The sequence below is a fragment of the Antechinus flavipes genome, chromosome 1, assembly GCF_016432865.1.
Source record: "Antechinus flavipes isolate AdamAnt ecotype Samford, QLD, Australia chromosome 1, AdamAnt_v2, whole genome shotgun sequence".
Classification (NCBI taxonomy): domain Eukaryota; kingdom Metazoa; phylum Chordata; class Mammalia; order Dasyuromorphia; family Dasyuridae; genus Antechinus; species Antechinus flavipes.
The window spans coordinates 120,251,154-120,395,332 of record NC_067398.1 but is presented as its reverse complement, the minus strand read 5'-3'; the positions used below and the strand labels follow the sequence as shown (position 1 = coordinate 120,395,332).

Genomic DNA, 144,179 nt, shown 5'->3' with positions numbered 1-144,179 from the left:
TTAAATTTGCCTCAATTTTCTCATCTGTAAAATGAGCCGGAGAAGGAAACGGCAAACCCCTCTAGTATTTTTTTCTAACCCTAAAATGGGATCATGAAGAATTATACTCAACTGAAAAATGACTAAACTGAAAATTAAATGGTTGACTACTAGCCCCCTTCCCTCAATTTGTAAAGTGGATATTTTCATGCTCTATTTCCCTCTCCCTCTCCTCTTCTAAATTCTGTCCCCTACTCCAAATTAAAATAAAACCTAGTCAGACTAGACAGACTTCAGCAAAAGAGAAAAAGAACTTCAAAATACCAAGTGGGGAACAGTTTCATTTTTCTCTAAGGTGATTTTGGACTCCATACATACTGCAAGTGAACAGAAAGCTTAGCCAAAGAACCTGATATGAAGAAAATCCAGATAACATCAATCCAAATCATTTGGTGTTTAAACATTCTCTCTAAACTCCCTAGAATAATTGTCATAAGAGTCCTGGCCTAGAAAGCAGAAATTCAGGTATATAACATGCTTAGAATTTTTCATACTTGCTATGGCTCTGATAAAGTCACCACAACATACCTCTCACCTCTGCCTGCATTTATTTCCACTTCCCCATCTTAGTCTGGATGTACAATCTAATTTCAGTAAAGGAAGGGCCCTTTTTTAACTTTGTTATTTGTCTGTGTTGGCTGGGGCACAAGAACTGCTTTTCCATAGGTCAGACAGGAAACCATTTTATTTGTCTGGGGTTTGAACCCAGGTCTCTGAGTCCTATCTATAAATATACAGAGACAGATTTGCCACAAATTTCCTCTTGTATACCAATGCTGAGAGGGTTGTGATAGAATGCTTGTTTTCTCTCTCTGACATGTGGATCCCTTAGCTCTCTTCTTGTCTCTTAGCTGAATAATCAGTTTTTATTAATAAGAAAATTTGTTTTTCCCCAAAATATTTTTATTTATTCCTCATTACATTTAAAACTTTTTAACATTTGTTTTTGTTTTTTAATTTTGATTTCCAGATGATCTTTCTCTCCCCTCCTCCTTCCTTGAAAAGGCAAGCAATTTAATATAGATTTTATATGTGAAGTCAGGCAAATATATATTTCCATATTAGCCATGTAGTAAAAAAAAAACCACAGACCAAAAAAAATCACCCCCAAACCAAAAACAGAAAAATAAAGAAAGTAAAAAGAAAGTGTGGTTCAATCTTCACACAGACTCCATGTATTCTTTCTCAGAAGGTGGTAGAATTTTTCATCATTTCCTTTGACATTGTCTTGGATTCTTGTATTGATTCAAATTGCTGTCCTCCAGTTGATCACTATAAATAAAACATTGCTGTTTCTATGTGTAATTTTTTTTGGTTCTGCTCACTTTACTTTGCGTCACTTCATGAAAGTCCTTCCAGGTTTTCTGAAAGCATACTGCTCATTCATCATTTCTTATAGCATAATACTATTCCATCACAATCATATACCCCATCTGGTTCAGTCATTCTCCAATTGATGGCTATTCCCTCAGTTTCCAATTCTTTGCCCCCACAAAAAAGAGTTGCTAAAATATTTTGTATATATAAGTACTTTTGCTTTTTTTTAAAATCACTTTTAGATATGGATCTAGTAGTGATATTGTTGGATCAAAAAGTATGCACAGTTTTATAATCTTTTGGGCATAGTTCCAAATCTCTTCCCAGAACTATTGGATCAATTCACAACTCCACTGACAATGCATTCCAATTTTTCTCAGATTCCCTCCAATATTTGTCATTTATCTTTTCAGTCTATGCCAATCTAAGAAGAATTGGGTTGTTTTAATTTGCATTTCTCTAAATTATAATGATTTAGAATATTTTTCATATGACTATATATAACTTTGATTTCTTCTGAAAACTTCCTGTTCATATCCTTTTGATAGAGTATAATTTCTATGGGAAATATAGCATTAATCCTGGGGTTCCCCCGACCTTAGAGTGCTATTGTTCCAACAATCTGTCAATGATTCTGTCTTCCAGTCTTAGGATAGTCCTACAAACATTGCTGACTATCAGATAGATAATCTGCTGGTCAGTGATAACCAGGTTCCTGAGATAATAGTGAATAGACCGCTCCTTAGTTCTACCTCTGGGCCATATAATTAGCAATTAGTGATATGAAGAACCAGATCTCTGTCTTTTCCTATATATTTGTCTTTTTACTCCTGGTTCTTTGCTAAATCTTTTGGGAACTTAGCTCACTTCAATGGGCATTACAATTACAATAAACTTTGCCCCTTGATTTGGACATGGGTTCAAGCCTGCAATTCTTTTGAGACACCTCACAACATTGATCTGTAACACTAACCTTTTGGGGTCTCCTTCTGAATCTTAACACCTTGACATTGATCAATTTGGGAATTAATTATGTCCTTATAAATTTGACTCAGTTCTCTATATGAGAAATGAAGCTTTTATCAGAGAAATTTGCTGCATATTCCCTGTTCCATCCACCCCCCAGTTTTTTGCTTTCCTTATCATCTTGGCTGCATTGTTTTTGCTTGTATAAAACCTTTTAAATTTGATGCAACCAAAACTATATATTTTATATCTCACAATGCTCTCTAGCTCTTGTTTGGTCAAAAAAAAATTACTTTATCCAAAGATATGACAGGTAAAATTTTCCATTAATGAGCAGATTTTGTTTAGAAGACTAAACACAATCTTTCTGTTGCCTCTAAGATCAAATATAAATATAAACTATTTGAAATCTAAAACCTTTCACTGTCAGCCCCCAATCAATATTTCCAGCCTTATACATTTATGCCCTACTTGTACTCCATGGTAAACGTAAACTGGTTTTATTGATGATTCTCACATGTTTCATTTCATTTTCTGGGCAAGTCATTAAAAAAAAACCTACCTGCCTCAGTTTCCCCATCTGTAAAATGGGGATAATAATAGCATTTTCCTTTCATGGTTGTTGTGAAGATAAAATAATACATTTATTTGTATGGAAAGTGTTTTGTAGTTTTTGCTCATATAGTTCCAAATCTCTTCCCAGAACTATTGGATCAATTCACAACTCCACTGACAATGCATTCCAATTTTTCTCAGATTCCCTCCAATATTTGTCATTTATCTTTTCAGTCTATGCCAATCTAAGAAGAATTGGGTTGTTTTAATTTGCATTTCTCTAAATTATAATGATTTAGAATATTTTTCATATGACTATATATAACTTTGATTTCTTCTGAAAACTTCCTGTTCATATCCTTTTGATAGAGTATAATTTCTATGGGAAATATAGCATTAATCCTGGGGTTCCCCCGACCTTAGAGTGCTATTGTTCCAACAATCTGTCAATGATTCTGTCTTCCAGTCTTAGGATAGTCCTACAAACATTGCTGACTATCAGATAGATAATCTGCTGGTCAGTGATAACCAGGTTCCTGAGATAATAGTGAATAGACCGCTCCTTAGTTCTACCTCTGGGCCATATAATTAGCAATTAGTGATATGAAGAACCAGATCTCTGTCTTTTCCTATATATTTGTCTTTTTACTCCTGGTTCTTTGCTAAATCTTTTGGGAACTTAGCTCACTTCAATGGGCATTACAATTACAATAAACTTTGCCCCTTGACTTGGACATGGGTTCAAGCCTGCAATTCTTTTGAGACACCTCACAACATTGATTTGTAACACTAACCTTTTGAGGTCTCCTTCTGAATCTTAACACCTTGACATTGATCAATTTGGGAATTAATTATATCCTTATAAATTTGACTCAGTTCTCTATATGAGAAATGAAGCTTTTATCAGAGAAATTTGCTGCATATTCCCTGTTCCATCCACCCCCCAGTTTTTTGCTTTCCTTATCATCTTGGCTGCATTGTTTTTGTTGGTATAAAACCTTTTAAATTTGATGCAACCAAAACTATATATTTTATATCTCACAATGCTCTCTAGCTCTTGTTTGGTCAAAAAAAAATTACTTTATCCAAAGATATGACAGGTAAAATTTTCCATTAATGAGCAGATTTTGTTTAGAAGACTAAACACGATCTTTCTGTTGCCTCTAAGATCAAATATAAATATAAACTATTTGAAATCTAAAACCTTTCACTGTCAGCCCCCAATCAATATTTCCAGCCTTATACATTTATGCCCTACTTGTGCTCCATGGTAAACGTAAACTGGTTTTATTGATGATTCTCACATGTTTCATTTCATTTTCTGGGCAAGTCATTAAAAAAAAAAAAACTACCTGCCTCAGTTTCCCCATCTGTAAAATGGGGATAATAATAGCATTTTCCTTTCATGGTTGTTGTGAAGATAAAATAATACATTTATTTGTATGGAAAGTGTTTTGTAGTTTTTGCTCATATAGTTCCAGACTTTCCCTTGTCAGATAGATTCCCAAATATTTTATACTATCAACAATTATTCTGAATGGAATTTCTTTTTGTATCTCTTGCTGTTGCATTTTATTAGTGATGTATAAAAATGCTGATGATTTATGTGGATTTATTTTGTATCCTGCAACTTTGCTACTAAAGTTGTGGATTATTTCTAATAGCTTTTTAGTAGAATCTCTGGGGTAGTCTAAGTATACCATCACATCATCTGCAAAGAGTGATAATTTGTTTCCTCATTACCTAGTTTAATTCCTTTAATCTCTTCTTCATTTCTTATTGCCACTGCTAGCACTTCTAATACAATATTGAATAGTAATAGTGATAGTGGGCAATCTTGTTTCATTCTGACCTTATTGGAATGGTTCCAGTTTATTCCCATTATATTTGATGCTTGCTGATGTTTTTAAATAGATGCTACTGACTATTTTAAGGAAGAGTCCATTTATTCTTACACTCCCTAGTGTTTTTAATAGGAGTGGGTGTTGGATTTTATCAAATGCTTTTTCTACATCTATTGAGATGATCATATGGTTTTTGTTAATTTGGTTATTGATATAGTCAATTATGCTAATAGTTTTCCTAATATTGAACCAGCCCTGCATTCCTGGTATAAATCCTACTTGGTCATAGTGTATTACTCTGGGGATAATTTTCTGTAATCTCTTTGCTAATATTTTATTTAAGATTTTTGTATCAATATTCATTAGGGAGATTGGTTCTATAATTTTCTTTCTTTGTTTTCATCCTATCTGATTTAGGTATCAGTTCCATGTCTGAGTCATAAAAAGAATTTGGCAGGAGATGTTCATTCCCTATTTTTTTCAAATAGTTTATGTAGTATTGGAGTTAATTGTTCTTTAAATGTTTGGTAGAATTCACATGTAAATCCATCTGGTCCTGGGGTTTTTTTCTTAGGGAGTTGATTAATAGCTTGTTCTATTTCTTTTTCTAAAATGGGACTATTTAACCAATTTACTTCTTCCTCTCTTAATCTGGGCAAGCTATATTTTTGTAGGTATTCCTCCATTTCATTTAGATTATCTAATTTATTGGCATAAAGTTGGGCAAAGAAACTCCTAATTATTGCTCTAATTTCCTCTTCATTGGTGGAAAGTTCTCCCTTTTCATTTTTAAGACTAGCAATTTGATTTTCCTCTTTCCTTTTTCTAATCAAATTTACCAAAGGTTTATCTATTTTGTTGGTTTTTTTGTAAAACCAACTCTTAGTTTTATTTATTAATTCAATAGTTTTTTTACTTTCAAATTTATTAATCTCTCCTTTTATTTTCAGAAATTCAAGTTTAGTATTTGATTGGGGGTTTTTAATTTGCTCTTTTTCTAGCTTTTTTAGTTGCAAGCCCAATTCATTAATCTTCTCTTTCTCTATTTTATACAAGTAAGCTTCTAGAGATATAAAATTTCTCCTTTTTACCACTTTGTCTGCATCCCACAAATTTTGGTATGTTGTCTCATTATTGTCATTCTCTTGGATGAAATTATTAATTATGTCTATGATTTGCTGTTTCACCCTTACATTCTTTAGGATGAGATTATTTAGTTTCCAATCACTTTTTGGTCTATTTTCCCCTGGCTTTTTATTGAAAGTAGTTTTTATTGCATTGTGACCTGAAAAATGCATTTACTATTTCTGTCTTTCTGCATTTGATTATGAGGTTTTTATGTCCTAATATATGGTCAATTTTTATATAGGTTCTGAGAAGAAAGTGTATTCCTTTCTGTCTCTATTCAATTTTCTCCAAAGTTCTATCATACCTAACTTTTCTAGTATTCTATTAACTTCTTTCTTATTTATTTTGTGATTTGATTTATCTAGTTCTGAGACTGCAAAGTTGAGATCTCCTACTATAACAGCTTTGCTGTTTAGTTCTTCTTGCAGCTCTCTTAACTTCTCTTTTAGGAATTTAGATGCTATACCACTTGGTGTATATATGTTTAGTACAGATATTGCTTCATTATCTATGAAGAAGATATAGTTTCTTTCCTTATCTCTTTTAATTAGATCAATTTTTGCTTTTGCTTGATCTGAGATCAGGATGGCTACCCCTGCTTTTTTTTTACTTCACCTGAAGCATAATTGATTTTGCTCCAGCCTTTTTACCTTTACTCTGTATGTATTGCCCTGATTTAAATGTGTTTAGGATTCTGGCTTTTAATCCAGTCTATTATCCACTTCTGCTTTATGGGAGAGTTCACCCCATTCACATTTACAGTTAAAACTACTAATTCTTTATTCCCTGCCATTTTATTATCCCCAGATTATACTTTTCTCTTTCCTTTTCCCCTTATTCCCTTCCCCAGTGTTTAACTTATAGGCGCCACTTGCCTCAAGCAGCCCTCCCCCATTAGAGTCCCTCCTTCTTTCTTACACCTTTCCCCTACTATTTCTGTATTCCCTTCTATTTAGCCTACTCCTTTCCTTTTTGCTTTTCCCCTCCCACTTTTCAATAAAGTGAGAGAAGTTTTTCTATAAACCAAATATGTCTAATATTTTCTTTTTGAGCCAAATCCGATGATGTTCACGCCCCTTCCTTCTTTCCCTCAAATACAATAGATTTCCTTCACCTCTTCATGAGATGTAATTTCCCTCATTTTACCTCTACTTTTCCTTTTTTCTGGTGCAATTCCCTTTCCACTTCTAGTCGCTTTTCTATATTATAACAGTAAAATCAAATTATACATGCACCCCATAACAGAAATGCAGTTCTCAAGAGGTATTTTTAATGTTTTTTGCTTCTCTTGAGTCCTATATTTGGCAGTCACAATTTTTGTTTCGCTTTGGTTTTTTCATCAGAAATAAATGGAAATTACCTCTCTCACTGAATGTCCATCTTCTTCCCTGGGAAAAAAAATGCTCAGTTTAGTGGGGTAGTTTTTTCTTGGCTGTATTCCAAGTTCCTTTGCTTTTTAGCATATTAGATTCCAGGCCTTTTGATCCTTTAATGTGGAAGCTGCTAGATCCTGAGTAACCTTATTGTGGCTCCTCTGTATGTGAATTGGTTTTTTTTTTTTTGGCTGTTTTTAATACTTTTACCTTGGTCTGATAGTTCTGAATTTTAGTCACAATATTCCTTGGAGTTTTACTTTTGGGGTCTCTTTCAGGAGGTGTTCAATGAATTCTTTCAATGGCTATTTTACTTTCTGATTCTATGACATCTGGGCAATTCTCATTGATTTCCTGAAAAATAGTGTCTAGGCTCTTTTTTTCATCATGATTTTCAGGGAGTTCAATAATCCTTAGATTATCTCTCCTAGATCTATTTTCCAGGTCTGTTGTTTTCCCAAGTAGGTATTTAGCATTTTTAATATTTTTTTTCATTTTTTAGTTTTGCTTGACTGATTCGTGATGTTTCATTGAATCATTTATTTCCATTTGTTCACTTCTGATTTTTAATGAATTATTTTCATTTATTTTTTTTAAACTTCTTTTTGTATTTGTCCAATTGAGTTTTTAAGTGAGTTTTGTTCTATGGAATTTTTTTCCATTTCACAAATTTTTTTAAGGAGTTATTTTCTTTTTCCAATTCACAAATTCTGTTTTCTTGGGAGTTCTTTACCTTTTCCAGCTCACATATTCTGTTTTTCAGGGAGCTGTTTTCTTTTTCCAATTTATCTTTTAATGAAGTATATGCCTTTCCCAAACTCTCTTGCAATGTTTTCCTTTCCTTTCCCCATTTTTCTTCTAGCTCTCTTTTAAGATCCTTTTTAATTTCTTCTAGGAGAACCTTGCGTGGTAGGGACCAGGTTATATCATCCTTTGGGGCTTCATCTGGAGACACTCTGCTTTTAGTCTCCTCAGAGTTTGAAATCTGTTCTTCTCTTTCACTATAGAAGGTATCTATAGTTAGAACCTGCTTTGTCTTTTTACTCATTTTTTTTTAAAGTTGGGATCTTTTTTTATAGCAAGGGAGGTTCCAAGTTTCCTCTACAAATCAGGAAGTGACAGTGGCTCCTCTGGAATCAGACTGAGTCACTTCCAGTGCTGGGTGGTTGTGACCAGGTCCCATGAGACTTCAGAGCTTTAGGGTACATTCTTTACCCTCTTTGTTTGTGTTGGATGTTTTATAACTTCTCTGCTGATCTATTGACTTGCAACCTAGAGCAGAGTAGCCAACATTGTGGTACAGACCTCCCTGTAGAGTCTCTGCAGTGTGGAGACCACCCCCCATCCCTGGTCTGCTCAATGTGAGCTGGCCTCCTTGCTCTTCCTGCCTGCCTTTCTGACCCTGTGTCTGACCTCCTCCCATGCTTGTGCCTGAACAAAACAGACCTTTTCTGGCAATTTTCAAAATTATCTTCAGCTGATAATTTGCTGCACTCCTAATATTCATGGGTTTTGCCAGTCTAGCACTATTTCAGAGGCTGAATTTTGTAAATAGTGTGAGGGTAGTAGGAGAGCTTAAAAAGAAACATGTGTTCTCTCCACCATCTTGGCTCTGCCCCTTTTACAATTAAACTTGTCCTTTTTCCTGAAAATTATTTTGCATTAATCTCTTATAAACTACATACCCAGATATTGCCTTCTCCAATATAATGTAAACTCCTTCAAAACACAAACCATGTGATGCTTCTGAAAAAATAATTTCTATTAAGATAATCCATGGGTAAGAAATCATAAAAGAGGGGGAAAGATCCACATGTGCAAAATCACTTCTCAAAATCCTCTTCTTCTCCCAATACTAAATTGCTATCTCTTCCATGAAGCCTTTCATGATTTCCCCTTAATTGGGCCCAGCTATTAGCTCTTTATTCCCACTTGTCTCTGTATTATACAGAGTGTTTCAAAAACTATAGGGTAACTTGCATCTCCCCAGAATTATTTCATTTGTGATCTTATCTTCCCCAGTACCTTAAACCAAGTAATTGCTTCTTGAGATGGTTGTTGGATTGAACTGAATTGAATTTCTGGAAGCGTTTTTCCTTCATGATTCTATGAAATTTCTCTCTAAGAGGGGCAGCTAGATGGTGCAGTGGATAGAGCACCAGCCGTGAAGTCAGGAGGACCTGAGTTCAAATATCGCCTCAGACACTTAACACTTCCTAGCTTTGTGACCCTGGGCAAGTCACTTCACCCCAATTGGCTCAGGGGAAAAATTTCTCTCTAGGAAAATTAGGTAGTTACAAAGAAATTCTCACTTCTACAACCCAAAACTAAACATTTAAAAATCAATCCAGTCTAGAACTCAACAACATAATAACTCTCTATGTGATTATCACTTATAATACTTTTGTTACTTTTGTGTTTTTATGTTACCCCAATGCATTCTGGGAATAAGTACCAAAATTTGTGTGGTAGTGTTAGCTACTAAGGAGGGACAATCAAGACTCAAAGGAGTTCCTCTCCTTATTTAGGAGTCTCCAAGAATGAATCTTTTGATGGTACCTCCTACCTTAGGACATAATTCACTAAGAGGAAGAGTACTGACGTGGGCAGGAATGCTGGGGCTTTGCCCCAGAGTGCCAACATCTAGAAGGATATCTTTCTTCTTAAGAAGAGCACACATCTTCATAGTTACTGTGAGCCTTGATGTCCTTCCTCAGACTGCATCTGCCCATTATGACTGCTCCCTCCTCCATCCCTAGTTCTAGTGTGGTATTGCCATGATATCCTATTTCAGGGGCTACCAACCCTTTCACAATCTCTTAAAGGGCATGGGAACAGAAGAGACCCATTTCTCAAGAGAGTACAGAGTTCTCTAAGAGTTTCTTACAAACTTGATTCAATCAAACTTACTCCAAGTTATTTTAACTATACATAAGAAACCTATGCTCTAGATCTACTTTTCCCATTAATTATGACCTTGGACAAGTAGTAACAATTTGTGACTTTCTGTTGATGGATAGCAAAGCAACCATTTATAGATGTGAAATAAGCAATAGAAAGCTTTGCTGCCTTAGTCCTTAAGAGGGTGAGTAGTTTTTTCATCACTATTGATTGAAAATTGGGAATTCAGAAATAAATGGCGGATAGGAGAAGAAGATAGCTGACTAAGATGAAAATAGGATCTGGATTTTTTTGATTATCACTTAAAATATAAAAATGACAGATTCTTGGCAAGGGATGGAGTTCCTTTAAGGAAGATTAGTAAAAACATATGTGGTAGGGAAGTCCAGCCAACATGGCAAGGAAGAGAAAGCAAAGCAGCTCAGTTACACCCCAAACTAAATTGAATAAAAATCCAAGATGAGCCTAATATGAGCTTTAAAGAAAGAAAAGCAAATGAACCTACTCACCTAGTGTTCACTTAACCCCAAGACCCAAGTTCCTATGAGAAGAATGTGAAAAACTGCTAAGAAAATTAGATAGTAATCTGGCAGAAAACAGTTTTAGGCCAACTCTCCTTACTATATAAGACTTAAATATAAAAGGTCATATCATAAATTAATAAAATGATGATGGAAGAAATTGCCCTTTGGATTTCTGGATTTGGGGAAGAATTCATGACTAAACTAGGGATAGAGAAGATCATAAGAATTAAAATGGACAGTTTTGATTATATAAAATTAAGTTTTTTACTTAAACAAATCTAATGCAGCTAAGATTATGAGAAAAATAGTTAAGTAGGAAAAAATTCTGTGAATTAAATTTCCCTGATCAGGAACTGCTTCAAATATACAAGGAGAAGAGCCATCCCCCAATTGCTAAATGGTGGAAGGTTATGAACAGAGAGTTGTTGAATAAAGAAATCCAAACTAGCCATATGAGGAAAAAATAAACCCAAATTGTTAATAATTAAAGAAATGTAAGTCACAGCAATTCTAAGGTTCCGTATCACATCCATGGAATTGAAAAAGTTAGCCAAAAAAGGGAAAAAATGTTAGAAAAGCTTTGAAGAAAAGGTCACATTAATACAGTTTGGAGCTCTGAAATAGTCAAGCTATTCTGGAAATTTGGAACCATGCCTCAAAATTTATTAAATTGTGAATACCCTTTAACCTAGCAATGTCACTGCTAGGTTTATAACCCCCAAAGAGATCAAAGAAAGGAGACAAGGATCCAGATATACAAAAAATTGGTTATAGCAGCACATTATTTGGTGTCAAAAAATTGGAAACTAAGATGGGGCAATAACCATCAACTGGAGAACAGATATACAAAATATGGTATATAACTATAATAGAATACTATCATGCTATAAAAATATTCTGCGTTTCAGAGAAACATTGGAAGACTAATGCAGTAAAATGAGAAAAACCAGTAAAATAATTTCTATTTTATGACATTTATATAGTGAAAACAGATAATTTTTAAAGAATTAAGAATTCTGATCAATGCTGTGAGGGCTGATGATGAAAAATGCTACTCCTCTTCTGACAGAGAAGTAATGGACTAAATGTACAGAATAAAGCACTTATTCTTGGACCTGGCCAACATTTAAAATTGTTTTGCTTGACTATGCATATTTGATTAAAGGGTTTTGTTTTATCAATAGGGGATGGGGTAGGATAGAAGAGAAAAAAAATTAATGTATGATAATTGAAAAAAATGTGCTTAATTTTAAAAAATAATCTATGGAAAATTAGATTTTAAATTAGAATTTCTAATAGTCTATTATGTAAAATAAGCTAAATATGCTATATTTGTGGAAACCAAGAAAGTTTATTAATAAACAAATATTCTAAAAGTTCACAAGATGGCTATGTTTTTCTGTGAAGCTAATTTATTTTAGGTGTTTGGAGGTGAGGGATGAAAGAGACAGTTGAGATTGAATTGGAAGACAAAGTGATGTTGAAATAAAATAATGTTTTGAAATAATGTTTAATTTATTTTAAAATTTAAAAAAAGCAAACCACAAACAAATAACTAGTATAGCAGGACCTGCAATATGCTTTATCACTGCATGAGTCAGAGAGGTTTTGAGGCTTACCACAAAGGCATCTTTTTCACAGTAAATTGGAAGCATGATGGCCCAAGACCTGTGATTTCACCACCATATACAGCTCCAACGACCAAAGCAGATTAACAATTCTTCTGTAAGTTATGGTTTTAGAGAGTTTACTGGGTCATTGGGGTTTGTTCATTTTAACCCAGCCATGTGGTCAAAGATAGGTCTTGCCCTTTGATCTTAATTTTTGAAACTACTCCTTTCTCTACTATACTAAACTTTCTCATATATATCACTTGGAAATTTATCATAGGAAGGGAATTAGGAATATAAAACTGAACTGATGATTCTGACCAATGTAATCTTTCTGTACTCTGCTCTTTTTTGGCAAATTATTATATCTGTACAATTCACTTAGAAATTATACACACATATACATACACATATATGATTTGAAATGCACTTCTACTATTTCCAATTATTTTGATATTTTATTGTTATATAATTTTTTAAATGTTCATTTCTTCACCTCTACTAGATTGTAAACTCCTAGGAGTCAAGATTCATGTCTTAAAGTTCTTTAGATTTTTCCATGGTGCCTAGAATATATTCACCAGAAAGTGCTCAATAAGTCTTTTTATTACATTAAAAAAAAATTCACAGCCTAACAAGTCAACCAAACATGTCATACTAATTCTAATGAATTATAGTCACACCTCATTATAAAATATCTTAATGGAACATTGAAATAAATTGTCTCAGTTCGCCTGAATTCCAGCGCCATACATATCAAGAGCAATTATATGGTTTCCTCCTAAGCAAACAGGAATTCTTTCACTCCCAAGTCTACTCTATGTCCCATTGAAAGTCTTGAGACTCATCCATGAAAAATTACAATTTTCTTCTCCAATTTAACTATATGCCCATCAAAGTGGACAAGAATTTATCAATTAATCAATCAACAAACATTGATTAAGTGCTAGACAAGGGGAGAAAAGGAAAGACGGTATTTTGAGAATCTTCCCTCTCTAACCATTTTACCATCCCATACTAATCTCTCTTCAGGGTCTTCAGCCAGATTTCTTGCCTGCAGGTTTTTTTTGGCCATATGCCACCAAGAACCTGAGGGCACTCGAGTGTGGGCGTTCACAGCATGCAGCTCTGGGAGATTGTGTGGTCTCATAGGCAGCTCCTGGAATTCAGCTGTTCATGTCCTGGCTTTGCCTCCTGAACTGCTGAAGGCCTGGGAGTAGTTGAACATCTTTCTATAAGATTTGGCTAATACCCAATCTGACAACACTCCTTTACCTGCTTTTAAATTCTCTTTTTATTTTTAGAAATAGTGAACCCTCTGAAACAAAGACAAGGGCATTATGGTTATGTCTCTCCTGGGAAAGATTAGAAAGTCTGATTTTGCATTGTCAACTCAGGCCACGTTGAGGGATATGTCTCTGGGGAATTCAGATCTAATCCAGGGGAATGTTGAACAATCCTTCCAGCATGAGAAAGTGTAAATCAAGTGAACATGAGGCCTTCATGACATAAAAAGAGAACTCACCCTTACTGAATGGATTTGAAAGCATCCACATCCTTTATGCAATATCTGGAGAGCAGCCTGCTGCCAGATGTTAGCTGGCTTGTTGGGTGGAACATAAAGCCTCATTCTTACTTAGCTCAAGTCTCAGCAATGAGGGGCTCTAAGCTTGGTGAGCTAAGGTCAGCTGGGTTAAAAGGGGCTACCCTGTAAACCTCACCCCTAGCACTTCCATAAGGGATGTAGCAGAGCTGGGGACACTGGCAACTGCTTCGGGGACCTTGGACAGCTTTCTTGTCCTATTTTAGGGGAAAGCTGAGGCACAGGGTGATTCCAAGGCAGTATTTATCTACTCAAATTGGTCTGGAAAGATGGGGACTGAGAAAAAAAAGTGATGAAAATTTATAAAGTTATAGGATCATAGATGTGGATCTAAAAAATCACTTTGTTTATTTAACCTCTTCATTTTTAGCTAAGAAAATTGAAACCCAGAAGGGGGGTTTCTTGGACTGATTTGCCATTTTCTTCTCCAGTTTATTTTACAGATGAGTAAACTGAGGCAAATAGGGTTAAATGGATTTGCCCAGGGTCACTCAGACAGTAAGTGAAAGAGGGAAGATTTGCAGGGGTAGGGAAATAGTTCTGGGGATTTCCATTCAACATAGTCATTTAATAAAATCTGCACATTCATCATTGTTTTAAATGCACAACATATGCAATGTCATGTGATGTTAAACTTCCCATTAGTATTAGTTTAAAAGTATCATAGAGTTCAACTCCTACCAGCCACATCCCATTAAAGAATGTCTCATTGAAGATTATTGAATAGTCATCATGCTGAGAATGTCGTCCATCCCCTGGATTGCCATAGTATGACTTTTCTGAGCACCCCAAAACTAAGGGCACTCTGATCTACTTCTCTTCCGTTAGGCAGCTGATGCTCTTGAAAAATTCCTAGCACAAGTGGGAAGAGACTTGACTTGTTCCACTACATTTTGATTTATGGGATCTAAATTTTAATGCCAGATCTATTACTTTCTATCTTTATGACCTTGAACATTACTAAACCTCTCTGGGATTCAATTTCCTATTCTGGAGGAAGAGGAAGAGAAAGAAGAGGAGGAGGAAGAAGAAGAAGGAGGAGGAGGAAGAAGAAGAAGAAGGAGAAGGAGGAGGAAGAAGAAGAAGGAGGATGAGGAGGAGGAAGAGGAGGAGGAGGAGGAGGAGGAGGAGGAGGAGGAGGAGGAGGAGGAGGAGGAGGAGGAGGAGGAGGAGGAGGAGAAGAAGAAGATTTTACTAGTTGATCTGTAGGATTCCTGAGTACAGACCCATGTTGTTTGTTTATAAGAGTCAGGGTAACATAGAAAGAACACTGGATAAAAATCAAGAGACACAGACTTCAGTCTTGCTTTGCCACTGACTGGTTTTGTGACCGTAGGCAAATCAAAACTGGTGTGGACTTTAGTTCTTTCATCTTTTAAACAAGAGGACTGGACTAGACAATCTCTAATCTTCTAGTCCTAGAAAATTGCAGCCCTTCTTTCTTTAATCTATATCACTATACCAAACAAATGGAAAACTTTTTTGAAAATTTATCAATTTTCATTTCTCTTCTTGTTCTTTTGGATCTGTGACTCATTCAATTCAGGCAATAAAATTTCCAAAATCTCAATCTACTCTTTAATATTGGAGTCAACAAAAAATTCCAATGTCTCCCATTGTACGTTTCCCATTGTACTATTAATTGGCTAAGGACTGTCTTTTTTGTTCCCACAAAAGGATCATAACAATAACGGTTGACATTTTTATAGTGCCTAAAGTTAATCTCATTTAAGGTTCCCAACACTTTGTGAGGAGGTAGGTATGAAGTTATCCATATTTTATAGATGAGGAAATTGAAGTTTAGTGACTAAGCTTAAGTGTCCATAGTCAAGCAGTTTTCAGAAGGAGAATTTGAATACAGGTCTTCCTGACTCCAGTTCCATCATTCTATCCTCTTATCCCTCTCAGTTAAAGACCTCAGGCAGAATAGTTTGGTTTCTCTTCCTCCTCCTCCTCTTGATGTTTCTTGACCCGAACTAGTCTATCATGTATTGACCTTGGTCCCATTAGCCAGATTCTGCTTAGTTCCATCAACTTGACCCCGAGTGTCTTTTTTATAGCACAGAAATCTCATTTTTAAATTAGCATGAAAAATAATAGGAGCTTGGACTTAATGTCTCTATTAGTTGCTGTGTGAATAATAAGATCTGGAAATGAATTTAAGGGCAGTTCAAACATTTAGATGGGTTGGAAAAGTTTTCTGAATAGTAATAGCAAACAGCAGGAACAAGGCAAGTTTAAGCTGATCCCAGGAGAGCTACTTGGAATGGTCATTTTTGTGGTGAGAGGGACCAAGGAGAGAACTCTGGACACAGTTCATATTCAGCAACCTCTCCAAATCAGAGGTCTTCTTTCTAAGAATGTATTACTTTTGCTCAGGCATGAGCTCTTCAAGTGCCTTAAGGAACTGGGCTCATTTCAGAAGCTTCCCTCTTTCAGATGTTTACTTAGATATGTAGAAAGCTGTGTTCAGCCCCACCCAGCTCAGCTAGTTTCTATATCTCCTGCCTGTGCACATACCCTCACCTGAGCTCTTTTTAGGAGTAAATCTCATGTTGGAACTCAGGTGGATCTCATATAGATCTCATGCTGTTTTTTAGGATATTCACATTCACAGTGACTTTGTCCCCTAGGAAGGGGCAGCTAGCTAGGTGGTGATAGAATGCTGAGCCTTGAGTCAGGAAGAGCTGAGTTCATGTCCCAGTTCAGATTCTTACTAGTTGTGGAATCCTAGGCAAATCATTTAATCTCTGCCTGCCTGGTTTCCCCATCTGTAAAAGAAAAATAACTGTAAAATGGGAGCTCATCAGCATGGATGTAAGAATAAAATGGAATAATATTTATAAAGTATTTAGCACAGTGCATAATACATAGTAATGTTTCAAAATACTCTTTTCCTTCCTTCCTTCCTTCCTTCCTTCCTTCCTTCCTTCCTTCTTCCTTCCTTCTTTCCTTCCTTCCTTCCTTCCTTCCTTCCTTCCTTCCTTCCTTCCTTCCTTCCTTCCTTCCTCCTTCCTTCCTTCCTTCCTTCCTTCCTTCCTTCCTTCTTCCTTTCTTCCTTCTTTCCTTCCTTCCTTCCTTCTTCCTATATATTTCTTAATTTTTTTTGTCCCATCTCTATCATTGGATCATACTTTTTTTTCTCTCAATAGTATTTTATTTTTCCAAATAGTTTCCAACATTTTTCCAAATAGTTTTTCCAAATAGTTTCCAACATTCATTTTTGTAAGACTTTGTGTTCCAAATTTTTCTCCCTCCCTTTCTTACTTTCCTCTTCCCTAGACAGCAAGCAATCTTATATAGGTTAAATATAGGCAATCCTTTTAAACGTATTTCCATATTTTTCAGTTGTGCAAAAAAAAAAATCAGATCAAAAGAGGAAAAGCATAAGAAAGAAAAATCAAACAAAAAAGGTGAAAATACTATGCTTTGTGGATCATAGTATCTTGAGATCATAGTCTTAGAGCCGAAATTGCTGGACAGTATTTACTAAGTTGCCATTTTTGAAATAGTTCACTTTTTTTTAAACTTTTTTCAGTTTATAAAGTATTTCTTTACAGTAGCCTTGACAGGTAGGTAGTAAAAGTATTATTATTCCCATGTTACAGATGAGAAAACTGAACCTAAAGAGGTAAAGTGACATCCATGGTGACAAAACTAGTTAAGTGTTGCAAATAGGATTTAAACTCAAGACTCTTGATTAAAAGTGGAATATTCTTTCCTGCTATACTCTATAGTGCCAGAGATGGTATTTCTTACTAAAACCTGACAGATACCAAACAAAAAGGGTTCTCAGTAAACTGAGACAATATTTTGGGGCTTATCATAAACAATCCCTAATCTCCCTCTAGTTATATATATATCCCATATTATTTCCCTGCATTTGTGATACCAAGACTTGATTTTATTTTTTAATTCTACAACATGTCCTAAGCATATGCATTACTTGTATGTATCTAATATCCTAATGTCTGATAAATCCAACTGCTGGCATAATGGCTTGCTAATTGTCAAAAAATTCTGGGAAAATTGGACAGCAGTATGGAAGAAATTAAATTTAGACTAAAAACTCACACTTTATGGTAAAATAAGCTCTGAATCAGTGTCTGACTTACACATAAAAAGTCATACTATAAATTAGACAAACATGGAGATCCCATCAGAACTTTGGATAAGAGAAAAATTTGTAGCTAAACAAGTAGTAGAAAGAATTACAGAAGACAAAATGGATAATTTTATGTAAAATTTAGAAGTGTTTTTTTTAATGAACAAATCAAAAATTGCTAAGATTATAGGTAGCTAGGTGATTAAGTAGATAGAGCACTGAGTCTAGAGTCAGAAAGATCCAAATTCAAATACGGCTTCAGACACTTACTAGCTATGATGCTGAGCAAGTCACAATCTTCTTTGCTTCAGTTTCCTAATCTATAAAATGAGCTGGAGAAGGAAATGGACTCTAGTATATTTGCCAAGAAAATTCCAAATGGGATCATAAAGAGTTGGCTATGAATGAAATGACTGAACAACAATTAAAGTTGAGATTATGGGAAAAAGTCTTTGCTGCAAGTTTTTTTCTGTTAAAACACAAGCAGTTTGAACCAATGTGATATGATGAAGAGAATCTTAGATCTGGAATAAGAAGTCATGTCTGGCATTTAATACAAGTCTCAATTTCTTCATATGAAAAATGGGGATAATCTTTGCACTATTCACTTGACAGAGCTATTGTGAGCTAAGAATGCTTTGTAAATTTTAGGAGTGTGTGTGGTTTGATTTTTTTTGGGGGGGGGTCGTTTTTTTTTTTTTTTTTACTATAGATGAATCTCTTTGGGAGATACAAATTAGTATAAAACAAAGCGCCTAATAACCAGGAATTTAAAATTTAATAAGAAGTTAGGATTTGAGGTACGGAATCAGTCTGTATAGAAGACAGAGTGCAAAGTTTGAGATCAGATAGATTTGGGTTAAAAGGCCTCCTCAGAAATTTTTTTAGTTATGTGACCTGAGTATATCATATAAAAATTTCCTCGACCATAAAATGATGGAGTTAGATTCAGTATTACTTAAGGTTCATTCCAGCTCTGAATCATTGGTCTTCTGGTCCTGCACCTGCACACACACACACACACACACACACACACACAATATAATATAAATCAAAAAGTGATATAATCAGCAAAGATCTTTTTTAAAAGTTGCTAAAAGGGAGATAATTATTTCTACCTGGCAGGATCAAGGAACACATCAGTGAGGGAGCAGCCCTTGAGTTAGACATTAGGTGAAGGAACTACAAGCTTCAACAGGTAGGGATTAGGGTGACAGCTAAGGTCATAAGGTATATGGAACACGATGAGCAAAGATATAGCGGATGAAGCTGAAGAGATTTGATTGACAGATGACAGATGTTTAGGTGGAACATAGGGCATGTAAGAGGGAGTGATGTGAACAGAACTGTGCAAGAGGAGGGCGAATCTGGCAGGATAGATTGCAGGAGGGAACAGCTTCTGTTATACAATGGTACATGTGGGTCATGCTTTGAGATTAAGTCTACTTTTCCCAAATATTTCATGTGTGCAAGAGGAAAGTACACACCCAGTTTGGGGGCATGTTTTATACCAATTCTTGCTATGCCTTCTTATCAAATCCCTTTTCTAAAAGCTTAAAATTACACACACACACACACACACACACACACACACACACACACACACACACACATATCCCTAAAAGAAAGTCAAAGGCTGCAGGTAGATTGGCAACCTGTCCCTTACAGCATGATTTTTAGTGGCAAGTCAATGCTGGGCTTCAGCAAATCAACAAAATAGGTGAGCTATGTCTCTGGCACCCTTCCATGTTCCTTTTCTCTCTACTAGTGCTCAGACCTCCCTCTGGCCACTATCTGTCTTCTTTTCCTTCATTTGACATCCATTCTATTCGTCAATCTTCCTTGACATCATCCTGCAAGATAACACTGACTTTGAAACTCATCCCTACTCAATATCACCTGCCCATGGGCATCTCCCTCCCTCAATTTGGAGAGGGTAGAGGATGGAATATGAAGAGCACCTCCCACATCCTCTCTTTAAGGAGGATGTCCAGGACAGATGTCTCATCATTCTCTTCCCCTCACCCCCAGGAGTTCAACACATGCCCAGCCATGTACCATTTCTCGCTTCCCTTCCCTCATTAAATTATGAACCCCTAGAGACCAGAGTCTTTCTCTTGCTATTTCTTTGTATCCCCAGTGCTTACTTCAGTCCATCTTCCATTCAGCTGTCAATATGATCATCCTCAATGAAGGTCTGACCATATTGCCTCCTTATTAAGTGAACTCCAGTGGATCCTTATTACTCCAGGACCAAATAAGAAGTCCTCTGATTTTCAAAGCTCTTTGTGACCTGGCTTCTTCCCACCTTTCCTGTCTTTTTCATATCTTCCTTCCTTATATATCCTCTGCCATCCAGGACACTGACTTTTTCCATGTCCCTATTTCCAACACTCTGCCTCTTAATCTTGAGCATTTTCTTTTTAAAAAACATTTATTTATTTAAAACTAAATACAAAATAAGATAAAACAAAAAAAAAAAGAAAAAGAAAGACCAAAAAGAAAAACAAAACATTGCCATGTGCTCAGCAGAACCTCAGGAAGGATTCAAAATATGAAACAATAAATTTCCATTTCAAGAAAGCATATATTATAATAGAAGATATTATATTCATGACTGTCCTTTTCTTTACTTCTCTGTAGGTTATTCTTTTGTTCTCTGCTGAGTACTTTTTACTTTATTCTTTTCCCCTTCTTTTCATTCCCCTCCACCTCTCAATTCTGAGTATTTTCACTGGCCATGCCTCATGCTTGGAAGAGTCTCCCTCTTCATCTTCACCTCCTGGTTTCCCTGGCTTCTTTTGTGTCTCAGATAAAGTTTTACTTTATGAAAGTGGCTTTTCCATGTCTTCCTTAATATTGTTCGGTATATAGGTTTTTTGTTTAAAGTTGTTTTCAAGTTGTCTCTCCCACTGGACTGTGATCTCCATGAGAGAAGGCACTGGGTTATGGTTTTTTTTTTGGAGGGGGGAGATTGGGATTACCTTTGTATCCCTGGTATTTAGCACAGTACCTTTCGAATGTTTCCTAATGTGGCTTCCTAAATGCTAAATGACCAACTACCTGCCAAGTTTAGGGAAATCTATAACTTGGATGGGAGAAGGGAAGAACTAGTCGAATTTTGGAAAAACAACAATTTCCTATGGAAATCTGCATTTGCAGGGGGCAAAGGGAGGAGGGCAGATAAACTCCACGTCAGTTGTAGAAACTTAGACATCTCAATTGAATCAATCAATCAAAAGAAAACTAAGTGTCAATAAGACCTTAATAAATTGGAAAAGATCATAGAGACTTTGAAAATAGATGATGTCATTCAGAAAAATAGCTTGTAACTTTAAAGAGAATTTAAAATTTTTTTTTAAGAAATAAGAGAAAAACAATCTTTTTCCTTTTTAGCACCATCCCTCCTCCCTTAAAAAATAACAAATAAGCGGGAGTCTGTCAATAAATAACTTGCTAATTACAACTAACATGACTCAAAAAACCAATGTATCTGATTCTTTTTTGGAGATTTCTTGACAGAGATACTGGAGTGGCTTGTCATTTCCTTCTCTACCTCATTTTATAGATGGGGAAACTGAGACCACAGGGATAAGTGATTTGTCTGTTAGTAAGTGTCTGTTAGATTTGAATTCAAGAAGATGATTTGCCCCTATCTGCCCACTGATCACATTAATTACTCTTAAAATGGGGAGTGAAGGGTACTGAATAAATTCAATCTTGTAAAAATAACAAAACCCAAACAAAATCAGTTCTAGGTTTCTGTGAAGGTGTGCAGCCTACCTGATAACATGACAAATAAAAGAATGATCAAAATCTGAATAGCTGATTTAAGAAAAAAATCTCGTTATCCCCAGAACTTAGCAAATTAAGCACTTGAATGAATGAACAGTAATAGCTCTTTTTACATGCTATTTTATGGAGCATAAATTGCTTTCTCAACAATAAGCAAATACAGTAGCTAGCATAAGTATTTGTTTCTCTATTTACACATGAAGAACCTAAGTCCAGGAAAGTCACATAATTTCCCCATGATCACATCACTATGAAATGGTAAGAGCCATCACTTCAACAGAAGGCTTCTCAGTCTAATCTGAATCAAATGGGAAAACACCCAAACAAAAAATAAATTGTGGCTCCAAAACTTAATAAAGGGATTGAAGTCTAGATGAAAACACCAAGTCTCCCATCTTTGCTTGTTCCAACCATATATATTCCTTTCCCTGGAATGTCTTCCTCCATTTTCCCTTTCATGGAATATTCTGCCCATAATCTCTATTAATAATCTATTTCTAAGACCATTTCACTTGAAAGTGATTTCTTTTCCTCTGGACTGGAAAACTCCCTATTATCTGTATTGCTCACATGGCACTTATGAGCTACTATTTTGTATTATTAAATAAATTGTCTCATGTCATCATCCTATTCGTACAACCAGATCTAAAACTGCCTAAAGGCAAAGAGTATACCTTACTGTTTTGCATCTTTTTTAAAGCTATTCCTACTATCTGGGTTGAAATCAAGAATGTTTATCCTTGGTTAAGTACCACGAATTGCACCTGGGATAGAGATACAAAAACATCTTCTGTTGAGGATGGACTATTTAAACAGAGATTCTAGGACAACAGTTTCATTGCTAGGGAGTATTGCAACAGAGATTCCCCACAGACCATAATATGGAAATGTTTAATTTTAATTAGTTATTTCTGCTATACTGCTGAAGTATCATCCATACTCTCTTATTGTGTCATTCTCTCAAAATAAGACCCTGTGGCAAAGTTCAAGTTATATAGCCCTAGTTAGAGCTTCCCTGTACCATAAATAGTACTGGAGAGATGAAGGGTGGAGGGACTACAGCAAGGTAGATGGAGAAAAAATACCACATACTGTGTCTTCAAAGAAATACAACAGTGCTTTCTGAATTTGAATGTTTTCTCCAACTAGGGCCTCAGTTTTCTCATTTGCAAAATGAGGGGGTCAGATCAGATGATTTATAAGATCTCTTCCAGCTACGTCTACAACCCAATCCCACATTTTTAATATGCCTGAAAACCCCTCAATTGTGTATTTATTTAATTCACTTGTGCTATTACATATTCTAGTTCCAGTATTAAAGAATTTTAGGACTGGAGGAAACTTTTGTAGCCATCCAGTCCATTCCATGTCAAGGAATATCCAATTCCACAGAACCGATGTTCTTTTCTAGGTTCTTCTTAAAGACCTCCCATGAAATCAAAATTGCTAGTTTTAGAAGCTCTAATTACTAGGTTTTTCCTGTCTTCGAGCCTAAATTTCCCTTCCTTCCTCTTACAACCTCCTCCTATTACTCCTGGATCTTCCCCCTGGGGCCAGTGGATGAAGTTTAATCTTTCCACAAGATGCCTCTTAAAATATTTGAAAAGTTATCAGATTCCCCTTAATCTTTTCTTCCCTACGGTAAAGGCCCTCAGTTCTTTGAACTGATCCTCATTATGAGGTGGACTCAGGGTCCCTAAATACCCTAGTTTCCTCCAGTTTATCAAAATCCTTCTTTAACTGTGGCATCCAATTCTTGAACACCATAGATGTGGATTGAATGAACCATTTTAGGAGGAACTACCAACCCATCAGTTAATTAACACACATTTATTAATATATGTCAAGTATTGTGATAGGTTCTGGAGATACAAATGCAGAAGGGAAACAATCCCTATCCTCAGAGAGCTTGAGAAAAACACATATACAAACACACACACAGGTCTATATATATGTGTGTATGTAGGGGTATGTGTTATAGAGAGGCAAATATGTATTTATATGTTATATGTTATATGTATGCACATATACAAGTATATGTGGAGAGAGGTAGAGAGAAAGAGACAGACACAGAGACACAGAGAGACAGGCAGATGGAGACAAAGAGACAGAAAGATAGAGACAGAGACAGAGAGAGAGGTGGAGGGAGGAGGGAGGGAGAGAAAGAGAGAGGAAGGGAGAGAGAAAAAAAGAGAAAGGGTGACAATTTAGCAAAGTTTTGTCCCACTTAAATCTAATTCACCCTAAAGTCAAGACATCACCCTTGTGATATCATTGGTATGAACTACAGCTGTATATATTAAATACATAATAACTATAAAGTGATTTGGCTAAGAGTACTAACAAGTGGAAGGACCAGGAAAAATTTCACATCCAAGAAGATAATTGAGCTGAGTTTTCAAAGAAACTAGAGATTTTAAGTGGCAGAGATAAGGACAGCATGCTCCCTGGGAATGGAGAGTCAATACAGATACATAGAGTTTGAAATGGAAGAACAGTTTAAAAGTCAGCTTAATTAGGTACTAAAGTGGGAAAAATTATGTTTCTTTTTAATGCAGACTAAAATTAACCTTGCTGGATGTCACATTACATTGCTAGCTCATATTGACTTGTAATCCACTTAACCTCCTAAATCTTTTTTCAAACTACTTTTTAATTGCAACTCCCCATATTATATTGGAATTTGTTTTTAAGTGCAACAATAAGATTTTACATTTATCCTTATTGTATTTCATCTTAATAAAGTCAACCCAAATTTCCATAAGAGTCAGCCTAATTTCAATTTCCATTATGAAAAAAATGCAAACTACCTCGGGAGAGAGAACTGATGAATTCTGTATGCAGATTAAAGTATATTTTTTCATCTTCTTTATTTTTCTTGGTTTGTATATATGTTTTCTTTTTTAATGTGCCTAATATGGAAATATATTTTACATGACTTCACATGTATAATCGATATTATGCTTGCCTTCTCAAGAGGTAGAAGGAGGGGATAGGAGGGAATGAATTTGGAACTCAAAATTTAAAAAAAATTGTTAAAATGTTTTAATGTAATAGGAAAATATTAGATGAAATAATAAAAGTATAATAATTTTTTAAAAATTAAGAGTCAGTCAGCCCCATGTGCTAGCTTAGCAAGATTTTTTTGGATCATGATTGTCACTGACTGTCTTAACTTAGTTCTCTCCACTTTGTGTTATCTGTAAATTGGATTAATATTTGATCTTAGCCTTTACCCAAGTTATTAACAAAAGTATTAAATAGTAAAAGACCAAGTATAGTTCCCCAGGTACTCCAGTGGAGACCTCTAATTAAGTTGACAGTAGACCAGTGGTTAAATCACTCCTTGAGTCTGGTGATTTAACCAGATTCAAATTCATCAAATTTGTTGTTGTTCAGTCCTCATCTCCATATTTTCTCCACAAGCACTATATGAGGTATTTGATTAAAATCTTTGCTAAAATTTATTTACAGAATTCTCCTGATCTATAAGTTTAGTAATTCTCAAAAAAGGAAATATGACTACTCTGGCATGATAAGGTCTTGATGAAAGCTGCATTTTCTATATTTTCAGTCATGGTCCAAAAACTCCAGATTCTCTTTCTTGGCACCTTCTTATTAGCCAGCCAATTCACTTCCCATAAATGCACAATATCTGTTCAGATGTTTTGTCTCTAATAAAATATAAATTCAATAAAGGCATGAGCCTAGGTTAACTAACTTTTGTATCTATACACATAAAAATTTAAATCTGTTAAATTGAATTGGATTAAGGAAGCATGGTATAATGTGGAGAATATCACATCTGTAGTCTAAGTTTGAATCATGATTGTTAAACTTAACTTGCTATATGACACTGCACAAATCAGCTTCCTTTTTTATTTCTCAGGCTCTGATGGGATTAAAATGACAATTAAAAGTTATTTCAAGCCCTAACATCAGTGAATTCTGCAATCTAAAATTATGAATGTTTATTTTTACTAGAGATTCCCTTTACTCTTTGGTGGAGAAAAGGGTGGTTTTGTGAGAACAAATGCTATATTTCTGAATTGCTAGCATGTGAAATTGTGAAGTGGAGAGGAGTTCAAAATATTAAAAGCTAACTATGATTCAGCGGCTTCTGCCTAGGAGTAGGAATTGGAAACGCTGAATCCTCCCTTTGTTTTTGACACTGACTGTAACTCGAGGCAAATTATTTATTTGCTGGGTTTTGGTTTTCTCTTCAGTTAAACTGAGGATAATGATACTTAATTATGGGCAACCAGTGGAGCAGATTAGTTACCAGGGCAAAATGCTTTGAGGGTGGATAAGGTTCAAATATCTCTTAGAATTCCAGTCTAACATTCTTCTGTCTTGATCTGTGAATTGCCTAGTGGATGGTGATTGTGAAGTCAGATACTGATGAGGACTTCACAATGTCAATTTCCTTAATGAAATGCTTCAAATTAGCCATTCTTTCAAATATTTGTCAATAAAGAATTTTCCTCCTGAAGTGTTTTTTTCACTTGTGCTTTTTAATTTTTGCATTACATTTAGGAAAAAGAATTGATAGCCATAGTAAATAAATTTTAAGAGATAGTTTTGATCAAAAAAAAAAAGATAACCAAAAGTTTTTAAAGAAAGAAGTGGATTTATTTTATGACTTGTGGTGATTGAGACTGTCACAATTTATTAAGGAAATCACAAGTACTTTTGAAAAATAACTATAGGTTGGGGATTAATTTTCTTTTTGGTCATTAAAATTTTGGCCATAAATTATTTTGGCCAAAATATATATAATGATTACAGGGATGTGCATGATGGAGGATAACCTCTAATAATAAAAATAATAAACTTTTCAGCTTTAAATTTATGGGTAGATGACTCTATCAGGTAACTCCCATTTTCAGAACCAATGCATTCCATCTCCTAAAAAGTCAAACATGCTTCTTAGCAAAAAGCAGTCTGGTGGAAATATGCATTTCCTAGATAAGGGCTTCTTAAAGTTTTTCCACTAGCAGCTGCTTGTCACCAGAGAAATTTTTATATAACCCCAGGCATATAGGTATATAAAATAGCTATATAAGTCAAACATTTACTGATGATAAATTTTAAAAAGTTTTAAAAACAATTCTTTGTTGTATGTATATAATTTTATCATTTGTTAAAGACAAAAATAAATTTGCATACTGATGAGATGGATTGTTTGTCTTTATATAAAGAATATTTGACATGCAGGATATAGAGCATTCATAATCGTTTTATTGTAAAATTTTTCATGACCCCTACACAGTCATACAATCCCATATGAGATTATAATCCACAATTTAAGAAGTGTTGCTTTAAATTATATAACATTTGGTGAAAGTTTTCAGTCTGGAGCTATTGCCGCTAAATTAAAAACTCCTCAGTTTAGCAATTAAGGTTTTTCCCAATCTGGCTTTTCTTATCAGGTTCATTACCTCCCTTCTCTTCCCCCATTTTTAGGCACTCTGTTCCACTTAAAAAGGCCTATTGGCAGTCCCTACTGGACTCTCTGTTTCATTTCCTGACTCCATCCCATCTCTAGATTTTTGCATATGCTGTAAACCACACCTCTGATTACTGGAAAGTATAGCTCATCTTATAATTCTTAATTCATTTCTGTCAAATCACAATACATGTACTTTCTACCCCCACTTCTTCTCTGCACTTTATTCTTCCTCAAATGACTTCTAATTTTCTCACCTCTTGAATCTTCAAAGAGAATGCAAATTCCTTGAATGAAAAAGCAACTATACCCTTCTATCCAGAGTCCCTACCACAGTTCCTTGAGTTTAGTGAAGTACTTTATAAATGTGTAGAATTGAAATTATTGATTTTTTAAAAAAATCCAGATTGTCAGTAATTTCACTATGCCCAACCCCTTCCTTTCTCTGAAATTTTGATCTGCCAGGCTTCTATTTAATTAGTAGATTTTCCTTTCTCATACCATAATCACACAGGAAACCACATCTTTTTTCCTGTCTCCACTATCTCAAACCTCACAATTGTAGATGACCCAAGGAGCAATGGAAGGTACAGACAGATTACTATTTATGAATCAAGATGATTTACCAGAAGATATTTTAGGGGGAAGAAAACATACCTCCACTCCTCCTACCCTCACCATGTACTCTAATCAAAGCATGTCTTTTGGCACTTAAGGGGAGCTTGAGCTGAACCTTTCTGGCCATTTTCTGTGGGCCATATTTTGAAATAATGCAACAACTTTTTGATTTTTAGAAGCTTTCTCTGTTGATGAAATAAAGAACTTTCCCCATCTACCCAGAGGCATCTTAAAAAATGTTTAACAACTAGTTCTCAAAAAATATTATGTACAACATACTGTCAAAATCAATTTGTATTATTAACATTTTCTCCATCATTTTCTTAATCCTAAACAATCAATAAAAAATAAATCCAGCCTTTTTGGGTAGTATTTGCCAATTTCTGAGATTTAAATGATCACAAGAAAAAATTTAACAATTGGTTCTTCCAAATCTGGATAAACTGGATCCAGCACAACCTCTCCCCATCATGGAAGTACAAAAAAGAGCCTCCATAGAGGCAGTATGCTATACTGGAAAAAAGCAAAGGATTTGAAATCAGTCTTTGGTCAAATTTACTTTGTGATCTTATGCAATCACTTATCTTCTCAGGGACTTCCATTTCCTTGCATTCTGATAACCTCCAAGATCTCTTCCAGTTCTAAATTTATGATTCTTTAAGTCCTCTCTTCTCCCATCCCAAATTGAGACAATTAAAAGAAAGTGAGAGTAAAAGTTGTATCTCCCCCTAAAATTTTTCGAGTGAATAACTCTTCTTGGCTCACTGGTCACTCTTCCTTTAATGTATTTTCCCCTTGCCCTTGCTGCTCTCAGGGGAAAAGGAAGGATTTCTGCATCCTCCTAATACAACTGAGACAGAGCACATGCCTCAGTGGGATATGTCATGGTTATTAGTAAGGGGACAGCTATAATTCAAGGCACATATGACAGGTAGAGGAGGCAAATCAGGGAATAGGGAGAAGAATAACAGATGGACAGAAGATAAACTCAGTGAGACAGTGATATACTTGAAATATAAAGTCCTCAGGGAATAGCAGAGATATCCTAGGAAGGATTTATGGTAGAACATGGATTGTCACCCAGACTTAGGCACTTGTGAATAGGCTATGCTCTCTACAGGAGGAAGGAGCTCAACTTCCTATGCCTTTGAAAGTTCATTGAAGTGTTGACCCTCCTGAAGCTCTCAGAACTGTGATAAGAACATGAAATAGTATTGTTGTTTTTCCCTATCCTATTGAGAAAATCAATTATCTTGATATCTGAAATCTTGCCCTCTTCCAGAAAAACCTTAAAGCATGATATAAATATGAGAAATTACTATTTTTTATTTTTAATTTTTTATATTACCATGATTTCTAAATATGGGAAGGAAAATACATTTAGAAAAACTAGTCAGTATTTCATTCAAGTATAAGGATATATATTAGTGCATATATTCTGCTCCCAACATCCTCCATCACTATAAAGAAAGGAAAGAAGCCTATTTTCTTGCCTCTTTTGGGAAGCCATATATTGTATCTAGGATATACCGTGACATATTTAACATGTACAGGACTGCTTGCCATCTCGGGGCGGGGGTGGAGGGAGGGAGGGAAAAAGTCAGAACAGAAGTGAGTGCAAAGGATAATGTTGTAAAGAAATTTTTTTCAAAATAAAAAAAATTTTTTAAATCAATTGCATAGCTGTAAAGAGTTTCTGAGTTCAAATCCAGCCTCAGACACTGATAGCTATGTGACCCTAGGCAAGCCACATAACCCTGTTTATTTCAGTTTTTTCATCTGTAAAATGTGACGAAAAGGGAAATGGCAAACCATTCCAATGTCTTTGTCAAGAAAACTTCATCTAGGGTCATGAAGAGTTGGACATGGCTGAAGTGATTTATCAAGAATAAAAGACGTTGCCTGCTGTAAAATATAGTTTGTGAAAATCTGTCTATTCCCTTTTCATATATTCATCAAAATTCTCTTACTGAGTAGGATTTTTTCTCATAAAAATTTTTGTTGGGAAGTGTTATGGACTGGAACTCTGAACTTGAAACAAGAATGCTTACAAGATGCTAAGTGGAATTGATGAGTCAATGGTTATCTAGTTTAGCATAGTTCAGAATGATTGATTTAATCTTATAACAAATAATGGTTTCCTAGTGATATAATGATTGGTTTATACTCAAATGTGGAGCATATAAGCAGGGGCTGAGAGCCACAGAGGACAAACACACTAGAAGCTCTCAGAGCCAGGGGACAGAAATTCATTTCAACTTCAGTCAGTCTCCTGGTGGTGGCCTGGCCTCCTGCACTTCCCCCATAAAACCAAGGCCAGACTGAAAGGTTCTCCAGAAAGCTGCCCAGCATCAGAAAGGAGATAATAAAGGATTTGGATTTTAATCCCTGGCTGCTCTTGTGGTGATTACTGAACTGAAACGAAGGCTGCTCCCAGAGACCTCCGGAAAATCAAACCAAAGAACATTATAGGGAAGAGAAAATAGGGATATTGACTGGTAGCTTTTGATGACCTCTTATTACTTTTTGGCAGAAACAACTAATGCCTAATGAGGCATTAGGATCTCATTCGGTTGTATGATATTTCTGGATTGATACAATCAGCACAGGTACTCACAAGCAAAAGCATTTGGGAGACCCCACCACTTCTGGGGAATCAATCCTTCAATTTGAATTGTAGGCTGGACATTATAAGTTTTTTTTTCCTCACTTGATAGTAACTATAAGAGGATCATGGAACAAAGTTATTTATTTTTTCTTTTCTCAAGTAGTCATGTAAAATCTTAATACATTCATATTGGGAACACCTTGTGGTATTATCATTTTTCAATTGCGTTCTATTCTTTGTGACTCCATTTGGGGTTTTCTTGGCAAAGATACTGGAATGGCTTGCCATTTCCTTCTCCAGCTTACTTTACAGATGAAAAACCTGAGGCAGACAGGTTAAAGTGACTTGTTCAGAGTCAGACAGCTTATCATTGTCCCAAGCTAGATTTGAATTCAGGTCTTCTTGATTCCAAGCCCACTATTTTATTCACTTTGCTACCTTCCTGCCCTTCTATCTACCTTGTGATAGAAGAAACTTTAAAACTGCATTTTGTTCTACTGAATCAAATGTTTTTTGGAAAATGTCTATGTCTACACATATACATGTGTTTAATCAAAATGTCATGCCCTAAATCGTCTGGTTTGCTCTCAGTTGAGGTCTTGATTAGACCTGCTTACTCAGATGCAGGGAGCAAAGCAGTGTGAGCTCCATCCACTGCATCAAGTCAACATTGCATTTCCAGGGCATTCCTGATATAAGTAAGCTCAGCCTTCCCTTCTTTGGTGTCTACTCTCTGTTTCTGAACAATTCTCTGGGACTTATCAGATTATCAGAGAAAGGTTTTGAACAATGAGTTAAATCCTTGTTGCCTTAGTGTGATTGAGTTTATTGGTAGGTGCGGAAGAGACTGACACAGAATGTATGAAGAATGAGGGGAGTCCAAGCAGAGGTGAAATAATCCCAGAAAAGTAAGGAAAGATTCAAGAAGAGCTTTACTACTGTTTCCAGCTATGGTGAGTACTAATGCCCTGGTTTGTTGGGTTGCCAATCTCCCTGTGGAGAGTTTTAGAGGTTTTATTAATAGTTTTGGAGTTTTATTGCTAGTTTTTTAATAATCATGAAGAAAGAGAGGAAGGGAAGGGATCTAAGCAGGAGCTTTAAGATGAAGACTAAGTTAAAAAAAGAGGAAATTGGGGAGTCCTCAAAGAAGTGATCAGCAGACTAGCAATCTTAACCTAATTCTTCTTTGGGTTGACCAGAGTTATTGAAACCTGGAGCAAAGTAAATCAGGGAAGGGGGTGGAGGGAGGTGGGGAATGATTGGATTTGAGATAACTCCTGGGGTGCATGGGTGAGATAGACTGGAGATAAGGTCAAAGGAATTGAAGAGGAAATGGGAGGGGTTGTGTGTGTGTGTGTGTGTGTGTGTGTGTGTGTGTGTGTGTGTGTGTGTTCAAAAGGGGTCAAGGTTGGGGTGAAAAGAATATTGTGAATCTAGATTTATTAAATGAAATTAAATTTTAATAAATTTATTCGTGAGAAGAAAGAGTGACCTGGAGGTCCATGGTAATTTTAAAAAACCTAGATGAACTGAAATGAAATTTACAGGAGGAAAGAGAGGTGTCTATCAAATGATGGTAATAGCAACAAAGCAAGGAGTAGACCAAGCCCTTCTCCTGCCTTTGTAGGGCAGGGGTGAGGGAGAGAAATCGGCCTGCTTTGATAAAAGTGTCAACAAATGGTGTCTTCAGGATAAGATCAGATTTCACCTGAACCCTGAGATATGGAAGGAATGTAAGAGAAAGATATAGAATCATAGGGCTGTAGTTTTAAAGCTAGAAGAGATCATCACATTGTTCTTAAGTGATGTTAAAGTTAAATAGAACCTGATCCTGGTGCCTGCTATTGACTTAAAAAACTACAAATAAATATTATTTATGTTGTATTGTATCTTTCTCTATTTTGTAAAACATTTCCTCATTAAATTTTAATCTTACTTAAGTTGTACTTGTGAGCAGCAAATTTGATATTTTTCTTCTAAACCAACCACCTTATTTTGCATATAAGGAAAAAACTGAGACCAGTAAAGCAGTGTCAAGTGAATTGACCAAGATCACATAACTAGTGAGTTGGCAGAGTGAGAATCTGAATTTGGATCCTCCATCTCTAAATCCATCTATCTTTCCACTTACACTTTCTTCTTCTTTTTTTCCAGTTGTTCAATTGTTACAATCATGTTTGACTCTTCATAATACTATCTGGGGTTTTCTTGGCAAAGAAAACCATTTCCTTCTCCAGTTCATTTTACAGATGAGGAAACTACCATGTTAAACATGGTAAAAATATGTTAAATCCAATATATGCATATATATTTATGCAATTATCATGTATGCAAGAAAAATCAAATCAAACTAGTAAATGAGAGAGAGAAGCAAAATAAAATGCAAGTGAACAACAACAAAAAGGGTAGAAATGTTATGTTGTGGTCCACACTCTGTTCCCACGGTTCTCTCTCTGGGTGTAGATGGCTCTCTTCATCACTAAACAAGTGGAACCGGTCTGAATCATCTCATTAAACGATCAGAATTGATCATGGTATAATCTTGTTGCTGTGTACCATGATCTCCTAGTTCTGCTCATTTCACTCAGCATCAGTCCCTATAAGTCTCTCCAGGCCTCTCTAAAATCGTTCTGCTGATTGTTTCTTACATAACAATAATATTGTTCTAAGGGTTAAGTGACTTGCCCAGGGTCACACAGCCGGTCACTGTCTGAAGTTGGATTTGAACTCAGAAAGATGAGTCTTGTTGACTTCAAGCCTGGCGCTCTATGCACTATGGTGTCCACTAGCTGCCCTTGGACACACTAAAAGGGGGTCTCAGAAGAAATGAAAGGCAGAAGAGAGGGTTTGGGGAAAACTAGTGCTGAGACCACTGTGTCCCAGCTGAAAGGGACAGTGCTGGCCTGTGTGATGCACTGAGCTGGCAAGGTTGCTCCCTGGTGTGAGGGCTACAACAGAACTCAATTTAGACATCCACTAGCTATAAGGTCTTTGCAAGTCACTTCATCCTGTTTGCCTCAGTTTCCCCATCTGTAAAATGAACATAAGAAGGAAATGGCAAACCACAGCAGTATCTTTGCCACATGGAATCATGAAGAGTCAGACATGACTAAAATAAGAGAACAATGAAATTATAAGGAGCTCATGTTCCTTAGCTTTGGTGAGTCCTGTCTAATGCTCTACAGATTTTGCCACTAGCCCTGACTCTGGCACCCTCTTTTTTTATCTGCCTTCCAAATGAAAATTTTGTGCTGTTTTCCCCAATTCAAATGGGAGTTCTTCAAGAGCAAGGATCATCTCTCCTCTATCTGTATTCCCAATGCATAAACAGCATAGTAAACACTTAAAACATGACCTGGCATTCATTCATTCAACTAGGTCCTAAACAGTCTCTGAGATTTAATAGTCCAGGATTGTAGGGGGTCATCAAATTTGATTCAATTCACTAACTCACTCATTCAAAAAAATATCCTCCAGTGCTCTCCATGTGCTTTTACTTAGACTCCATGTCTAAAAAGATCATATTACTTTGTTTAGTACACCTTTCTTGATGCAGTTAGAGTCATACTACAGATCCATAAGTCCTTTGTCCATAGAAGTCCAAATACTGGACTATATTGTCCATAACATACCATAAGCTTGGGTTCTAACCCTCACTATGTACGCAGGAATAGAGAGAGCACAATTAAAGGATTTCTTTCATCTTTAAATATGAACTCATCTATAACTTAATAAAGATTCTGTTTTCACTGGTCCAATGAAGAAAAGTTTCTGATTTGGTTTCATTTCTCTACCAATCACTCACTCCCTGGAAAGTACTGTAGTTGGGCGGGAAGATCATTGCCACAACAGTCTAGTACTCCTAGGGAGTTCTGATTTGGATACATTAAGAGTCTTTGATCTATTTATTCCTGAGTTTTTCTCAGAACTTCAAAGAACATTTTTTGGGACATAGTAAAGTTGTTTTCCATTACCCCTTTGGGGGAGGAGCACACTACTATTGATGACTTGGAACCTCACAGGAATCCATTCTGAAAACTTACTCCATTTCTCCAGGCAGGTTGGCAGGATTTATGGATGGAAATGATACAAACTTCAAAGGCCAAGAGAAGCCCTACTCAGCAAGCGAGAGAAGCCTCGGCTGCTCCTATGATGTTAATAGACACCTGGACAAACATAGTAGATGGATCATGAGGCTTTATTCCCTATTCATCTTTCTGGAGCAAAGATTCGTTAGAGTTGTTCTTCCCATTTTCAGATTACAAGGAGGCTTTTGTGTTGGGATCCCGGGAAGAGAGTGGGTGTGGCATTCAAAGCTTCTGAAAATTGGAATTTTCCACTTAGAGTTCACAGCCAGCCAACCCATCTGCCTTTGACTGCATTCTCCAATGGGCTGGCACAAAAGTGGTCCCGTGCCCTTTGACCCACAGCTAATTCCACCTGCCATGGGAAATTCTCAGCTAAGGGCCTGTGCTAGTATCACAAGCATCTTCTTTCATGGGAAAAGTCTTCCTCTATCTCCCAACTATAGCATAAGCTTTTTAAGTCCCTCTAGGATCTGACGCTAACATAGCTTTTAAATTCTTTGGTCCACTGTTGGTTTTCATAGCAGTAGACAGGTTGTGCCAGCACAAATTAGGGAAACATTTCCTTGCTTCAGGGCAAAGGTCAATACTAATGCTCCCCAGCCCTCATGTAATTTGAGCTCAAGTTCTCACCACTCCTCTTCACAAATATCCTACTGTAATTAGGAAGGCCTGTCCTTTGCAACTTAACTATTTTACTCCTATTTAAGATATATATATATATATATATATCACATGCAAGTGAATTGAATTTAAATGAGGGAGGGCTACACTTGTCTCACTTTCCCCTCCAGAGCCATCTGGGTCCAGTGGCCAGATATAGATCAAGACAATTGGAGATGTTCCTGAATGAAATGGGAGACCTTGATCTTCTTAAACTAAGGTCTTCACCAAGTCTCAGTTTGATTGAAGCAGTGTCCATTCAGTGATTAAAGCTAGGATCTTCTCTTTCACCTAGTAAACAAACAAACAATGAATGAATAGATGAATAAATCAGTCTTTGAGGGGAAGACCCTCAGGATTTCTGGCCAAACTGAAATGATTTTCTTTAATTTTTTACCTATTTATGTTAATTGCTAACCACTTTGGCTACATAATAAGAAGACTGGAGTTGTTGGAAAGACCCTGATGCTGGGAAAGACTGAAGGCAAAAGGACAAAGAGGAGATGATATCATGGAGAAAATGAAGATGAACTTTGGCAGATTTCAAGGATGGGGAGCAGAGATACAGAGAACAGAAGCGCATGGTATTCTATTGTAAACAGGGTCACCAAATTAGATACAAGTAAATGAATGAACTACAACATTAAATTCATAATTTAAAAAGAGAATTTTTAAATAGGGAATTTTGATTAGATGATCTTTATGATTTCTTCTAGCTCTAAATTTATTATGACTTTGCCTAAAGATCTTTTTCCACTAGGAATTTCCCAAGTAGGGGATTTCACCTGAAAAAAATTTCCCTCACAGTCCCAAAGAGAAATTCCCAGAATTCATAATGGTTCCTTGGGCCAAAGCATTGAAATGTTGATTTATATTACAAATTACAAATATAGCATTCTAATATTGTTGTGGTGAGGTGAGGTGAGGTGAAAAAATTTTTGTCATCACCTGACATTATCTTAGCAATAATTGGTTTACTAGATTGGCTTCAGTGGAGTGGAGGAAAACAGGACATTATGGGGTTGTGGGAAGACCACTACATACAGACCTAGATAGCTATTTTATGAAACCTGAACTCTTCCATCAACTCAACAGCAATCATTTTTTAAGTATTGATTATATGAAGACATTATACCAGGCTCTGGAAGAAATGTAAAGATACAGTTCTTTTCTTCATGGTGTGCTTACTCTAACAGGGCAAAACAGCTCAAATGCAAATGATTGTAATACAACATAGACAATGACAATTATCTGATACAAATAAATCACTATCTGAACTAGCGTATAACTTAGTAAATAGTTGAATGCTACTTCTTTGATCCAAACAAATTTAGTCATTTGGACAGGAAATCACCTAATAGTACAAAAGCAGTCCATTTTGGTTGCAGTGTGGTCTATGAAGAGTAGTTCCTTGTTCACTCATATCTGACCATTGGTGACCCCAGTTAGGGTTTTCTTGGCAAAGATACTAGAGCAATTTGCCCCTTCTCCAGATCATTTTACAGATGAGGAAACTGAGGGAAACAAGGCTAAGTGAGTTTCCCAGTGAAACACAGTAAGTGTGAGAGGCCAGGCTTGAATACAGAAAATGAGTTATTTCTGCTTCCATGAACTCCATGAAGAGTAGTAGGTGTTATGAAGATAAAGGGAGATGGGCAGAAATATGAAAAACTTTTACTGATCATAATGAAATCAAAATTGTCATCAAAAAGGGAAATATAAATAAATGGCATAGGCTTATAATGAAACTGAAATAATTTAATTTGAAATAAAGAGTGAGATAAAGAAAAATTATAGGAACTGTAAGTTCTTATATTAAAATTACAATAAAAAGATATAAAAATTCTCATATGCAGTTAATGCTGTTCTTAGCAGAAAATTTCTCCCTATTCATATATAAACAAAATAGAAAAAGAAAAGAACATTTAATTAGGCATGTATTTACATAACTAAGCAAATATTAATAATTCTTCCATAAGCATAAATCACTTTTAAAACTCAATGAAGATATGAAAAAAATAATACAAAATGGGTTATTAAGATAATAAATAAAAACTAGAATGTTTTTAAAGACCAGTAAAATAGACATTTTAATTTAACAATTTAATTTTTTAGAGCTGTCAAGACCATATTACTAGAAACCTTTATGATAAGCTCTGATATCCAATTATATGTCAAAAATGATTTTTTAAAAAGAATATATACAGAATGGAAAAAAAGAGAATCTAAACCTTCTGATTTCAAAAAGAGAAATTGAGCTAGACATTATAAACACTCCCCCAAATTATCCTATATCAGAGAGATTTAGAGGTGAATATTAGACACTTAAAGAGTAATCAACTCCTTTACTATACAAATTGCTCTCAAATTAGTGAAATTTCTTTTCTAAGACAAATGTGATCTAGATATCCAAAACAGATTAAAGTAGAGAATGAAACCACAGACCATTATCATTAAGAGATTTTTGTTTGTTTGTTTCAGACTTGTAATTTCATCAATACAGAAAATTCCCCATATGGAAACTTCTTCCAATGATAAATTGTCAATTTAATTATAAATTATAAGCTCAGACACTTTGAGGAAGCCAAGAGGTTAAATAACTCACCCAGAATAACATAGCTAGAATATTTCAGAGACAACATTTGAACTTTGCTTTTCTAGATTACAAAACTGTCTATCTCATTAATGAATGATTTAAAAATAATTAAATAAAACATTAGAAAAGTGGCTGTCACAATAAACTCAGATAAAAACAAATATATTATACATGCATATAAATTGATTCATTTATTTGTTTTGTTTTGTTTTTTTGTTTGTGAATATGTACCAGGAATGCATGAACAATGTAGTGGTGTTTTTTTAAATGTTATTTGAACTTAGACTATGATTTCATACATACATTGAACTTTCAGTATGGGAGCTTTCCTTTTGGGGAACCTGACAATTACTCATAGTCATAGCAAAGTGCCTGAGCACTGAACAACTAAATTACTTAAGCACAGTTACAGAATTAGTTTGGGCCAGGAATGAAATTTGAACTCAGTTCTTCCCAACTTCATGTCTGGCCCTTTATTCACTCTGCCATGTCACCTCTTAGAAAGATCACATTTTATGGGAAATTTATAAAAATAATGCTAAATTAATTACAAAATTAAATTTCACCACAGATTATTTCAATAGACAGAGAAAAAGCCTTAGACATCATGCATCATTCATTTATGTAAAATACTAAAAATCACAAGAGTAAAAGTACTTTTATTTAATATGATTAAAACTATCTAAAACCAAGATGTAATATTATTTATAATGGAAAAAATGCTACCATTGCCAACAAGATATGAAAGTAAATTGAAAGAAAAGGCAAAGAAGAAACTAAATTATCTGTACCTGAAGATTATATGATGATTTGCTTAAACAACTTCAGAGGTTAAAAAGAAAATACTTAAAAGTAATAGCTTCAAGAAAATAACAAAATGCAAGAGAAACCCACAAACATAATCATATTGTCTACATTTTATTGAGAAAACTTGAGAGGAAAAAAATGGAAAAGAAATGAAGCTCAGAATAACTTGAAATGCATGAAACAGTTGGATGTTAAGCCACTAAGACACACATTATATAAATACTACAAAATGTTCTTTATAGAAACAAAGAACAGTTAAAGAATTGGAAGGTGGACCATTCATTATTCATGGAGGCCATATTAAGATTTTTTTAAACTTATGATAGTATTTAAATTAATTAAGATTTTTCAATCTATGCCAATCAAGCTACTAAGGTTTTCCTTTGTAGAAGCAGGCAAAATAATAAATTATTTGGAGAATAAAAGTGAAATTCTCGCAGAAGCAATAAAAAAGAAATGAAAACAATCTTAGAGCACTAAATCTCAAACTATATTGCAAAATAGTAATCAAGAAAATTATTTGATACATGTTACAAAATAGAAAAGTAGGACAGACTAAGTAAGCCAGAGTCAGATGCAATCAAGCATGGCAGCCCAATGTTTAAGAAAAAACCAAGAGCAGAAACCACTGGAATAACAAATGTATTTGACAAAAACTTCTGGCGAAATTAGACAGGAGTTTGGCAGAAATTTAGGTTAGGACAGCATCTTAAAAACTCCAGTAAATTCCAAATGGATATTACATGATCTAAATATAAAAGGATCCGAGAGAGAGAGAGAGAGAGAGAGAGAGAGAGAGAGAGAGAGAGAGAGAGAGAGAATGAGAAAGAGACAAAGACAGAGACAGAGAGAGAAATAGAGAGAGATAGAAAAAGACAAAGAGATGGAGAAAGATAAAGAGATGGAGAGACAGTGACAGAGACAGAGACAGAAAGAGACAGAAAGAGCACATAAAGAAGTGCCTTTGAAATCTTTGACTACCAGGAGACTTAAGGAAACAAAGGACAAAGGCAGTAAAAGATAAGAATCAATATCAAGAAGAAAAAAATTTTAAAGCTTCACATAAACAAAGTCAATTTAGCTTAGATAAAAAGGGAAGCTCTCCATGGGGGTGGATATGGGAAATCTTTGTATTAAAATGCTCATAAAAAGCTAATATCTAAGATATATAGGGATTTGACCAAATGAAAAATTAGACCAAATACCATTCCTCAATAGTTAGGTGGTCAAAGGATATGAACAAATCATTTTCAGGAGAGGAAATACAAATGATCAACAATAGTTTTAAATGTTTTCAATCACCAACAACAAATGCAATGTAAATTAAAACAACTCTGAGGTTTCATCTGTCACCTACCAAATTGGTGCAATAAAAACAGGAAGCAATCAGTGCTTGAGGGGCTCTGGGTGAGAACACAAGCACATTAAGGAACTGTTGGTGGAACTGGGAATCAGTCCAACTGTTCTGGAAAAGAATTTGGCATTGTGCAAGAAAAGTCATAGAACTGTTATATCCTTTGACCCAGAAATCCGACTACAGGTCATATGCCCTAAGGTGGTAAATGACAGAAAGTAAGATCTCATATATAACAACATATTTGGACACATGCTTTGTTGTAGCTAAAAACGAAGGGGGAGAAAATGAATGTTTCTTCTCAAACTCATCATATTAGACAAGATGATTAAAAAGTTAAAATGATCAATGTTAGAGACTCCAGTGCTTAGCACAGTGCTTGGCACCCAATGGGTGCTTAATGTTTATTAACTGATGGCAGTCAGGCATGCTAAAATACTGTTTGTTGGCAGAGATTTCATCTTTCAAAAAGTAGAGCAGCTAACTAGAAGAAATTCTCTTCCAAGAGAGACAATGTAGTAGAATATTTAAGATACACTAAGTCTTGGAGTTGAAAAGATTTGGCTTTATATCTCATCCTAGAAACTTACCAATTGTATAATCATGACAACACATGTGGCCTCTTTGTGTCCTAATTTCTTCCTCTGTAAAATGAGGGGGTTGAACTCAATGACATCTTAAGTCCAGTCCAGAAAGAAGACCTAAATAGGTCTAATGGATTTAAATCTATGATCTGATGACTAAGGAGATAATAGCCTCTCTGTATTCTGGGTGTCACTGTTTGGGAAGTTTTCAAAAGTTGGAGAGAATCCAGAAAGGGTCATTAGGATAGTAAAGAATCTGTCATTTGAGGATAGCTTAAAGAAATTGGGCTGATTTGTCTGAAAAGAGAAGTTTCCATTGGGCTATGTTATCTTTGTTCAAGTATTGGAAGGACTGTTATAAGGAGGAGAAATACAACTTGTCTTATTTGGCTCTAAAGAGCAGAAATAGGAGGAGTAGATGAATATTGTAAAGAGGCAAATTGGGACTTAAGGTCAAGAAAAACTCTATTGTCAGAGTGGTCCAAAAGTAGAATATATTCCTCTAGGAGGTAGTGGAGTTCTTTCTCTTTGAAAGTCTTCAAGTGATAACCATGTATCAAGTAAACTACAGTGGTGATTTCTCTGGGAGATTAGGTTGGAATAGCAACTGCTGGAGTCCCAACTCCAAAATTCTGTGATACTATAATATATATATATATTGGTCTAACCAATCTGGAAAGAAATTTGCAATAATGTTGCAAAAATCATTAAACAATGAAAACCCTTAATTTAGCAACCCTACACTTGAGCATATCTTGCCTGAATCAGTCAATCATCAAACATTTACTGTCTATTATGTGCTACAAATTGTACTAAGTACTGGGTTTACAAATATAAGCCAAAAAAAGTCCCTGCCCTCAAGGAGCTTCCCTTTTTTCAGTGTTTTTTTTTTAAATATTTAGGAAAACCAGAAGATCATCCAGAAACATAAACAGGACAGTTTTGAAAGTTTCATATTGAATTTGCTACATAAAAGGAATGTCAAGAATGTTGTGGTTTCTTTGTTGTACTTGTATCTGGAAATAATAATTTAATTTGGTATTATTAAATTTAGAATAAAAAAACAAAATTAATATTGAATTTTGTGAGATTGATATGGAATGGAAAGGAGATTAGTGATCTATGTGATCTGTGCCACTTTCAGAAATTGAGGACCTCAAGGGAAGAAAAAGACACTTAAGGGAAACATTATAACTGACTTCAAGTATTTTGTTATTTGTCATGTAGAATAGGGATTAAACTTGTCCTGCTTTACCCCAGAGGGCAAAACTCAAAGCAATGAATGAAAATTGCAATAAGTGAAAATTAGTTGTTATTCAGTCCTTTTCAACAATCTGTGACCTGATTTGGGATTTTCTTGGCAAAGAGACTGGAGTGGTTTGCCATTTCCTTCTCCAGCATATGTTACAGATGAGGTAGGGTAGTTTGTTGAAAACAAAGTGATAGTTTCAAAAGACACAATAGAAAAAAGAGCTTACTTTCTAATGGGGGAAGACATTACACCAAAGGAGAGATAAAAAGATGAGGGCATGGTAAGGAAGTCCAGAGTCAGGAGCAAAGATTGGAGAGGAATGATGGCACACCTGAGTCTCTCCCCAAAGAAGAGTTCTTGGGCAGAATTCATCCAAGGAAGAAGGCAATCGCAAGTTGGAGGGATGTTCAGGGTGAGAAGGCAGTTGGGGTTGCTGGCAAAATCCAGAAATCATAAGCAGAACCCATAAAAAATCAAAGACAAAAGCAATAGTCCTATCCATACTTTTTGTAAGAGCAAAAAATTGTTTCTAGCAAATGTGGAATAGTTGAACAAATTGAAGTGTATGGACATAATGGAACATTATTATGTTTAAGAAATGACAAGTAATGAAGAATTATTCACTCCAAAGCCTGCATTTTATTTACTGTAGCACCTACTGCCCTAGGAAAATAATATATGCAATGACTATCGTGAATATGTATATGAAAATAAGACTAAATATTACAAAATTCAGAATAAATATTATTAGCATTAGATCTAGAAATCAAATGACTACAAATGTCTAATGTGGCAGACATCACTATACACATTTGCTTTATTTGTCAGTTTTTCTTCATCATTTTTCTTTGTTACCTGACAGGAATTAGAGGAAGGGGGAGGAACATGCAAAAAAGATTTTGATTAAACAACTATAAAAATATTCATACAATCTTAAAAAAAACCATAATGAGTGCCAATTGATTGGAGGAATGCTGAATAAATTGTGGGATAGAAATGCAATTATTCTGCTGTAAGAAGCAACAAATAGGAGAAATTCAGAGAAACATGGGAAGATTTGATTGGATTGATTCATATGGAAGGGGGACCTAGAGAAAAATATAAACAGTGACTACAATGATCTAAATTAAACCAGCATTAAAAGGCAATGGAAATTAATGATCTTAATTCCAGAAAACTGAGACTGAAATGAATGCACTTTCTTTCAGAGAGGTGGTAGCCTCTCTGTGTGACCACAGCCATAGAATGTCTATCAAACATTTTATTTGTTTTCTTAGATAGTTTTGCTTAACTGGATTTTTTGTTTGTTTTAGGAGAATTTAGTGGATGGCACAGCTTCACTGGCAAATAATTGTGAGGTTAAAAAAATTAACAAAATCCCCAAATAAAAATTTTTTCTTCTTAAAAACTAGACAGGTGAGGGAGTAGCAGAAGAATTTTGTTCAGAATTCTTTCTCTGAGGTCCCCCTATATTTATAGTCAGCATAAATAAGCAAGTGACATCAGGAGCCCAAGAGTGTAGGGTGGCTGCTATAGACTTAGTGTGAATTGTGGTTCCCTTTGAATCTGAATTGTTCTTGTTTCATCAGCAAGGAGAGTGCAGCATCCATTCAGGAGGGCAGCATTGAGCTCTATTTGTTTTCAATGGTTCATTTATTTCAGTGGGGGGTTGGAGTTTTTAAGGGATTTTCTTTTTTATAAGTTCTTTTTTTAAGGGTCATAAAGAGCTTTAAGATGCCACGCATGAAAAGCTCTGGATAAATGCAGCTTGTACTGGATTGTAAAATACTGTATTGTAGGGAGCTCAATTCCTCAGATGAGACTGGAATTGGTAATTTCCTTGACCAATGGCAGAGTGGAATGCCAACACACTGCAAATTGGAAACAGCGATGGTCTCCCCCCAAGGGACTTATGCTGCCTGCAGTTTTAAATGAGGGCCCTGGGAATGTGTGCAGAGGCAAACCAGACATCTTTATGAGAAATTACATGTTTGATCCTGATTGAATTTTCCTGACTTTTGCATTAAGGTGAAATTACATCATTTTTATTGAGAAACTATTCCCTCCCAACCCTATAAAGTGGCACTTCGGGGGCCAGGACCACTGTTTTCCTGGCTGGCTATGCCAGTAAATCACTTAAAGTACTTTTCCCTGAGAGCAAAGACTCTGGATTCCCCCAATAGCCTCCTCCCCTACCTCGACTCTGTGTGACCCTCCACATGTGTAAGAACTCGGAATTAAAGCTCACATTTATATAATTCTCACCAGTTTAGGAAGTCCTTTTCTAAAAGCAGCCCAGGGAGCTGATTGGTATGAGTTTTAGTATTCCCATTTTATGGATTAGGAAAGACTTAAATAAATAAGGTGTCCAAGGTCAGATAGATGGCAGCAATTTGAATTGAGGGTATCTATCTCCAAGTCCCACATTGGCTATTGCTTCTCCTTCATATTCAAAGAGAACCAGTAGTATCATGGGGTGGAGGTACAGAGAGTTGTGGCTGATTAGGCCACCGAGAGCTCAGAAGGCTCTACCAAAGGTTGATGACAAATAATCCATTTGAACATTTGGGATGGAGATGTCTCTAGATTTGCCTATCTCATGTTTCCTTTATGCTATTACGATTCAGCTTTGCTCATGGAGCACAGTGCCTTCTTTGATTCAGGGGCATGCCTGCTGGGTGGTCCTGTGACAAAGTCTTCCCAGTCTCATAATCACTACACTATCCTGTTTTAGGATTGAGAGGATGCTTTTGGCTTCTTTCAGTTCACCTAGGGTATTGCTATTGTCATTGTATGGCCCCTCTCTAACTCCAGGACCAGTCCACATTAGATGATTTCTAATGTATTAGTCTGTCAACCAGATTACCATAAAGTCTTACATTTTAATCCTTCAGTGTATCTTTGATCTCATTGACCGGGATACTGCCTGTCAGTCAACAATCAAGAGGACCTGAATTAAAATCCTTCTTCATATACTTATTAGCTGTGTGACCCTGGGCAAGCCATTTAACTCTGTTTGCCTCTGTTTTCTCATCTGTAAAATGAACTGGAGAAGGAAATGGCAAATCACTCCAGAATCTTTGCCAAGAAAACCCCAAATGACATCATAAAGAGTCAGACTGGACTGAAAAAATGACTGAATAACAATCAAAATGTGTTGGTTAAGCCCTAGGGATACCAAGAAAGGCAAAAACACTTTCTCTCATCTCAAGAATTTCAAATTCAAGTGGGGGTGTGTGGTGATGTGGTGAGGGGCAAAAGAGAATATACTAAAAATTGTCCATATATGAAATATGTTCAATGAAAATAAAAGACCCAAGGGCTGTGGGGAAAGGACCAGAAAGGGTCTCCTTCAGAAGGTGTTACATGAGCTAAGTTTTAAAGAAATCCAGGGAATGCAGGTAAGGTGAGGTGATGGGGAAAAAAGGTACTCCAGGTATGGAGGACATCCAGTGAAAATACCAGAGTGGGAGATAGAATATTTTTTTGGAGAGACTGCCAGAAATCCAGTGTCACTGGATCATAGAGAATGTGGAGGGGAAGAAAGTATAAGAAAACTTGGAAGGTATGAAGGTTGTAAAGTATGAAGCTGTAAAGGGCTTTCAATGCCAAACAGAAGAATTTATATTTGATCTCAGAAATAAGAGAGAGATGCTAGAGTTTATTGAGTGACATGGTCAAACCTGCCCTTTGGGAAAATCATTTTGGCAGTTAATGGGCAAGAATAAATTGGAGTTGGGAGGGACTTGAGCCAGGGAGACCAATTAGGAGACTGTTGGAATAGTCCAGGCATGAAATGATGTGATCCTGCAGCAGTGTGGAAGCTATGTAAATAGAGAGAGTCAGAACTGCTCCCTGTTTTCCATACAAATACATTTTTGGTATCCCAGCTTCAAATTCTTCCCCTCTGCCTATCTAAATTCTACCCATCTTTAAAGATCTATATCTACTTCCAAGTCCTCTACTAGGTATTTTCTAATTATTTCCCCTCCCTTTTACTGCACTTCAATTCAGCACATACTTTTTTTTTTTTTTTAAGATTCAGGATCTTGTTTATAATTTGAATATTTTATATAATTTGAATATCTCTTAATTTTTAAAATTTTAATAGCTTTTTATTTATAAGTTATATGCATGGGTAATTTTACAGCATTGACAATTTCAACACATACTTTAGAACTTAGTTTTTCTCTCTGTTTCTCTTTTGTGAATTTTGATCAATTAATTTATCAGGACTTTGAGATGAGGTACCTCTTCTTGTTCTTAGCTTGTGTATCTCACATGCTGTCAGACACTTCCTAGCTGTGACCCCATTCACTTAACCTTATTAGCCTCAGTTTCTCCATCTGTAAAATGAGCTGGAGAAGAAAATAGCAAATCATTCCAATATTTTTTGCCAAGAAAACTCTAAATGGGGTCACAAAGAGTCTGACACAACGGAAATGACTGAACAGCAACAACAACAAATTCATCATAGTATTTATCATCATGCTGGGCCCTTGTTGAGGTTCAATAAACACTTTGTTAATTCATTCAACAAATTCATTCAATAGGCAAACGTTTATTCAATAGATTTTTCATTCATTCATTCATTTAAGTAATACTTGTCAATTTATATTAGCATATCTGGACAGTCCAGTTCAATCTGGGTATATAAGATTATACAGAGTTTTATGTACAAAGTTCTCATAACTAGGATGGGGGAGGGGGGTGAAGTGGTGTCTAATTTACTGTTCCTGGAACCATTAGTCCACATGGACAGCAAAAGTAAGTGAAAAGGAATACTTGGATTAATCCTTTTTCAAAACCATTTCCAAATCTTCTCCCTGTACAGCAGTTACAGCTTTTCACTAGCATTGTCAGAAACAAATTTAAATTGCGGATTTCCCAAAATAAGCTTTTAACGCAGTTTCTTTGCTCTCCATTACTGGAAGATCAATAGCTCTCCGAGGAGAGAGGGGCCTCCTCCTAGGCAGCTGACATAAAGCTAGGAAAATGCAGGGGCTGCTAGGACAATTCAGGGCTAAAGCTACCACATTTCCTTTCCACTCATCCTAGATCCTTGAACACTTTAGAGCTCTTTTGCTTGAGATTTCCCCGTATCTTTTTTCTATGGACAGAAATAAGGATTTTTTAATTCCTTAATTTAAGAAAGAGCAAAAGGGTTCATATTAAGAAAATGTTATGATTGCTTGGGTCATTATTATTGGAGTCAATGGTGACATTTTGCACTTGCTTGGAAAAGTTCTTTCTACCCACCCCCCAATCCTCCCAGCCTCCCCTCATTTGTGCTGGCCTTTTGTATGATTCCTTTGGTTTTTCTGATTCTCAGATGAGCCCACATTTTAAATAACATTCCTTCTTGAATTTATGCATTCATTTCCTCAGCTTCTGTGCTTGGTTGGTTTCCAGCTCCCATCCTTTTTCTTGCTAATGCTTTTTGCTCCCCCTTTCTTTGTTGACATGCCAATATCCTGCCCCTTCCTCCCTTCCCCCTTCATTTCTTCAGTCCTGGTTGACACACACTCCCCATATGAGTGGGGGAAACAAGCTGCTATTTGGGCATATAATACAACTTCATAAACCTAGGGGAGAATTGCAATAGCTCCCTCTACTGACAATGGGATTCTAATGGGCAATAAAGTCACTTTTATCTATCAGTTGTGTGATTTGAAGAATTCTGGGAATTCCTCTCAACTTTAAGACATCTCCTTTATTGATCTGTTCCCGAAATTCTATCATTTCAGCTTCCTTCCTTCAGATTAAAGTCATTGTCTATTATTTTATTGCCCAGTTGTCCAGTTTTCAGTCATGTCTGACTATAGCGCCATTTGGGGTTTTCTTGGCAAAGATACTGGAGAGGTTTGCCATTCCTTCTCTAGTTCATTTTGTAGATGGGAAAACTGAGGCAGTCTGGGTTAAGTTGCTTACCCAGGTTCACACAGTTAGTGAATGTATGATGCTGCATTTGAACTCACATCTTCCTGACTTTGGGCCTGATACTATAATCATTGTACCATGTAGCTGCCCACTGGCCTGTGGGTCATAGTAATTCTGACTTGATGAAAATGCATGATTGTTACCATTAAAGAGATGGTTTTCTGAAGAAGTGAGCAGTTTAGGTTCATTAAAAGAGTAACACAATTTGTGATACAACCTGATCCTACTCACCTTGGGCCCACCTCAAGTTCATATGCCTCAAGACATGCTTGTTGATGGATCAAGTGATCCAATGGATTGATGGTTTGACTACATGTCATCCTCTGAGAAATATGTATTTTCAGCTTTTATCTACCTTTTTTCAGTGCAGATGGATAAGTTAATTTCATTCTAATTAGAACCTTCTCAGGGAAATCTATAGCAAAGTATAACAAGGACTGACTTTATAAGTACAAAAGTATCAGAAAATGGTACATTTGAATAATTTTATCAACAGGGAATATTTTTTTCTTTTATTTGAATTTTTGGAGTACTTTTTTATGACACTATGGAATACCATAGATAAACACATATCTCCCTGGCTAACCCAGTGCTTATGATAGTGCCTGGCACATAAGAGACACTTAGTAAATATTTATTGATTGGTTGATTAGTACTTCATTTAATATCAGTACTCAACAGATCTTGAGCCAAGTTATCTGCATAACATTTTTCATTGATACCTTCCACTAAAAGGAAGGGTGATACATTAAGCTGTCAGTTATTAAAGCATTATTGAAAATGATTTCATTCGAAGAACAGTTATGTAGCTGAAAGAGCTGAGGGAAAGCCTGATACAAGAAGATGAGAAGAACAGGTCCTCAATACAGAGCATTGCTAGGAAATGGGATGCTTGAATGGGGTACCCAGAAGCATGTGGATGGGGGAGAAGACAATACAGTGCAGGGAAAGAAAGGAGTGTGGGAAGATGTACAACTGCCCATGTCACAATTTTCCTAGGAATAATGTGTGAAGTATAGGAAAAGTCTTGCTGAAAATGGGGAGGATGGTGTTCAGTGCCATAGATTACCCTATTAGATAATTATAGGCACCTCTGATGTGACTTAATTCTAGTGGAGAAGAGAATACTGGTGGGAAGGAAGTAGAAAGATTCAAAGGAGCCTCTCTTTTCTTCATATCTTAGAAGAGACATAGTCAGGGGTGAATTTTTCAATTCCAACATTTCTAGAGGTAGTCATTTTTCTCAGTGGGTACGCTTTTAAAGAATAGACTCAGATTTTTGGAAATGTTATCCAAACCCTTCACTTTACTTGTATATGTACACCCCCACATACACATCTGTGTGTATATCTACATTCACATGTATAGACACATATATGCACATATATACACATATGTGTATAAGTATGTATATATAAACATAGATTGCATTGAGTATATATGTGTATTTACACACATATATATCTATAAATATATACACACACATACACACATACATATCTCTGGATTTGATAAAGAGCCAAAGGGATAACATGAGGGAAAATGGGAATTCAATATATACAGAAAAACTCTTACTTCTATTGACTCCTTCTGCCATGGAGGTAACAGGAAGTGAGACAGTCATATGAGAGGGCTGAGTTCTTGGACAAAGTCACTACACAATATATAAATCAAAATCTATATTAGAGAGCAATCTGGCATATGGCAAAATTAAAAGCACAGTTAGCCTTCGATTTGAGTGATTACACAGAAAAAGGTGGCAGTGAAGTGTTTGCTCTGAGCGATGACATTTTTTAAAAATATGGGAAAAGTGTAGTCTTTCATACAAAATGTTGCTCAAAAGTGTCTCCCCAGGGAGTCCCTTGGCCACTGGAGCTACCAGAGGTTTTTCTGGAACCATAACTAGGGTGTGGTATTCAGAACTTTGTCCCAGAACATTGAAATTATAGGGTATTAATAACACTTGTAGTTCTTCACCAGAAATAACTGAGCTTAGCATTTAGTTAGCATGAATGATTAATCAAAATAGGAAGTTGTACATTTGTATCATTCAAATTAGTCCTTTGAGCTCATCATGCTCCCCCAAAATTCCCAAGTGCAGCCTCTTGATCTTCCCAGTCCAAGATCTTTACCACCACTACTCCCCCCCCAACAATGTACTGAGGGGGTGGTTCACTGCTCTTGTGTTGAGCCCACAAATTTCTAAGTGTGATTCTGCCTTCATCTCCTCTATTCTTCTTGTAGTTTCTGCTGCCTTTTCTAATTCTGGGGATTCTGCTACCAGAGTAGGAGGGAGGGATTCATCACTCCCAACACTTGCATTAAATGGGCTTTTATAACCTAGTAACCAAAGAACTATTTAAAATATTGTTCCTTTGGGGAAATGCCTTTCAAGCTTGTGGAGTAATAAGCTGTTACAACTAGAAAGAACCTTAGAAATTACCTGATCCAACCCCCTCCTTTTACATATGAGAAAACTGGACTGGTAGAGAAATTAAGTGACTTACTTAGGTCAAATAGAGTAAGTTAATGGGGAAATTGGGATTCATGTCTAGGTCCCTTGACTACTAGTCCACTATCCCTTGCCCTATTATATTTCTAAAACAATCAATTTTTCACATGAACACAATCTATTTTCACATTAGTTACTGAGTGAAGTTCTATTTTTTTTAATCCTTAGATACATTTCTCACTTTCTTTACAGAGAACTTTATAATTTGATCTTTTGCGGATTCTTTCTGCTTTTGGGAGAGGTTGTGAGAGAAATGAGAAAAGGAGAAAAAAAAAACCGAGATTAAAAAAAAATCATGATGAGGAAATCACATGGGTGACTTGGAGGGCTCAAGACTAAGGAAGTAGGTCAGAGGTTGGATTTGAGGAGGAGACATTTGGGAACATTAGTAAGAAACTGAAGGAAAATTATTTCCAGGTCCAGATATTGGTCAAGACTCTATTTCTTAATTTTAAAAGAAGCAGGATCAAAGGCAATTAAGGGGGATATAAAAAGATTAAAGAGAATCAAGAAGTATTCTGGAATAGAACTGAAATGAAAACTCAAGAAGGAAAAGGTAATCAGTAAGAAAAAATAAATTGGACAATCAGAGGGTAAATAAAATGAACAGAATGTATTGGTGGTTGGGGAAAATTAGTAAAAAAAAATAGAGTGGTGTAAGGCTGAAAGAGAGATGGATGTGAGTGAAGAGTTGTTGAAACTGAGGAAAATTGAGTGAAGTTGTCAACCTATTAAGAGGTGATAATAGGCTGTAAAAATTTTAACCAAGTGGTTAGGGTTAAAGTATAAACACCTGCAAATAGTTAAGGGGAAAAAAGGGACTGAAAGTCTACACCAGTATGGAGAATAGAGGAAATTGTACAGTGACTTACATTGAGTCTGTTTTTATTTTTGCCACAGTTAAGGAATACAGACTTTCATCTATATTATAAATACAGATCTCCCATCTGTAGGAAATGAAGGGATTCTCCATATTCTATATTGTTAGAGAGAATGAAGATTTCCTGGAAGGAACATAAGAGTTCCAAGTGGGAGAAAGAGATCATTGGTGAAAACAGGGAAACATGACAAGAGAGTGAAGAATGACATGGAAAAGAAAGGGAAGAAAAAAGTCAGCCCTAAGTAAGAGGTTAAATAGAGATTTGAGATTCTTTCTGAAGAGAAGGGACCTTGTGCTCTGACATTATCCATATGCTGTAAAAATTATATAGCTGCTACCAAGAGAGAGATCGTCCAATGTTGGTCAAAGGAAGAAGAGAAAGAATTATTTCTTCTTCATTTATTGTTAATGAGATGTCAGTATTAATGCAGCTATTTGTTGACATGATAACAATTCCCAGGGTTTAGACAACACAAAGAATATATGAAATCTTATCAAAACAGATTACAACTATTCCTTTCTTGTTATTGACAACAAAATAATCTAAGAAACCAAAAAGTAATTCATTTAGCCAGTTAATAAGCATTTATTAAGTATCTACTATGTGGTAGATATTGTATTAAACATTGGGGAGTGAGGTAGGGATGGAATACTTGTTTGATCAATTCATTCATGTTGTACTCTTCAGAACACTATTTCTTGGCAAAGATATTGGAGTGGGTTCCCATTTCCTTCTTCAGCTCATTTTACAAATGAGGAAATTGAGATAAATAGGGTTAAATAACTTGTCCAGGGTCACATAGCTAGTAAGTATCTGAGGCTGAATTTGAATTCAAGTCTTCCTGATTCCAGACCCAGAAATCTCTTCATTGCACCAAAAGCAAAAACAGTCTCTGCTTTCATGAATCTCACAGTCAAATGGAAAACACAACATGGAAAAATACTATACACAATTAAGGTTCATACAGAATATATTGCACATAGTTATGAAGTTTTGGGTAAGAAAACAGTGAACATAGGAATACAAATTGTATATTCCTCACTGTTGTCAATTAAAGGCAAATGATACAGACTAGAACATTTTATTTGGAAAACAGACAGCTGGCTAAGAAGGTGATGTCTGTGAAAGATTTTGGAGCCAAGGTTTGCAATGTAGGGCTGACAGATTGCTGGCCAAATACAGAATACACCTAACAAAAGTTGGAAGAATGTATTTTCCGAGTGTCTTGTTAATGTAATCAAAAGGGCTAAAAAGATTAAGGGAGGAGGGAGAAGATTGTATATGCATATTTCCTGAAATACAATAGAAAATAGAAAAAGTAGGAAGAATAGAAGTTTGTATGTCCAGAAGTTTACATGGAAAAACAAAAGAACCAGTAGTAATACTTATAATTTCCATACAGGATAAAGAAAACTTAGGTAATAAAGATGAAAACACATAAAAGAAAATATAACTTTACATTATATATACCACTAAAATTTGGAGGGAAAAAACCCATTACTGGACTCTGATTCTGAATGATACTAGCTTATTTTAAAGAAATACGTGAAGCTAAAAAAAAAAAAAAGGAGGGAGTAGAGATTGAATAGCATTTATATTAAGAAATTATACTCTTGTGAGAAAATCCAGAAACCAAAGGGATAAAGTAAAATGGAGAATATTTGGATGAAAGTCAATGGAGTGAGAAGCAAAAGTGATTTGATCATTGGAGTAGTCCACAGGCCCCCTAGATAGAAAGAAGGAATAGATGAAAAATTTTAAAAATAAATTATAAGCCTAACCCTGAGATGTAATCTAGTACATATGAAGGACTTCATTTTATCCAGATATCTGCTAGAACTCTTTCACTTCAAAAACAGAAAAGCTAGTAGCTTCTATAGTTTCTTTATTATATTTTTTCATTATTATACTTTATTATAATCCTTCAAAAATGGGGGAAACAGCAAAGAAAAATTCTATTTAAGATTTAATTCTCACTGTCAGGAAAAAACTGATTACTGGGTTGAATTAACAAGCACTTTGTGGGTAAGTGACCACTGCCTTTGATGGATGGGATAGTGAAAAGATAGTAGTGTACTAGGAAACAAACAATCCAAGCTCTCCCCCCCAAACAAACAAACAACCAAACAACAACAACCAAAAAAAAAAAAACCAAACAAATAATAACAACAAAAAGCAAACAAAACTTCCTTCTGGACTTAGAAATGCACCTCTTGGATAAGAAATAAAAATGATCACTGTTAAATTCCCCAACCTAATCAAGAATTCACAAAGGTACACTTGGGACTCTGTAGATATTCTGGGATAGAAAATTGGTTAAGTCAAAGGCAAGAGCACAGACAGCAGATCTCAAACAACTCCTGTATCCTTGGTTGATTCAGAATTCCTTGCCTGTATCTCAAATTAAGCAATGCCTGAGCCTACTCTGAGCCAATCCTAAAACCTATCCCTGCAGGAACCCATCAAAGAGAATATTTCTCAGGAATATTTGGATTGTCCAACACACCAGTGTCTCATGTCCAGCTATGGGAGGAAGACCCTAATCAAAATGCATCCTGAACAGTCACTGAATGGCAGGAACTTAGTATAATAGTGGTCCCTGAACCCAGCAGCAGGGCAAAGGGATCTTAGGAAAAGCTTATAATTGGAAAAATTCCCAGAGTCCTATGACAAGAAGTCATCACCAAAGAGAAATTCCCAGAAACATCATAGCTAAAATTTAGAGTTTCTAGGTCAAAGAAAAATGCTACAAGCAGATAAAAAAGAAAGAACTCAAATACCAAATAATCACTATATGAATCTCACAAGATTTATTATTTGCCTAACTGCAAAAAACAACTTATAATACAATATTCCAAAAGGCCAAAAATAAAGATTTACAACTAAGGATTACCTATCTGGTAAAATTAAATATAATTCTATGAGGTGGGGATGTGTGTGTGGGGGAAGGCAGATCTTAATGAAGAGAGAGTATCCAAGCATTTCTGATGAAAAGATCAAAAATGAGAAGATATTTGGAAATGGAAATGCAGATATGAAGAGAAACAAAGAAAGGCATGTTTTTTTTTCCATTGGAAGGGAATATATGGAAATGAATTATTTGCATGTTAACTTGGGGGGACAGAGCCAAGGTGGTGGAGAGCAGACAAGGATTTTCTCTGACTTTCTCTGACCTTCTCTCAAACCAACAGTAGATTAAGTCTCTAAACTGGTTTTGAAGTCATAGAACCCACAAATATTTGGAGTACAACTATTTCCAGAAGAAGATACTTTGGAAGAACTTCAAAACAGGTCTGTTTCAAACAGGCAGGGGGATAGTCTGGTGAGCCCAGACTACAGCCCAGGGAGCCCAGGGCAAGGAACAGGAGCTGTGAGCCAGAGCATTGCAGCTTCTATGCTCTGCATAGAAGCGCCTGGGAATCTTCTGTGAGCCTCTTAGGCACCTCTGTCCTGGTTGCAAATAGGTGGTTTGGCAGATTTGCTACAAAAGGCAAATTGTAAGCCACTGAGCCCCAGAAGAACATGGGAATCTAGCCTCAATTACCCAGCACAGAAGTCAATCAGCAGAACTGCCCCAGAGCAAAGTAAAACAGCTGTTGCTCCTTTTCAATAAGAGCAGACTTCAAGCCTTAAAGAACTCTCACATAGAGAGTTTTTTATGGAGAGAGAGAGAGAACAAATCTCAAATCCTAAGGTTCCTAGAGGGAACTCAATTTCAGATGAAGCCCCAAAGGGAGATATGAGTTGGTCCCCATTTCACATAGCTTTCTTGGAAGATTTCATAAAGGATCTTAAAGACAATTAGAAGAAAAGTGGGGAAATAAAATAAGATCTTTTCAAGAAGAGATGGGAAAAGCATATATCTTCCTAAAAATAGATTTGAAGAAATGGAAAAAGCATATAACTTCTTACAAAATAAATATGAAAAAGATACCAATTTGTTGAAAAACAAAATTTGTGAAATGGAAAAAAAAATGCAATGACCAAAACAATTCAATTGGCCAAATACAAAATTCTTTTTGTAAAAAAAGTTACAAGAAAATAATACACTAAAAATTAGAATCGAACAAATGGAAATGAACAATTCAATCAGACTTCAAGAATTAGTCAAACAAAAACAAAAAAAACAAAAAAAAAATAGAAGAAAATATGAAATACCTCTTAGGAAAAATAACTGACCTTGAAAATAGATCTAGGAGAGACAATCTAAGGATTACTGGACTTCCCGAAAGTCATGATGGAAAAAAAAAGAAACTAGACATTATCTTACAGGAAATCATAAAGGAAAACTTCCCTGATGTCTTAAAATCAAAAGGTAAAGTAGCCATTGAAAGAATTCACCAATCATCTCCTGAAAGAGACCTCAAAATGTAAACTCCCAGGAAGATCATAGCTAAATATTCTAATTCCTGGGGGCCTTCCTACTGCTGGTATCTGGCACAGGACAGACTTATTTGTCCTTTGACAAATAAGACAACCAACCACTAGGTAGCGTGCAAGGGTATACAAGTCAGGAGATATATGAAATGGGTCAAGACTATACTATATAGGTTTTGGACTTCTCAATGGCTATCCTGGGGTAAAATCTGCCTCATACTTGCCTTATTCAGCACTTCCCAACCATCAGGGAAATCCCACTTACCATTACAATCCTCCTGGTTTCTCAGCTCTCAGACTCATAGATTCTCAAACTCTTCTAGCCTGGAGTGGCTGGAGTTGGGGGAAAAGGAGAGGATCAAGACCAATAGAGGGTCATGTTGTTCAGATTCCTCATTGCCTGTTCTCCTTACTTCCTCATCTACAAGAGGGTTTCTTCTAGCTTCAAAGAATTGACCAGGTTTGTAGAGATCTGAAACTATTAGGATGCACTGAGGTCCAGACTGCTTAGCGCTTGAGGCTAACTTCTGATTGGACAATACTCTATGGGTATATAGAGTATATTTGGTGTATAGAGGACTATAGGGTGGAGTAAAGCTAGCCAGGGACACACTCTCAACGGTAGATGAAGAGAAGGTGGTTGCGGAGAATCTGTTTCTATCCTGTTCAATCCTGAGTCTAAGACCAAGCATAAAGATTGAGGACTTTTGCTTATCCTGACTCCGGCTGATTCTGGGGTGTCCTGGTGCTAGCACAATCGTTATACAGGTTGATACCCATTCACATGTACAATGGCAATAGTCTCAGGCAGTAAGAGGTGTTTCAAGACTTGTAATAACAATATACTGTGGGCTAATTCCTTACCCTTACTGTAGACCATTCTCCTTTCTTCCCAAATTTTTTCAAACATTTGCACCCCTCCAACCATACTTAGAATCAATATAAATATTTCTTTTCTTCTTTTCCAATAACTTCAGGGCTTACATATAAAGTTTACTCCCTCTTTCCACAAATTATAGCTTTCCTTTTGAGGCTGAATCCCTCCCTCCCTAGATAGTTTATCTGGGTACCTGGGGGAGCTCTAAATTTCTCCAAAATAGTTTCTAGTACTTGCCTAAACAGATTAGGGAATTCTGTATATCCCTGGGGTAGGACACAGCACTTGTATTGCTATTTTCTTCCACTATCCCAGCCTTTCCATTCAAAGACAAAAATATCTCTGCTTTCAGAATCTAGTGGAAAAGCCCAGAGAGCTCTTTTAAGCTTATAACACTAAACCATTTACTGGTTTCAAAATTTTCTCCTTTTACATCAAAATTAAGAGTTTCTTTGGACAATCTGGATCCCTGGGGCAACTGAGTTACAGAGAATATAGTAGCCCTCCTACACCCCATCTGTCAGGAAGACCAGTTCCTCTTTGTCTGGTTCCACCCTTAAATTTATCCAGTAATCTGGATGGGTTATTTCACTGAGCCCCAGAAACCCCTTCTTCTTTTCTATGGGGGAGTAGATCTTATTTTTCTTTCTTCCTCTATAGGCAATCCCTCTTCATATGCCCTTCTAGTCCACAACTGAAACAAATTAGTGGAGTACTTACTGAACAGCCCATTCCCCTTCCTTTTTCTGAAATTCCTGTTGGTTGGGATTCAGGGTAAAAAGCCCTCCTTCCACTGCCTCTGCCAGATTACCCTTGATTTTCATTATAGACTTTTTGCACTATTGCACTATTTTTGCACTATTTGCAACTATTTGCACCATCTGAAGCATAACTTTAGTTTGTTCTTCCTGTTTTGTGAGGGACTATTAAGATAATTTCTCTTTCTTTCTTCTCCTCAATTCCTCTGGCTATTTATGCCTTCTGGGCCATTTCTAATAATTTATCCAATGGCTTGATCTGCTACCCCTCTTGCTTCTGGAACTTTGTTTATATCTGGTCATGAATTCATGACAAAGTATACCCAAAGCAAATTTTGCACCTTAGTATCATTTTATCCTAACCCTGAATACTTCCTGATAGTTCCTTGAGTTTATTTTAAAAGACTGAGGGGATCTCTTATTTTGCTTAATTTCTGTTACTTTATTCATATTTTGACTTTGAGGGTCTGCATTTCCAATATCCTGAACAATCATCTTATTTGGATCCTTCATACTTTTGCTATAAGCAGGATTGTTATGCTCCCAATTGGGATCCTGAAGGGGGAATTTTTGTTCTCCCCTAGGTTCTCCCTGTGCATCTGTATGGTCATAATCCCAGGTCTTCATTGCAGCTCTCCTAATCTGCTCTTCTCCAATGAAGATGATCCCCAAAACTTATATCAATTCCAGCCAGGTGTAGATGTTAGGATTGTGGGATTGGTCAAACTGTTCTGCTAATCCAAATGGACCTTCTAAAAGGGCTTTCATCTCCTTTCAAAAGTTTCTCACCTTCGTGCTACTCAGGGGAGCATTTACAAACCCGATTTCTCCCTGGGAGAGTGGGACCTCCTAAGTGGGAACAAGCTAGTCTTTGTGGGGAGTGGAAAGTCTTCTTATTCCTTTAATATTTGCTTAAGCTCCCTCCAAAAAGGGCCAAAAGGATAGGAAATATTTTTTAATTAAAGCTTTTTGTTTTCAAAACATATCCATGGATAATTTTCAACATTCCCTTGCAAAATCTTGTGTTTCAATTTTTCCCCTCCCTTCCCCCTCCCCCCTCTCCTATATGTCAAGTAATTAAATATATGTTAAACATGTGTAATTCTTCTATATATATTTCTACAATTATCATGCTGCACAAGAAATATCAGATCAAAAAGGGAAAAAATGAGAAAAAAATGCAAACAACAACAAAAAGAGGGAAAACACTATGTTGTGATCCAAATTCAGTTCCCACAGTCCTCTCTCTGGGTACAGATGGCTCTCTTCATCATAAAATCATTAGAACTGTCCTGAATCATCTCATTGTTGAGAAGAGGCACATCCATGAGAATTGATCATTCTATGGTCTTGTTGTGGCTGTATACAATGATCTCCTGGTTCTGCTCACTTCACTTAGCATCAGTTCTTGTAAGTCTCTCCAGGCCTCTCTAAAATCATCCTCCTGATGGTTTTTTATAGAACAATAATATTCCATAACATTCACATACCATAATTTATTCAGCCATTCTCCAACTAATAGACGACTCAGTTTCTAGTTTCTTGCCACTATAAAAAGGGCCACCACAAACATTTTTGCACATGTGGTTCCCTTTCCCTTCTTTATGATCTCTTTGGGATACAAGCCCAGTAGAAACACTGCTCAATCAAAGGGTGTGCAGTTTTATAGCTCTTTGGGCATAGTTCCAAATTATTCTCCAGAATGGTTGAATCAATTCATAACTCCAACAACAAAGTGTCCCAGTTTTCTCATATTTCCTCCAACTTTCATCATTATCTTTTCCTGTCATCTTAGTCAATGAGAGGTGTGTAGTAGTACCGCATAGTTGTCTTAATTTGTATTTTTTTGATCAATAGTGATTTAGAGCACCTTTTCATGTGATTAGAAATAGTTTCAATTTGTTCATTTTTAATTTGTCTGTATATAAAGAGGAAGTATTTAATGGTTTTAAATTAGTTGAGTTTCCCTTCTTTGCTCCTCTCTGGAGCTGAAGCCTTAGGAGCTGTGGCCAGCTGGGTGTATAAGGAGGAGGTGGTGTCAAGAGAAGGTCCCAAAGAGAGAATTTCTCTGACTCTTTTCCTTCCTTCCTCAAAACAGATTGTCCCACAGTTGGCAATCAGAAGACTGCTTATTTACTCTTCTCACAATTAACAGGCTCCTTTGAATTTACATACTGATTCAATTTTTAACACACTCAGATCTCAGAAGATCCATACCTTGTCCAGAAGATATCTCTTCAAGTGGGGCACCTGCCCAAATAAAACAACAGTATTTAATCATTTTCTTTTTGTCTTTCCCATACATTTTGGTATTTTTCTCCCAGTTCTTAAGCCTGTTATCTAGAAGGCTACCTATCAGTATACTTTATAGGTTCTTAAAGCCAGCTACTTTAGATTTCCTTTCCTATGATTCATAGTTTTCTTACCCTCTTTAAGGGATTTAAGCAAAGGAAACTAAGAAAATCCTTATAGGCTGTACCATCTAGGATTTCCTCAATATCAAAGAGAAATGGAAGCCTTCTAATTACCTAAATTCTCCCAAATCCAATCCTAGTCACCCAGTTACCTCACCAGTTTTTGGCAGAGACTCTCTCTCCTCACTAGTTCTTGACTTTATTTGGGTTACATGACTGATTGCAAACTTTTTTTAGCTGGTTTATCTGCTAGGCCAATTAATCCTCTACTAACCCACTTCCATTTTTGCTTTCTTTGAGTATCTCTCTTCCAAGATTTACCTGATCAGCAGGAATTCCTGAGTGGAATCCAAGGACCCTGGAGAATGCTATATGTGAACCACCTTTTCTGAGCAGTAAATATCCTGGACAAGCTCCCAAACTGTGTGGGACATTATCATCCACAAAAACAGAGACTCTCAGAATAAGAAAAAGCAAAAAGGGGTTTATTACAATCTCATGAGAAAGGGCATCTTCCAATTGACAAGGTGTTTGTCAGCAAAGAAGTGCCAAACATAAACTGGGAAACAAGATTAAATAGGTCCCTGAACCCAGAAGCCCTCAAAGTCCCCACCCTCCCAGGCTGGCTTTTTCTCCCATTATTTGTGGGAATCCAGGCTTTATATTATAATCTCAGAAATCTAACTTGTATAAAAGAATACAAGTAATAAATTCTTAGGAGAATTCAAAGTCATCATCACCTTTAAAAAGAAGTACTTAAATGCTAATTAAGAAGTGGTGGGGAATAAGAGGGGACAACAACTGGAGCTTTTTAGCTATAAACCTATTTGTTATTATAAAGTCTCAAGTCATAATTAAAGCTATATTCTCACAACATCTTCACTCAATTAATTCCATACATTAATATATTAATTGGTGCATAAGAAACAAAAGTCATCAGAAACCTGATATTTTTAAGATTATAGAGAAAGATTAAAATGACAAAAGATCTATGGATAGTTTTGTTCTATTTTAATAGTCTTAGACTATTGTGAGGCACAAGAAACTATATTGAAGAATTGAGGCAGAAGGGGGAAAGAAACAGAATAAAGGTACACAATATCCAAAATAGATAGATAATCAAGGAGGGAGGAGTAGGGGAATACATCTCCATTCAGGGACATTGACAGTTGTCCTGATTGTGCCTTGTCATTGATTCCAGTGACTGGAGGAAAAAGAGTGAAACTGAAGACTTTTCAGGTTCTGCCTCACTGAAATCCAATTCACTTACAAGTCAAGACATCACTTTCTTGATGTCATTGATTCTCTTTGAGAACAAAAGATGAACAACAATCTGTGAGTAATAGTAGCTACCCCACCTGGGGCACCCAATAGTCCAGTGCCAGTTGGTCAATGCTGCTATTTCCTTCTTCTCTTCTTCCTCCTCCTCCTCTTTCTCTTCTTTTACTGTTCATAACTTTGCATGTGATTGCTCTGTCCAAAGGAATATAAATTTTGATGGCTTATACATCATAAATTATCTTGATTTGAGAGTTAGAATTTATAAGTAGGAAAGAAAAAAGTCTAATAAAAAAAAACTGGGACAGCAATTTCTTTTGTTCAGGATTTTCCTTTCACTGACTGATTCTTTTGTGAAAGCAAAATAGTCTTTTACCTCAGTTCTTACCTAGACTTTAACTACTGAATGGGCATTGCCTTCAAGTTCATGTTGTTGCTTCCATGACACTATATATCTATCTTCTGCCATCCTCTTCTACTTTTGCCTTCTATGTTTCTCTATATCAGGATCTCTTCCAATGAGTCCATCTTCTCGTTAGAAAGTGAAAGTAGTTAAGCTTCATCATTCAGTTAAGCCTCAGTATTTATCCTAACAATGAATAGCTTGAGTTAATTTTTTAAGCATTGACTGTCTTGATCCCCTTGCTATTCAAGGAATATCAAAAGTCCTTTTTAGGACCACAGTTTGATTCTGGGGCACTCAATTTTTTTTCTCAACTGTGAGAGTCATACATTACTAATGGAAAATTACTTTATCAACAAGGTAAAGTATCAGCTTGTTAATATTCTATCCAGATTTGGAAGAAGCATTTTTTGGATTTATGACTATCATGATGATTTTTAAACTGTAAAGACCCTCTTTAAGGTAGTCCTTTCAGATCTAGATAAATCTAACCAAATAGTGTATAGAAAAGAAGTTTAGGAACTAAATAGAACGTTGAGTAAAATTAGAGATGATAGACCTCTAATGATTAATGAATGGAAATATAAATTAATTTATATAGCTTTCAGCTGTATATGATACGAAGCGTCCAAAAGAATGAAGAAAATATATCACTCACATATAGCTAGTGAGATAATGAATTTTAAATGAATGAAAAAATCCATATGGTTTTGGACATGGTCATTGTGGAAATTTATTTTACTGGACTGTTCAAGATTTTATTTAGGGGCATTAATTTTTTATTTGTTCAGTGGGAGAGGGATATGATAAATGGGAAGGACAGATTAACTTTAAAACAATTAGTTTGCAATAGAGAAATTCAGAGTTTCTGGCATAGGCTGATATGTGACCTTGATTTTGGGAAAACAGGTTTTAAAGGGTTCAGAGGAAAGATGTAGGATCTTATTAAGATGATACAGTTGAGGTTTGGCCAGGAAAGAAGAGTGATGTCTAAGAATAAAATTATGAAGATGCAGAGAAAAAAAATTTCAATAATGCTAAAAATAGGATTTTTCTTAAGAGACTGATGTGGCTAAGCAGGGATCTCAGTAACCAACTTTGATTTAAAATGAAATGCACACTTCTTTGCAAAGATAATGGTAGTAGTGCCCCACAGATGTGGAACATTACATATGAGGCCAGATTTTTGCAGTATATTGATTTTTTTCTGAGTTTTTCTCCGTTTTTCTTTTCTTAAATAAAACTTTGTTATAATGGATGACTCTCTGGGAAGAGGGAGGAGGAGACATATAAGCAAGATCTGGGTGATGTAAAAACAAAAAATACCAATAAAATTCATTTTTATAAAAATGTACAAAAGATGGAAATAAAGCCAATTAACAAAGGATAAATTTAAAAAGTTTGGCATGGTCCTATTAAAAAAAAGTGTCAGTTTCTTGGGTGTTTCTTCTCATCAGCTAGTACCTTATTTTTTATTGTTGCAAAGCATCTAATATTGGAACTGATATTTGTGAAGAAAGGCTAAGCAATGCAATATCTTTCTCATCATATTTATTGTTTCCACTCTCATAATTATTTACTTAATGTTGAAACTTCGAGTGCAATCTTCATTTGGGGGAGCTTTTTTTCTTAAATAGAAGAAACTTTTCATTCTAAAAGTTCAATAAATTGTTGGAGGTTTTTTTTTCTGGTTTGTTTTCCTTTATTATAATTTTGTGAAAGTTCCCACCCCCATATTAAGATGACAGTCCCACTGATGATTAATTATCCTTGAGTTACTTAGGAGGACCAAACATCCATGGTTTTGCTCAGAACAAGCAATTGAGCAACTGAGAATCAAAGACTAATCAAAAATGAGGGAAAAAATGGTCCATGAGTTCAGACACATGCCACCTGCCCTAATTAACATCTTTAAATATTTAAAAACACTTGGGGATGAGGGGCTTACTGACTTCTGACTGAAGCAGAACTTAGCCATATATAAGTCAGAGCAATGTGTTTTCAAATTGTATTACTGGAGAAGATACACTCAGAAAGAAATGAATATCCTGGAATATGGACAAGGTTGGCATAGAATCAGGAGAAAAATTTGTAGGCTTAGTGGAATATATCCTTTAGTTGGTACTTTTTGGTGTAACAGACCTTTCTTCCAACTTTCTAAGTTATCCTTGGCTGGAAAATTGTTTTACCCCATTATTTTGTGAATTCTACTGCTCCATAATTTATTTTAGGGCATTATTTAAAGGTGCTTGGAGAGTTTGAGGGAGAGATCAGGCAAGTCCCTGCCTTTTCAAGCCATCTTGGCTCCCCCCTGCACTCTCTCACTGGTATTTCTTGGGCAACACCCAGGAAAGGAAACATTCAAATTTTATCTATCCATCTGAAATCCACCCGGTAGAGCTTATGTTCTTCAATAAATCTTACTAGAAAATCCCTAGGTTGTATGTTGGGTTCTGTTATCACCCTTTAGTGGCACTGGAGTGACTATTACCATATGGCTACTTCCAGAGAGAACAGTAGCTGCTAAATGTTAGAGAATGGGATGGCTGAGTATGATCCCATCTCCAGCATTCAGAATTAATCCTACATGAGCTGAATGGAGCAGAAACTAAGGACAACATACAGTAGTATTTGAGGGGATGCATTTTTATCATCTCTTTGCTTTTGTTTTCTTGGTTTTCTCTTTACCAAGAGAGGAACAAAAAAGAATAGGAGTTTTGCTTGGAGTGCATGTGATAATGATAAGTGACAACAGAGAAGGCAGAGAACTCAATTTTTAACTTGCTTACATTTTCTCTGCCAAGGAGAGGATACTTTGTCTTGGAAATGACAGGACAAAAAATGCCTAAAAGGGAGTTAAAACCCAAAATAAATAAAGGGATATTTAACAGCTGAGGAACATTTATATAGTATTTACTATGTGCCCGTCACTGTACTATGCTATTTATTTATCTTCTGTTTGCCTGAGTATATCATTTAATTTTTCTAGGTCTCACTTTCCTCATCTATAAGTCCCAAAAGATGAGCTAGGCACAATCTGAGAGAAGTTGTTAAGATCATTTGATCATTACAGCAACCTTGGGAAATAGGTTCTATTATTATCCCCACTTTACAGAAAAAGAAACTGAGGCAAATAGAGGTTCAGTGACTTGCCCAGAGTCACATAAGTTTTTGAGGCCATATTTTAATTTACATCCTCCTGAGTTCAGGTACAGCATGCTATCTGATGTATTATCAGTTGACATGGTTTTGATGAATTCTAGTCATTGGACCCAGATGAATTACATCCTCAAGTATTGGAAGAAGTAGCAGGTATGATTACTGATGTGCTAAGCATTGATAAAGTGCTTAAATTAACTATTATATATATATATATATGTGTGTATACACACACACACATATACATGCATATTACGTAATGTTATATTATTGGAAAATTCTTGGATTGTAGATTGAGTCATGAAAGAGATGGTATAGTGACTAGAACACCAGGCCTGGATTCAGGAAGACTCATCGTCCTGAGTTCAAATCCAACTTAAGACAGTTACTAGCTGTGTGATCCTGTACAAATCACTTAATCTTGTTTACCTCAATTTCCTTTTCTGTAAAATGAGCTGGAGAAGGAAATAGCAAACCACTGCAGTATCTTAGCTAAGAAAAACCTAAATGGAATCTTGAAGATTGGACACAACTGAAAAATGACTGAACAGTCACAAACATCCAAAAAAGAAAGCAGTGATTAAAAAGAGTTAATATGGCTTCATCAAAAACAATTCTTGCAGGCTAATCTCATTTCCTTTTTTGGACAAAATTACTAAATTAAAAGATGAGGAGAATGTTATGGATATAGTTTACCTAGATTTTAACAAAGCTTTTGATAATGTATATCATACAATTCTTATGGAGCAGAAGGAGAAAAGTAGACTGCATGAAAATATAATTAAATTAATTCAGAACTGATTAGTTACCTATATCAAAGAACAGTGGTGAATCAACATGGGAAAAAGTCCCCAAGAAATCCATGCTTGGTCCTGTGCTGTTGAACATTTTGCGAGTTATTTGGATTAAAGCACAGATAACATATCTCTCTTATCTGCAATCGCCAAAGAATGCAAAGGGAAGGGAATAATCACCGGTATAGTGCCTAATATGTGTTATACACTGTACTAAATACCTTTACACATATTTTCTTACTGATCCTTACAACCAAGCTGGGAGATATATGCTCTTATGATCTTCATTTTGCAGTTGAGGAAACTGAGTAGATACAGGTTAAATGACTTCACACCAGGGTCACCCAACTAATAAGTCTGATGCTGGATCAGAACTTGAGTTTTTCTGATTCCATATCTGGCACTCTAGCCACTGTCAACCATTTCCAAAGTTAGGAAGAGAACTAACACATTAGACAATAAAGTCAAGGTAAAAAAAATCTTGACAGGATGTTTAAATTCAGTAGGGATTATGGTCTTATACTTGGGTGCAAAATAATCAGTTTCCAATACAAGACATGGAAGATTATGATTAGACAATAGTTGTTCTCAAAAATATCTGAGGATTTTAGTGGATCACAAACTCAATGCGTCAGTGGTATGATGAGGCAGCCAAAAAGGCCAATAAGACTGTAGGTTACATTGAAAGATGTAGCTAACAGGAATAGATTCACTGCCTCTTCTCTTGTTAGACCTCATCTTAAAGTACAATGCTCAATTCTATGTACCATGGATTAAGAAGGACATTAAGAATCTAGAGAACCTTTAGAAGAGAGCTACTAGGATGGGGAAGAGCCCTGATTCCCTTCTGAGGATCAGGCAAATATCAAAGCATGCAAACTCTGTTCTAGAAGAGAAGACTTGGGAACGACATGATATAGTTATGTTTAAACATTTGAAAGACTTATCAAATTAAGGAGGGAAAGGACTTTTCCTGTTTGGGGCCAGAAGGCAGAATCAGGAGGAATGGGTAGAAAATGAAGAGCAACCAGTTAGAAAAAGGTCTAACAATCAGTGCTATCTCAAAGTGGTTTGATACCCTCCTCCTTGGAAATTTTCAAGCAAAAGCTGGATTAGCATTTGCAAGTATTTTATGGGGTATTACTTTCAAGTATGGCTTAGAATAAATGGCCAGCAAAGTCCTTTCCAATTCAGTTTGTCTAAGTATATCATTTAATTTTTCTGGGTCTCACTTTCCTTATTTATAAAATGAGGACTGGATGCAATGAAACCAACACAACAACTTCTAGCTTTCAGTTTCTGATCCTGTGGCTGAATCTCTGAACTCTGTGGATGGTTGGAGATATATGGCCTAAGAGAAGAAAGGGTATCTTTCTTTAAGTATTTGAAGAGCTACCATGTGAAAAAAAATTGGACTTCTTTTTATAAGTCCCAAAAGATGAACTAGGCACAATCTAAGAGAAGTTATTAAGAGGAAGATTTGGCTAGATGTACAGAAAAGAATGGGAAATATTCAAAAGTGAAATGGACTGATTTGGGAGGACATGTGATCCCTATCTCTGTAGGTTTTCAAGTGGAATCTAAGTGACTGAATACTTGTTGGGGATGTCTTTGAGAGATTCCCTCTTTAAATCTGGGAAATAGTCAATGCTCTTTGAAGTCTCTTCAAAGACCAAATTTCTGTGAGTTGATGATTCCAGACTAGCTTTGGGAGCCTGTTGTTTCATATTCCAAGGAGGAAGAGAAAGAGTACAGAATTTGCTACCAGCTCCTAAGCTGATATTGTCTTCCCCCCTACCCAAGGGAAGGATAAATTCAAAATATCACAACACTAATTGGTAATAACAAAAGTTTTAGGGATGGAAGGGACCATAGATATAATTTAGTTCAAGTAATTCATTTTATAAATAGAAAAGGAAAATGAACCCTGGAGAGTTGAATTCAATGAGGGAGAATCAACAAGCATTTATTATGTACCTACTCTATTTCAGACATTGCACTCAGCACTGAATAAAGTGACTTACCCAAGGCCACACAACAAATCTGTAACAGAGTTCAAATCTTCTGACTTCTATTCCAGTGCTCTTTCCATGACATCACATTCCTCTTGACAAAATATTACAGTATGTACCAGAATAGAGAAAAATGGCTTTTCCCAGGGAACAGTCTGTGGCAACAAGATGGAGAGGTTCTTTCTTAGCTAAGAATGACCTAATATTATCAACAGGAACAGCTGTGTAGCTGTGTTAGAATGTCAGTCAGCTGAGTAAATAAGAACATTTGGGTCATTACTAACTGTGTTTGCTGGGCAACAGCTTGGCCTAAAAGAGTTTTAGACCTAGAGTCAAGAAGCTGTTTAGTCATTTTTTCAGTCATATCTAAGCCCCTGAGACCCTATTTGGGGTTTTCTTAGCAAAGCTCCTTAAGTTGCTAACCATATTACAGATGAGGAAGCTGAGGTAATAGAGTTAAGGGACTTGCCCAGGTTCACACAGCTGGGTCTTGTGCTTAAGAAGTCACTTGACTGGAGTAAGGGAAAACTGGGTTCAATTGCTGTCTCTGACCCATACTGGTTATAGAGAATAGCTCTTAGTACTTCCAGTTAAGTTTCTAAATTTATAAGATGTAGAGATGATGCTGATCTGCTTTGGTAGAGGAAACTCCTTGAACCAATGATGTCATAGGTTTGATCTGAAAAAAAAAAAACAAAAATAACAACAAACACAACCAAACAAACCTCCTTGCCTTAGGATCTGGTAGTTATTGGGATTTGGGGTGGACAGGTTTTTAAAAATTGACTAGGACACTAAGAGATTAAATGATTTACATAATCAATATATGAACAGAAACAAGATTTGAACCCAGAGTTAAGAGTTAAGAGATGGAAAGGCACAAACGCAGAAAGGTGAAAGCCCAGTTCAAGCCTTTATAGCATAATGATCACACCTACTTAAATATTTTGCATTTAAAGATGGGCCTAGTCTTCCAAAGGTCAGGTAAAAATCAATGGGCCTTGCTTAGGGAATCCCAGTTTTAAATCTATGGACTTGTGACTTTACTGTGTCTATTGAATTTTTTTCTTTTCCACTGCCAGTCTCCTAATGGATTTCTCAAATACATTGTCCATCTCAGCATGAATCCCTTGGGGAAAGAGATTAGAAGTTCCTTCTGTCTTCTCTGAGAGGAAATCTGAGCCAAGCCACATCTCTTCCTTTGATAGAACTGAAGTGTTTCCTTACTCCCCAGGCCTGTTTATTGTTAGTTGAAAAAGTTGTTGGTGAAGAGGACTATTATGCAGCAGATTCACTGGCAGCAGCAAAATGCAAGGAGCGTTTAATGTATTATAATTTTCTTAGCACAAATGAGAAATGAGTACAGAGGAAGAAATGGGGATTCTATAAGCTCATCGAAAGGCTGGAACCAAACATACTGATGTGGGCATTACTGACATTGAATGGGATATTCTGTGTTGTTTTTTTTTTTTAACAATTATTGACAAAAATAATTTTCTATAACTTTCTGCTTTGTTTTGCTTCATCCTAAGCATATGCACATACCTTTTGAAACCTCTCCTCCTAAAACACATCCCCATATATATATAACTCCATTTTTCTGCCTCTTCTCACCCACAGAGATATTCTGTATGGGACAGGAACAATGTTGAATCTATAGAAAGTAGAGATAGAGAATAAAGTATTAAGGAGCATGTCAACCAAATAGTCTATTCCTATAGTTTTGTAAAAGGATGAGAGGCTTTTAAATTCATAGAATCTTAGAATCAACTAGTCCCTCTCTCTCATTTTGCAGATGGAAAAACCGAAATACAGAAAATTAAATGACTTGCTCAATAATACACAGCTACTACTTTGTAGTAAAATCAGGGCTAGAACCTAGTTCCTCTTGCATTTGAAAAGTTTAAGTTAATTGGAAATTGTTAGTTTGGGAAAAAAAAGAGTTCAAGAGGATATGAGAGCCCTATTTAGATATTTGAATGGATGTCATGAATGGAAAAAAAGATTAAATTTCTGCTTGTCCCCAGAGTGTAGAAGTAGAAGTAACTGTACAATTTGAAAAGATTCTAATTTAGTCTTGCTATCAGGAAAAATTTCCTAGCAACTGGAGCTGTCCAAAAGAGAAATGAACATGTCTGGGGGGAGATCAAGAATTCCTCATAATAAGAGGTCTCCAAGCAAAGTCTAGATGACCACTTGTTGGAGATGTTACAAAAGGGACTCTTGGTTTAATCTAACTTTGACTAGATGGTCTCCAGTCCATCTCATAGGTTGTGTGAAAATTAATCAAAAGCATGAATTAGTTCCAGGCAAAAGATTGCTTTTAATTTCCCCTAAAGAAATGTGCTGTTATAAAATAGGAGCAAGCTCAAGTTTCACATACCTTTCAAAGTTCATCATTTTTTCTTTAAAGGGACAAATCTGAACGGGTGACTCCTGAATACTTCCAGCAAGCCTGGAACTAAACTAGACAATGTAGGAAAGACAAAACTTTAAAGTGTCTATATGATTCTATTGGTATAGATACACTGATATTGATGGTGACTTTTGACCCTAAGGGAAATAGTTTTTGGATATTTCTGATTTTAAAAATCTCAATACTTCTCAGTTAGTTCACTGATAATGCATTTCTCTCAACTTTGAAAGGCCTGATCATCAAAAACATGTAGCAATGACCAGGCTTGTATTTGAAGTCTTTTTAGTTTGGCAGAATATGCTCCAGTGGCAAAGGCTTTGAAAATAAGATATCATCACACCAGAATAAGATGTTACAATAAGCAAGGCTGCATGAAGGACAGGAGATAACAAGAGAAATAACAATTCAATCTTGGTTTTAGGAAACTTGAAATCTGTATTAACTGAAATAATTGGTAATGAACAACATTATATAGTAAAATGCTACATAGTGTGAAATTAATATAAGTCCAGTAAGAATTCAGAGTAAAAAAAATATTATTAGGGCTGTAATTTGGAGGAGAAGACACTACAATTTATGCTAAGCCTAGAAGGTTGGGAAGGATTTAAGTAGATGGTGAGAAAGAGGAAGAAATTCAAGGCTAGAGATCATCATTTTCAGATCTGGGTTAGGAAAATATACTTCCTCTGCAAAGTTATATAAAAGTTAATACTTATGAAGCTACCCATGCCATGGGATTCTAATATCCTGCATTTGCTAGTCATCACCGACCAGAAACATTGAACTTGATTTTCACAAATTGCATTATAAAAATTTTAGTATTAATGGGGAAAGTGCCACAATCAATAGAAAGCTAACAGGAGATAGAGAAAAATAGTAGAAGCCTTCTTTTTTACAGGGAAAGTTATACTGTCCTGAATAGAGCCCTAGCATTGAAGTCAGAATGATGGTTTTAAGTTCCAGCTCTACTATTTACATCTTATTTAACCTCTAATAAACCAAGATCTCCCTCAGTCTCAGTTTCCTCATCTATTAAAAAAATGTATGTATTAGGGAGAGTTAATAATACTGGTCTTAATGACTTCATATGATTGAGGAAAGTGCTACTTTACATAACTCAGCTCCACTTATCCAGAGATATAAGTACCACAGAAGAAGCCTTTGTAGGTAGATTTTAGGGTTGAATTTAATTATTTATTGAGCAACAAGAAAGTGCATAGCCCTATATTGGAAACTCTACATTGATACAAACCCAGAATCCATATAAGCCCTGTTTTTAAGCTGTTTACGATTCAAGGAGTACAAGCTAGAAAACGGAAAACACAATTCAGATACAGAAGAAAAAGAGTACCCAGGGGACAATGTCATTATGAAAGTATTGACAGTAGTTTTGCATTGTTTTGTAGTATTCTTATTGTCAATGATGCTAGAGTCTTCCCTTTCCATATAGTTGCTCTCACGAGGAATGAAGACAGATGCCCAGCTGTATGTGCTAAAAATGGAGATGGACTTTGGGCTTCTAGTTGGAAAATACAGTTTGTTAAGGAGAAGCTCTAGGGCTTCTTCAACCCCATCAACTCTCCAAGAGTGTTGACATATGTTTAACATTGTTTCCAGAATCCAGAAGAGCCTGCCTCTGTCTCCAGAGCTTTCATCTTTACTTTTCTAAATCTCACTTGATCTCTAATCTCACTTTTTTATACTCTCTGAATCAAAAAATTCTTTGACCTTCCTGGTTCTTAAGCTTGGTGAATACCTTGACTTCAGAGTCTCCCTCTTGGTCGCAAAAGATAATATCTTCCTCACTAGAACATCCCCCATGTTTATTCCCCAGACACTCAATCAGAAAACTTCCTCTTTTCCTTTGTTCTGACTTTCACTAATTCTTAAAGTATGAACAGGATATGGATAAGGAAAGAAGAGAGGAAGAGTCATTTCTTTGTGAAGATCATCAAGGTGACTAGAAACTTCCTGATTAATAGTGGTTTGGGGTGATCTGCTCATATTTATACAAGTAATGGGGCAGGGCTTTGAGAGAACACCCTAGAAGATTGCATGCTAACTAAATACTTGATTGATTGCAAAATTTTTGGTTAATATGTGTTATAAATAATAGAAGAAATATTTCTGGGCAGTTATATTATGGAAGAACATTTACCTAGGGAGGTGGGACAAGAGGAGAAAGCATTTGATGACCAGTGTAAGACCTATGTATTGAGTTGAAAAAAATGGGTGAGTAAGCAAATAGGACAGGAAGCCCAATATGATACCTTTTAAATGACTGCCATATTCTCCTTCCATTATATAGTAGAAAATTATGTTTTATTTTGTTTCATTAAATATCTTTACTTTGAATTTGTAGCCATTGATTTCACTTAGCAAAAGAAACATCACTCTGGGCTCATGAGTAGTGAATTTAATTCAGATAATCCCCAACTGTACCAAGGACCTGGGAGGTATTTGATAAAAGGCAGCATCTCTTATGATAAATGTGGTGACTTCCTCCCAGTTCCCAATTCTACTTTCTTGTCTACATCCCACTTTGGTGTTTAGTTCTCTCTCTCTCTCTCTCTGTCTCTCTCTCTCGCTTTGTATGTGTCTGTATCTCTCTGTGTATCTGTCTTTCTTTGTATATCTCTCTGTCTCTGTCTCTCTCTGTCTCTGTCTCTCCCTCTCCCTCTTCTCCTCCACTCTGTCCCTCTCCCTCCCCCACTTTTTCCCCTCAATCTCAAGTCACTCTATCCTGTCATTCATTTGATTCCATAATCAGATCTCCCAAGACAACTGATTTCCTATGTCTTATTATTCTACCATCCTTTTAAAAATGTGAATATTGAAAGCTGTGAAATGAGAACACATGTTTCTAGGAATATAGATCCCAAAATTAAGATGGTATCCATCCCCTGGATCCATCCACAAATTTTAGGTAACTTTCTTCTGCTTAAAAAGGAGCTTTCCTCAGAAATTCAAAAATAAAGTATACCATAATTCAAATTCATAATTTAAAAACAAACCAATTCATCTTAGTCTCTGTGACTGGCTTTAGAGATAGGGTTACAAATGTAGAAGTTGGAAAATGGATCATAGATCTGTTATGCCTTTGTGTTACTTGTTCGATCTTTGCTAAAACAGTTTAAGTGCTTTCAATTTTTTTTTGTTTTATTTTTCTTTATATATATCAAAGGTCCTTCTCATAAGGTGATTTTTGAAGATAATAAAGGCATCATGGTACATGATAGAACACTGAACTTGGAGTTTACTTGACAGATTCAATACACTATCAGCTATAAAACAGCAGAAACTAATTTAATCTGCCTATGCTTCAGTTTCTTTATCAGCAAAATAAATTGGAAGGGGAGGGGGTAAATTCAGTGATTTCTATGATTCCTTCCAGCTTTAAAAATCTACAATGCCATAATCTTGTAAACTTTTGAATCATAATACAAAAAGAAATTCTATGGTTATCCAAGATACCTGTCACCTAGTCAATACACAAACTATTGAAGAAATGGGTGTCAGCGCTTCCTCTACTTTGAAAAAAAAAAGTGAAGAAGGAAGATGATAAGGGTAGAGTTGAAGATTTTAGGAAGAGTCATTCAACAGTCATTTTGGGTATTTTATTATTCCATTTAATCAGTCAATATCATCAAGAAATAATTTCTCATCCCTGTCTTAAGCTTGTTCCTTTTGTTTAGTTCTCTGTAGAGATGGAGAAAAAAGGCTGATCAGCATCCCAAAGCAAGAAGGGATTCATCACATCTCACCCTCTCAAGGGCTGGTTGCCTTTTGAGGGGCCTCAGTGATTCCCTGGCTCTATAGCAGCATTCAGGGGGAGGAGAATATTTCCTGGTTTAAAAAGGACCTGGAATGCCATTCGGCTGCATTCCATGGGAAAGAATGAAAACAGATTCACTGAGAACCATGATTAAGTCACTTCCTATTTCAAATGAAAACACTTGGTATTTCACTTAGTAACTTTCCATTAACTTGGTTGGAATCTATAGTATACTTTACCTTCCCTCTGAACTTGTTTTTTTCTTCACAGATTTGTTTCTAAGAGGTTAGAAGGGCCCCAGAAACTGAGATGGCCTTAGATAATAGAATATATGATGAGTGCACCATCAGGATTAGAAAAGGTCACTCTAACTTTTCAATGTGATGATTATTTATTAAGCAATTATTGTGTGTGAGGCATTGTGCCATTGTAGATATAGGCAAGATAAAGATGAAAAATGATAGCATCCTTCAGTAGCCTACATTGTGATGAACAGATACAATATCCAGAGCCATAGTACATAAGCCATACTACAAGTTAAAAGGGCAAAAGAGAAGTGAAGATAAAGGAGTTATGTAAAGATTGTATTGATTCAACAAAGAACATTTATGGGGTGTTACCTGTAAAGCAGCTTGGTGTAATTGATAAAGAGCCCTGACCTTAGAGTTAGAAAGATTGGAATTGGTGTCCCATCTCTGATACACAAAAGATGTGTGATCCACCTTTCCTGGCAACTTTCCGAGACTCTAAGCTGTAGAGAAATGATTAAATCTGTTCTTTAGGAACACCAGTTTGGCAGCTGGTAAAGAACAAGTTATGAATGGAAGAGACTGAAGACAGGAAACTCATAAGAAGGTTTGAATGAGAAATTAAATATAAAGTGCTGTAGAAACCTTAATATTCTGTATTCATTTCAGTTTTTTATTGGTGAGGGTTGCTTTCAGTAATATCCTTGACAAGGTGGAATTGAACCAGTGCTGGGAGCTATTTTTCTTGATAGGCAGCTCATTTGACTACTTCATAACTAGACCTAAGTTTTCTTTACTGGTTCTTCTCCACTTCCTAATTTCTACAAGCCTTCCCATTGTATCAACATACCTTATTTTTCAACTATTCATCATGGGATAGAGTTTTCAGACCCCTCACATTGTCCAGATCTGCAAAAGTCAATGTAGACAGTTGGAAAAGGAGAATTCCTCTCTCAGCAGCAACTTCCTTTTTCTCACTTCATAAATACAGAGTCCAAGAAACCCCTGAACTGAAAGTGGAATGGAAATGGGGCTGTTACAACATTAGAAAGGAGGTGATCTTTACTGGAATTTTGTCCAAGAATAAGCAAGGAAATACAAAGTAATCAATGAATCAATCAAAGGCAGCATTGGGAATATAAATAAAAAGCAAAAATAATCTCTACCCTCAAGGGGTTTACTTTTTAAGGAGAAGGTGACATATATTTAAATAGATAAATGTGTATAGAATAGAAAGAAGTTAACATTAGAGGAAAAAGCACTAGCAGATCCCTATCTGCTATACAATCACTTATTAGAAATGCATGTATTTTTAATGACAAAATTTTATTGTCTATTACACATTTATATTTGTTTTGTAACATCAAAATAGCATTATGTAAATATAATTACATATTTGCAATATGTAATTATATATGTCATTGTGTTTTATGCATATTGTACATTATATATAATAGAATTATATAAACTATATATATTATATATATGATATATGTATATAGTTTGAAAAATGTGGCTCCTATATGTTTAAAAAGTATTCCTTCTTTTATTGTCCACCAGGGGATTTTTAATATTAGCTGTCTGTCCAAAATTAGAAATACCCTGGTGGACAGTAAAAGGAAAAACAATTTTTAAATACATACAGGCCACATTTTTCAAACTTTACTGAGTCTGCCCTTGCCTTTCTCCTTGTGGACCTGAAATTCGTAGGAAGGTCACCATTACTTTTCTCAATCTGCTTTAGAGATTAGACTTATTTCACCTTGATATAATATGTTTTCTTTATGTGATCATTTTAGTACCTGAAATGAGTAACTGCTCATTGTCTCTAGAAACGGCATTTTGGTTCTAACGCACTAAAGTGAGTTCTGTATCCCAATGTTCACAGAAAAGTCTATGATCACAATCTAAGAAAAGCCTTTTTTCTATTACACCCATTCTGAGTAGCCTTCCATCAATTTCAATCTGACTGCTAGAATTACACAAGACAGTTTTATGAGGTGTTTTTTCTGACTGGTAAACTTAAAAAAAAAAAAAAATCCCAATGTGGAAAACTTTCTTTCAAAAGCAGTCCATAAACGCCACCTTCAGGAAGAAAATGTTTTTTCTTTAAGCAACCATAGATTTAGAGGAGAGACAAGTGAACTTTTTTATTCTATTCCTTATTCTATTTCTTATTCTACATCAAAATATCATCCATCATATTGCTGCCTTTTAGTCTGCTGCTACCCTTTTTTCTTCAAAAAGAGACAATGGAAACTGAGAAAGAAAAAAATCTTTGCAGAAGTAGACCTGAAAAACAAGGTCTATCTTCCTTTTTTCCCTAAAGGAACTGGGATGATTATGCAAAACAAATGGCTTATGGTGCTTTAAATTGGCAGTGAGAACCATTCACCCAAGGTCAAAATAAAGAGACCATCCTTTTGCCATCTCATCTTTATGTTACTTTTTTATTGTTGTTTTAAATGTTATTGATGCTATTGCTTAGTTTTAAATCACAGTGATTTTTGGATATACCATCCCTGACTTCCTCTGGAGTCTTTCTTTTTAACAAAGAAATATAGTTAAGCAAAATCAAGCAACTCAGAGACTATATCAGACAATAATTACAACATTGCAGAACCATAGTCTGTCCTTCTCTATTAAAAAAAACAGGTACATTTCGTCATCTGTTCTCCTAAATCAAGATTGCTCATTAAAATTGTTTAGCTTCCTTTTATTATTGTTGTTATTTTATATTAATAATGATAACATTTAGATTGTACATTTAGATTTACAGCCTTTTATACATGTTATCTCAGATGAGTCTTGTAATAATCCTATGTTGTAGGTACAATTATTAAATTTATTTTTACAGATGGGGAAACTGAGACTTAGAGATTAAGTGGCCTGTTTAGTTGGTGCCTCAGGCAGAATTCCAACTTGGATATTTCTCATTTCAAGTCCAACCATTCTAATCTCTGTGCTGGTAAATTTTCATAATCATTTTCTTGGCTCTTCTTTCTTCACTATGCACCATCAATTTATCTAAATCTTACCATGTTTCTCTGAATTGTCTACATTTGGCCTTTCTTGTGGCACAATGAGGGTTTATTACATTCATGTTACACAATTTATAGATCCATTTGGCTTTTATATTTCAAAGTCCTATCTGAATTTGTGCTGGACACATCCCACATTTTGCTGTGGGATGCAATATAAAAGTAAATCTGAATCGTTTCTTGATTGCTTTCCTAAAGAAGAGATTATAGGGAGATATGGCTCTTTGAAGTCTTCTAGTTAGAATTCTCTACAAATGTCACTGATAATCAAGACTTTATTGTATTCAGAATTTGCAATAACTCCTGCTAGGTTAAAGTATATATTTGCCCTGTCTCTGAGGGAAATAAGTTTGCAAATCAACTAGTCAGTGTGCATGAAGAAATGCTTAATTCACTCTGGAGTGAAAAGTATTAAACTGTTTCCAGATATTTGTAAGAAAGGACAAGAGTTTGCATTCCAACTTGAGTAGTTCAGTATCTGGTTCTAGATGCAATGACAGGAAAAGAAAAAAAAAAGCAAAGCTGGGGCAACTGGAGTTTTGCTCCAGGTTGCTATATTTAGGTTTCTATAATTCTTGCAGTATATCAGCAGCAGAATAGAAACAAGAAAGCTCAACACAGTGGTTCTCAAAGTATGGTCTAAAGAATCCTGGGGAATCTCTGAAACCCTTTTACAGGGTCTACAAATTCAAAAATAGTTTTTATTTCCAATATGGTAAATGTCTATTAATATAATCCAGATAAACAAAAACGCTTTGGAGAGATCCTTAATAATTTTTAATAGGATAAAGATACTGAAAATGAAAGTTTGAGAACCAATAATAATATGTATTATTATATTATTATTATGTAATAATAATATATAATATTAATATGATGTTAATATGATATTAATGATATTATATTAATATAATATTAACAATAAAATTTTGTTAAATAGCAAGATACAAACTGGAGGGCTGAGTCAGCTCTTTCTCTGCCCTTTATTATTCCTTCCCTTCATATGAAATCCTCCCAAGAAGTGCTCCAGGGTCTGAGAAAAGTAAAATGTTTTCCCCCAGATTATGTAGTTAGCTAAAAGCAAAGCCTGGAAGAGAGTTCATTCCCAGGGATTCTCTATACTATGTTGCCTTTCATAGCATTTTGTGACCTCTTGAACGACAGATGAATAACATTGTATTAATGAAAAAAATAATATAAGATCAGAAGAATGAGAGTTGGGACAAAAATTATAATAGCTAGTCACTAGCACATAGAAAACACTTTGCAAGTTAAGTGATCACATAGCTAATAAGTATATAAGGGAGAAGTTGAACTCAAATCTTCCTGAATCCAAGTATGGTATTTTATTCACTATGCCACCTAACAATCAGAAGAAATTTTAGAGGGCAGAATGTAGATCATGAGTTGGCAAACTGTGACCTTTTACCTGTTTTTGTATATCTCAAGAGTCATTTTGTATGATGGATTTTATTTTTTAAATTATACTATATTTAAACTTCATTAAATACACCATATTTTAAAATGTAAAAAGCCATTCTTATCTCCTAAGCTATACAAAAACAATCTGCACAGGCCATAGTTTGTCCACCGCTAATGTAGACTCTTTGTCTCAGATGACTTATTCAAGGTCACACAGAAATATGTCCTGGAGCTGGAACCAGGTGCTTAGTCCCCTGACTTCAGATCCAGAGCTTCCTTTCTTCCTCACACAAACATAAAAAATGAATATTGCCATCTTCCATCAGGCCAATGCTTCTTTATCAAATGGACTTGCAATGTGACTAAATGAGTTATTAGGAGGCTCTGCAATCCCTTTCCAGCAGGGACAATGGTAGTGACAAATAAGAATATGGACCCAAAGTGAACATCTAAAATGCCTAAATATCTCCCTTTGAAATTTAAACATGAGAGAATAAAATGGAACTGCTCAGAAGAAGCATGATGAAAAGAGAAACAGGAAATGCCCACAAGACTTCTTGCATTTGGCTTCTTAACCACATATTCTTTATGAAAATGGCAAACACATTTGGGGAACACAATTCTGCCTTGATTTCAACTAGTTCTAAGTCAGGCCTAATGCTGATTCTGGCTCAAGATTAAGATGCAATGAGACACTCATAGACCATAAAATACAATAAAAGTCATTTAACTGATAATGAAGGATAAAAGAATGCAATCCCTAAGATTATAAAGAAAGTAATTCAAATAAAATAGCTGCTTTCCTCTGCCTTTGCATTTACCATGACAGCTGGCTTTGTTTCCATATATTGAAAAAGTTCTCCCCAGGGAGAAGATTCTGGAAAGATGTCAGAATAAGTCAGGAAATTTTTAGCTCTCTGAATTTCCTCCACGGAAAAAGACAGAATATTGCTTCAGAGAGAATGTAGAGCAGTGGAAAGTCAGGCTAAAGCTGTTGTTCTTCTAAGATAACCTAAGAAGCCCTCCTCCCCCCCAAAAAAAGCCTGACCTCCTTGGGCAGAGGCTTGAGTTGAGTGATGTGCAAACACCTTAAGATCAACTCTGCAGAATTAATAAAAAGCTGGGGGCAGTTGGAGTAGGAGGCAGCCTCAGTCTTAGATACTTTCATTTCATGACTGTTTGTGGCGTCTGACAATAGAGTAGAAGATTGACAGACCTTTCATTGTCAAGGGACTTCAAGGCAGACACCTGGAACTGGGCTGCTGTTGCCAGAGTAAAAGGAGCTACCACGTACCTGGCCAGTGTGGTAGCAGAAGGTACGGAACCCTGCTGGCTGTGGGCATCAGCAGAAGAACGGAGTCCTTGGTTTCAGTGTCAGGAAAAAGAGAACAGCTGTAGTTTGCTGCCACCAGAGGGACTGCAAGGAGTAAGCTTATAGGCAGCACAGTGTGACCAGAAACTCTAGCTGTGGCTTAGAAGTAGAGAGAACTCAAAGTTGAGATGCAAAAAAGACCTTAAAAAATAACAGTAAAAAGAATTTGAGGTTTGGGGCATTATTCCACATACCTTGGGACTAGAATGTAATCATACTAATAGCTGCTTAAAAATAAAATAACAAAAAATAAATAAAAATGAAGCAAGCAAAGGAGAAAGAAGTCAACAATAGATAGCTACTATGAGGATAGAGAAGATTAGAAAAGATTCATATTCAGAGGAAGATAATAAAACTAAAAAAGCCACTTCCTTTTCAATGAGAAATGTCAAATGATCCTAAGCCCAAAAAGATTTCTTAGAATGCTAAAAAAAAAAAAAAAAAAGAAAAGACTTCAAAAATCAGATAAAAGAGATCAAGGAAAATTTAGGGGAAAAAATTTAGAGGAATCTAAGAAAATTGAGAAAATTATGAAAAGAAAGCCAATCAACTTGAAAAAGAACTAAAAACTTGAGAAGATATCTTTAAAAACTAGAGTTGGCAAAGAGAAACTAATGATGTTCTAAAACACAAAGAAGTAATAAAACAAAATCAAAAGAATGAAAAAGTAGAAGAGAAAGTGAAATATTTCATCAGAAAGAACAATCTGTAAATCTGTAGAATGAATGGAGAAGAAATAATATATAAATAGTTGGATTACCTGAAAATTGTGATTAAAAAATGATCTTGAAAAACAGTACAAGAAATTTTCAAGAATCGCCCTGAAGTTCTAGAATAAGAAGGCAAAACAGAAATAGAAAAAATTCACCGATCACTACCTGATAGAGATCCCAGGAGAAAAATTTATAAGAATATCATAGACATGTATCAAAGCCCCCAGATTAAGGAGAAAATATTGGAAGCAACAAGAAAAAAAACCCCAGCATAAATATCGTGGAGCTAAGGATTACATAGGACAAAGCAACTACTAGACAGAAGAATCATAATGAGTCTCGGAATACTATTTTCCATAGAGCAATAGAACTGGGATTACAACCAAAGATAAATTACGCAGCAAAACTAAGTATGATTCTGAATGGTGGCTAAGTGGGGAATGACATTTAGTGAACTGGAAGACTTTCAGGTTTTTGTGACAAAGATAGCAAAACTTAGGAAATATTTGATATACAGCATCCAGGAGAAATAGAAATATTAATTAAATATTAATTAATTATTTGAACCTCACAACAATGCCGGCAAGAATTATTAATATTATCCCCATTTTATAGCTAAGAAAACTAGCTGTTAGGGGTGTTTTGCCCAGATGCATACAACTATTAAGTACTTGAGATTCAGGCCTTCCTCTCTCCAGTCCCAGCACTCTATCCACTGCACCAGTGATCCATCTCAATTCAATAAACATTTATTATCTACTTTCAAGACATTTGTGCTATGTGACAAAGCTACAAAAATGTCCACAGGTAGCTTGCATTCAAAGAAGACACCAGCATGGCCACAGTAAAGTATAAGTCTGTGGGAGAAAGGAGAATTTTAGAAAGAAAACAAAAAATTGTCCAAGAAAATTGAGTTTCAGAGTTTACAATGTAGTAGGGGAATGAATCACCAACACAAATAAATATAATACTACCTAGCAAGGTGCAAAGTAAAATTCCTTATGAGTTCTGTTGGAAGAAGGTCATTCATTATCTTAATAATCAGACTTATTATTAGGGAAGGCTTCATGATAGAGGTGACATTAGTCTCAGAAACAAAAGAAATTACAAACTTGTTTATTTGTATTCCCTAGTCTCCCTGAACCTTCCTATACAAATATTTGTTACATCCTCAATAAATATAGACCCTGTTCTTGTACTTGCTATTAGTGGATTTGGTACAATTTTGGTACGTTGGGTACAAATTCAGTGCTAATATCATGGAAATGATGAGGTTATCTGGCAGAAATTTATGTGAAAATACCCCAAAAGAAGAAATTGGAATGATTGCCATGTTGGAGTGACCTGCAAGCCTTATCCCATATTCCTAATAAGATCTTATATTGAAAGTTATATTGACTAATGAAGGTGGCCTAGCTGTACCTGATCTAAAATTATATTATAAAGCAGCAGTCACCAAAACCATTTGGTATTGGCTAAGAAATAGATTAGTGGATCAGTGGAAAAGGCTAGGCTCACAAGATAGAATAGTCAACTATAGCAATCTAGTGTTTGACAAACCCAAAGCCCCTAACTTCTGGGAAAAGAATTCATTATTTGATAAAAACTGCTGGGATAATTGGAAATTAGTATGGCAGAAATTAGGCATGGACCCACACTTAACACCATATACCAAGATAAGATCAAAATGGGTCTATGACCTAGGCATAAAGAACGAGATTATAAATAAATTAGAGGAACATAGAATAGTTTATCTCTCAGACTTGTGGAGGAGAAAGAAATTTGTGACCAAAGATGAACTAGAGACCATTACTGATCACAGAATAGAAAATTTCGATTACATCAAATTAAAAAGCCTTTGTACAAATAAAACTAATGCAAACAAGATTAGAAGGGAAGCAACAAACTGGGAAAACATTTTCACAGGTAAAGGTTCTGATAAAGGCCTCATTTCCAAAATATATAGAGAACTGACTCAAATTTATAAGAAATCAAGCCATTCTCCAATTGATAAATGGTCAAAGGATATGAACAGACAATTTTCAGAGGATGAGATTGAAACTATTACCACTCATATGAAAGAATGTTCCAAATCATTATTGATCAGAGAAATGCAAATTAAGACAACTCTGAGATACCACTACACACCTGTCAGATTGGCTAAGATGACAGGAAAAAATAATGATGAATGTTGGAGGGGATGCGGGAAAACTGGGACACTAATGCATTGTTGGTGGAGTTGTGAACGAATCCAACCATTCTGGAGAGCAATCTGGAATTATGCCCAAAAAATTATCAAAATGTGCATATCCTTTGATCCAGCAGTGTTTCTATTGGGCTTATATCCCAAAGAAATACTAAGAAGGGAAAGGGACCTGTATGTGCCAAAATGTTTGTAGCAGCCCTGTTTGTAGTGGCTAGAAACTGGAAAATGAATGGATGCCCATCAATTGGAGAATGGCTGGGTAAATTGTGGTATATGAATGTTATGGAATATTATTGTTCTGTAAGTAATGACCAGCAGGATGAATACAGAGAGGCTTGGAGAGACCTACATGAACTGATGCTAAGTGAAATGAGCAGAACCAGGAGATCATTATACACTTCGACAACGATATTGTATGAGGACATATTTTGATGGAAGTGGATTTCTTTGACAAAGAGACCTGAGTTTCAATTGATAAATGACGGACAAAAGCAGCTACACCCAAAGAAAGAACACTGGGAAACGAATGTGAACTATCTGCATTTTTGTTTTTCTTCCCGGATTATTTATACCTTCTGAATCCAATTCTCCCTACGCAACAAGAGAACTGTTCGGTTCTGCAAACATATATTGTATCTAGGATATACTGCAACATATCCAACATATAAAGGACTGCTTGCCATCTAGGGGAGGGGGTGGAGGGAGGGAGGGGAAAAAAAATCGGAACAGAAATGAGTGTAAATATAATGTAATTATTAAATAAAAAAAAAAAAAGAAAAAAAGAAAGTTATATTGACTCAGTTACCTATTGTTCCCAGCCTACCTTATCAAACAGGGTTGGAGGATGCTTTAATGGGGAAGGAAATACCAATTCTGCAGCATTTTGTATCATCCGTTCTTTGTGATGACCCCCTACCTGCAAATTATCATGTTTTTGCTACCTTGGTGAAAAACTAAGGTTCAAGGTTCCCTCCTTTTTTGCTGAGGTGATTTGTCTTAAAGTTACCTATAAAAACTGTCCCCATTTTGAATCCATTTGATTCCAGTGATCAATATGTCAATATGTTGCTACCTTGACATACTTACAATAAGATCATTTTAATTCTCTTTGTCCTCAATTTTATCTTGCTAATCACTATGAAAGCCTAAATGAAGAATTTTCCTTTCGATATATTGATCTTTTCCCATTTGGACCAATAATATTCACAAGAGCAGAAATACTAGCATCTTTTTCCTCAGTAGGTCAATGAACAGAAATGATAACAGTAATGGAGAAGAGGCTTAAAAAGGAGCTACTGACATTTCAGAACATATCCAGATAGAATCAGTTTTGGGAAGATTCTTATGATTGTCTAAAATACATACTGAGTTCCCTTGTACATTCTGAATTGAAGTTGAGGAGAGATAGTAAAGCTTGGTACAACATTTCATGAGTGACTCAGCTATTTCCTCACAATTTCTTGTTAACTTACTAGATTCCTCCACCATGATGAGAAGTGGCAATGGAAAAGAATGAGTACCGGACTCAAAATAAACAAATGGAGAAGTAGTTTGTTATGAAAATGGAGAGGAAACTCCTCTATATATACATGTACACAGACATATACACATACACGTGCACAATAACATGTATGTATATATATAAGAAATGAGTGTTTTGCCATTTATCTTGTAGTAGTAATTAAATAATTTTTGCTTGGAAACAAATTAATTTAGTCATTTTGGTTTAAGAAAGAAAAAAAATCTCATAGGATTCAGCTACAGTTTTTAGTTTATGCTGACCTAGGCTTGCAGAAGGGGTCTGATTAAGAGACGGTCCCAGGTTACATTTCTGGGAAAGATCATCTTAAAACTGGAAGGACCCCCATGCATTATCTAGTCTAATTTTCTCATTTTACAGAAGAAGAAACTGAGACCTAGAGAGGTTAAATAATTGATCAGGGTCACATAGAGCAATAATTTCTTTCCAGGTTGTTCTGATTCTAAATCTTGCTTTTCTTCTACAATTTTGGGGATCTGGACCATGAGATCCCAGCCTTTATAAGCACTTATGATATATTTGGCCTGATGCAATTCTCAATGTGAACCCTGTGATATGTGCAGGTATCAGAGGTTGTTGGTGGTAGTATAGATAGCGTGATGAGCTTGAAATCAGGAAGACTGAGTTCAAAACTGGTCTTGTATACTTAGTAGCTGAACAACCCTGTAGCAAACTACTTAACTTTTGTTTGTCTCAATTTCTTCAAGTGTAAAAGCAAGTTCTTGCAGGGTTGTTATGGATATGAATTGAGAAATATTTGTAAAAAAATTTTTTTCATTACAGTACTTGGAACACAATAGATAGTATATAAATGTTTATTCCCTTTCCCCTTCCTTTACCTGGTCAGTGAAGGCTTTTCAGTTCACTTCTGAGTCAAAATTGAACATGTATACAAAACAAGTCCCCAGACTTGACCTTAGATTCTTTTTTGACTCAGTTTGAGTGAGGAGGAAGAGTCTGTTTTAAGCCTCAGGGGAGGAAGAGAAAGCTATTCTCTCCATCAAAATCAACAAGGAGCCACAAGTACATGCTTTCTTGGCTACCAAAATCATTTATTTCATATTCCCATGGTAACGCCTAAGTGACTAGCAAGAGAAAGAGACTACTAATTGAATTCTGGGAATGTAAGCATTTGTGCTGATGGAGCACCAGGATTCCTTCTGCTGATACCTGACTCAGTGCTTAACTCAGTCTATGCTATTTCAGGTCTTTCAGAGCTCCATTTTCAATAACAGGATTAGAATTTTTGTGCTGAGAGCTGCTGTTGTTTTGTTGTAGTTATCAGTCTTAATTGTGTTATTTCAGTCAGTCTGAGTCTTCATGATCCCATTTGGGATTTTCTTGTCAAAGCTACTGAAGTGGTTTACTATTTCCTTCTCCAGCTCATTTTACAGGTGAGAAAACTGAGGCAAATGGGGCTAAATGACTTACCCAGCATCATACAGCTAATAAGTATCTGAAGCTGGATTCCAGATCTTGAAGAGGTAGCATTCCTGTGGGGAGGGATGAGTTGTTATTCTAACATTTTGTGTCCTCTAGGTTGGTCATACAGGATCAGGCTGGATTCAGATCTTCTATCCTTTAAAAGTTGGGAAGAAGTGGTTTGTCTGGGGCCACAACTGCTGAATGCATTTGCTATAAATGCATTTTTTTTTGAAATCACAGCATTTTAAATAATTATTCTTGCTTTTATAATAATATGAGGTCATACAATGAATAAGAGGAGAATAAGAATTAGATTTGTGATTATATTGATATAGAGACTCTCTGGATAATTAAATTCTCTCTACTGAAATATATATATTTAGGCATCCGACCTATAGTATGTACTCTTGGGAGTTGCTTAAAGTAAGGTTGTCCAGGTAATTCTTCGCTCTCTATCAGTTGCTCTGTTTGGTTTTGACATCAGAAAACATCATACTTTCCCCCAAGATTAGCTGATCACCTGAAATTTCATCATCATATTGATTGACCACGTTTTTTATACTTAGGATATTCTTAACTCCTTCATTTGCCTCTCCTTTCTGTTGAAGGACTGTATAGTATAAACAGTAAACTCTTGTCAAAAACGTCTTTATTTTTAATTAGAGGCAACATTTTATTTTATTATTTTCTCCCTTTCCCCCATTTCCTCCAAGCAGGTTACACTTAAGCATGGATATATTTTTATTTACATACATACATAAATACACACACACACACATATTATCTCGTTTCCTATTCTTGCTAACTCTTCTACTTTACTTCCATACCTACCTTGCTTGCTATTTTTTAATCTCTCCCCTTTTCCTCCTTCTTTATCCCTTTCCTATTAAGCTAAACACCTTATTCCATTCCTGTTAATCTAGATACTCTTCTATACTCTACTTTATCTTATTCTCATCTCCCCTAATTTCTTGAGAGACTATAAAAAAGTGTTATACTCTTTTAAGTATATGTATGTATTGTTCTCTTTTTAACCCATTCCTGATGGGAGTAGAATTTCAGAAATACCAGTCCTCTTCCCCCATCTAATTTTTCTGTTAGTTTTTGTTCTCACAACTCATTCATACAACATTATTACTGTTTTCATTTTTCCAACATAGTTTTACTTTTCAGAATCACATCATACTCAGCTCTACCTCAGTCTTTCTTTTGGACCACTCAATTACTAATGACAATTTTAAACATATAGTTTACATTTCCATGTATAAAACATAAATGGTTTGTCGTTATTGAATCCCTTATGATTCAATATCTTATATGTCAAGTTTTCTATTGAGGTCAGATTTGTTTGTAACAAAATCCTGAAAAATTGACACTTCATTGAATGTCCACTTACTTTCATTCAGTATTATATTTAATTTTGCTGGATATAACATTTTTGGCCACAATTCTAGGTTTTTGATTGTTACTATCTAATATTCTGGGACCTGTGGTCTTTTATTGTAGCCACTGATAAGTCTTTTCTGATTCTTTGTTGTTGTTGTTGTTGTTGCTTGTAAAAATTTCTCTTTGATCTGGGAGGTCTCTCCTTTAACAATGATGTTCCTGTATGTTTTTTTTTTTTTAGAATCTCTTTTAGGTGGTGATTGGTAGAAATTTTCTATTTCTACTTTTCCCTCTTTTTCTATCACTTCAGGATAATTTTCTTTATTTCTTGTATTATTATGTCAAGGTTCTTTTGTTTTTCATAACTTTCAGGTAGTCCAATTATTCTTATGTTTTCTCTTCTTGCCTGTTCTCCAGATCTGTTGTTTTTCTTATAAGATATTTCACGTTCTCTTCTATTTTTTTCACTCTTTATATTTTGTTTTATTATTTTCTGATTTCTTATAACTTCACTGGCTTCCCCTTGCCTAATTGTAATTTCAAAGATTTATTTTCTTCCCCAAGGCTCTAGAACTCCGTTTCTATTTGTTTGACTTTCTTTTCATGATCTTCTTATGTTTATATACACACATATATACATACATACATCCACATGCACACACACACACACACACACATTATCTCTTGTTTCCTATCCTTGCTAACTCTTCTACTTTACCTCTACTCCTAGCTTCCTTGATATTACTTAATCGCTCTCTTACCACAAGGATTTTTCTCTTAGCCTCTCTTACCCTTTCCCTGCCTCTTTATCCCTTTCCTATTAATCTAAACACCTTATGTTCTTTATCAGCAAAGATTCCTTTGCTATTTTTGGACTCAGACTCTTGGTTCCCCTCACTATCTTGGAGGTTCTTGTAATTGGGGCTGAGGCTACCTCTGAACCCACCTAGCTCTTCCAGCAGAGCTCTTTCAGCAGAGCTAGCCTGGCTGTGTTTACACTTGCTTACACTTCACTATGACTAAATTTCCATCTGGGGGTCTTTCTTTGAGTCTTCTTTGGTTGTACCAGGAAGACCACTGTTCTCTCCCAACTCTTATTTACTTTTAGGTGTTCTGCTTGCCCTGAACTGCAATTTTGCTTTGTTCGTGGGGAAAATCTGGAGAGCTTGGAATTTTCTGACTCCTCTGCCATCTTGCCAGAATCCTCTCCTCCAAAACTTTCCTTTATTAGAGGGCTCAGAACTTTCCAGACAACTCTCCATTCTTCAGCAACTCTGTTTGGTTTTGATCTTACCCTGGTGTCCTCTCCTACTCCTGCTTTTCAGCTTCCTTTTGTGTGTTGTTTTCCCCCATTAAATGTAATGTCTTTAAGGGGAGGGACTGTTTTTCTTTTTAAAAACTTATATCTTTAGTATCTGGCATTTAATAGATAATTAATAAATGTTTACTGAATTGAATTGCCTGGGGGCATTGAGAAGTAATGTCTTGCAAAGGATTAATCAACTAATATGCCAGTAGTAGGACTTAAATCCCGGTCTTATACCTTTGGGGTTAGCTCTTTAATCATTATTCCCTGCTACTTCTCAAATCATATAACGACTGTTCTTAACAGGGCAATCCAGTAAGTTAAGACTAGGAGTGTTATTGTGAGTAATTGTAAACCCCAAACTACAAAGATTCTTGCATATTGGGACCTTGTTACCTACCCTTCAGAAATACTCTACACTTATCTATACTCTAACTTGTATTTCTTGGCAAATGCAGCATAATATATATATATATATATATATATATATATATCTGTAGAATGTGCCTCAGTCAAATATTGTGTAACACATGAGTGTTTTGCCTAAAGAGAGGGAAGGACTCCAAATAACATCAATTCAAAGATTGGTAAAGCTGGAAGGAAGCTTAGAATCAATATATACTACTATCCCAACAACCAGAATTTTTATACATGGAGAAATTGAAATAAGAGCAGCAAACTGCTGTGTAAAGAGCTTTGAAATTAGACTATCTACATTCAAATTCAGTCACTGAGACTTCACATTTATGGGTATTTCAGTAAATTGCTTAAAGTCTTCTATTTTCTCATATGAAAAATGAAAGGATTAGAATAGATGGAATCTGAAGTCATTTCTAGTTCTAAGCTTAAGATACTATTGATGAGCTTTGGCACAAGGCAGGGAGTTGTAGGAACCCCCTTCTGGTCAGTACAGATCCTTCGTAAATGAATTTATGAACCTAAAAAGTTAAACTGGTAAAAGCAGTTTATTATTGGAAGGTCCTGACAGAGAAGTAAAGATCTAGCAGAAAAATCCCTGACAAAAAGGTAAATAGGGTCCTGTTAGGGAAATAGGTGGGAGAGTTAAAGAGGGAGTAATGCTGAAAAGAGAATGTCTTTTCAGCGGGCAGAGGGTTGCAGCTATGCCAAGTGGAGAGAGAGGTTCCTTGGCATGATTAGGTCCTCTGCAAGGAGTTGGGTTAAAGGAAACTTGTTATATGGGCAGTTCTTGATGGGGGTTGGGAGCAGTTTGAGTTGGAATCAGAATGGAGCAAATTGAATGAGTGTCCCTATACTAATCTCTAACTCAATAGAGTTGGATAGAAATCTTGATCTCCAGCTTGGGCTAGTAGGAGTGGTCCTGGACTCAACTACTCCCACCCAGATAACAGGATGAAACCCCACTTTATCTTAATTCCCTGGGGCAGGTCTCTCAGGGGAGAGCTTCTCTGAGGGAATTCCCCAAGCTTTCCCCCCAAAGTCCAAGAGAGAGAGAGAGAGAGAGAGTTTTGGGGTTCACCTCATCACTATGAGTTCCAAAGTGGTTAAGTGACTGTTCCAAAGTCATACAGAGAGTAAGGGGCAAAGCTGAAATTAAATTTCCGACCTCCTAACACAATAAGCATTCCATATGATGACACATATATCCAGACATCCACAGTTTTACATGTCCAAATTGTGCTTGGGAATAATTGAATCCATAAATGAGTTTTACTCTATTTTATGATAAAAATCATTAGCCAAAGAGAAGTGACAGCAGGGAAGGAAAGTAACAGGTTAGAACCTGTGGTAACAGGGGCAATAGCAAGGGTACTATTGCATTAGGAATATATTTGTGCTGCTAACATAGATTTGTTTAAGGTGATTAGTGGTGTGTGATTATAGAGCAGCCCCAATCCTTCTGCAGACAGAGGATGCATGTTTGAGTAGGAAGGCAAATGAAGTATGAAGGAATCCCCAAGAAAACCCAGTTAGTGCAGCCACAAGTGGTGTGGGGTTGCTGAACTGCCTTTCTTTGTGTGGCACTCTGCATCCCCTTCATATAAAGCTCATGTGTGTTCCCATGATTATCCACATCTGCATAGCAGACATATCAAAGGTCTAGGGAAAATGAACATCACTAGAGATTTGGCTGATGACAAGTTGAATGTCCACAGACACAGCTGTCTGCTGTCTGCCTGATACATCCTTCCAAGGCCAAATTCCCTTTCCTCTCGGGGCACGCCAGCAGCAGAGGCCAGTGTCTTTGTCGATCTGACATGAGCACAAAGAAGACAATTTCTATCTTCAGGCATTTTCAAATAAACACTTATTTATACTTCATATTTCTTTGCTTTCAATAATAGCTAGAGGTGATAGGAGAAATATCTGTACTGCTGCTTGGTTTGAGCTAGAATTTGGGAAACAGCTTTCAGAATGTAGCTGCTTTGCTCTATCCAATAATAAAGAACTTTTGTAAAACAGAAGACTAAGTATCTTAAAACAACATAGTGAAAATATAGACATAGCACACATCACTTTGCCTAGTCACCAATGGCTGATTTTTCATGTTTTAGAACTAACATCCACAGTAGCATAAGGCAACCAAACTTTAATATTTTTCATTCAACCAATCACCTGAAATGCAAATTATATAGACAATCCTAACTAGGGTTCAACCTTGATTATTCCCCTGAGTATCAACCTGCTTACTATCCCTTTAATATAAAAGAAATCAATTAATATAAAAATTAATATAAATTGGAACTGGCCATCCTCTGTGATGTTGTTTTACCAAAATCATGCTTTTGCAAAACCATTTAATTATGTTAGGCAGGGTGTGCCTGTATGATAATAGAAACAGAGCCAAACTTTCCAGGTTTTCCTAATTACTTTTACCATTTTTTCCCCCTTACACACCCATCTTAAAAAGCAGTTAAGAAATGACATTTTGAGTCATTTTTCAAGACTCTTGGATCAAAAAGGAAAAATGTTTAAGGGACATCAGGCCACCATATGGGTGATAAAGATCCGTTTTTCTATAGTTCTTATACATTGGATCCCCCTCTTTTGTCTCTGTTTTCCTGAGAGACTTTAACAATAGAAACAAATTCACTATTCAGGCCAATTCCACAAGCACGAACAAGCAACCTTGGATCTTTTCATGATAGCCTATCAAAATATAAACTAAGATTTGCCATGCTAAACAAAAGAGGAGCTCAGTGAATACTTGTTAAATTGAACTGGAATGAATTAAAGTGATTTGAATAGCAAGGCAACATGATAGAGTGGAAATTGTAAGAGAAAGAAGATAACAGGCATTAATATAGTTCCTATAACGTGCCACATTCTATGATAAACATTTTACAGATATTTCATTTAATCCTCACAACAACCCTGAAAGGTAGATATAATTATTATTCCCAGTTTGCAGGAAACTGAAGTAGCCCAGCAAGGTTAAGTGACTTGATCAGTGATACAGATAGTATCTGAGAGGGGATTTGAACTCAAGTTTTTCCTGAGCCCAGTGCTCTACATAGAATCACCCAGCTGTCTAAATGTAGGCTTATCTTCAGAACTCTTTTACAGAGTTCAGGTCTCAGTTGTGCCACTTATTATTTGTGTGGAATTAACTGAGAGAAGACATTCTCATGGGAATATAGCCTTAAACTATACTTTAATTGTGACTTGAGACTTTATAAGAACAAATAGAACTATAGCTAAAAGTTGCAGGTGTTTGTCCCCTCCAGTTTCCACCACCTCTTAGTTAGCATTTAAGTACTTCTTTTAAAGGTGATGATGCTTTGAATTCTCTTATCTGAGGACACCTGTTTGTATAGCAGTTCTCTAGGGAAATTTAAATTAAGAGTTTATTATTATTGACTTGTATTTTTTTGTTTCTGAGTTAGATTTCCACAGTTAGAATGTAAGCCTGGATCCCACCCTCCCTAAACCATGAGAAAAAAAGGCAGGTCGGGGTGGGGGCTTCTGTGTTCTGGATATTTAATCTTGTTTTTGCAGTTTTTACTTGGCACTCTCTTTTTACTGACAAACCACCTTGTCATATGGGAGATGCCCTTTTTCAGAGATCATAATAAATCCCTTTTTTGCTATTTCTTTTCTCTGAGAGTCTCTGATGGTTTTTGTGGTTGAAACTGTCCCACACACTACCTTCAGCAATCAGTAAATCAACCAACATCTATTAAGTACTGATTATGACATGTCAGACACTATACTGGGGAATACAAAAAGAGGCAAAAGTTATTCCTTACTATCAAGGAGCTCCCAATTTAATGAGGGTGACAACAAATAAACAAATACAAACAAGCTACATACAAGAGATAGGGAAGGTGCTAGAATTAAGAGGCTTCCTTTAAAAGATAAGATTTTAGTTGCCACTTCAAGGAAGCCAGGAGGAAAAGCTGAGGAAGACTATTTCAGACATAGGGGACAGCTACAGAAAATGCCCAGAGCCAAGAAATGGAATATTTTATTCAGGAAATAGCAAGGAGGTCACCATCAAAGATCAAAGAGTAGTGGAGGGGTAAGATATAGGAAAACTGGAAGGTTAGGAGGAAGCCAGGTTATGAAAGACTTTGAGTATCAAACAGAGCATTTTGTATTTGATCCTGTAGGTGACAGGGAGCCACTAGAGTTTATTAAGCAGGAGAGTGAAATATTTGGATCAGTACTCTAGGAAAATAACATTATAGCTGAATGAAAGATGGATTGGGGAGGGCAAAATACAGGCTATTGCAGTAACCCAAGCAAGAGGTGATGAGGGCCTACACCATTGTGATGACAATATCAGAGGAGAGAAGGAAGCATGTCAGAGCAATATTGCAAAGGTAAAGTTGACAGGGTCTTGATGGAGAACAGTTATCGGGGAGTGAAAGAGAATGAGGAGTGAAAGAGAATGAGGAGTCCAGGATGACTTCTAGGTGTTAAACCTGATGGTCTGGAAGAATGATATTCCTTCCGTGAAGATAGGGAAGAGAGTGGGGTGAGGGTATAAGTAATTTTACCTGAATTTGAAGAATGTAAACAAGGAACAATTTAAAGGAACTGCCTGAGAGCAAAGTAGAGCGAAGAAAAAAGAACCAGAAAAAGACAATGACTACAATGTAAATGGGAAGAATAACAATAACAATAAAATGAAATGGAACTCTATATAATTATAATGACCAAACTTGACCATGAAAAAAGAGAGATGAGAAAATGCATCTCCCTCCCTTCTTTTATAGAGGCAAGGGGTTATAGGTGCTGGATATTACATATACTATTAGATTCAGTTAATATAGTGGTTAGTTTTACCAGACAATTTTAAAAATTCTTTTGATAGCTCTTTAAGTAGGAGAAAAGGAATGGATACATTAACAAATAAAGGTGATACAAGAGATTACTAAAAAAAAAAAAAAAAACCCCTGTAAAAATAAATATTTTGTTACTGCAAGTGTGATTATTTATTAAAATATCATCAGAAAGAGGATAGTAAAAGAAAAGACCATTAACTTTCTGTGAAGATATAGAAGTGAAGGAGCTAGATTTTTATAGATCAAAGAGATTTACTGTTGGCACTGAGAAGCCAGCTTTGCTAGGAAAACAAACTTCTCAGTGGGTGAGGTTGGGTCAGGAAAATAACAAAGGTTAACACTGAGAAGAGAATATCTTCATAGTGGGCAAGAGTCCTGGCGGCAGCTTTGCCAAGAAGAGAGCTTCCTTGGCAAGCATAATCCTGTTTCAGACTTCTGCAAAGATTTGGGGTTCAGAGTTGTCTTTTATTAGCAGTCTGAGGCTTGGGCTTCCATTCAAAATTGAATGAGATTCCTTCAATGTTGTCACTGCCTGGGAATTAGAATTCCAGTTGAATAAAATCACTTAATTGGGAGTTTAAAGGCTTCTTCCCAGAACTGGGAATTCCCTGAAGGGGATCTGAGTCACCCCCAAAAGATCTCAGTTTCAATGGAGGGTAATTTGATCAAGATCTCCAATTGAATGAAGCCACTTAACTTGGGAAGGGCTTGACTAGGAAAGGTATGTTTTTTTTCCTAGGAGAGAGCCTAAGACCCCAAATCTCTCTTCTTTTACAGATTAAAGGAGACAAGCTTTCAGGGTTCACCACCATCAAGGGGAAGGCTAGAAACTTAGAATCATAAATTCTTTTCATATCTGGAAGGAATCATAAAGATCCTCCAGTTTAAGAGTTCTTGCTTTTTTTGAGTCATGGACATACTAGACATTCTAGTGAAACTATGAGCACTAAATCATTTTTTGTGTTGTATTATATTGTGTTCTGTTTTACAGTAAGTGAATTTACATTTTGTTGTATATTTTACTGAGAATATAACATGTTCACAGATAATTAAATATATGATACACATTCATGTAACACCAGTTTCAGTAGTCTCTCCCACAGTCTTTAGATGTTACTAGTAAATCCTTTTTTTTTCTGAAATATTGTACAATTAACTTATAAAGGAAATCCAAAATACAGGCAGGCGAAAATATAGGGATTGGGAATTCTATGTAATAATGGTTCTTAGTCATTTCCCAGAGTTCTTTCGCTGGGCGTAGCTGGTTCAGTTCATTACTGCTCCATTGGAACTGATTTGGTTCATCTCATTGCTGAAGATGGCCAGGTCCATCAGAATTAATCATCATATAGTATTGTTATTGAAGTATAAAATGATCTCCTGGCCCTGCTTGTTTCACTCAGCATCAGTTCGTGTAAGTCTCTCCAGGCCTTTCTGAAATCGTTGTGTTGGTCATTTCTTACCGAACAATAATATTCCATAATATTCATATACCACAATTTTTTCAGCCATTCTCCAGTTGATGGGCATCCACTCAGTACTAATTCCTTTAAAAAATTTTTTTTAATTTATTTAAAACTTCAATACTAAATAGAAAAAGAAAAAACAAAACATTGCCATGTCACAGCAGAACATAAAAGAAGATTGAAAATATAAAACAAATCCATTTCTATTTTAAGAAAGCCAGAATCATGTTTTTTATATAATTGAAGGAAATGCCAAAATTCAGTTAAAGGTTAGTGAAAAATCAAAATGCAATTTTTCCCATCCAGGTTCATAGATGTCCTGAAATCTATATGTGATTCCTGGGGATCTCTTGTGGATAGCAGTTTAAGAATTTCTGATCTAATCTAACCCTCTCATTTTGCAAATGAGGAAGCTGGAACTCAAAGCACCCAGAGACAGTGAAATCAAGATGAGATCCCAGGATCAGTGGTCTTTTGACTCAACAATATAATGCTAATATCATGTATCATCACCTCTTCCCTGATGGTGAACATGGGATTTTATTTAGAACATGGATAAGAAGAGAGACAGGGGAGGAGTGTTTAGGCATTAGTCAGAGACAGAGTACGAAATAGAAGAGATGAGGAGCTGGGGGTTGTGGAGAACAGGTGATGTGCAAACATCAGGATTCAGATCTACAAAGCAGATGGGTCCAAATCTAACACAGGTAAATACATTTTGGCCTATATGCTGGTGTTCCTTAAGCTGTGGTCCTTGCCCTGTGTGACCCAAAATGTTGCTACCTTTTTAAACTACCCTGAAATCAGTTCTGGTCAAGGAATATGTGTAAAAACCATCAGCCTCCATGGAGCCAATACAAGAAAGTAGCAAGGAAATCCTGCCAGGGAGAATTTTCCTGAAGAGGATTTGAGATTATATCTCATGCTGACTTTCCCAGTGTTCTAAACCATCAGATTGGGCAGCTGGATAAGTTCAAACCTGAGTTCAAATTTGATATCAGACACTTTCTAGCTATGTGACCATGAGCAAGTCACTTTACCTTGTTTGTCTCACTTTCCTCATCTGTAAAACGAGCTGGAAAAGGCAAAGACAAATTACTTCTGCATCTTTGCAAGAAAACTCCAAATGCAGTCATGAAAAGTCAAACACAACTAAGTTGACTGAACATATATCACTGACTGTTATGGCAGGTAAAAGATGAGATGATTAAGAAAAAGTTAGATCTTCCAAGCTTATTGATTAAGGAATGCATGCCAGTTGCCTAACAAAACAGGACAAGACCTCCTCAATGGATCTGAATACAGCAGAACACATCCTTTTATCCATAAAAATAATTAATCAAATAAGGTCAATTAATGAAAATGAAACAATACAACATAAGGTAATCTGGTTTCTAATTGGATGCAAAATTAGGGCTTTTCAAATTGAGAAGGGGAAAAATGAACATATTCAATTCTCTGAATTTAGCAAAGGATCTATCCCACTCTCCAAGTACATTTAAAAAATTAAAAGAACATGGAAACACTATAGGGACATTTTTCAGATAAAACATATTAGTTGATTGATATATGCAATTATGAGAAAACTCCTTGTATCAGTTTTTGCATCTAACTGAGTTTCTTCAATATAATCTAAGTCCTTGGTTAAGGGTTTCTAAGAAGTAGGGAAAAATATATAATAATATATATTAAAAAAAAAAAAAAAGGAAGTAGGGAAAGGTGCTCCATTGCATTAAGGTTTTCTTCTAGTTCCCGCAACTGAATAAAGTTTTCTCAGAGGACAGAAACTTGACTAGACCCATAACTGAATAGAAACTAAGCTAGCTCTGGATTGAATTACAAGATGGTATCAGTTTGGTTCACTCAGTTCCCACAATTAGGCTACTTGCTCTCCTAATTCCCTCACTATTATCCCTTATTTACGATTTTCAGTTTATGAAACAAAAACAGATTCTCCTGAAAAACTGTGTAAAACAGATTTTTATCAAGGGGGACATCTTCTAAATGAATCAAGGGAGATTGCTGTAAAGAAACACTCACAAGGGAATAATTCTCTTGTAAACAATTTACATGGTCTTGTAAATCTTCCTTCTACAAGTCAGAATTACTTAAATCCATAGATTTGCCTATCATTTTTTTAACAAATAATCTTATTGTGGGAAATGGTGCAGGGAAGATAGTACTGATCATTCATTAAAACTTAATTTTCTCCTGACTATTGGATAATATACTTTTTTTTCATATCAGTGCTTATGAAGCACTAAATATATATATCAGACTTTATGCTAAGTGCTGGGCATATGGAAAAGAAAGGAAGAAAGGAAGGGAGGAGGGAAGGAAGAAAGAAGGAGGTAAAGAAAAAAGGAAGGAGGGAGGGAAGGAAGAGAGAAAGGGAGAAAGGGAGGGAGGAATGGAGGGAAGAAAGAAAACCAAAAACAATCCTATCCTCAAAATGAGGGAGACAAATATGCAAATAACCATGTAAATACAAGATAAATGCATTATAAATAGAAGGCAATCTCAGAGGGAAGGAACTTAGAAAAGGCCTCTTAAGAAGGTAGAATTGTAACAGAGATTTAAAGGAATCCAGGAAGCAGTAGATTAAGAAAGCAAACACTCCAAATATAAGAGATATTAAGACATAGAATAAGGTAATGAAGTGTTACGTGTGAGGATCAGCAAGACTAATGACATGGAATCCTAAAGTGGAAGAGAATTAAACTATAAGAAAACTAGGTATGTAGAAAAGGGTTTAAAAAACAGACAATTCATCTATATATAAAATATGCATATATCTATTTCCTGTGCAAATATTGAGTTAACCTCTGAAAGAAATGTAGAAAGTACTTTGCATGTCCTTCCCTGCGATAAAGACTCTCTGGCCAGAGTTCACTACAAAAGTCATTGATGCTTCACAACAAACTAAGCAGAATTTGAAGACAAACAGATGTAGCTTCTGTCACAAGCCCAATACCAAATTCAATTTTTTACTTATTTAAAATGAATTATTTTAAAAATTGATTTGAAATTAATATTATTCATTCTTTAACCACCTTGAATCAATTCAACCTTGATCACAAGAGACAATCATGTACTTCCCTAGTAGGTGGCCATGCATGTGTTATCATCTTAAAGTTTGGGTCACAAATGGGAAAAAGTTTAAGAAGCCCTGTTATAGGGCCCTCTTCTGTATTTGTTCTCCTAAAAATATTTGTCAAATCATGTCTTCTACTCTTGGAGCTGTAAGAAGAATTAATTCATTTGGTCATGCTGGAGGACTTTTGCCTTTCATTTTTAGATTAGGTCAGTCCATTTGCCCCAGAAACACCAGGATGATATCCTTAAAGACAGGATAGCTTACTGTCTAGAAAGAGTACAATTAGCTCACCTTTTCTCATCCTGCAGAAGAGCTTGCTTCATTTAATGGATGGAATACAAGAAGGGTAAGTTTTAACAAAAGAATAAAAGTGAAGTAAACAGATCTTTGGGGAGCTCCCCAGAAGGGGATCCAGGACCCCCAAAAGATCTCAGCTTACTTTAGAAGAACTACTCCATCCCCTTATCCTCTGTCTCAGCCTTTTAGGATTTTGGCAAATAAGGCCATGCCAAAAAGTAGGCCAAGGGGATCAAAAAGAGGAGTAGATAGATGTCTAAGATTCATATGTACTTTAAAATGTTGCCCAGCATTGGTTTGAGGGCAGCTAAATTAATCCTAAGTAGTAAAGCTGGTCAGGACTCCTTCATTGTTCATGACCCAGTGTTTCCAACTTGGAAAATTCATTCAAGGGAATATTAAAAGGCTATTTGCTTCTTTTGACTTGAATCCAGAATCTATAATTATTATCAAAAAATAGCACAAGGCAGAACAAAATAAAACAAGTCTTATAATATTTTTAGAAAATTGCACAATTGATATTTTAGGTGGGATATTTTTGGCAGAGGAGGCAGAAGTATGGAGATTAGAAAAAGGGAAAAGTGAGACTATAGTGCATAGAATAATTGAATTTGGATGTTGGAAGGGGACTCGGTGGCCATCTGGTCCAATCACATGCCCCAAAGTAATCCCTACTAAAACATACCTTAAAAGTGCCCATCTAATCCCTCTTCCATGATACCTATCCAAACACTGACATTGACAAAAGCTATCTCATCCTGCTAGGTCTACTCTACTCCAGGTTAAACATTTTTAGTCTATTCTTCATGTGGTAAGGATTAGAGAGCTTTGCCATTTTGGTTACCTTAATTTTGGACACTAAATTGTGGCTCCCACAACTAAATATCATAGTTCAGTATATTCTGATCTACAGCAGAATACATAAAGGTCCTTCAATCCTGGATACTATGATCTTCTTAGTACAGTCAAAGATATTGCCAGTTTTTATGACTTCTACATTCCATTCACCATTCTTATTAAACTTGCTATATACTAAAACCTCTAGACCTGATTTAAATGAATTGCTATTTAAAGATGCTTACCCTATCTTGTTCTTAAAAAGATGCTTCTTTGAATCAAGAATAAGACTTAATCATGCTCTAATCTTTCAATATCTTTTTAGATCCCAATTCTGTCATATAGTGTATTAGCTGTCCCTTTCTATTTTGTGTCATTTAGCAAATCACCTTAAAAAGCACCATATATTTTTTTTAATCCAAAAATGTAATATAGTCCAGGTCCAATCATAGATACTGAGGGCACTTCTCTGGGGATACTCTGTCAACTATGATCTACAATGCACTGGATTTAAAGTCAAGGAAGACTTAGCTCCAAATCCTGCCTTTGATACATACTTGTTATATCACAAGTACCTTTGTTTCTAAGTTTCACTTTCTTATCTTAAAATAGACTAAACAATACCTATAGCACCTGCCTCCTAATTTTATTGTGGGGATCAAATGAGATATTTTATGTAAAGTACTATATAATTATTATTAATATCTCTACAAATAGACATAGAGCTTCATGTTTTCTGCCGAATTTTTCACAAATTAATGAGAAGTCTCCTTCCAGAGTTGGTTACTTTTAACCAGCTGGTTAGTTTGTCAACAAAACCTACATTATGCAGCAGATATTTATTTGTATGTCCTTCTTGGAATCCAAAATCTGCCTAATCTGTCAGTTTCTAAATTTGTTGTTGTTGCTCATGTTATTGTTTGTCCGTCCTTCTGGAAGAGGACCAATGGCATCAGAGAGTGATGTCTTGACTTGCTGGTGAATTGGATTTAGTTGAGGCAGTGCTGTGCAAAGTCATCAGCCTCATGCTCTCCTCCAAAGTCATCTGGGTCTGGTGTCAAGACATAAATCAGGATGACTGGAGTTAGCCCAGAATTCAGTAGGAGACCTTGATGTTTTTAACGTCTTTCTAAGTTACAGTTTGTCTGAGGCAAATTCCATTCTGTAAAGGTAAAAATAAGGTAAAAGACAAAAAAACAAACAAACAAAAAAAAAAAACAACTTTGTCTTTTACTTACTTTACCTTCACAAAAGAATCAATCAAGGCAGGAAAGACCTTTAGCGTTTCTGGCAAAACAGAAGTAATTGCTATTTACTTTCACTCTAGGCCATCAAAACCAAAACATTGAGCAAATGAGATTTGGACTGGGGTCTGTTATTGGCCAATCAGCAATAGCCAGAGTGACTTGTGTTTTAAGGCAATAATCATAAAGAAGGGACCAAAGACCACAACTTTTGAAGGTTATAGAAAAATTTTATAGCAGCTCACACAAGCAAAGCCATACCACTCAGTGATATTATTGGATGGAAATAAGGATAATGAGCAAGATATCAGTTGAGAATATATCAATTAGTAAATTGGTATTAGCATGTTGGGTCTTATTTTTAAATTATGCATATGACTAAAGTCTACACTTATTTAAATACTCAAGAATTTCACCATAAGGATAAGCCCTCCACTGATACAAATCACTTCCATGTCTAAATGTCTGGTCTTTATATATTACTTTACCGGAAAAAATTAATTACTACTAAATGGTCAACTCTCTGACAATGAACCTTGATAAAAGAATGAGTCTAGCCCTCAGAGTCGGCATAAAAATTTACCATATTAAAAGCTTTTTGTAGCTTGGTAGGATCTATCAGATCTCTGCAAGCATAGCCTCTAGAAAGAGAATACCATCTTCATGACAAAGTCAAGCACCAGAATAAGAATTCAATGGAAGAAATTATACCCCAGACAAACAAAATTATCACTTGAAATCTCTAAGTCAAAAGGTTTTATATAAATGTAGGCCTGAGCTTCCTTATCTTGAAAAGGAAGGAATTGGACTAGTCAATGTGTCAATCAACTAGCATTTATGAAGGACTTACCATATGCCAGGAACTGTACTAAGCACTGATAATAAAAAGTAAAGCAAAAAATAGTCCTTATTCTTATTCTTAAGAAACTTAAGGAACAATCTAACAGGGGAGATAATATTCAAACTATGTTGCTTGTTCTTAGTTTTGAAGAGGACCAATCACACCAGCAAGTGTGAATTAGATTTAAGTGAGGCAGTTACACAAAGTCTTCAGCCTTACTCTCTCTTCCAGAGTCACTGAAATCCAGTGGCAAGACAAACATCAGGATGACGGGCAAAATCTTGGGATGCAAAGGATGACCTTAGCATCTTTGCTGTCTGACCAAACTCTAAGTTCACCAGCACCCACTTTCCTCTGTCTTCAGAGCTCTTGGACCTAATTGTTCCCATCTGCTCATTCCACAGGTGGAAGACTTCACATGATTGTGGTAGACATTCCCTAACTCTCTTATGGGTTTGAGGCCTTTTGGTTACCTTCACCATGTTTAGTTTGTCTGCTGAGACAGTTTTACAAGAATGTGGCTGTTGCACAAACTACTTCTCGGAGTCACAGGATAATAGGACAAATTGGGAGTAGTCTCAGGAAGAAGGCAATAAAGAAAGACTGGGCAAGGCTTCTTATGGAAGATGGAGCTTTAGCTAAGACTCGAAGGAAGTTGGGGGAACCAGAAAGTGGAGATGAGACGGGAAAGAGTTACCATTGTGGGAGGTCGTCAGTACAGTAGGCACTAGGAGATGGAGCATCTTGAGCAAGGAATAGCAAGACAGTCTTCCATCTCTAACATGATGTTCTTTGCTTCTTCCTTGTTCTAACAATTAGAGAATGAGGTTCTAACAAGAATGAGGCTATCTCTAGCCTCTGGTTTCCTCTTCAGATGTCTAGCATTTCTTTGTGATGACTGACTAATGGGAATGTGGCATGTTAAGGGTGACACATACTACTATCCAGAAGGTGTCAGACTTGTAGTTCTGAACTTTGGAAGCCAAGCTCTCCCATTTCACAAAGAAAACTTTCGACTTATTTTAGAAGCATTTCATCAAACTATTGGATAGATAACATGAAAGCCGAAAATGAGGCAGAAAACATCTTTCAAATTAAAAAATAAAAGTTTCTAAGAATAAAATTATGTATGGCTAAGTAAATCCTTTAATAAAACCATTCTAAAATAATGACCTAAATTAAAGAGTTTTTCCATCTCCTTTTAGTCTAAATTTGGCATTTGCTGATGAAAAGAATTGAGAGAGGCATTCTGGCATGATGGAAAGTGGGATAAATTGAAAGAGAAGGGATAGGGGTTCAAATCCAAACTCTGCTATTGGTACCTATGTGATTTAGCCTATGTGATCTCATCTATATCATGAGGAGTTCAGACCAGAGTAAATATTCTGTGTTTTTGTTTTTATCTTTTTGAAAATACTATACAGAAGGCTCAGAGTCAAAGGTGATGATTCATCTTCCGAAAAGTAGATTATATTACAAGAAGCTACATCATGAATCTAGCCTGCATGTGGGTTTCCCTGAGGAAGTATGAGTGATACTGAGTACCAACACTGAGTCGGGATAAGCATAATTTTCATTATTTCTTTGATCTGAGTTTTCTCAGATCAAATAAGAAAATAAGAATTTTCTGTAGTAGACTTCTTTTTTTGTTTGTTTTTGTTTTATTATTTTGCTGTACAAAAAGAATCAGACTTTGAAATAGTGTAACAATTAGCCTGTGAAGGAAATAAAAAATGCAGGCGGACAAAAATAGAGGGATTGGGAATTCTATGTAGTGGTTCGTAGTTATCTCCCAGAGTTCTTTCACTGGGTGTAGCTGGTTCAATTCATTACTGCTCTATTGGAACTGATTTTGTCATCTCATTGTTGAAGAGGGCCACATCCATCAGAATTGATGATCATATAGTATTGTTGAAGTATATAATGATCTCCTGGTCCTGCTTATTTCACTCAGCATTAGTTCATGTAAGTCTCTCCAGGCCTTTCTGAAATCATCCTGCTGGTCATTTCTTACAGAACAATAATATTCCATAACATTTATATACTATAATTTATTCAGCCATTCTCCAATTGATGGGCATCCACTCAGTTTCCAATTTCTGGTCATGTACTAAACTTCCAACTACTGCAAAGAGAACAATTCTGATGTGCTGACTGTGTAGTCTGGATGTCAAACAAAACCTTTACCTAAAAGTCTGTTTTATGGAGGACACACAAAGCAAATGCTCACACAGAAGTTAGAAGACACTTTCAAAGTCACTCTGAAGAACTTTAGTATGAATTTTGAGATGGGAGACTGGCACAAGGCTGTCTAGTATGGTGTGCCAGCATCAAAGAAGCAAAGCAGAATTGTCATAATACAAAGGAAACATGAGATGCACAAATCTAGAGACATCTCCTTTCCAAATGTCCAAAAGAACTATTTGAATCTGATGGGCAGTAGAGCCTTCTGAACTCTATTGGACTAAACAGCTATAGTCGGACAAGAGAGTATGTTCCTTGTACTAAAATGTACTTTCAAAATATCTAATACAATGATTTTCAAACTAATTTGACCATAGAACACTTCTAGATTTAAAATATGTTGGTGGTAATCATAAATAATGGCATACAGGGTTTCAAATATTCCTATAAGGGAGTTGGTATATTTTAAAGTAAAATAGATGAAGCAAAATGTTCATAGAAGAAAAAATATCACAAATGCTAAGTGCTTGCATTATATATGCAATTTCATATTTAGCATCACAGAGGAAAAAATACAATTAGTACAATTAGCATTTTTCTCATGGCACCCCCAATCATATCGTGATTTCTCCAGATATAGTTTGGGAAACACTTTTTTACTGAATATAGGTTACTTAGCATGATATAGAAGTAACTTTTCATGTTCAAGTGAACTTCATTTTACAAAATAGGTATTCTTTGGAAAACTTGTATAAATTAAATATTTGTAAGTGAAAGTGACTCCTCTCTCCTAATTTATGTATTATTAACTTTAATATCCAATTAGTGACTACTTCTAACATTTTACCTTAAGTATATTTGACTCACTCTTTCCTGCCGAAGAAATTAATAATCTATAAACAGATACAAATACACTGGGAATGGAGAGAAGGGGAAAAAGTTGCCATTTTAGAAGCCCTTTTATTTAAGAAATATCTTAAAAGAAAATAAACAGATTAGTGAAAATATTTAAACTAAATATTTCTAATGAAGCTCTGACATCTGAAAATTTTAAAGAAACTAATATTCTCTCTCTCTCTGTCACACAAACACACACACACTCACACACACACACACACAGCTGGTTGGTTGGTTGGTTGGTTGATTTCCTTCATTCTTGAAAAGGACCAAAATGACATTACTATCTTAGAGTCAAGTAACACTGTGTCCTACTGTGGCTGATCAGACCAATATGAGCTCAGAATCCCTTTGGAACATTTGGAATAGATTCTCTAAATCTGCACATCTCTCATTTCTTTTGAACTACCTCAATTCTGCTACGCAGCATCTTCTCTAATGAGGGCATGTCAGACAGTCCTGTGCCAGGGTCTCCCATGTTTCCCAGTTCCAAAGTTTTTAAGAGAGACTTTGAGAATGTCCTTGTATCACTTCTTCTGATCACTTGTGAGTTCTTCATGTCTTCTAGGCAAGAATGTTTAGCATTTGAACATTATGGGCAGCCCATAAGAGCTACACTCTCTGCAGTAGAGCTTGGCAGTTTAATTCAAGAAAGCACATCAGTATCTGGGACCTTATCCTACCAGCAGAACTTCAGAATCTAAGACAATTTAAATGGAAACAATTCCATTTTCTGGCATGGTACCCTCCAGGTTTCACAGACAAAGTCAACATAATGGCTGTGTAAACTGTTTGATAGTCAGTCTAATACCTCTTCTCTCCCACATTTTCCATCAGAGTCTTCCAAACTTTGAATTAGCTCTGGAAATGTATGTATCAGTCTCGTTATCAGTGTGCATACTGCCAAGGTAAGTGAACTTATCCAAAGCATTCAAAACTTCTCCTTTTGCTATAACTGATGGCTCCTTATGTTAATGGTGTCATGCTAGTTGATGAAGTATGTATGTTTTCTTGGTGTTAATTGTTAAACCAAATTTAGCACAAACAGCAGAGATCTACAGTTTGTTGAATCTCAGTTTCAGAGCCTGCACTGACTGCACAATCATCTGCAAATAAAAAAAAATCATGCACCAACACTCCCTCCACTTTAGCCTTTTCTTTAGGCTTTTCAAGTGGGAAAATTTACCCTGAGTGTAGTGGTTGACCTTGATTACGTGTTTGTTCTCTTTGAAGACCTTTGACAACATGGCTGAAAACATCACACTAAAAGGTATGGGAGTGAGCACACAGCCTTGCTCACTCCATTGGTGACTGGAAAACTTAAGAGCATCTTTCATTGAATATTATTGTTCTGTAAGAAATGACCAACAGGATGATTTCAGAAAGTCCTGGAGAGACATACATGAACTGATGCTGAGTGAAATGAGCAGGACCAGGAGATCATTATATACTTCAACAGCAATACTATATGATGATCAGTTCTGATGGATGTGGCCATCTCCAGTAATGAGATGAACTAAGTCAGTTCCAATGGAGCAGTAATGAACTGAACCAGCTACACCCAGGGAAAGAACTCTGGGAGATGACTAAGAACCATTTCATAGAATTCCCAATCCCTCTATTTTTGCCCACCTGCATTTTCGATTTCCTTCACAGGCTAATAATACACTATTTCAGAGTCTGATTCTTTTTTTTACAGCAAAATAACTGTTTGGACATGTAAACTTATTTTGTATTTAATTTCTACTTTAATATATTTAACATATATTGGTCATCCTGCCATCTTGGGGAGGAGGTGCGGGGAAGAAGGGGAAAAAATGGAACAAAAGGTTTGGCAATTGTCAATGCTGTAAAATTACCCATGCATATAACTTGTAAATAAAAAGCTATTAAAAATAAAAGAGCATTGTTCATTGTTTGGAATTCAGGTGAGCATGTTGTCAGGAAATTGGTACTAACAATACCAATTACTTCTCTGGGCAAACACATTTTGACATAATTTTTCCATAAGCCCTCATGACTAGAAGTATCAAAGGCCTTGGTCATATCAAAAAAAAATTTTGTGTAGACCCCTGTTCAATTCATTGCATTTCTCTTGGAGTTTGTCAGACAGCATTTCTTGTCCTTTTCTGAAACCACACGGGCTCTCAGGTAAGTGACCATCTTCCAGGTGAAGGATAAACCTATTAAGGAGGTCTCTGGAAAGAATCTTCTCAGCAATGATTAGGAGAGAGACCTTTCTGTAATTATCCCAAGACAATCTGTTTCCTTTACCTTTATAGAGATGGACACCAGCATCCTTGAACTCTTGGGGATAACCTCTTCTTGCTATATAACCTAAAAAATATCAATCAGCTTGGACCCCATCCCAACCTTGTAAATCTCAAGTGTAATAGAATCAGCACCAGGCGCTTTGGCACAGCAGAGGAACCTAATGGAATTAAAAATCTCTTCTTCATTGGAAATGTATATAGAGAGTGATTAACTTCCACCTGAGGTAAAAATAGCTTCAGCATTGATTGATGACAGTCTATTGAGAACACTGTGGAGGTGTTCAGTCCTCTCTAGGTCATGTTCTTACTGCTAATCAATGTGATTCCAACAGCACTAAGTAGTTGAGATGCACCATTTGTTTCTGGCCCATAAATAGCCTTCAGGGTATCATAAAAGCATCTTGGGTTGTCACTATTGGCATGAAACTGAATTTCATCTGCCTTCTTACTGGGCCAAGAATCCTGCATCTAAGTTTTGTTGTACTTCTGATGGAGTTAAATGTTGCCTTAGATATGGATGAACTATCCTGCTGGCAAATCCTGTGATCTTCTTGCTTTTTTATCTAGCAGCTTCTGAATTTCCCCATCATTTTCATCAAGCCAGTCTTAATAATTCTGAGTGTTCTAACTCAGATGAGCAAAAGCAGTGCTGTTACCAACTCTCTGAAAGCTTCCCACTTCTTTTCTGCTCCACTGTTCTCAACCATGGATTAGATCAACTTTTCCTCTAAGTTAGTTACAAACTGTTCCCACTCAGAGAAGTGCTGTAATCTGTTGACATTAAGTCTTCTGATAGTGTTTTTCCCTTGAGGCTCCTGATTTTGTGAATGCAAATATTTAGCTTGGAGAGAATAAGTTTGGCAACCAAGTATGATACTGTATGTGAAGGTTCAGTCATTTTCAGTCATGTCTGATTCCGTGACCCCATTTAGAGTTTTCTTGATGGAGATACTGGAGTGGCTTGCCATTTCCTTCTCTAGCTCATTTTACAGGTGAGGAAACTGAGGCAAGCAGGATTCAATGACTTGTCCATGGTCATACAGCTAATAAATATCTGAGGCCAGATTTGAACTTTTTGATTCCAGGGTTGGCACACTATCCATTGTGCCTAGCTGCCAGTATGTGAATATAATGAAATATTATTGTGTCCCAATGATTACACAATAAAATTCATTAACTCCCTATTACATCCAAGATTAAATAGAAAGTCCTCTGTTTGACATCTAAAGTTTTTTTACATTCTGACTCTTTACTGCTTTTCTAATCTATTCCCACTTAACTCTTTTTTATAAACTTTAAGATCCAGCTACATTGTTCTCCTTTTTGTTCTTCCATCCATCTCCCATATTTGGTCCTTTGAACTGGTGAACCCCACTGGAATATTCTCCATTTTCACCTCTCCCTTTTAACTTCTGTGACTGCCTTCAAGACCCATTCCAAATACCACCTGTTAACAAGAAGTCTTTATCCATGTCTCCAATTGCTAATACCTTTCTCAGTGAGATCACTTTCATCTTTTCAGTATCTGGTATGTACCTAATAATTTGCATGTTATCTCCCCTATTAGAATGTGATTGCTTTTAGAGCAAAGATTGCTTTTTGCCTTTTTTTGTATTTTCCAGTTCTTAGCACAGCGCCTGACACATGTAAACAATAAATACTGATTGATTGATTGCCTGGAATGACAAAGAATTCAAGGAAACTTAGAAAGACTATATGAATTAATACTGAGTGAAGTAAGCAGAACAAGGAGAATGACGTTTTTAATGACTGCAATAACATAAGAAAAACATAAAACAATTTTAAAAAGTATGCTCTGATGCAATGACTAATTGTGATTCAGTGACTGAGAGGTAATGAAACATATTTACTTCCTCTTGGTAGAGGAAGTGATGGATAGATAGCAAGTGACAGAGAATATAAAATGAACCATACATCATGTGACATGACCACAGAGTTATTTTGTTTTGTTTTGTCTAACTATATTTCTTTGTTATAAGGGAGGACTCTATTAGGGACATGATGTTGACAGGAGGGAAATCATGAAAAATGACACTAATGTAAATAACAAAACATATAAATTAACCATTTATTGAAAATTCACCATTGATGTCAGAGGTAAAATTTTCTTACTAGGGTCGCTCTTATCTTTTCTTTTGCTATTGTGTTCTATATACATTCACTTTTGGCCATCCCCCATACCTGCAATTTTCTCCATCCTCATCTCTAACTCCTGGCTTCTCTGGCTTCTATCAGGTCCCAGATGAAGTTTTCAAGAACCATTATTAATCCTTCTAATTCTGGTGCCTTCCTACTTTTAATTATATTGAATTTATCTTATATTTATCTTGTTTGCACATAGTTTTTTTTTTTTTTTTTTTTTGCATACTGTCTCTACCACCAGACTGTGAGTCCCTTGAGAATAGGGTTTGTTCTGCCTTTCTTTGTATCCCTCATGCTTAATACAGTGCTTAGAGTAAAATAGATGCTTAATAAATATCTGTTGGCTGAGTCCATGATTTATTCCATTTGAAATTGGGAAATAGTTAAACCCAAGGTCTAAGTAATTCTGACATTCCTTATTAATATAGAAACTTTGGAAGTTAACAACCGACATCAAATGTCCAAATTATCTAAAATCTTTTCCTATAAAACCCACTGCATTCTTACTACCCAGACAGCTGAATAGTTGATAGAAAAATAACTAATTTTCTTTGGTAAACAGGACTTAAGCATTTGCGAGACTAAAGAAAAGAGAAACTACAAGATCTTATTTTCCTTCAAGGTTACCAAAGGACATATTTGCCTTTGAAAAACTAAAAAATTTTAAGGATATTATAGACATAGAGGAACTCATCATATCTGGAATCCAGTATAAATTATGTTTTCCTAAGAGACAACCCCCATTTTCTAGATAAGAAATGCTTAGAGCCTATTTCTTGGTTTTCTGAGAAGAATGATGCTCAAACTACCTCGATGGTTTGCAATAATAAATAATTATAAGGACCAAGACAGACAGACAGAGACTAAACAGACATAAACAGATAGATGGATCAATATACAGACTGATAGAGATAACTAGCTAGATAGGTGATAGATGGATGAATGAGAGAGAGGAGGAAGGGAGGAAGGGAAGGAGGAAGGAAGGAGAGGGAGAGGGAGAGGGAAAAGAGAAAGAGAGAGGGAGGGAGAAAAAGGAAGAGACAGAGACAGAGACAGAGACAGACAGATAGATCCAGAGAGACAGAGACAGACAGAGAGACAGAGACAGACACAGAGATAGAGATAAAGACAGAGAGAAAGAGAGATGAAGAGAGATAGACAGATGGATGAACAGATAGACAGACAAAGACAGAGAGAAAGAGACAGAGAGAGGGAGAGATAGAGACATAAAGACAGACTGACAGAGAGAAAGAAACAGATAGAGACAAAGAGAGAAAAAGACAAAAAGAAACAGAGAGGGAGGGAAGAAGGGAGGGAAGAAGAGGGAAGTAAAGAGGATGAGGAAAGGAAGGTGGAAGGGAGAGGGAGGGAGGAAGAAAGATAGGGAGAGGGAGGGAGAAAGAGAGGGGAGGATGGGAAGGAGAAAGGGAAGGAGAGAGAGAGAATGAGTAGGTGAGTTTGATCAGCACTTTGATAACTCTCTGTGACTGAATTTTTCTAAGCACAGGGATACTAATACAAATATCAGTCTATGCTAAGGAAATTGCATTCATTCCAAGATGAGAAGATAACATATCAAAGGACAATAGAAAATAGGTATGGGGAAGGGTACACTTGGAGGAAATGAGAATGGTAGGGAAAGTGTGGAAGGAGAAACCAGAGACTTCAGAAAGTAGCCTGGAGGACTAGGTCAGAGAAAAATAAGACAAAAATGCTACCTCTTTGACCCCAAATGCCAGGATCTACTCCCCAGCTACCAATAAAAGAAATCCATTCATCAAGGAGAAGGATCATGTCTGGTCAGTGTATCTAGGTTGCAAGCAAGCCAGAAGAGGCAAAGATAAAGAAATGATGAAAGAGGAGTCCCCTTCTAGAGATTTCAATGACAAAATCTCCCATCTCGCCGTCATCTTATCTGTTTTTCAGGATCTGGATGAAAACTAGTGTGTGTACCTGCACCAGACCATGTTCACAGCTTGGCATCTGAGGCCAGGACACTGTTTTAAACAGATCCAATTCTTATTTTCCTGACTCAGGTTTAGGATAATGAGAGGAAATACTTTTTTCCTTCAGAGGGAACTCTCTGTCCCAAGATATAGTACCAGAAGGAAAGGGTTAGGAAACATTGGTGAATGGTAGAGCCATCCCTTGCTCCTAAGAGAAGCTAGAATATAACTAGTAGGCTGGCACAGTGAATAGAATACTGGACCTGCAGTCAAGAAAACTCATCTTCCCTAATTAAAATGAGGCCTAAGATACTTGATAGCTGTATGATCCTGGACAAGTCATTTAATCCTGTGGGTCTCAGTTTCCTCATCTGTAAAATGAGTTGGGGAAGGAAATAGCAAACCACTCTGCCAAGAAAACTCCAAATAGAAAGAGTCAGACATGCCTGAACAACAGCAATAAATGATGAATGAGCTATCCATCTTTGCTAAGAGAAGCTGAAATGTTTCTACCTTTTAAGATTAACAAAAGGGAAGAAGAATCGCATCTTCCTATGACATGTCCCTCATGGCCTCTGTTAGTAACAAAATTATATTGAGTGGATCATAGAATCTGGTCTAGAATGATAATACCTATGGCTAACTCATGTGGTCACCAAAACCATTGATTGTAGCATTGATAGATCACTTAATCCCAGGAAGATCATAGTATGGCGTGGGATTACTTTGTATCCCCTTTATAACATAGTGAAGAGAACTTAAGCTCACCTCATTATCTAATTTTGTCATAGCAGGTATTTTGCTATATACAGCTACTATATTTCCTGGTATGTGGTTTGACTAATGAAGGATGTGACTACCTTCAACAGCTTCCCATTCCACCATTTTTTTCTATTGAATGATGTTCTCTCCCTTTCAAAAAAAAATTGCAATGTAAAGTCTGGGAAAATGTTCCCAAGCACAATTGTTTTAAGTAGATTAGGTAAGGTGGTAGCTTACTGGAATTGAACACTCCTTTACAATAGTTTCCAAAACCTGTTATAAGAACAAAATCAGAGCAAATAGAAAACCAATCTTAAAGTTGGATGATCCCATGAGGCAGGATAACCATCAGGCAATCTAACTAGTCACAAAGGAAAAATCAAATTGATAAAGAATATCCATAATGCAACTACAATATGGAGTGAGATACTCAATAATATAAAGTTGGACCATCAATAAGTATGTCTTGTACAGTCACTAGCAATGGCCAGTTCACTGAGCCTAGAGATGAGTAGAATAGACTTTACTGACTTTGGGAAATTATATAATGTTTCTTTGATCCTTAAGCTTCCCTCTAAAACAAAGAGTCACCTTTTTAAATGTAAGAATTCTTCTGGTGATAGGATATGATTACAAGCCATAAAGTCTCTGAAGAATTAAGGTTTCCTAAAGGTGAATTGAGAGACACATGATTGGAGTATTATAACATACAACCAATGGGAAATGACCTAGGAGAAGCAGGATAAACGATGCCATAAGAGAGATGCATGAAGGAAGTAAATTAATACTAAAATAAAACTTATGGATAACCAATGGATAACCCTCACTCTCCTTCAATATCCATGCAATGATATATGCTCTAGAGAAAGCAGACTAGAAAACTCCCCCTGTGAAAGAATTATAGGAGGATACAGACAGAATCACATAGGATGAGAAGGCTTGTATGGATTATGATCTACTCTATTGGAAAGCGAACTTTCACTAAGTCTCAAATGCAACAAAGTATTTGTCCCTATTTATATTATGTATATACTACATGCATGTATTTTATAAGTATGTACACACATAAGAGGAAGAAGAGAGAAAAACAGAGAGAAAGAGAAAGAGAGACAGAAAGAAGAAAAAAGGGAGAAGAAAGAAGGAAAGAAGAAGGAAGAAGGGAAGGAGAGAGAAAGACAGAGGATAAGGACAGCATAGTATAGTAGAGCTCCAGTCTCAAAACCAAGGAAATCTGAGTTCAATTCCTTCCTCTGACATATTCTGGCTATGTGACTCTGCACAAACTATTCTCTATCTCACCAAAGAATTGGCCTGAATCAGTATGGGATATTCTTTATTAGTTTTCAATACTATCAGTTACAATTTTATACATAGATAGATAGATAGATAGATAGATAGATATAATGTGTCATATATAATATTATATTTTATGTATAATACTATAATATATTATATAATGATTTCATATTATATAATATATATAATATTATATGATATCTCTCACAAAGAGCTGTGGGACCCTGGGCATAGTGACTATTTGCTATTCCAAGCCTCTAAAGTAGTTTCCCATGGAAGCAGTTAGTTACATTTCAATGAACCCAAAGGAAGTTAACCATCTTTGGGTTTTGATCTCCAGCAAGACATTGCCAGAACTCAGGACAGAAGGATAGTGGACACAGAATATGTTCTGAGAGAGCTTCTTTATTGAGAGATCTGCAAAAGAAAAACAGAGATGACCTTTGAAGCTTTGGAACTTCACAGTCTAGCAGCAAACAGTACTATTAAAAAAGCAAAGACATTTACAGAGATTAGGAGGATTGTACAAGCTGCCTAAATTGATTGTAATCAGTGTTGCAATGAATGAGAAAACTTTAAAAAGGTCCAGAAGAAAATATGGTGAAACTTGCCTACAGAGCAATGAAACCACAAAAGCACTTCTAGAAACTCCCCAAGGATTAAGACAATTGACTCATTGAGGTCATCCAAGGCTTTCTTGCCTCTTTTATCTGGCCCTCTACCATTTTTTTTTTGTTTGTTTGTTTGTTTTTTGCAACAGAAATAGGAGATAAAAGACTACCAACATACTGGCTTCAAAGAATCCAAGTAGACAAGTGTTGTCAAAGTAACAGAAAAACAGACTTCAGGTCTCAGTGGATAGAGTACAGGAAAACCTTACTTCCAATATGATTGTAGACACTTAAGAAGCTGCGTGACTCTGGGAAAGTCACTTAATTTCTGTTCATATCAGTTTCCTTATTGGTAAAATATGGATAATAATAGCACCTACTTCCTATGGCCAAATGAGATGATAATTGTAAAAGGCTCATCATAGTGCCTGGCACATGCTAAGTGCTATATAAATGTTAGCTATAGTAGTAGTAGTAGTAGTAATAGTAATAATAGGAGGAGGAGGAGGAGGAGGAGGAGTAATAGTAGTAGTATTAGTAGGAGTAGGAGTAGGAGGAGTAAGAGTAGTAGTAATAGGAGGAGGAGAAGGAAAAAAAGAGGAGGAGGAGTAGCAGCAGCAGTAGCAGTAGTTGTAGCAGTTATTGAGTTCTTCCTCTTCTTAGTTTTCTCATGAAAGATATTCAAGAAAATCCAGGATGACCCCTTATATTGTAGAATACATTCATGGAGACTTACATGAACTGATGCTAAGTGAAATGAGCAGAACCAGGAGATCATTGTACTCAACAACATCACTATTACATGACAAACAATTCTGATGGATGTGAACTCTTTCCAACAATGAGATGACTGATGCTAGTTCCAATAATCTTATGATGAAGAGAGCCATCTCCACCCAGAGAGAGGAGTGTGGGAACTGAGCGTAGACCAGAACATAACATTCTTACTCTTTTTGTTGTTCATTTGCATTTTGTTTTCTTACTCATTAACTTTCTTTTTTTGATCCAATTTCTCTTTGTGCAGCAAGAGAATTGTCTAAATATGTTTATATATATTGGATTTAACAGATATTTTGACATGCTTAACATATATTGGATTGCTTGCCATCTAGAGGAGGGGGTGGGAGAAGGAAGAGAATATCTGAAACGCAAGTCTATGCAAGGTCAATGTTGTCAAATTATCCATGCATTTGTTTTGAAAATAAAAAGCTTTAGGAAAAAAAAGTAAGCGAATCAATTCTGATGGACATGACTCTTTCCAACAATGAGATAACTGAGGCCAGCTCCAATGATCTTGTGATGAAGAGAGCCATCTACACGCAGAGAGAGGATGAGAACTGAGTGTGCATCACAACATAGTATATTCACTCTGTTGTTGCTCACTTGCATTTTGTTTTCTGTGTCATTTTTTGATTGGATTTTTCTTGTGCAGCAAGATTATTATATAAATATATATATATTGAATTTGACATATATTTTTAACATGTTTAACATATATTGGATTATTTAGGGGAGGGGATGGGGGAAGGAAGGGAAAATTTGGAACGCAAAGTTTTATAAGGGTCAATGCTGAAAAATTATCCATGTATATTTTTTTATTAAAAAAGCTTTAAAAAAAGAATACATTCATGGTTCATGCAGAACTTAAATTAGATGATCTGTGATTCTCTCCAACTTTCAGATTCCTAGTTTCTTTGATGGTGTTCTTTTATCCATATGCCATTACTTTCTATGTCAGGATTTAGAGATTTAAACTTATATAATCAAATGAGTTGTCAACTAGTTGGTATAGGTAGGCTTTTAAGGAATAGTCTAAATTCCCAGGGATTCCCAGATTTCTGATTCAGGTCATGGTTTCATCTCATACTTGGATAGATTCACAATTTCACAGAGGTGGGTTGTTCCCTTCAATGAAGCAGAATACAAGCCAGATCCCCATTTACTCTGTGGAATATTTAAACTTCTGTGTAGATAGCATTTACACACACACACACACACACACACACACACACGTGCAAAAAGCTACCTAAGGTTCACAATACTTTGTAGATCCACATCCACTCAAAGCCATAGAACAAGACCCCTAGCAATAATTTTGCTATTTTTGTTTTTATGCAATTAGCTCAAAACAAAGGAAGGTAATGAAATTTTATTTCAACAAAAGTCACAATAAATATCTTTTCTATAAACCTAGAAATAAATATTTCCCCATAAATACATATAACATTAGTCCGAAGAGTGGACATGCTTGGAAAGATACCCAGGGAAAATGAGTAGCTAGAGTCCACATATGAAGAATAGTGGACACATACAAGACCAAAGCACATGAGAAGAGAGACAACTCACACCTCCAAAATACTCACCAATTTTTTCTTGTAATATAAGCATACAGATCCTTCCTGACTGGCTTCTTAATGGGCTATTCAACTGTTGTCTATTTGCTCCTAATCATAAATCATGCACCCTTTTTTTCTCCTCATGTTGTACATACTTAAGAATTACAAACTCTCACTTGAATTGGGAGACTGTGTCCCTGATGATTATTATATATTTTCAGGCCTCTGAGATTAACTCTGAGGGATCAGAAGAACAGCTTTTATATTATTTGAATTTCACAAACTACCAAAAATGTATTTTCTCCATTCATTATAAATTGATTTCAATGGCTATCTATTTAATTTGCTTTTTAGAAATGATTATTTACTAGAGTAGAAAATTTTGTACAGAACACAAAGTCTGTGACATTTTCTTCCACTCTGCAGAATCCAAGGGAAAGTGGTCTCAAACTCACAACAAGTGGCAAGAGGTACCTCACAGCTTCTGAAAGCGCTTTTACAAAAATCCCCAAGATTTTTTTCTAATAGATTAGGCCAGCCTGGGCTCAACTCATGCCTGAGGCATGCCCTAGGGTTTCTGTGGGTCGTCAATAATGAAGTAGAAAGAGAAGTAGATGGCTCTGGAAATGTCACTTGAGTTCATTTCCTTTGGAAACTAGCCTTTGGAAACTGGTCAGGATGGTCAATTCACTTATTGGGGCCTCCAGAATTGACTGTTCTCCCTCTACTGTTGGCCCACTCCTACTTATGTCCTAGCCTTGTCCCTCCGGCAATTGTGATCTTCCTAGCCTGAGCTAAATTCAGGTACCCTGAAATCCCTTCCTCCTCACCCTCCAGAGCTTTAAGGCCAATCAGAAGGGTCATTAGAGATGAACTAGACCATCAGTACAACTTCAATCACTCCAGAAACTCAAGAACCTGGCAATAGTGGTGTCCGATACTGACTAGAATTTCTCTTAGATTTCTTGTAAGAACAAGGATTCTTAATTTTAATGTGTGTCATGGATCCCTTTGACAATCTGGTGAAGCTCATGGATCTCTTCTCAGAAGAGATTTGTTTCAGAAGAGTTTGTTTCCTGTATTCATAATTAAAGGAAACAATAAGTTTCAGTAAGAAGTAAGTGAAAATAATGATGTGATCTTTTCCCTTCCAAGGTCTCTGAAATCTACCCATGGACCTCAGATTAACACCCCTCCCATTTTAGAGCCTTGATTAAAGGCAGATGCACACCCTCAATCACAGTCTATTTTCATCCGATGGAGATGCTGCTATCAGATGTTCAGGGATGCTTCTATGACAAGAATGTCCAAAGTCTTCTGACTCTCCAAAATTCACAAAGCCTTTCTTTAGTAAAGACAAAATGGAAAATTAGGTAGACTGAGACTGATGACATATGCTTTCCTCCAAATAATTACTTCTCAGAAGCTTGGCTGTAGTTTGAATCTTTGCATCCTGAATTTGTATTACATATAAACCCCACATAATAGAACCAAGTTCCCTTAACCATTCTGATGACACTTTCTGTTCAAGGTCACCCCAGTTCATGCAACAGTATCTAAATTGATGAGGACTTTTTGTACTTAGTTGAAAGTCTGTGAATGACCAGATTCCTCACACCTCACAACCAGTCTGTAGCCCCAGATTTAGCACTGTATCTTGGATATCCCAGATACTTACTAAATATTTGTGAATTGACAACAACTATCCTACCACATTTCTGGTACAGAGGTTCCTTGACTCTTCCCCACCTCTCATTCTCTACCCTCATCCCTACCAAAAATCTAATCAATTCCCAAGTCTTGTGAATTCTACCTCCAGTTTCTTTTTTTCCTTCCCCTCTTTCCTTTCCCTACCTTCCTTTCTTTTTTTTTTAAACCAGTGGCAAAACACACCTAATATTAAGATATAATGAAATGGTGCTATGTTTCCATTTGTTGACATAAAAATTCTGCAAAACTGACTTATTTTCCTACTAAGCCTCAATGTGATATCTTTGTCACAAAAAATATTCTAACAGATAAGAATAGGCTTCTAGAAGCGATATCTGGGTGGTTCAATGTCTCGAGCACTGTGCTTGGAGTCAGGAAGATATTAGTTCAAATTTGGCCTTAAATACTTATGTTACATGTGAGCCTGGGCAAGTCACTTAACTTTAGTCTGCCTCAGTTTCCTCAACTATAAAATGGGAATAATAAAACCACCTATAATATTGTTATAAGGTTCAAATGAGATAGAATTTGTAAAATACATAGCACAGTGCTAGGAAACAGTAACTACTTAATAACTGCTTGTTCCCTTTCCTGCTAGAATATAGCCTGATAAATAGAAAAAACAAAAAAGATTAGTTGCTTCTGAGCACTCTTTTAGAGGATGTTTGTCACTCCATAACTTCGTCATGGTGAGATTCCAATGAGATAAAGTATATATACTAGAATGCATATAATAATATATATGATATTTATAAAGTAATCTATATCATATAGCAAGAGCTTTATATAAATATATATATAGGTGTGCATATGTTATATATATATATGTATATATATGCATATATTTGTTAGTTTTTCCATTGGTGATCATTCCTAAGTTAATACAATTTTGATTATGCCTCACTGAAAGAATAATAGTTTTTAAAAGGGACTTCATCTGGGGAACATGGAAAAGAATTTTGAACAAAGCAAATTCACTTTTCACATCTAGAGATCTCCCAGAATATTACTTTATCTATTCTTGTTGTTGATTTAATATACAAACATGAAAAGGAAAATGTCTCCTCCCTCCCAGTCAGTCTGTAAGTCCTGTGGTGGGGAAGGCTGAGTTGAGCAGTCACCTAGGAGAGCACACCTTGACCCCATACAAGAAAGGAAGACGAGGAAAAAAACAGAACCTGAGTCAGAAAACTGAGAGGAAGCTGAAGGTGTTAGAGCATTCAGAAAGATTTGTGAAGGTTATGCCCCACAGGCTCACACAGAGACGTGCATCCTCTCATTATAGAGCCCAGGCTCATTCCATCTTCTATGAAATAATCAGTGGAAATTTCCAGCCCCACTCTGCTGTAATGTCTGTTCATGCCTCTGTGATTTCTCCAAGACTTTACAATATTTGTTCCTTACCTATAAACATTGCTTTAGAAATGATAATGACTCCAGGCCCATGAATCAGGCTCAGCTGTGGGGAACTTGAACTCCACTAATTTGAGCCCAGTATTTCCTTTGTTGTTGGAACTCTGCTGGGGCCATGTCTTAATTAAACACAATTCTTTAGAAGAAAGTATGAGAGAGCTTTTACATAGCTGTGAAAAACTAACTAAATTCATGCCCTAAGCAGTGGTTCTCAAACTTTTGTTCTCACTACTTTATACTATTTAAAAAAACTATTGAGGATCTGTCTGAAGAATTTTTGTTTATATGGGTTATATTGATAGATATTTACCATATTAGAAAAAAAGCTAATTTGAATTTGCAGACCTTCTGAAAGAATTTCAGAGACCACCAGAGAATCTCTGGACTTGACTTTGAGAACCACTGCCCCTACAGTGTGTTTCCTAGCTATGAATGAGTAAAAAATATATTATTTATAAATAATTTATTGTATAGCAAATGACAAGTCTCTGTTCATAGGGAGCATTTTATCTGAGATAGACTTCATATAAAAGATTATACAGCTATAAGATGGATGGAAAGTCCTTCTGGTCTTTAAGGTCTTTCATCAGTAAAATGGCAATGCCTAAGGATCTGGGGGCAGATAGTAATGTCCAGTGAACTGAAGGACAGATGACAAGGACCAATTTAGCGCAGACTAAGGGATAAGGCACTATGATCTTTATGATATAATGGCAGGGCAGATGTACAACCCCAAATACTTCAATCTTACTTGAGCATTGAAAATGGTATGTCAGCCCCCAATCAAAAGGGCTGGAAGAGGAGAAAGAACCTAAGAATAAGAGGAATAGGGGTTCTAGTTTCTATTCCATAATATTGGGAATAGAGGAAGAATGTCCTCTAAGATGAGGGAGAAGAAAGCCATCAAAGGGAGGTCATGGGGGACGGGTCCCTTGAGGCAGGAGTTTATTCTTCATTCCAATCCTGTCTCAGGCACTTCCTAACTTGTGACCCTGGGCAAATCACTTAACCCTGCTTACCTCAGTTTCCTCATCTGTAAATGAGATGGAGAAAGAAATGGCAAACCATTCCAATATCTTTGCCAAGAAATTCCCAAATGGAAGCATTAAAAAACTGAACATGACTGAAATGACTAAACAACAACAATCTTCATGTTATAATAAAGAGACAAACACAGACAGAATAATTTGTCCAAGTTACACATGCACTAAGTGGCAGAGGCAGAATTTGAACCCAGATTCTCTAATTCCAGATCTATTTTACTTGAGTTCAATCTGAAAGAAAGCTAGAGATTATAAGGGGGGAAGGTAAGGAGGAAGCATTTTTAAGTCCTATGATCAATCTATGAAAACTTATTTCTTAGCAAAGATGTATGGTTAAGCAAAATTAATAAGCAAATATGCCTCATGCAGAACCTGTTGAGAGGAGGGAGGGACATTTCACCACCAGCCCTTCTGAAATCTAAACTAGTAATGACCCCATTAAATGAGTATATGAAATGATCTTCTCTGGTAATCAATCTAAGGGGAATAGGACTAAATCATGCTGAAGAAAATTGTGCTTAAGTATGAGAAGTGTGTTAAATATGAAAAACATCTCTGAAGCTGGATCTTGCTATAATTTTTGCATTTCCTGATTGGTGCTAAAAGGACAGCCAGCCAGAAAAAGGAGAATTCCACACTAGGGTAAAGTGGAAAGTTACTGGTATGCTTTGAACAGTTTTACACAATTATAGGCTGAGGTCAGGAACACTATAGACAGTACTTAATTTTTAGTATTTCCTTGGGCTGTGAGACGACTAAACTTTGACCTATGTAAAGTGTGTTGCCTCCTCAGATGGAAAAAACCCAGATGATGGAAAATTTACATTCTCTCTAAATAGACTGCTACTGAATTTTCAATCAGGGAAACGTGGGAATTAGTTAATAATGGGACCCCAGATGTGGTCATGGGCATGTTAAACTGTAAGCAATTTGATGGGAAGTAATGTTCTAATTAGGTCCTCACTGACCCTACAAATAGGAAAATGTACCTCCAACAAACTCATATAGAATTACAATTCTATCTCCATTCCTCAAATAGAATTACAATTCTATCTTCATTCCTGACCTTTATATGACAATCTGGTCTGCTAACTGTCTCACAGTATTTCAAGAAACTACTCCTCCCTGATTCCTAAAGGAGCAGCTACCATTCCACATCAGTCTAGAAGTTAATTTTCTATCATGAGTCCAGGACTAAATCCCTTGTGAGTATAGAATAAAGAGTTGTTCTTCCAAATGCTGGCCTGGTTCTATCCTCTGAACTATAATAGTTTAATGATGTGTAGTATAGTATAGCATAGTATAAATAATATAATAACTGCTAGACATTTCAGATTTAAACTGAGAAGTTACCATTGTAGTGTTAGAAGAGTGCTTATATCTAAAGACTTTGCAAGGCTACAAGGTCAAGAAGATTTTCTAAAGGATTAATTCTCAAAAGTCAATGCTCAATTAATACACATTTTGCTTCCCAATAATGAGAACTGATGGGGCTTATGAAAGGCTCCCCAGTTTAAAACTATCTCCCCGTAGCCCTACCACCATCATATTAGAAGGCAATAAAAATGTTATGTAGGAATCAATCTGTCTACTATATGTATTTTATTAGTAAAGATTAAAAAGGCATCAGGTTTTTTGGGCCTATCCAACATCAGTTTCAATGAAATTATATCCCCATTATAGGTTCGAGACCAAATTCCCCATAAGTATAGGATGAGGGACTGCTCTTTTAAATGCTGTCCCAATTCTATCCTCTGGTCTATAGTAGTTTCTAATAGATTCTAATGTTGGAAATAATATTTATAATTCTATTTAGATTAAAAACTTTTGAAAATCTGGAAATAACTGATTCTATATGTATTTCTTAACCTGTAACAATAGAGGGATTGTAATAAAAGATCTTCATGGTTCCTTTTAGCTCTCTATATATGATCCTATTATCATCTAATCATAACAAAATATAGTAGAGCATAGTACACCATGTTTGCTAGCCAGCCATCTAGTGGGAACATAGGAAAAAATGTTTTGATGGAGGGTTCATAAGATTTGTCGATAGATTTTCAGTGAGAAAGGATATTAAAGTCCATCTAGCCCATTTATTTCATTATTGTAGTTGGGGAAAGTGAGGATAAAGAAAGTGGTGACTTGTTCAAAGTCACACATATAGTGAATAGCAGAGCCAGAATTGGAACCGAGGTTCTGACTCCATCTTCTCCCTTTGTAGGACACAACTCCTTGAAGAATGGAAAAAATCTGGAGCTTAGATGGGAATCAAACTCATAAACCAAGGTCTGGAAGTCTGGATGAGATGTTCCCTTTAAGGAAAGGGATTTGGAATGGGATAGAAGAAAGAGGGTAGTAAAAATTCGGTAACCAAACTTCACTGGACCCTTTGCAGTTTTGCTAAGGGCCAGTACTGCTGAGACCCATCCAGAGAAGGTTAGTCTTAAAACATTTTATCAAGTGTGGGAGTAACAATGGTGCTGTTGAGCTGCCTGCAGCCTTGTGGTACAAGCATAGTGCACTCATTCTGTAAGATTTTCCAACAAGGATTTAGATAAGTTGTAATATTGATAAAAAGGCAATTAGGTAATTCAGTGAATAGAGTGCTGGATCTGCAGTGAAGAAGATCTGAGTTCAAATTGACCTCAGTCCCTGTGTGAAACTGGACAAGTTTCAGTTTCCTCATCTGTAAAATGGGCTGGAAAAGGAAATGTCAAATTATTCCAGTATCTTTGCCAAGAAAACTTCAGATGAGGTCCACCTGGTTAGAGGTGACCGGATTGGCAAAACAAACAATATTTGTAATTTTGGACATAGTATTTCAACAGTCTATGTAGCTCTGAAGAGAAGGAGCTATTTATTATGGATCATGTTCTTTAAGTAGTCATACTTTCTCCTTTCTCTTACTTCCATTAGATGGTAAGCTTTTAATGAATGAACAGATGGAGAGAGACAGACAGAGAGAGACAGATAGACAAAGTGATGAGAGAGAGAAGAGAAGAGAAAAGAGAGAAGAGAAAGGAAGACAAGAGCAGAGAAGGGAAGACAAGAGAAGAGAAGAGAGGAGAGAAATATAAAGTGAGAGACAAAGACAAAGAGAGAGACTTGATTAGGACAAATTCAAGGTTAGAGAAATGTGACAAAGAGAATGTGGGCATTTTTGCATCGACCCTGAAAATCAGATAATATAGGAATAGCTAGAATGCTAGGTCTGGAGTCAGGAAGTTAGAATCCAAAGCTGGCCTCGGACTCTTAACTAGCTGTTTGATCCTGGACAAGTCACTGAGTCCTGTTTGCCTCAGTTTTCTCATGTGTAAAATGAGCTAGAGAAAGAAATGGCAAAACACTCCAGCATCTTTGCTTTTAAAAAAATCCCAAACGATGTCACAAAGATTTAGATACAACTATAATTACTGAAGAACAGTAATGATACTTTCTCTTTGGTTCTGAATCTGTTAGGGGTGGGGGACTGTTCTTCTATATAAGTAATTCTCACTGTGGAAGCTTCCTCCCCTGAAGTAGTTCAGCCACTTTTCTATAACTTACAGACTTATAAAAGTGCCTTTTATATATATAAAAATATATAAAAAGCACTGAAAGGCTAAATAGCTTGCCCACTATCATATAAGTATATGTCATAGACCTGGAACTTCAGTTTTCTTTCTCAGAGAAGTCTAGATGAAAAGGAGGAAAAGTTTTAGTGAAGAAGGGAATGGAAATGGGTAGGAAGAAAGATGTACTTAGATACTTAAAGTCATAGGATCACAGACTTTGAGATATTTTAATATGAGTAACTTCAGCTAATATCATGTTTATATGATGCAAATCATCAGGCATCAAGGTCTCAAAATTAGCCTTGTAGCAACTCAGAGAGAGAATGGGGCAATGAAGGTCATTTCTAAAGTAATGTTAAAGCTTGCAGATCTTTTTACATATATTATCTCTTTTGATTCTCATGCCTGTGAGGAAGATACTATAGGTGTTATGATGTCCCAATCATGCAGATAAGGAAATTGAAGTTCAGAGAGATTAGATGTTTTGTTTGAGGTCACTCAGTTAGGGAATATGAGAATTAAGAATCAAACCCAGTTACATCCTGACTCCAACTCCAAAGATACTGTTACTCCCTGATGGACGGGGATGATATCATTTAAAGCCTTTGTTGCTTCACCACCAGCCATATACAGTTAGCCCTTCTGCATCTTGGAGGGTTAGGGTTCCCTCTGTCCCACAGAAATCTTGAAAATCATTGTAAAAAATTTTGGTCCTCATTTCATAACAGAGAATAAGTTGAAATTATTATAATATTTAAAAAGTTGATATTATACAATACTATACATATATCTTATACATTTCTGAGTTTCTAAACATTTTTCTGTGTCATATGTTGTCTGTGGTTTCTGCAAAACCCTTCAAAATTCCCATTTAATTTCTTATGTTAACCTGCAATATATAAAAACCTCAATAGACAAAGAAAATCACAATGTGTAAGGAATAAGTATAGTAGGCACTTAATGACTATTTGTTGAGCTTAGTTGAATTAAAATGAAATGAAATGATCTGAATTGAAGGACACTAGTTTCAGTCTTAACTCTGACACTTAATACTACTGTAATCTTATGGAAGTCAGTCATCCCTTCTGAGTTTCAGGTTCCTTATCTTCCAAGGGCACAAGATTCTGCTAATCTTGTATGTTTATAATAGCAATAGATCTGGTATCATTGCAGTGATAGAGCAAAGGTCATGTCACCTACTTTCTCTTCCTTCAATATGATAAATAGATTGATGGGTCAATTAAATTATCAAGGGAATAAAATGAGAAGATGGACTCCATGATCTCTAAGGACTATGCCTGCTATACAGCTATAATCCTATGAATCTATGAATTGGGGTAAAATATTCATCATATACTTATAGACTAGAACTTTTAGCATCCAGCAGCTAGGGTCTTCCTCTCACAAATTACCTTACATATATATATATATATATATATATATATACACACTATAGTGTAAATATACACACTATATTTAAACTTATTTAGATACATTTCTCCCAGTTAGATATAAGATCCTTGGTGGGGTATTTCATTTTTCTGTCTTGGTATCACCATGCTAGCACAATTCTTGAGTTGCCTTGATTCCAGAAGACCAATGAGTAAGAATGCCATCCATCTTCTGAAAGAGAGGTAATGAGATAAATAAGCAGAATGAGATACACACTTTTTGACCTAGTCAGTGTAGGAATTTGCCTAGTTTGATTATGCATATTAATTATGTTTTTTAATAGTTATGTTTTTCTTTTTTCCCTTTTTTCAGTGGGGGGAAGAATAGGAGAGAGGAAAAAGTGCTAATTGAAAAAAAAGTTTAATTTTGAAAAAGGTTGTTGATTGATGATCATGGAACCAGGCAGATGTATACAGAGGGGAATACCAAACCTAGAATTATGAATTTAGCATGGGACTGGTTGTATGAATATGAGGCAGTCCAGTGGATTTTGATAGGAATCCTCCATCTAACCCCTACATCCTAAGCAAAAGAGGACATTTTCTATCAGCTCTCCTAATAGGCAGGCAGTATCTGACTGAGAAGGACTTTCACACAGGACATGCAGATTCTAGAAGGAGTTAGCATCAGGACCGTATCACTTTTCATTAAGAATTTCAATCAAAAATCAAATCTGGAAAGGATTTTGCAATGTAAATTGATTTTATTTCCCTGTATTCAAATCATACAACCTTAAAAGTGTTAGCCCTAATAAAGCAAATAAAGCATCTACTATGTACAAAACTTTGAGGATACAAAGAAGAACACTAAGTAGTCCTCGGTGTCAAGTAATTTACCTTCTACTAGGGAACAAATGACATATACAAATAAGTAGAATACAAGGAAAAGTGTGATGGGGCAAAAGAGGACCCAAACAAATCTCTACAGGAAATTTGGGGGATTAAAGAGTCTTGAGATTGGAGAAAAATGGAGGATTGGTAAAGGGCTAGCATCTGAATTGAGATTTGTAGGGGAGAAAGGATTATGATAAGCATAATGAAGAAATGCTTGGATGTCTCTCTGGGATAGCTAGCCTACTATTAAAAATTAATGAAAGAAAAAAGTCACAAATGTTATTGTTTCTATGTCTGAATCCTCACCAACATAATATTTTTTGTTTCATTTTCTTATGTTTAACTCTATTGCTTTCTGTGCAATTTAAACTATTTCCCTGCTTTTTTTGGTCTATTTTGGGTGAGATGGTTTTTGTGTATAGCTTTACCTTGGTTTTATCATCTCAGAATTCCAGAATGAGATGCTTGTTATTTTAGACACATAGAAGATTACATATAGTTATGCTCAGCTGATGAATAATGCTTATGGCTACCTCTTTCTGGCCTCTAACCTTGTATGGATGGAACAATTCTTCCCAGCCACTATCTCAGTTCTTCCTCTTGAGTATGACTTTATCTTTAGCCATGTCCATGATTCCTCCCTTTAGTAAAGGATCCAACAGTGGGAAAAAATGAGAAGGACAGAAGCTCCCTTACCCATCCCAGCCAAGTTGCTGACCAGCATGCTTATCACCTTAACCTGGAGCCTAGGAACTTCTTATTGTTTAATATATATTTTGATAATTGTATTTTAATATAGTTGGTTTCCTTTGTAATCCTGTGTATTTTATTTTATGCATTTAAAATTTTTTTGAGAAACGGTCCATGTACTTCACTATACTGCCAAAGAGATAAATAAATCAATAATTCTCTTTCCATAGCTCTGAGCCTTTAGACAATATTTAGCAAATTTTGAAAAAAATTATTTCTTTCCCCTCCCATAAAAGCTCATATGGCCCCCCTTCTTGCATTTGTGCAGTAACGCACAGATGCTAGTAATTAAATGGTTAAAATATTATATTTAAAAGATAAGGGAGACAAAGATAAACAAAATCTTAAGAAATAGAAATTCAGGGAACAAAAACATACCCTTTTAAGATGAGGGAGAAGGAGGAGGAAAAAGAAGAGAAGGAGAGGAGGAAAAAAGTAAAAAGAACAAATATTTATTAAGCAGTTACTATGTGCCAGGCACTGTGTTAAGTGCTGGGGACACAAATATAAGCAAAAAAAAATAACAGTTCCTGCCTTTGAGGAGTTTATATTGTAATGAAATAAAGTTGCACACAAATAGAAGCTAAAATGGTGGGGTTGGGGACAGAAGAATAAAAGTACCTCTGGGGAAGGATGGTGTTATAGTCTGAAAAGTCACAAGTACAGCCAGGGCAGTGGGTGAGCAGTGAAGGCTGGCCAGCCTGGGGTTCTCTCCAAAACAGATATCTGGGCAGAAGTCAGGCTGGCAGAGTGGATTGATATTACAGGGAGAAGAGACTCTAGATGTCAAAGGAGATTCCAGGAAAAGACTGTAGATATCCAGAAAATCTGAAACTCAGTCAAAAGGGGGCACAGAAGATATGGAGAAGTCACCCCCTGTGGGTCTGCAGTTAGGACTGGGATTCAGTGTGATAGAATTCATTCTGATCCATTTCATCCATGATCCATACATATGCTCAGTCTCTAAGAGTGTGACACAAAGGACTTCATAAATAGCCTCATAACAATCTCTTTCCTTTCCTTCCTCCCTCTTTCCCTCCATCCTTCCCTCCTTTACTCCCTCCCTCCTCCTTTCCCCACCTGTGTGTGTGTGTGTGCATGTGTGTGTGTGTGTGTGTGTGTGTGTGTGTGGTGGGGGGGTGTCCTTCCTAGTTCAGGCAGAAAACTCACAGCAGTGTCTCACCTCTTAATCCCTTAAAGAATCTGGTAGAAGGATGCTAAGGAGTATCTTAGAACTGCCCGCCTAATTTAAGGAGGTGTGGATGGCTAAACTAAATGAGAGGGGAGGGAGAGAGAAATAGACCGAGGTAGAGATAGTCTCTCTATGTAGCTCTCTGTTTTTTCTCTGTCTCAGAGACTATCTCTCTGTCTCTATATCTCTCTGTCTCTCAGTATCTCTGTCTTTAATTCTTTTTCTTCTCACTTCAATTTGATCTAGCTGTCCACATACCTTTAAACTGGGAAGAAAGTTCTATGAGAAATATAAGTCCCTTTCTACCACTGCCCAGGTTAGAGTAAATTCCTTAAAGGATTAAGACGTGAGAGTGGTGTGAGATTTCTGCTTGAATCAGCAGCCATCATTCTCCAGTACCATTTCTTTGTTGATAAGGCTGAGGAAATGTTACATAAGTAAATAAAGAAATATCATGTGATTATAACAATAGTTCCCATTTATATAGTACTTTAAGGCTTTCATTGTTTCTCCAACATTATCTCATTTGATATATGTCCTCTGGATACACAGATGATATTAATGATCGATGGTCAGGAAAACATAATTAAAATTCTACTCCTGACAATTTATTAGCTATATGATCACAAACAAGTCACTTATCCTCCCTGAGCATCAGTTCACCTTTTGTAAAATGTGGTTATCAATACCTACCTCCCAAAAGCATTATAAAGTCAAATGAGATGTATGTAAAACTTTTTTTTGGGATAGAAATAAAAAAAAATTAAAACAAAAGCCCTGTATAGATGCTTATTTACCTGCTCCTGGTTTGGACTTATCATTTAGAAGGTTTGATAGAATTTTCATTGGGAAAATTCCCTTCTCTGATTCAAATAGGCAACTACAGTTTGCTTTAGTGATAAGAGTTATCTGGAGAGCTGAGAAGTTAAATGTATGACCTTATGGCAAGACTAACTATATTATGGCCTCTGGAATCTATTTCATGATATCTGTTTTATATTGCTATGAGTTTCTTCCTTCCTTCCTTCCTTCCTTCCTTCCTTCCTTCCTTCCTTCCTTCCTTCCTTCCTTCCTTCCTTCCTTCCTTCCTTCCTTCCTCCTGCTCTTCTTTCCTTTCTTCTTCCCTCCCTCTTTCCCCCCTCCCTCCTTTTCTTTCTTTCTTCCTTTCTTTGCAATTTCTTTTTTCTTTCCTTCTTTCTTTCTTTTATTTCTCTTAGCAAAGAATTTAGCCTTTATTTTAGTTTCAATTTATAGAATAAAACAAGTATTTCCATAACATAGTACAATAAAAAAGATAATTGCATATGAAACTGCAAATCTATGAAATTTACTTACAATTTCTTTCAAATATACAATAAAATTATTGTGTCATTTTCTTTTTTCCTTTCCTTTCCCCATCCACTGTCCTAGAGATGGCTAACATTAGACACAAATATGCATAAATATAAATATACATATTATATGTATACATATATGTGTATATGCAGAATTATTCTATACACACTTCTATTTATCAGTTCTTCCTCTAAATTCAGATAGCATCTTTCTTCATGTCCTTGATAGCTAATTTGTGTATTTATAATTGTCAAAACAACTTATTCTTTCAAAGTCACTCAAGTCAATACTGCTATTAGTGTTTAACATGATCTCTTGATTCTGCTCATTTCATTCTTCATCATTTCATCCAAGTCTTTCCATGTTTTTCTAAAGTCATTGACTCCATAATTTTTATAGTACAGTAATATTCCATCACAATCACGAAAACTTGTTCAGCCATTCCCCAATTGATGAATATCTCTTCAATTTCCAGTTCTTTGCCACCACAAAGAAAGCTGCTGTGAACATTCTAGAATATAGAAGTTATTTTCCTTTTTCTCTAATCATCTTTGGAAATAAAACCAAATAGTGGTATTTTGGATCAAAGGGTATAGATAGTTCAATATCTCTTTGGTCATAATCCCGATTGCACCCCCAAATGATTGGACATTTCAGAATTCTACCAATAATGAATTAGTGTTCCAATTTTTCCATATTCTCTCCAACATTTGTTTTATTCTACTTCTGTCATTTTAGCCAATCTGGTACATACAATATAATATCTAAAGGGTGTTTTAATCTGCATTTCTCTAAACAATAATGATTTAGAGCTTTTTTATGAGACTTCTAGCTCCAAATTGTTTTGACTTTTTCATTGGAAAACTGTTTATATCCTTTGATATAACTTGTATTCTTATATATTTGAATTTGAGACCTTTATTTAATAAACTATAAAATTTTCCCCAAATTTTCTACTTTCCTTCTAATCTTAGCTATAATAATTTGTTTTGTACAAAAACTTTTAAATTTAATATAGACTCAGTATTGATATCAAAATATAGTTACTTTGCTTATCTTTTAAAATTATATCTAATTTAGCCAAAACTTTCTCTGAGATCATAATTGCTACCTCTGCCTTTGTTTTTGCATAAGCTGAAGCATAATATATTCTATTCCAACTCTGTATTTTAACTCTATGTAAATTTCTCATTTTTACATATGTTTCTTATAAACAAAATTTTGTTCTTTCTAATACCGTGCATAGGAATTTGATTGCTATTAAAAGTTTTTGTAACTGTGAATGCCATCCTCCATTTATGAATACAAATGAATTGATATTACTCGCTAGAGAATATACATATGTGTGCATGTATATGTTGGACTTGGAATCAACAAGAGCCGTGTTCAAATCCCATTGTTCACATATTAGCTTTGCGAACATAGACAAGCCCCTTAATCTTTATGCGCTTCATTTTCTTCATCTGTAAAATGAATTGGTCCTTTCTAACTTTCTAACTCCAAATCTATCAAGCTATGATGCACACATTTATTCAAAGCAATACTTATAGTTGAGGACCCTGTTTCTAATATTATGATCTTTTTGCATTAGATATTTTTCAATCTTATATAAATTTCCCTGGCCCTATCCTGTTTTCTCAAGAATCAAACAAGCATTCCTATGTGAAAGCCCGAAGGGATGTTGCAAGTACTTCAATGAAAGATTTTTGTCCTTTTCCTTGAAAAGTAGGAAAAGTTTGTTCTTCTGATAGTGACTAAGTAACTTAGAAATAAAGAGAAATGCCTTAAGATTCTTATGCCCTTATCATTTACTTATATTCTTCAAATTACTATTCTAAATAATTATCTAGATTCAGTTCCCTTGCAGAAATATCAGAATAGGGCAGTGGATATAATATATGGTTAAGTTACTGCCACTTTCTAAGCCTCAATTTGTTCATCTGTGAAATGAAATGGTTGGACCAAATGACCATTAAGGTCCTTTCCAGTTCCAAACTTCTAACGTCCCTTTCACTTCTAAATCTATGAGCTTCCACATGATTAAAATAGTAACAACTATTTTGTCATTCTTTGATCGACTCTTTCATACATCTTCTGTTTTCCTCACAAGCCTCAAAGACTCTTTCTTCCCTTTTGAAGCTAGCAGGCTTTTCTAGATTGTGCCAGGCTGCTTTCTTTTTCATTAAATTATTTCTTCTGCCTGAGCATGACCAATAGTTCCCGGGTCATAAATGAAGAACAAACATTCTTTGATTATTACTTAGATTAGATAAAAACTTTCCTCCCTTCTTTCTTTCTTTGACTTCCCCACCTCCTTTGTCTTTCTGGACTCACCTTATTACATGAGAGCAGGTTTTTTTTAAGCCTTGCTCTATCTGGGCTCTAGTATTTTTGGAAGAATTGCTACTCCATGGCTCTGGAATAATTTTAGTGGTGTCACACATTTGCTGGTGAAAAACATAGGACTTAAAGTATTGAGGAAGTAGCATCAATGAAAATAAGTCTCCATAAGGCTGAGAACTCGAATATAAGTTTAGGGGATGGTCAAATTTAGAGTTAGAAGGATACATTCCAGGGATATAATAATGCACAAGTCAGGCCTTCGGTGACTGTTCATTCCTAAGCAATACTGTTTGGAGCAGCTTATCCTAGGTCCTCTTGAAATGATTTTGAAATTATTCTTAACCAACCAGGAAACAAAATATTTAGCTTTATTTCTTTCCTTATGGAATCATTCAAGATGAAATATGTCCAAAAAAGAGAGAAAAATAATGCCATGAGCCAAGATTCTGAAGTGCTCTTCCCAATCAAGCCCAAATCATTTAATTCCTAGAAATGGTTTTAGAGAGAAAAAAGTAGGCAAAAATAATTAGAAAAATGAAGTACATGAAAGGCACTTTAGGGAACATTAATAGGCTTTCTCCCTAAATCTTAAATACTGTTACTCCTTCAACACTTGGTCTCACATCCTGAAGACAATGGAGTAATGCATTTCCTAGTGATAGCATTTCATTTCCTTTCTGCTATAGATTCTGCTATAGATTTAAATCTGATTGCATTATGCAGGATAGGAGTGCTTTCTCTTTTTCTCTCAAACTTATGAACCTTTTTTTTCCCATTAACTTCACACAGATGTTACAAAAATTAAACACACACAAACACATTCACAAAAAACCCATAATTAGGGTTCCTGTAAAAATATAATTGACTATTCATTCAGAATCCTGTCCTTTGGCTTCATAGAACCTTCTTCTAAACTGACAAATGGAAAAACTTCAGCAGGAGATGTCCCCAGGAGTATCAAATTATACTCATTTAATGAACTTTGAATTGAATTGAACCAAATATTCATTTCTGACTGAACCATTAACTAAAGAGGATTTTTGTTTGGTGGTTTCTTTATTTTAAAAAACAACAACACAAGAATAGCCAGTAAATCAGTTTGGAATGTAATGGAATCAAATTCAATCAAATCTAATTGATTCAATGTACAGAACTGGAACTAAGGGTAGACAATGTAAACAACCTCTATTTAGCTTTTAAAATATTTCACAATCTGACTCCTTCCTACCTTATTAGTAATGTTGTACTTTATTCCCTTTCTGCATTCCTTGAATATAATAATATCCCATCATCATACTCCGTGCTTTTTCATTAACTGGAATGAAATTCCAACTCTCACCTCTACTTTGTCCCTTCAGTGTGTTCTTTCAGGAACTAACTCAAATCTCACCTTTTCCAGGAAATCTCCCCTACTAATAGAGCAGCCCCACTGATAGTGTCTTATATATTACTATTGATATTATCAACATAAATATTTTTATATATGCATATATAGTAAATGGAAAGTAATTTTATATGTAATATATGTCATATATTGTAAAGTTTTATATAAATGAATCAATAAATGAAATGTGATGTGTATATATAAATATATTTATGTAGGTATATATATATATGTGTGATACACAGTGGTACACTCTGAATGACTTACAATTACTCTATAAAGCATTTTGGAATTATACACAAAAAGTTACTTAACAATATGTACCCTTTGACTCAGGTATACAGGTTGACTGCTAGGTCAAAGAGCTCAAAGACAGAGGAAAAATTCTTTATGTACAAATATATTTGTAACAATTCTTTTTGTGGTGACAACGGGAAACTAAGGAGATGCCCATCGATCGGGGAATAGCTGAATCAACTGTGTATGTAAATGTGATGGAGTACTATTGTGCTGTAGGAAATTAGGAAATAAACTATTTCAAAAAAGACATGTACTGATGAAAAGTGAAATGAGCAAACCAGAATAATTTATACTATATGCATCAATATTAATTTATAGAATACATACTTTTTTTCCTTTGGAAAAAGGTAGATTTATTTAGGGGAATAAGATACAGATGAAATGAAGGAATATAATAGACACCCAGAATGGTAAATATGAAATAAAGTGGGAGAATATATGAAAGACAAGTTCCTCAATGGAACGCATAAATCATCTACTAGAAAGGGAGCACCCCACAAGGCTAAGGTATGTCCCCAGCTGGCAGGCCAAATCCCAAAGGGGTTTCAGCACTACAAAAGAGTTAGTTAGCTGTAAGGAGGAGAACTGGGGTTGAAAAGAGAATGAACTTAAGGGAGATACCACGCGGCATGGAGGAAGAGAAAAGATATCACAAGGCAGAGTGCTGTGTCAGGCTAACCCAAAGGAAGATAGCCAGAATACATACTTTTATACATACATATCCTATAATTCTATACATACAGTGTGTCCCTGAGGGAAAACTACAGGGGATCAGGCCAGGAATCTTCCATTAGCTCAAAAACAATGACTTTCATCTGTGCCAAATCTAGGCAACTTCCACCTCCACCTCCTGCTGCCAGTTTCCTACTTGAAATGTGTAGAATCTATAGTACAAAAAAAAGCAACCTCCTCTTCAACTTCATCTCCTATTTTGCATCATTTGAGGGAAGAGGAAAATGAACATTTTGGGGGAATGGGATTTCTTTCTCCTGCTGTGCAGATTTGACTTTCATCTCCAGTTTATATTCTTTGCCTACCTAATTCTCCAGCCTTTGGAGAGAAGAATAGTCAAGCTAAGCCTCTGACCATATGACTAAGTGCCTTTCATCTCATATTATACTTGCCTCTAGCACTAGTCTTCAATCTCCATTGGAAAGAAGAGTAGTGTGTTCCACTCTATAATAAACATTCTCCCACCTGATTATACCCTTCATACCCCAGTGATTTTGAACTCCCCTAGATCACCACTCAAATCCCATTTCTCATTACACAATTCCTTATTCCTTTCCCCTTCAACCCTTAAAATCTCCAAATTTTAACCACGCTCCACCCAGTCCTTTCACAAAGATCACCATATTCTTTGTTAGAGTTCAAATGTTGGAGTTTGTTCTTCTCAAAGCACAGCCGGTTTAGAGGCTTGGAGCCCTTCGGATGTCTCCAAATCCAAAGGTTCTGTCCTTCAGCTTCTGCCTCTGCTTTCTTCAGCCTCCAGAGCCAGCACCATTCTTCATGTCATTCCGGTGAAATCTCCACTTGTGGCGTCTTCCTCTCCAGAACTTCTTCGACTGGCCCATTGGCCTATTTATGCTCCTTCCAGAGAGAGGGATTATGGGTTTTCTCCTATAGTGCTCTCTGGCCCAAAGAGCTTCAAGGGAGGTATGAACTCATTGAACTCCAATGAGTAAAGGTGTGAACACAAGCCTTGTATTGATTAGTTCTACTTAGTACCTAGTTTCAAGTTCTGGCCAAAACATCTTCTTGTAAGATTAGATCAACTCTAATTAGTTAGCAGTTAGTAAGGATTCCAACATCTCCCCCTTTCTTTTGTTTTAAAACATAGGGGGTTTCTGCGGGGGTACACATAAATCCATCAATATGGGCCAGAACTTTGTAACAGATATACATGGTATACATAAATCCATCAATATGGGAGGCATTATATATAATTTACATGAGCACATAGCAATATAACACAGGCTAGTAGTAATGTAACAAATAACAAGAATCAATCTGAAAATTTACACATGTCCATAAGTCCTAGAAATAGTTCATAAGCAATCCATTGTCCATTAGTTCATGTGCCAGGAATCTAATAATTCCTGTAGGCTCTGAAGTACTGCAAAAAGTCTCATCAAAAATTTTTCATCTCAGGGAACCCAATGATTCTTGCCGGTTTTTCAGGAACTGAAATAGTTTCATCTTGTGTTAGGAAATCCAATGATTTCTGAAGATTTTAAGAGTCCTTTTGACAGTTTCATTGTCAGCCATCTGATTCTTTCTTCATCTGTGGAAATATAAGCAGATCCTCTTCCCCAAGCAGTTAATCTAATTCCCTTCTATTTACCAAATTTGGGATTTCTCCTCATCATCTGGTAATTACATTGGAGTTGTTTGCATTGGATATTGTCTTGTTGTCTTAAAAGGCCTGTATTCTTCCCAACTGTAATCCTGATTGCTTTTCTGTTGGTTGATGACATCAGAGTTCTGAATTTCTAAAGTCTCTCTGGGTGTAACCTCAGCTGCTATCATGCCCCACCTGTCTTTTGATTGATACTTTGGAGCTGGGTCCTGCCTCTCCTTCCTCTGGGTCAATATACATTTAGAGGCCCAATGAAAGCCTCGGTTACATTTTGGACATGGGGTTTTGGGTTTTCTCTCATCCTGTCTTCTCACTCTATCTCCATATCTACAATGAGCTCTTAAATGTCCAATTTTTCTGCAATGAAAACATCGACGAGTTTCTCTAGAATTCCTCTGCCAAGAAGGACAATGTTGGAGTTTGTTCTTCTCAAAGCACAGCCGGTTTAGAGGCTTGGAGCCCTTCGGATGTCTCCAAATCCAAAGGTTCTGTCCTTCAGCTTCTGCCTCTGCTTTCTTCAGCCTCCAGAGCCAGCACCATTCTTCATGTCATTCCGGTGAAATCTCCACTTGTGGCGTCTTCCTCTCCAGAACTTCTTCGACTGGCCCATTGGCCTATTTATGCTCCTTCCAGAGAGAGGGATTATGGGTTTTCTCCTATAGTGCTCTCTGGCCCAAAGAGCTTCAAGGGAGGTATGAACTCATTGAACTCCAATGAGTAAAGGTGTGAACACAAGCCTTGTATTGATTAGTTCTACTTAGTACCTAGTTTCAAGTTCTGGCCAAAACATCTTCTTGTAAGATTAGATCAACTCTAATTAGTTAGCAGTTAGTAAGGATTCCAACAATTCTTGATTTTGCCATCAGTTACAAAAGTCCCACTTCAATGTGGGACTGAGCCATCTGACCACAATCTATTAGTTTTTCACTGCTGTCCTTGGTATCCCTCATAAAACCCTGTGTCTGAAGGCCATACCATGACCTTCAATTCCTTGAACTCTTTAGTTTTCTCTGAGATTGTTTCCAGTTGTGAGAATGATTTCTCATATTGTGGTCAAAAATTATATTGCCTTTCTAGTAGTCACCCCTCTGACAATAGAATGTTTCCAAATTACTTAGCCTGGTCCTTAGGTGCTATCTGGTGCTATCAGTGCTAGACTTGTTCCTGAAGACTTTCTAACTTGATAGGAACTATCAGAATTTAACCCTAACCCAAAATGTACACTGTGAGCATAAGCCTATGGGAACACAGAAGCCCTAAATCTCCAGTGAAGCAATAGAGTAGGTTGTTATTGTATGCCTAGTGAATAAATGTGTGTTTGTTAAATGACTGAAATCAAAACAAAAATTAAAACATTGAAATATTCTCTTCCTGGAAATTATCTTTCACAGTCTCCAGTTCATCAATTTCAAGGTGTTTGAATGGTACCACAGTAATAGCGATGCAGTGAAAGAGAGAATGGCACATGACTAGCCCAAGCCTGTCTGGTAAATGGGTAGAACAAGCATGCTAGGCTTTTTTTTTTTTAATTTTTATTTAATAATTACTTTATATTGACACTCGTTTCTGTTCCAATTTTTTTTCCCTCCCTCCCTCCACCCCCTCCCCTAGATGGCAAGCAGTCCTTTATATGTTGGATATGTAAGCATGCTAGGCTTAAGACTCCAGGTGGTGTATACAATCAAGTAGTCTTTATAAGGACAATGTGATCCCAACAAACATAGCTTCTGATACTCTTGCTCCTGGGGAAGGAATTCCAGCTCAGGATGAGGCTGGAAGCTATAGGTAGTTTTTGAATAGCACCATTTTTAACAAAAGTATGAAGCTTTTCCCTCTTGCCAACCTATAACAATAATAAAAATAGCTGACATTTATATAACACTTCCCAGTAGAGACACATGATGGCTCTGTGAGGGAATTATCATAGCTTTTGTTATCCTTACTTTTTTAGCAGAGGAAGAAACAGGCCCTGAAAAGCTAAAAGACTTGCCCATAAACAGTAATAATAAGAATCAGAATTTGAATCTGAGTATTCCTTACTTCAGTCTACCCATATTGTCTCTCTTAGGAAATGTTTATTTGAACCCTCATAAATTATTGTAATTATAGTCTCATTTCTAGGCAGGATCTGTGATTTCAAGGGTATAGGGAATTCTTAGTACAGAAATTCCCTCCACTGAGGAAAATCCAAAATTCATCTGTAACTCGGTTCCATAGGATAATAGATGTTGAATTGTGAGAGACCTCAGAGACTATCTAGCACAAGCAGAGTCCATTAAGTAGTTTGCCTTTGGTCACACAGGAAATTGTCAGAAATATAATTTGCATTCCAGTCCTCTGACTCAGGACCCAGGATTGCTTTTCTGGACCAGTACTGGGGAACTGAGAGTTTAAGTAAATAGCTCATGGTCACATAGTATGTATCTGAGGCAGGATCTGAAACTGTGACTTCTAACCCCAAGGCTGGTTCTCTTTCCATTAATACCATGCTGTCTGTCCACAGTCTGAATATTGATCCTAAATAGCCACCAAAGAGCTAACAATCAAGAGCCCATTAGAAACAAGAGTCAAAAATGTCTCTGTTCAGGGAAGATAAAGTCTTAGTTACCACTTCAAAGTGTACAATACAAAACACATAAAGTCATCTTATATCAATTTGAGTTTCTCAAGGAAACTTTTATGCAGGACTTTGCTTCTATGTAGGAAGAAGAGGGCATGACACTTTTACAAAAGGGGATCTTCAAGGCACATTAATAACAATGCAAAACCAGTTTTGTGTGTTGAGCTGCCAAGAACTATAATGTTATTATTTAGACATGTCTGACCAAAGATTCAGCACTCTGGCTCAAAGCATCTCATTGCATCACGGGAAGGAGAGTAGCCACAAAGAAGGGAATTAAGCTCCATGATGAAAGATTGTTTCCGCAAACAGGCAGTGGTTACTCACAGGGATTCCTCTGTTGACAATGGCTGGGGGCTCTTCTCAGCCACATGAGAACAGACCAGAGACATCAAATTCCATGTTAATAGACCCAAGTCAAAGTGTGTTAAACCAAAGTCATGTTGCACCAGTCAGTGCTTCTCAGGGCAAACCAAGACCAAACATCTGAGTTATTGCTACACAGGAAGGGAATGATGTCTTCTAAGTCAGAGACAGTTTTCTCTGGCTAAAAAAATCAGACATCTGCATCGGGAAAACCTATGATGTTAGTCGTAAGGTTCAGGATTATCTAAAATAACCCAGTTTTACTCTTGTAATATATGATCTATCCTTTATAAATTTCAGCTGGAACAGCAGATAGCCCATTAAGCCATTATTTGCCCCACAGTTAGAGCTCTTTCTTTCTTCCAGCTTAACACCTTATTTAAGGGACCCTTAAATGATTGGATATCTTCACCTTGATAAGGGCCTGAAAGTTATGCAGATTTTATAATCTGCCTCCTTCAAAATTGAAGATGACATAAAACTGAAGAAAAACATTTTTACTCTGAAAAATCAAAGTGCTGAGGCAACATATATCATTACTCTTGAGACCAGTGTTAGCTGGTCATGAAAACTGGGTATATACTATTCATTGGCAGCCTTCGTTTTACAAAGATGTGATTCAACAGTCAATGAGATTGTTGTTTGCTTCATTAGATAAAATCATCATTTTCTGGACTCCCAATGAAGATTCAGGAATATGACTAAAGTAGGTCTGAGAAGCTGAAATGAGTGGGAACACATTGGGGTTTTATGATTGCCAGTTTAACCTAGATGGTTCTATGATCCAATACCATGTTTCCTATGGAACATGGCAACTTTGAAAGCAGCTAAATCAAAAGAATGAATTCTAGAAGGTATCAGTTCTAAGTGCTTTAATAGTGTACAAGATCAATTTATTGCTTCCCTTCTAATCTTGTCTGCATTAATTTTGTTTGTACAAAAACTTTTTAAATTAATATAATCAAAATTATCTATTTTATGATCAATAATGATCTCTAGGTCTTCTTTGGTCACAAATTCCTTCCTTCTCTACAAATATGAGAGGCAAACTATCCTATCTTCTTCTAGTTTGTTTATAGTATCATTCTTTATGTCTAGATCATGAACCCATTTTGACCTTATCTTGGTTTAAGGTGTTAGGTATGGGTCTATGCCTACTTTCTGCCATACTAGTTTCCAATTTTCCCAGCAGTTTTTGTCAGATAGTGAATTCATATCCCAAAAGCTGGGACTTATAGGTTTGTCAAATACTAGATTGTTACAGTCATTGACTATTTTGTTCTGTGAACCTAACTTATTCCAGTGATCAACTTCTATATTTCTTAGCCAGTACCAAATGGTTTTAATAACTGCTGCTTTATAATATACTTTTAGATCTGATACAACGAGGCCACCTTTGTTTGCTTTTTTCTTCATTAATTCCTTTGAAATTCTTGACCTTTTGTTCTTCTAAGTGAATTTTGTTGTTATTTTTTTCTAGGTCAGTAAAATAGTTTCTTGGTATAGCACTAAATAAATAGATAAAAAGATTAGCTTAGGGAGTATTGTCATCTTTATTATATTATATTATATTTATAATATTATAAACATTTTTACATCCAAAGTATCTGATAAAGGTCTCATTTCTAAAATATATAGAGAATTGACTCAAATTTATAATAGTTCAAGCCATTATCCAATTGATAAATGGCCAAAGGATATGAATAGACAGTTTTCAGATGAAGAAATTGAAACTATTTGTAGCCACAAAAAATTGCTCCAAATCAGACAAATTCATTAGATAAATGCAAATTATCAGACAAATGCAAATTAGGACAACTCTGAAGTATCACTACACACCTGTCAGATTGGCTAAAATGACAGGAAAAGATAATGACAAATGTTGGAGGGGATGTGGGAAGACTGGGACACGAATACATTGTTGCTGGAACTGTGAACAGATCCAACCATTCTGGAGAGCAATTTGGAACTGTGTTCAAAAAGTTATCAAACTTTGACCCAGCAGTGTTTCTACTGGAAGTATATCCCAAGAGAACCTAAAGGAGGGAAAGGGAAACACATGTGCAAAAATAGTTGTGGCAGCCCTCTTTGTACTGACAAGAAACTGGAAACATAGTGGATGCCCCTCAATTGGAGAATGGCTGAATAAATTATGGTATATGAATGTTATGGAATATTATTGTTGTGTAAGAAATAAGCTGTAGGATGATTTTAGAGAGGCCTGGAGAAACCTGCATGAGCTGATGCTAAGTGAAATGAGCAGAACCAGGAGATCATTATACACGCCAATAACAAGACTATACGATGATCAATTCTGATGGATGTGGCTCTTTTCAACATTGAGATGATTCAAACCAGTTCCACTTGTGCAGTGATGAAGAGACTCATCTACACCCAGAGAGAACCATGGGAACAGAGTGTGGAACACAATATAACATTCTTACACTCTCTGTTGTTACTTGCTTGCATTTTGTTTTCTTTTTCAGTTTTTCCTTTTCTTCCTTCTTGATCTGATTTTTCTTGTGCAACAAGATAACTGTATAAATATATATACACATATTGGGAGAAAAATAATGTACAAGATCCAAGGTAGGATCCATAAGGAGAATGTAGCATGTCTGGGAATGTTGACCAAATAACCCAACTCTTTGCTTCATGTAAGATAAAAGGTGATTCACAGATAACTTGGCATGAAATTGCAAAAGCTCAGATATGTAGGTTTGTAAAGAAATGCCACAATGATTGGCCAGTATCAGTTTGTATCTAGAACAGATTTAAAGATACTTCAAGTCTTCTCCACTCCAGAGAATTTTTGTGAAGAACTTCTGTAAATACCACTGACCTCACAGTGAAGAAACTGCCTTCTAATATCAGTGACTTTTCAGACGGTCCAAAAATGCCTGCTTTGGGACTCTCCAACAAAGCTATTTTTCAGGAGCTATAACTTCTCATTAAGCTGATAAAGAAAAAAGATTTATTGGCTGTCAATACCAGGGCCTTTGCCTTCAACCCTTCAAATTTACTAAACCCTTTTCTGAGTACCATCTTTTGCACAATATACTGTTGCCTGAGATTCAAAAACTATATAGACATGCTTATGACATTTTTTGTATTGCCTATAACAATTCAAATACTATGATTGCCTTAGCATGTGAGGCAACCTGTGTGTGACCCAGATGTCCTTCTCTCCAGATGTTAAATTCCTACTAGCATTTTCCAGAGACTGAAACTGATCCTTGTGGAAAAGACAGAAGGAAAACTCACAACAGCCAGAATTAACTTTTTTTCTCTTTGCACTCACAGACAAAAATACAGCTGTGCATAGTTGTGATTGAATAACAGATATTTTTTTCACAGGGATTTGGGACAAAAAAGTTGTATTCTGGGATGACTGCAACTCTGCCAGTGCAACACAATAGAGACATATCTGAGATAGTGACTATGACTCTTCAGTCCTGGATGTAGGTGATGCTGTTCTAGCCATCAAAGTCAGCCACATGTGCTTACCCTTGCCAGAAAATATAATGTTACCTTTAATCCTAGAGTGTGGAAATATGTTTGTATACATGAGAGAAGACTTAGCAGAAACCAGCAATATCAGATTGGACCAAATGTACAGAAAGGAATGGTAGCCAAAGTCTTAGAATCACTGTCAGAAAACTGTGTTGAAGGAGTTATGCTGGAAGAGCTGGACATAATAACCCAGATATTACAGTTGGCAAGTTGTGGAGAAAATAATTTTGTCAAGATATTCGGTATTAGCAGATATATATTTTAAATTAAGTAGAAAAATTCACTTTGGAAAAATTAAAAACCTCACCCACCAGCTTGAGTTTTAATTTTTGAAATTTTTGTATTTAAAAAAAAAGATTATTGAGTTTCTGTAGTATTTAAAATAAAGGCAGCTACATGGCTCAGTGGATAGAGCATTAAGCTGAGAGTTAAGAAGACCTTACCCAAATCTGGTCTCAGACATTCACTAGCTATATGATCTTGGGCAAGTTACTTAACCCTGATTACCTTGATGCCTTAAACCTAAATGGGATATCACTCCAGTTTGTCAAGAAAACCACATGTGATCACAAGGATAGGACATGAACTAACAAAAAAGTAGCAATAAGGAATATTAAAGATCATTTAGAGACCCTCTTTTTACAGATAAGGAAACTGAGGCCTGCAGACAAGAAATACCTTTCCCAAATCACAAAGAAAACAAAATTGATCATGTCAGAATTTCAATTCAGGTTCTTCATGCTATTATTGCAATCTATTCACACCATTATTATTTGTTAACTTATATTTTTAAGGATTCTTTTCTTTTTAAATTTTGAGCTCCTAATTTTCTTCATCCTTCCTCCACCCACATAATAATAATGATCAGAAGTAGGATTTGTTTGTAGGTTAGAAAAAATAGCAGGAGTAATAATCATTGATCTAAAAAAAAATCAAAGTTAAAATAGAAGGCAAGCAAAATGATATTATTTATGTAAAATCAGACAAAACATATTTCTATATGACAAAAAAAGAAAGGAGAAAATGATAGTGCAATTTGCACTTAGAGTTCATCATTTCTCTCCTTGGATGTGGATAGTATTTTTTCATCATAAAACCTTTGTGATTGTCTTGGATCTTTGTATTGATTAGCCAAATCTTTCACAGTTGATCATCATTACATTGCTGTGAATATGCTGTCTTATTTCACTTTGCATTCGTTACGTAGGTCTTGCCATGTTGGGAAGTTTTTGTTTGTTTTGAAACCATTTTCTCATCATTTCTTTTTTTTTAAAGCTTTTTATTTTCAAAATACATTCATAGATATTTTTAATATTCACCTTTGCAAAACCTTGTGTTCCAATTTTTTTTCTCCCTCCCTTATTCAACCCCTTTCCCCAGATGGCAAGTAATCCAATATATGTTAAATATGTATAATTCCTCTATACATAGTCCCACAATTGTCATACTGCCTAAGAAAAATCAGATCAAAAAAGGAAAAAAATGAGAAAGAAAACAAAATGCAAGCAAACAACAAAAAGTGAAAATATCATGTTCTCATCTGCACTCAGTTCCCATAGTCCCCTCTGTGAGTACAGATGGAACTCTATCTCTCTCCATCACAAGTTGGCCTGAATCATCTTGCTGTTGAAAAGGGCCACGTCAATCAAAACTAATCATCATATAATCTTGTTGGTGCTATGTACACTGTTCTCCTGGTTCTACTCATTTCACTTTGCATCAATTCATCTAAGTCTCTCCAAGCCTTTCTGCAGTCATCCTGCGGATAGTTTTTTATAGAGCAATAATATTCCATAACATTCAAACACCATAACTTATTCAACCATTCCCTAACTGATGGGCATCTATTCAGTTTCCAGTTCCTTGCCACTACAAAAAGGGCTGCACTTGTGGGTCCTTTTCTTGCATCATTTCTTATAGCATAAGAGTACTCCATCACAATCAAATGGCAAAACTTAGTTAAAGGATTTTCCAACTGATGAGCATCCCTTCAATTTACAATTCTTTACCACCATGAAAAGAGCTGCTATAAATATTTTGATATATATAGATTTCTCTTTTTTCTTTGATTTCTTTGGAGTATAAATCTAGTTGTGGTATTCCTAAGCCAAAGAGTATTATTCACAGTTTTGTAACCCTTTAGGAATAACTTCAAATTAAACTGGTTGGATCAGTTCACAACTGTACCAACAGTTTATTGGTATACTATTTTCCCTCATGCCCTCTAGCATTTGTCATTGGAGATATGTGGGAGATAGTATTTCAGAGTTGTTTAAATGTGCATTTCTCTAATCAATAATAAAACAATAAATTTCTATGTCAAGAAAGCCTATATAATAAATACTATACATTATCTTCAAAGCTGTCCATATTTCTTTGTTTCCTTGTAGGTTTTCTTTTGTTTTCTGATGTGCACTTTTTACTTAATTCTTTTTTTCCCCTTCCCCCCCTTACCTCC

The 144,179-nt window shown here is 35.9% G+C and overlaps 1 pseudogene; it reads left to right on the top strand.

Annotated features, from left to right (window-relative positions):
• The first annotated feature begins 65,795 nt into the window (after positions 1–65,795).
• Positions 65,796–141,543, top strand: LOC127544375 (elongator complex protein 2-like; annotated as a pseudogene).
• Positions 141,544–144,179: the final 2,636 nt, after the last annotated feature.